This window comes from Heloderma suspectum, chromosome 16 (assembly GCF_057233095.1).
Source record: "Heloderma suspectum isolate Gila_16-S chromosome 16, 16-S_ref, whole genome shotgun sequence".
Taxonomy (NCBI): Eukaryota; Metazoa; Chordata; class Lepidosauria; order Squamata; family Helodermatidae; genus Heloderma; species Heloderma suspectum.
The window spans coordinates 23,008,553-23,145,438 of record NC_139473.1 but is presented as its reverse complement, the minus strand read 5'-3'; the positions used below and the strand labels follow the sequence as shown (position 1 = coordinate 23,145,438).

The 136,886-nt window shown below is 52.7% G+C and overlaps 5 protein-coding genes across 17 annotated transcripts in view; 4 read left to right on the top strand and 1 right to left on the bottom strand.

Annotated features, from left to right (window-relative positions):
- The window catches only part of HIP1 (huntingtin interacting protein 1), a 71,552-nt gene extending 29,179 nt beyond the window's left edge, over positions 1-42,373 (top strand). For 2 of the 3 annotated variants that reach the window (XM_084823101.1, XM_084823100.1), the window contains exons 6-31: positions 902-978; positions 1,295-1,356; positions 10,065-10,205; positions 17,422-17,479; positions 20,120-20,195; positions 20,654-20,788; positions 24,616-24,713; positions 26,820-26,892; positions 27,627-27,810; positions 28,756-28,844; positions 30,387-30,503; positions 30,653-30,754; positions 31,635-31,829; positions 32,630-32,777; positions 34,025-34,111; positions 35,040-35,147; positions 35,237-35,373; positions 35,612-35,722; positions 36,131-36,189; positions 36,871-36,964; positions 37,055-37,155; positions 37,293-37,398; positions 38,183-38,306; positions 38,578-38,639; positions 38,763-38,880; positions 39,755-42,373. In XM_084823101.1, the coding sequence (XP_084679227.1) occupies positions 902-978; positions 1,295-1,356; positions 10,065-10,205; positions 17,422-17,479; positions 20,120-20,195; positions 20,654-20,788; positions 24,616-24,713; positions 26,820-26,892; positions 27,627-27,810; positions 28,756-28,844; positions 30,387-30,503; positions 30,653-30,754; positions 31,635-31,829; positions 32,630-32,777; positions 34,025-34,111; positions 35,040-35,147; positions 35,237-35,373; positions 35,612-35,722; positions 36,131-36,189; positions 36,871-36,964; positions 37,055-37,155; positions 37,293-37,398; positions 38,183-38,306; positions 38,578-38,639; positions 38,763-38,880; positions 39,755-39,774 (2,682 nt within the window). In that variant the 3' untranslated portion in view covers positions 39,775-42,373. Of the gene's footprint in view, positions 1-901; positions 979-1,294; positions 1,357-10,064; positions 10,206-17,421; positions 17,480-20,119; positions 20,196-20,653; positions 20,789-24,615; positions 24,714-26,819; positions 26,893-27,626; positions 27,811-28,755; positions 28,845-30,386; positions 30,504-30,652; positions 30,755-31,634; positions 31,830-32,629; positions 32,778-34,024; positions 34,112-35,039; positions 35,148-35,236; positions 35,374-35,611; positions 35,723-36,130; positions 36,190-36,870; positions 36,965-37,054; positions 37,156-37,292; positions 37,399-38,182; positions 38,307-38,577; positions 38,640-38,762; positions 38,881-39,754 lie in introns of those variants that run through there. The other variant, XM_084823102.1, reaches the window with a different exon arrangement.
- A 13,047-nt stretch (positions 42,374-55,420) lies between these two features.
- POM121 (POM121 transmembrane nucleoporin) lies at positions 55,421-72,385 on the top strand. Its single transcript, XM_084823394.1, has 13 exons — positions 55,421-55,849; positions 59,079-59,294; positions 59,700-59,867; positions 60,026-60,106; positions 60,593-60,767; positions 63,440-63,531; positions 64,030-64,100; positions 64,857-64,981; positions 65,344-65,446; positions 65,960-66,130; positions 67,431-69,119; positions 69,825-69,947; positions 70,273-72,385. Exons 1-13 carry the CDS (start codon positions 55,494-55,496, stop codon positions 70,398-70,400), a joined length of 3,498 nt encoding a protein of 1,165 aa, XP_084679520.1. The 5' UTR covers positions 55,421-55,493; the 3' UTR covers positions 70,401-72,385.
- A 677-nt stretch (positions 72,386-73,062) lies between these two features.
- Positions 73,063-83,671, bottom strand: NSUN5 (NOP2/Sun RNA methyltransferase 5). 5 transcript variants are annotated; one of them, XM_084823401.1, is made up of 11 exons: positions 83,268-83,671; positions 81,303-81,425; positions 80,175-80,346; positions 79,731-79,839; positions 78,614-78,752; positions 77,841-77,956; positions 75,298-75,476; positions 74,631-74,835; positions 74,070-74,222; positions 73,759-73,871; positions 73,063-73,510 (listed from the first exon to the last, which is right to left on the bottom strand). In XM_084823401.1, the coding sequence occupies exons 1-11, from the start codon at positions 83,391-83,393 to the stop codon at positions 73,473-73,475; spliced, it is 1,473 nt and encodes a 490-aa protein (XP_084679527.1). In that variant the 5' UTR covers positions 83,394-83,671; the 3' UTR covers positions 73,063-73,472. The 5 variants fall into 5 exon arrangements, with proteins under 5 accessions (XP_084679527.1, XP_084679529.1, XP_084679526.1 ...); XM_084823403.1 differs by lacking the exons at positions 73,759-73,871; positions 83,268-83,671 and adding exons at positions 81,920-82,043; positions 82,174-82,540; XM_084823400.1 differs by lacking the exon at positions 83,268-83,671 and adding an exon at positions 81,920-82,142.
- Positions 82,615-94,443, top strand: TRIM50 (tripartite motif containing 50). Of its 3 annotated transcripts, none has more exons than XM_084823397.1 (7): positions 82,615-82,703; positions 84,998-85,527; positions 87,528-87,623; positions 88,941-89,171; positions 90,277-90,299; positions 91,264-91,388; positions 91,742-94,443. In XM_084823397.1, the coding sequence occupies exons 2-7, from the start codon at positions 85,117-85,119 to the stop codon at positions 92,341-92,343; spliced, it is 1,488 nt and encodes a 495-aa protein (XP_084679523.1). In that variant the 5' UTR covers positions 82,615-82,703; positions 84,998-85,116; the 3' UTR covers positions 92,344-94,443. The 3 variants fall into 3 exon arrangements, with proteins under 3 accessions (XP_084679523.1, XP_084679522.1, XP_084679521.1); XM_084823395.1 differs by lacking the exon at positions 82,615-82,703 and adding an exon at positions 84,058-84,184 and having other exon boundaries at positions 91,742-94,437; XM_084823396.1 differs by lacking the exon at positions 90,277-90,299 and having other exon boundaries at positions 91,235-91,388.
- A 4,876-nt stretch (positions 94,444-99,319) lies between these two features.
- FKBP6 (FKBP prolyl isomerase family member 6 (inactive)) lies at positions 99,320-121,154 on the top strand. Of its 5 annotated transcripts, XR_014786203.1 has the most exons (11): positions 99,320-99,390; positions 100,612-100,726; positions 102,197-102,286; positions 102,625-102,827; positions 109,306-109,425; positions 110,414-110,608; positions 111,909-112,018; positions 113,240-113,330; positions 115,544-115,734; positions 117,567-117,736; positions 120,679-121,142. XR_014786203.1 is itself a non-coding variant. In XM_084823392.1 (9 exons), exons 1-9 carry the CDS (start codon positions 99,349-99,351, stop codon positions 120,712-120,714), a joined length of 1,002 nt encoding a protein of 333 aa, XP_084679518.1. In that variant the 5' UTR covers positions 99,320-99,348; the 3' UTR covers positions 120,715-121,154. The 5 variants fall into 5 exon arrangements, 1 of the variants encoding a protein (XP_084679518.1); XR_014786201.1 differs by lacking the exon at positions 115,544-115,734 and having other exon boundaries at positions 117,567-117,701; XR_014786200.1 differs by lacking the exon at positions 115,544-115,734.
- The last annotated feature ends 15,732 nt before the right edge of the window (positions 121,155-136,886 follow it).

Below are 136,886 nucleotides of genomic sequence, written 5' to 3'. Positions count from 1 at the left end.
AGAGGCCTGTGTGCGTGTGCGCAAAGCCCCTGTGAACGCAGGGGCTGGGGGCGACTGGCTTTACCGGAGCATGGGTTTTCCCTGCTTGTCCATCTCTTTTCGTTGCCTGGCGGCTCTCTGACTGTTTCCCTACAAGCTCTCCTCTCTTCCCTGGGTTGCATGTCAGCCTGAGTTGTGATTGGCTCCTGGACGGCCCGTTTGTCTCAGCTGCATCCAGCTTGGGAGCGGAGCCGGTAGCCGGTATTCATAGAATGGAATCTGGCTGGTTGGACCGGGAAGCTCAGCTCCCATTAGAGCCTGGAGACAGGCAGGCCTCTGCTGCATCTGCAGCCGGAGCGCCCGCCTGATAAGCAGGCCGGGGCAGCCTCCGCGCGCGTGTTGGGATATCGTTCCCTCTTGTGGCTGGAGGAGGGGCAGAGCTGCGTGTGACGAGGCAGCTGCCACTCTGGAGCTCGGGCCAAGCACTCCTGTGCTCCTGCCAACTTCCAGGATTGGTTCGTTCTTCCGGGATCCTGTTTTTTCAAGGCGCGCATTTCAGGAATGACTTTGTACCCTCCTCCATTCACTTGTTCCTTTTGCATTGGGGTTTGTGGCATGACTCCCTGTGAATAAGAAGTACAAGTACGTTTCTCGCTTCCTGTGTTCTAAATGGGGCCAAAGAAGTGCACTGTCAATAATTTGGGGCTGTGGGGGGGAGAAGAGTGGCTTCGCTGTGTGCGAAGCCTCCTGCCCCCAAAGGAGAGGAAACGGCCAAGCACCATCCCTGGCTCAAGCCCTTGGTCCTGGCGACAGCCTGCTGTTCTAAGTGGGCATTGGAGTGCTGGTGAGTTTGAGAGACCAGGGTCCAGGAAAGTAGCTGTCAGGAGCCCCCCCCGACCCACCTCGGTCTCCCCTTGTACAGAACCCCCGGTTCCCTGGAAACCTCCAGATGTCGGACAGGCAGCTTGACGAGACGGGCGAGAATGACGTGAATAACTTGTAAGTGTGCTGCTCGATGGGAGCCGGGGGGTGGGGAGGTCCTGGTGGAGTGTTGATGCAACTGCCAGGAGGGCGTCTGCCTGGCCGTGCCTCACTCGCGGGGTGGAGACAGGTGGGGGGGCGGCGTGGCTGGTCCACCTTGGGACCGAAGCCGGGCGTTCTGCTGGGTCAGCGGTTGGCTCCCCCTGGGCCAGGGCTGTCGGGCTCTGGAGGGAGAGTGCCTTTTGCTCACCCATTGGGGATGGTCCCACCGGGCTGGCCGCAGCCTCTGTTCTGTCTTGGGGCCCCCTCCATTCAGTCTCTCTTTCTCTCTCAGCTTCCAGCTCACTGTGGAGATGTTTGATTATCTGGAGTGTGAACTGAACCTATTCCAGACAGGTAATGATTCCCAGAAGCCGAGAGCGTTAGATACCTCTGCAAGGCATCATTCAGGGAGTTGTGCCTCATTTGCTGGTTGTTTGTGCATCCTTTATGGTCACCTAAACACATTACCCCCCACCCCTTCCCTCCTTGGGGTGAATCAAGGCCAGTACAGTCATCATTTATTATTTCTTTATTACCGTTATTTATGTGCTGCCTTTCAGGATACATAGAATCATAGAATAGTAGGGCTGGAAGGGGCCTACAAGGCCATCGAGTCCAACCCCCTCCTCAATGCAGGATCCAAGTCAGAGCATCCCTGACAGGTGGCTGTCCAGCCTCGTCTTGAAGGCCTCCAGTATGGGAGAGCCCACCACCTCCCCAGGTAATCGGTTCCATTGTCGTATTGCTGTTACAGTCAGGAAGTTTTTCCTGATGTTCAGCCGGAATCTGGCTTCCTGTAACTTGAGCCCATTATTCTGTGTCCTGCACTCTGGGATGATCAAGAAGAGATCCTGGCCTTCTTCTCTGTGACAACCTTTCAAGTACTTGAAGAGTGCTATCATATCTCCCCTCAGTCTTCTCTTCTCAAAGCTAAACAGGCCCAGTTCTTTCAGTCTCTCTTCATAGGGCTTTGTTTCCAGTCCCCCGATCATCTTTGTTGCCCTCCTCTGAACCCTCTCCAATTTGTCTGCATCCTTCTTAAAGTGTGGTGCCCAGAACTGGGCACAGTACTCCAGATGAGGCCTAACCAGTACTGAGTAGAGGGGAACTAGTACTTCCCAGGATTTGGAAGCTATGCTTCTATTAATGCACCCCAAAATAGCATTGGCCTGTTTTGCAGCCACATCCCATTGTTGGCTCATATTCAGCTTGTGATCGACAACAATTCCAAGATTTTTCTTGCTTGTAGTGTTGTTGAGCCATGTATCCCCCATCTTGTAACTGTGCATTTGGTTTCTTTTTCCTAGGTGCAGAACTTGGCATTTATCTCTATTAAATGTCATTCTGTTGTTTTCTGCCCAGCACTCCAGTCTATCCAGATCACTTTGAATTTTGTTTCTGTCTTCCAAAGTATTAGCTATCCCGCCCAATTTTGTGTCATCTACAAATTTGATCAGCATTCCCTGCACCTCCTCCTCCAAGTCATTAATACAAATGTTGAAGAGCACTGGGCCCAGGACTGAGGCCTGCGGTACCCCACTCGTTACCTCTCTCCAGTTTGAGAAGGTCCCATTGAGAAGCACTCTTTGAGTCCGATTCTGTAGCCCACTGTGGATCCACTGGATTGTTGTTTCCTCTAGCCCCCTTTGAGCTAGTTTGCTCATCAGGATATCATGGGGCACTTTGTTGAAAGCTTTGCTGAAGTCGAAGTATATGATGTCTACAGCATTCCCACGGTCTACAAGGGAGGTGACTTGATCAAAAAATGAGATCCGATTTGTCTGGCAGGACTTGTTTTTGACAAATCCATGTTGGCTTCGAGTAATCACAGCATTGTTTTCAAGGTGCTTCCAGATGGATTGCTTTATCATCTGCTCCAGAATTTTCCCAGGGATTGATGTCAGGCTGACTTGTCTGTAGTTCCCAGGTTCTTCCTTTTTGCCCTTTTTGAAGATAGGGACAACGTTAGCCCTCCTCCAGTCATCTGGCACTTCCATCGTCCTCCATGATTTCTCAAAGAGAATAGACAGCGGTTCTGAAAGTTCTTCTGCCAGTTCCTTTATGACTCTAGGATGCAGTTCATCTGGCCCTGGAGATTTGAACTCATTCAAAGTCATTAGCTGTTCCTTGACCATATACCTATCGATCTCAAGCTGCAATCCTGCCCCTTCAGCCTGCACTTCGCCTTTGCCAGGGGGGTCATAGACCCTCTTTTGGGAGAAGACTGAGCCAAAGTAGGAATTGAGCACCTCTGCCTTTTCTTTGTCATCTGTTATCATTTTGCCATCCTTATTTAATAGCTGAACAACCATTTCTTTCCTCTGCCTTTTACGATGCACGTAGCTGAAGAAAGCCTTTTTGTTGTTTTTAGCATCCCTCGCTAACCTCAGCTCGTTCTCAGCTTTAGCCTTCCTGACGCCATCCCTGCAATTCTGTGCTACCTGCCTGTACTCTTCCTTTGTTACTTGGCCTTCTTTCCACTTCCTATGTGCGTCCTTTTTTGTTTTCAGGTCATCCCTAAGCTTTTTGTGAAGCCACATTGGCTTCTGTTGTCTTCCACCTTTTCTTCTTGTTGGAATTGTTTGTGATTGTGCCTTGAGAATTTCCTTTTTTAAAAGCTCCCACCATCTTGGACTCCTTTTCTCGTTAGTGTCGCCATGGGACCTTCCTGATCATTATTCTGAGTTGATTAAAATCAGCTTTCCTCAAATCCAGGGTACGCGTTTGACTACCCTCGGCTTTCGCTTCCCTTAGAACCAAGAACTCAAGTGCAACATGGTCACTTTCCCGCAGAGTTCCTGTAACTGCTACTTTATCCACTAAGTCATCTCTGTTGGTTAGGATCAAATCAAGGATAGCCAATCCTCTAGTTCCTTCCTCTACTTTCTGTAGGAGGAAGTTATCTGCCACACAAGTCAGGAATTTCCTGGAGGAGCCATGTTTTGCAGAATTTCTCTCCCAACAAATATCGGGGAAATTGAAGTCTCCCATTACTACTACATCATGCTTCCTTAAAACATTGGCTATTTGCTTTTCAAAAGTTTCATCCTCGACTTCTCCTTGATTGGGTGGCCGGGAGTAGACTCCGACCACCAGGTTCCTTTTATTCCATGCTCCATTTATTTTAACCCAGATGCTCTTGATGGGGCTACCAAGCTCATCCTCCTGTATTTCTTTGCAGAGATATGTATTTTGCACATACAGTTCAACCCCACCTCCCTTTCTGTTCCTCCTGTTCTTTTTGAACAAGTTATATCCTTCAATTGCTGTATTCCAGTCATGAGAGTCATCCCACCAAATCTCAGTTATACCTGTCAAGTCATAATTTCCCTCCTGTATTAAGAGTTCAAGTTCGTTCTGTTTCTTTCCCATACTGTGGGCATTAGTATATAGACATTGAAGACCATGTGCTTCACAGTCTGGCTTTCTTCCTACATGTGTCTGAAGACTATTATGGGGCGCTATCAGAGCTGTTCTCTCCGTTGCGGTGCATGAGCCTATGTCCATTGTTACCCCCAACATTACATCTCCCTTCCCCGTAGGATTCAGTTTAAAGCCCTCTTGATGAAGTTCTTCATGCTGTGGCCAAACACATTCTTCCCATCCTTTGTGAGGTGCAACCCGTCCCTAGCCAACAGCCCATCCTCCAGGAAGTATAGCCCGTGGTCCCAGAATCCAAATCTCTCTCGTTGGCACCACCTTCGTAGCTAGTCATTCACCTGGAGTATTTTTCGTTCCCTTTCTATCCCTCTTCTAGCTACTGGAAGGATGGATGAGAAAACTATCTGGGCCCCAAAGTTCTTGAGTTTCCTTCCCAAAGCTTCAAAGTCTGATGTGATTTCTTCGTAGCTCCGCTTGGCGGTATCATTTGTTCCCACGTGGATGAGAAGAAAGGGATACCTGTCAGTGGGTTTTATGAGTGCAGGCAACCTTTCAGTCATGTCTCTAATACAAACCATACCAAGGCGGCTTACAAGTAACATAAACAACATGAACATTTAAAAAAAAAAAAAATCCTCAGGCTTCTCCCCTCAAGGCAGCTTCCCCCAACCTGCTGTTTTGGACTTCAAGTCCCATCAGCCCCAGCCAGCATGGCTGATGGTCTGGAATAATGGGAGTTGTAGTCCAAAACATTGGCGTCCCATCAGGTTGGGGGCATCTGCCACAGGGCCTAAGAAGCTACTGCAAAGTTCTCCTCTGCTCTAATTCTTAAGAGGAAGAATCCACTTCCAGGAGGATGAACAGGGCGAGAGGACCCAGATGGGTGGGAGCTTTTAAAAAAGGAATTTCTCAAGGCACAATTACAAACAATTCCAACAAGAAGAAAAGGCAGAAGCCAATGTGGCTTCACGAAAAGCTCAGGGATGACCTGAAAACAAAAAAGGACACATATAGGAAGTGGAAAGAAGGCCAAGTAACAAAGGAAGAGTACAGGCAGGTAGCACAGAATTGCAGGGATGGCGTCAGGAAGGCTAAAGCTGAGAACAAGCTGAGGTTAGCGAGGGATGCTAATAGTAAAAAAAAAAAAAGCTTTCTTTAGCTACGTTCATAGTAAAAGACATAGTAAAAGAAGAAAGAAGTGGTGGTTCAGCTATTAAATAAGGATGGCAAAATGATAACAGATGACAAAGGAAAGGCAGAGGTGCTCAATTCCTACTTTGGCTCAGTCTTTCCCAGAAGAGGGTCTATGACCCCCCTGGCAAAGGTGAAGTGCAGGCTGAAGGGGCAGGATTGCGGCTTGACATTGATAGGCAAATGGTCAAAGAACACCTAATGACTTTGAATGAGTTCAAATCTGCAGGACCAGATGAACTGCACCCTAGAGTAATAAAGGAACTGGCAGAAGAACTTTCAGAACTGCTGTCTATTCTCTTTGAGCAATCATGGAGGACGGGGGAAGTGCCAGATGACTGGAGGAGGGCTAACGTTGTCCCTATCTTCAAAAAGGGCAAAAAGGAGGAACCTGGGAACTACAGATCAGTCAGTCTGACATCAATCCCTGGGAAAATTCTGGAGCAGATGATAAAACAATCCATCTGGAAGCACCTTGAAAACAATGCCGTGATTCCTCAAAGCCAACATGGATTTGTCAAGAACAAGTCCTGCCAGACAAATCTGATCTCATTTTTTGATCAAGTCACCTCCCTTGTGGACTGTGGGAATGCTTTAGACGTAATATACCTCGACTTCAGCAAAGCTTTTGACCAAGTGCCCCATGATATCCTGATGAGCAAACTAGCTCAAAGTGGGCTAGATGAAGCAACGATCCTGTGGATCCACAGTTGGTTACAGAATCGGACTCAAAGAAGGCTTATCAATGGGATCTTCTCCAACTGGGGAGAGGTAACAAGCGGGGTACTGCAGGGCTCAGTCCTGGGCCCAGTGCTCTTCAACATTTTTAAAAATGACTTGGAGGAGGAGGTGCAGGGAATGCTGATCAACTTTGCAGATGACACAACATTGGGCGGGATAGCTAATACTTTGGAAGACAGAAACAAAATTCAAAGTGATCTGGATAGACTGGAGTGCTGGGCAGAAAACAACAGAATGACATTTAATAGAGATAAATGCCAAGTTCTGCACCTAGAAAAAAGAAACCAAATGCACAGTTACAAGATGGGGAATACGTTGCTCAACAACACTACAAGTGAGAAGGATCTTGGAATTGTTGTCGATCACAAGCTGAATATGAGCCAACGATGGGATGTGGCTGCAAAACAGGCCAATGCTATTTGGGGCTGCATTAATAGAAGCATAGCTTCCAAATCCTGGGAAGTACTAGTTCCCCTCTAGTCAGCACTGGTTAGGCCTCATCTGGAGTACTGTGTCCAGTTCTGGGTACCACACTTTAAGAAGGATGCAGACAAACTGGAGAGGGTTCAGAGGAGAGCAACAAAGATGATCAGGGGACTGGAAACAAAGCCCTATGACGAGAGACTGAAAGAACTGGGCATGTTTAGCCTTGAGAAGAGATGACTGAGGGTAGATAGGATAGCGCTCTTCAAGGACTTGAATGGTTGTCCCAGAGCGGAAGGCAGGATCTCTTCTTGATCATCCCAGAGTGCTGGATATGGAATAATGGGCTGAAGTGACAGGAAGCCAGATTCTGGCTGAACATCAAGAAAAACGTCCTGACTGTAAGAGCAATACGACAATGGAACCCATTACCTAGGGAGGTAGTGGGCTCTCCCAAACTGGAGGTGTTCAGGATGAGGCTGGACAGCCATCTCTCAGGGATGCTCTGACCTGGATTCCTGCATTGAGCAGGGGGTTGGACTCGATGGCCTTGTAGGCACCTCCCAACTCTACTGTTATATGATTCTATGAAATAAAGTTGTTTATTTTTAAAAAGAACCCAAACTGTGTAACGATCTATTCCACACTAGGAATGCTGCGTACAGATCTGGTTGCAGCTTTTCAAAGAGAATATTGTAGAGTTAGAAAACGTGCAGAAAAAGGCAACCAAATAATGAAGGGGCTGGAGGATCCCCCCTACAAGGAAAGGTTGCAATGTCTGGGACTGATTGGCTTGGGAAAAAGGCACGTGAGGGGAGACGGGGCAGAGCGGTACAAAACTATGCCTGGTGTGGAGAAAGTGGACAGTGCGGCATTTTCCCCCCTCTCTTATCATACCAGAAACTCAGTGGGGTCATCCCATGAAGCTGAGTGGTGGGAAATTCAGGGCAGATAAAAGGAAGGACTTCCCGCAGGAGTGAAATTAAACTATGGAATTTGCTACCAGGAGGTGTAGTGATGGCCACCAACTTTGGATGGCTTTAAAGGGGGATTTAAAACATTTATGGAGGATATCAGCAGCTAGTCATGATGGCCATATATGACCTCCAGCGTGCCTCTCAGTGCCAGGGGGGTTTCAGACATGGCTTTTATCCTGCAGTTGTACTACTTCAAAATCACAGAGTTTTACACGGGTACAGAGATGGTTGTCTTCCACTCATAACCCTCCTGTGTCTTTTCACTGCTTCCATCATTCTTCTGGCTGCAGATAATCCCATAAGAAAGAAAAGACAGAACAGCTACACAAGGCCTTTTCATTAGTAGCAGAAAGAGCCCTCTGTCTTGAAGGACCCCGGTTGATGGGGAACACGAGCAGGAGGGTTTTATTGCACTCATGCCCTGCTTGTGGGTTTCCCATTGGCGCGTCTGGCTGGCCAATGCAGGAACAGGATGCTGGACTAGAGACTAGAGATTCCAGGGGTCTGATCCAACTGCAGGGCCCTTCACAGGGGAGTCGCTCCAGTCCCCGATCACTTTGGTTACCATATCACCCCTCTCAACATGCTTGCTGATGCTCTCAAAAAAATCTCACAAGTTAGCCAGACAGGACTTCACTTTGCAGAAGCCATGTTGATTCTGCTTCAGCCAGACTTGTTATTCCATATGTTTGATCATTCTGTCTTTCTATTCATGCTTTTCTGGGTAAATACCCAGAAGAGGACAGGCCTGCAATTTCCTGGATCCCCTCTGGATCTTTAAAAAAAAAACACAAAAACATTGGTATTACATTGGCTGCTTTCCAATCGGGGGGGGGGGGCCTTTTACAGACAGTTGCATACTTTTGATAGATTAGCAATTGCCCATTTGAACACTTGAGTGGATACCATCCACACCCAGTGGTTTCTTAATTTTTAATTTGTCGAAGGCTTCAAACTTCACCACTTGGCTCCACTTTTTGCCTCAAACTTCCTTCCTGAAAGGGCCCTGCTCAACATCTGCTGTGGTGAATAATTCATTCCGCTTTTCTGCAGTCTCCTTATCCTCCTTCCACACACCTTTTAATTCGTTCTTTAATTTATTTATTACAGTTTTAGTCCATGTAATAACAGAAAAGTTCTCTGGGCTGCTTACGGTAAAAACCATCATATTTGCAAATAAGATCACAAACCATAAAATCTAATGTGGCATAAAAACAGCAACAGAGGATTAAATCAGTATAACAAACTCACAAGAGTGTTCGAAATTTCATAGACTTTAAACCTTCAATAAATGTATGCTGTCCCTAAAAGGTATTTCTTTCGATTATTCAAAAGCCTGAGAAAATAAAAAGATTTTCTGGTGGCACTGAGAAGATGACAATTTCGGTGGCTGGTGAGCCTCTCTGGGGAGGGCATTACAAGACAGGGTAGCCACCACTGAAAAGGCCGTCTCCCTAATAGCCCCCCATTGCACTCTTCGTGTGATGGGAGCATCCAAACAATAACTTTGTCATGCAAGCACCTCCCTAGCTGGTTTCCTACTTACTTCCAATGTATTTAAAGATTTTTTAATTGTTGGTCTCAAATGTTTTTAGTGACATGCCCCCCTAAATTCTTTCTTCACATCTGTTACTGTCTGCTTGCGTTTCTCTTGCCAACATTTGTGTTCCTTTTTGTTTTCATTTGGACAAGGCTTCCATTTTTCTAAAGGACACTTTGTAATAGCTTTTTTGACTGCGTTCATTAACTGTGCTGCTGTCCCCTTGGGCTTGATAGCACCTTTCCTGATCTGCAGTGTATGTTCTATCTGAGTTTCTGTTGTTGTGGTGTTAAATAACCCCCAACCATGCTGGAGAGAGTTGACCTTTTGGCTTTCCCTTTCAATTTTCACTTTACCACTCCCCTCATTTCCTCTTTTGAAGTCAAATGTGACAGTGTTGGACATCCTTGGCGATCTTCTACTTTTGTATGGGGGTTGAATTTTATAGCACTGTGGTTACTGTTTACAGTTTGGTTCAACATCCCTGATGTCTTGTACCAGATCCTGGGCGCCCACTTAGGATTAAGTCTAGGGTTGCCTCCCCTCTGGTCAGTTCTGTGACCAACTGTTCTAGGGCAGACTCCCCCAACCGGGCACCCTCCAGATGTGTTGGACCATAGCTCCCATAATCCCCTGGCTGGGGGATTATGGGAGTTTTAATTCAACACGTCTGAAGGGCACCAGGTTGTGGGAGGGTGGTTTAGATATCTAGAAATATCACCTCTTTGCTGTGACCAGAACATGCATTTACCTGGCCTGTGTGAGGGGGATTGAAGCCACCTGCTGCTGTCTTTATGGTTCCCTTCCAGTGTTCAGTTCCTTGGACATGTCTCGTTCTGTGTCAGTCACGGCTGCAGGCCAGTGTCGCTTGGCTCCGCTGATCCAGGTCATTCTAGATTGCAGCCACCTCTACGACTACACCGTTAAACTCCTCTTCAAGCTCCATTCCTGTAAGTACCAACCTGTTGGTCCCTCAGGGTCCTGAATTCCGTTGCCACCCTCTGTGAGGGTGATCCATTTGCTGTCGCATTGAGCATCGGGGGAGGCAGGGATGCCCATTTCTGGCTGGAAGGCTTCATTGTTGCCAGAACGGCTACAGATGCCCAGGTCCCAGGACCTGTTTCAATATTACAATGGTGTATCCTGTTTAGCTTTTTCTAAGTCTTGAGGTGCTTCACAAACATTATCTTGGTAATCTTTTCAACTTCATTGTAAGAGAGGCCAGTGTAATTATTCCCATATTGTAGGCGTGGTGCAGAGTGGGATGAGGAAGGGAAGTTTGTGTAAGATGTACTATTTCAGGCGTAGGTTTTCTGATGCTCTGTGGTGTGGCTTGGGTTGCAGGGTCTGCTAGGGATCAGATCTTGAGCAGGGCTTAAGTTAGGTTAGGTTTCTCAGGAAGCAAGATGGAAAGAGATCAGCACCATGGAGAGCACTGAGTGGAGCAGTGGCTAGAAGCCAGACAGGGTGGCCTGTATGTTGCTCCAACATGGATCAGATTCAGAACGAAACTAAAGGAGTAAGTAGAAGTATTGCAGGATTTAGGCTGGTTGGCCTCAGTTCCATTTATGTATGTATGTATGTATTTCTATACTTCCCAAAAGCCAAAGCTCTCTGGGCGGTTCACAAAAATTAAAAGCACAGAGTGCAGAATAAAACAATATAAAATATGAAAGCTTAAAACCACAATATAACAGTACAACCAGAATAAAACCCAGCAGCAATGCAGAGATTTAAAATACCAGAGCTAAAAGATTAGGAGGCTAAAATGCTAAAATACTGGTGGAATAAAATGGTCTTCACCTGGTGCCAGAGGAGTATAACGTAGGCACCACGCGAGCCTCTCTAGGGAGTTCATTCCACAGCCAGGGTGCCACAGCAGAGAAGGCCCTCTTCCTGGTAGCCACCCACCTCATTTCCTCTGGCAGGGGCTCCCAGAGAAGGACCCCTGAAGATGATCTTAGGGTCTGTGCAGGCACATATGGGAGGAGGCGATCCTTCAGATAACTTGGTCCCAAGCCATTTAGGGCTTTGGATGTTAATACCAGCACTTTGAATCAGGCCTGGAAATGGACTGGCAGCCAGTGCAGCTGGAAAAGTACTGGTGTAATGTGATCTCTTTGGCCAGTCCCTGTTAATATTTTTTTATTATTATTACTATTACTATTACTATTATTATGGTGATTGAGGCTTTGTCTTTTAAAACAGCCTGGCCTGTTTTAGCAGTCTCGGGCTGTGATGATGTGGGAGTGGCTGTGGTATGCTAGATTCATCATGGCTTGAGTTCTCAGAGCCTAGGGATCGTACTGCCACTTCCTCTGGACACAGAGGAGCTGGTCTCTGGGGTCTTTCTGGAGACCTGGGTCCTGGGGAGGGGGAAGCCTCCCAGCTGAGCCGAGCAGAGCAGAGCAAGCTGCTCCAGCTGGTCCAGGGACTACAGAAGCAAGCAAGCTCCCAGAGAGCGGGCGACCAGAGCGAGCGAACAGGGGGAGCAAACAGGAGTTGGCCAGGGGAGTTGCAGTGGTTGAAGAGACAAAGGAGACAGAGGCTAAGAGGTAAGTGGGCTGCAGGAAGCCCAGGGCGCTGCCCTTCATCCTTCTGAGTGGCTGTGAGCTCACCAGGTGCTTCTGAGAGCTCCAACTGAATTGGGGGGGTGTGGCCTGAGTACTCCCAGCAGCTGACTGGGCGGGAAGCTTCAGTCTGTTTCTCGCCTCCCAGCTGAGCAGAGCAGAGCAGAGCAAGCTGCTCCAGCTGGTCCAGGGACTACAGAAGCAGGCAAGCTCCCAGAGAGCGAGTGAACAGGGGGAGCAAACAGGAGTCGGCCAGGGGATTTCGGCAGGGGAGGTCAAGGGGGAGGCCCCTAACATTTTTTTTTTCATTTTTAATTTCATTTTATTTTTTAACTAACTTTTTCCATGTATTTGTCTTGTAACACACACTTTCACACAAGTGGGACTCTGCTTTTAACCTCTACTGAGTAGAGGAGCAAGCACAGGCTAGTCTAGAACAATCACAAAGCTAGACACAAAAAGGGAAAAGAGGCTATGGAAGGACAGGACTCTCCAGTGGTGGTGACCTGCAAGGTATGTGCAATGTTTGTTTTCTTGCCTGAGAACAACATGGCCCACACCTGCAACAAGTGCAAGCTGATCACGCTGCTGGAAGAAAAAGTAAGTGGACTGGAGCGGCGACTGTCGACCTTCCGGGGAACAAGAGAACACGAAGAGTTCTTGGACAGAATGGGGGAACTACAGCAGCAAAGGGAAGACCAGAAGCTTGAAGAGCAACAGCAAGATGAGGCAGTGGGAAATGCTGAGGTGAAGAAAAATGGAGTAGAGGATACTCCTTGGAAAAGGGTGACAGTTAGGAGAAGAAGAACTAGATGCCACTCTGCACCAGTGGAAGCAGTGGAGCTGTGGAATCGATTCCAGGTACTTGCGGATGAGACTGGAGGGCAGCCTGCAGAGGAAGAATCACAGGGGAACCTGCATGAGAGTGAGCAAGAGGCTGAAGGTCAGTCAAACAGAGGCGATGAAACCCAGGCCTACAAGAAGAAGAAGAGAAGAGTGGTAGTAGTGGGAGACTCCTTGCTGCGTGGGATTGAGTCCCAAGTATGTCGCGAAGACTCGCCAGGTATGTTGTCTCCCGGGAGGACGAATTAGAGACGTGACTGAAAGGTTGCCTGCACTCATAAAGCCCACTGACAGGTATCCCTTTTTTCTCATCCATGTGGGAACAAATGATACCGCCAAGCGGAGCTACAAAGAGATCACGACAGACTTTGAAGCTTTGGGAAGGAAACTCAAGAACTTTGGGGCCCAGATAGTTTTCTCATCCATCCTTCCAGTAGTTAGAAAAGGGATAGAAAGGGAATGAAAAATACTCCAGGTGAATGACTGGCTACGAAGGTGGTGCCGACGAGAGAGATTTGGATTTTGGGACCACGGGCTATATTTCCTGGAAGATGGGCTGTTGGCTAGGGATGGGTTGCACTTCACAAAGGCTGGGAAGAATGTGTTTGGCCACAGCATGAAGAACTTCATCAGGAGGGCTTTAAACTGAATCCTACGGGGAAGGGAGACGTAAAATTGGGGGTAACAATGGACGTAGGCGCATGCACTGCAACAGAGAGAACAGCTCTGATAGCGCCCCATAATAGTCTTCAGACACATGTAGGAAGAAAGCCAGACTGTGAAGTACATGGTCTTCAATGTCTATATACTAATGCCCAGAGTATGGGAAACAAACAGAACAAACTTGAACTCTTAATACAGGAGGGAAATTATGACTTGACAGGTATAACTGAGACTTGGTGGGATGACTCTCATGACTGGAATACAGCAATTGAAGGATATAACTTGTTCAAAAAGAACAGGAGGAACAGAAAGGGAGGTGGGGTTGCACTGTATGTGCAAAGTACATATCACTGCACAGAAATACAGGAGGAGGAGCTTGGTAGCCCCATCGAGAGCATCTGGGTTAAAATAAATGGAGCAAGGAATAAAAGGAACCTGATGGTCGGAGTCTACTCCCGGCCACCCAACCAAGGAGAAGACGAGGATGAAACTTTTGAAAAGCAAATAGCCAATGTTTTAAGGAAGCATCATGTAGTAATGGGAGACTTCAATTTCCCCGATATTTGTTGGGAGACAAATTCTGCAAAACATGGCCCCTCCAGGAAATTCCTGACTTGTGTGGCAGATAACTTCCTCCTACAGAAACTAGAGGAAGGAACTAGAGGATCGGCTATCCTTGACTTGATCCTAACCAACAGAGATGACTTAGTGGATAAAGTAGCAGTTACAGGAACTCTGGGGGAAAGCGACCACGTTGCACTTGAGTTCTTGGTTCTAAGGGAAGCAAAAGCCGAGGGTAGTCAAATGCGTACCCTGGATTTTAGGAAAGCTGATTTTCATAAACTCAGAACAATGATCAGGAAGGTCCCATGGCATGTGATGCTAACGAGAAAAGGAGTCCAAGATGGGTGGGAGCTTTTAAAAAAGGAAATTCTCAAGGCACAATCACAAACAATTCCAACAAGAAGAAAAGGTGGAAGACAAGAGAAGAAGCCAATGTGACTTCACAAAAAGCTTAGGGATGACCTGAAAACAAAAAAGGACACATATAGGAAGTGGAAAGAAGGCCAAGTAACAAAGGAAGAGTACAGGCAGGTAGCACAGAATTGCAGGGATGGCGTCAGGAAAGCTAAAGCTGAGAACGAGCTGAGGTTAGCGAGGGATGCTAACAACAACAAAAAGGCTTTCTTCAGCTACGTGCATCGTAAAAGGCAGGGGAAAGAAATGGTTGTTTAACTATTAAATAAGGATGGCAAAATGATAACAGATGACAAAGAAAAGGCAGAGGTGCTCAATTCCTACTTTGGCTCAGTCTTCTCCCAAAAGAGGGTCTATGACCCCCCTGGCAAAGGCGAAGTGCAGGCTGAAGGGGCAGGATTGCAGCTTGAGATCGATAGGCAGATGGTCAAGGAACCCCTAATGACTTTGAGTTCAAATCTGCAGGGCCAGATGAACTGCATCCTAGAGTCATAAAGGAACTGGCAGAAGAACTCTCAGAACTGCTGTCTATTCTCTTTGAGAAATCATAGAGGACGGGGGAAGTGCCAGATGACTGGAGGAGGGCTAATGTTGTCCCTATCTTCAAAAAGGGCAAAAAGGAGGAACCTGGGAACTACAGACCAGTCAGTCTGACATCAGTCCCTGGGAAAATTCTGGAGCAGATGATAAAGCAATCCATCTGGAAGCACCTTAAAAACAATGCTGTGATTACTTGAAGCCAACATGGATTTGTCAAAAACAAGTCCTGCCAGACAAATCTGATCTCATTTTTTGATCAAGTCACCTCCCTTGTAGACCGTGGGAATGTTGTAGACATCATATACCTCGACTTCAGCAAAGCTTTCGACAAAGTGCCCCATGATATCCTGATGAGCAAACTAGCTCAAAGTGGGCTAGATGAAACCACGATCCGGTGGATCCACAGTTGGCTACAGAATCGGACTCAAAGAGTGCTTATCAATGGGACCTTCTCAAACTGGGGAGAGGTAACGAGTGGGGTACCGCAGGGCTCAGTCCTGGGCCCAGTGCTCTTCAACATTTGTATTAATGACTTGGAGGAGGAGGTGCAGGGAATACTGATCAACTTTGCAGATGACACCAAATTGGGCGGGATAGCTAATACTTTGGAAGACAGAAACAAAATTCAAAGTGATCTGGATAGACTGGAGCACTGGGCAGAAAACAACAGAATGACATTTAATAGGGATCAGTGCCAGGTTCTGCACCTCGGAAAAAGAAACCAAATGCACAGTTACAAGATGGGGGATACGTGGCTCAACCACACTACAAGCCAGAAGGATCTTGGAATTGTTGTCGATCACAAGCTGAATATGAGCCAACAATGTGATGTGGCTGCAAAACAGGCCAATGCTCTTTTGGGTGCATTAATAGAAGCATAGCTTCCAAATCCTGGGAAGTACTAGTTCCCCTCTACTCAGTACTGGTTAGGTCTCATCTGGAGTACTGTGTCCAGTTCTGGGCACCACACTTGAAGAAGGATGCAGACAAACTGGAGAGGGTTCAGAGGAGGGCAACAAAGATGTCAGAGGATTGGCAACAAAGCCCTATGAGGAGAGACTGAAAGAACTGGGCCTGTTTAGCCTTGAGAAGAGAAGACTGAGGGGAGATAGGATAGCGCTCTTCAAGTCCTTGAAAGGCTGTCACAGAGAAGAAGGCCAGGATCTCTTCTTGATCATCCCAGAGTGCAGGACACGGAATAATGGGCTGAAGTTACAGGAAGCCAGATTCCGGCTGAACATCAGGAAAAACTTTCTGACTGTTAGAGCAATACGACAATGGAACCCATTCCCTCGGGAGGTGGTGGGCTCTCCCACACTGGAGGCATTCAAGACGAGGCTGGACAGCCATCTGTCAGGGATGCTCTGACTTGGATTCCTGCATTGAGGAGAGGGTTGGACTCGATGGCCTTGTAGGCCCCTTCCAACCCTACTATTCTATGATTCTATAAGCCACATGAGGCCTCTCCATTGCCGAATTTTCTCCCTGAACCATTACCTTTGGAGTCCTTTCCTCTCAGAACAAAGGTGCCATGTTCCTTCGCCCTCCCCCTTCACAGTCAACACACTCCAGGATACCAGGCTTCAGGCTCACTACTTTATTAGTTAAAGACCAGATTCCTTACAAATGCAGTTTTGAGGAAACAGACTGCCATGAAAACAGCTAATCCACACATTTACAAATACCAATAGAGGAGTGGAAGTGGAAGTTAGAGAAGTTGCCAGCAATCTCAGCAAGAACTTCTCAGCCAGACTTGCTTTGCAGGGATGCCCCTCCCTTCAGGTGGCTCCCTCCTACATAGGCTTTCACGTGTAGCCAACCTGGTGGCGTGTCTGAGTTCCGCCTCTTAACTTTTCCTGCTTTGCTCTGTGACGGACCCTGGTGTCCCTCAAGTCACGCCCCTCATTCTCCTCCTCCCCTGAAACCTGGGTTCTCATGGAGGAGGAAAGGGGGAGCCCTTCAGGCTGAGCCATCTGCATGTCAGGGTCTTCGGAAGAAGGCCTTGCCATATCCGAACTCACTAGGGAGGGAGCCTCCCCCTGTTCCGGCTGTTCCCATTCTGACTCTGAGCTTCTCCACATGCTCAGATTCATTCCTGACAAAGGGGTTGGAATCCTCTGAGGACGAGGGCTCAGGGCCCTGGGCCATGACAGAAGGGTGCTCAGGTGAGACCTGAGCCAGGATCTTCACTTAACCACTGCCTGGAATATGCAGTGGTACTTCTGAGCATATGCAGAGTACCTTGCCTTCATTGCTGGGTCTGTTCAGCTAGTCCCCACACCTGGAGTTCAGAGGTCAGGGCTTTCAAGGTGAAGGATGTGACCAAGTAATTCTGATCCCTCCTGGCTTCTGAAGGGGCATCGAGGCTTTGTGCCACCTGACAGAAGCAGAGGTCCTGCAGAGGCAGGTATAGCACAGTGTCTTAGCAGAGGCCATGGCAGAGTTGCAGTCTTGGCTGGTTCCCGTGCTTGTGTGCCCCTCTCTCTCCATCACCACCAACCCCCAGATCTGGTTGGCTGAGGCAGGCGGGCATTCTTCTGTTCACCCCCTTCTCCTGGCCTCTCTTCTCCAGGTCTCCCAGCTGACACACTCCAAGGCCACAGGGACCGTTTCCTGGAGCAGTTCAAGAAGTAAGTGTGTGCTTGTGGAGGGTACCCCTGTGGGCGGGCGGGCAGGCAGGTGGGGGTCTGTGCTGCACTCTGATCAGCGCTCGGGATTTGGTCAATCGGCCTGCCGTAGCTTTCAGTGGGTTATTTACATCTGGCGAAAGCCACGGTTCTGCCAGGCAGACTGTCTGAGGGGGTACGGGATGTGGCTGAGCTCCCCCATGACATGGTATCTGTAGGAGAGAGGATGTGAGGTAACTGATCGCTGGGTGCCTTGAGACATTAGATCAGTGCCAAAATTGAGACTGTGCCAAAATTGAGACATCTTGAGCAACTTGAGACCCGAGTGGACGTGCCACCTTCCAGCCTTGGGAAGCACCTTCTGCCACTGGCCAGGAGACCAAGGGCCATTGGGAGGCTGCCCCCCCCACCTCCCTGGAAGTGCATCAGGGTGAGAGGAAGACCAGCCTGGCCCCACCATCAGCCAGAGAAGGAGCAGCTGCAGCAAACATGTTTTCCCCCACCCTGCCAAAAAGAGCTTGGCTCAACGTCTGTTAGATTGTGAGCCTGCAGGCAGATCTTGTCTTCTAATTTCTGTCCAGTACTTAAGAAAATGTTAGGTGCTTTATAAGGGAGGGGGGATGGTGATGATAATACCCCACTTTATGTTACTAACAACAAGACCATTCAAACAATAAACATCAAACTATAAGATAAATTAACCAAAAGAACACAGCAGCAGAACTGAAACTATCAAATAGAAGTGGAAACACCGGCACAGCTAAAAGCCAGCGATATTCAGCAAAAGGGAGACCAACCTTACGGGAATGCAGCAAAGACCAAAGTCTGCGGACCCCTAGGGGCCGTCTGAGCGAGCGTTACCTCCTGAAGGTGCCCGGTGACCTCCCGAGGAGGCCATCCCACACGGCTGCTGCCACTACCGAGAAGGACTTTTCCTAGTGGGTGGTGCCACGTACCAGGTCCACACAGGAGCCTCGGATGTTGAGCAGAGCCCACCAGGAGGCGCATATGGGGGAAGCCCGGAAACAGCCGGGCAACCAGTGCAGATTGAACCACGTTGGAGTAATAGGCTCCTGATGACCAGCCTGTGCTAGCAATCTGGTGGCAGCGTTCTGTTCCAGTTGACATTTCTGGGCACTTTTCAGGGGCAGTCCCCCCTGGAGTTGCCCAGTCTGGAGTTTACTGGAGCAGTGGGTACATCTGCCTTCCCTGGAGAGAGGTAGCAGCTGGCGAAAGCACTCCTCTCTACCCGCTGAGTCTCGAGCAGCAGTGTGGGCCCAGGAGCATCCATGGGCTTTGGTGCAGGGTCTTCAGGGGGAGTGTGACCCTTTTCAAAGCAAGCGGCACACCTATTTCCAGGTGAGCCCATCCACCGACCAGTGCAACTTTCACCTTACAAACTGGATTCAGTGCCAAACTGAATTCAAACTGGATTTTGGTTCCTCCCCATCCAGTCATACATAGGCCATCAGCTTCCACCCTCCCTGGTTTCTGATGAAGGTGAGAGAGCGAGAGAGAGAACACTGACAGCCCTCTGCATCCTGGTGGGCTTTTCTGTCCTCTCCAGATGGCTTCACCCAGTGGCTTCGTAGATGTGATGAAGCCTCGGTGACAGAGTGGGTGGAGCAGTCGGCCACCCTGGGTGGTGTCTCTTGGAGACTGCAAAGCTCTGCGTGCTGCGGTGCCACGCTTACAGCCAGAGCTGAGAACCACTGGTGAAGGCAGGGGTGGGCGGGAGAAGACTCGGGCGTCCGGCGGTGTGCCCGTGCTGCTTTGGTGGCGTGTTTCTCTGTTCCGTGGCAAGATTTAGCAGCTGGCAGGTGGGAAGCAGGGCAGCAGAGCCGTCGCTGCAGGGGCCCTGGCCAGGGAGCAGCAGCACCGCTGTGCGGTGGTGTTGCGGTCGGGTTTGAAGCGCAGGCGGTCATCATGACAGCCCCAGAACCACGCCTCCAAGGAGAGTCCAGAAATGCGGGCAGCGGTGTTGATCCACGATCCACATAGACACAGACATGCACCTACCTCTCCGAGAAAGGTGTCCAATAAATGTGGCAGGTGAATAAAATAGCAGCAGCAGCCTTCGATAGTCTAGTCCTCCTTCATGAATTTGTCCAATCACCTTTTAAAGCCATGTAAACCAGTGGAAGTCCTTCCTTTGGCCTGTCCTGAATCTCCCACCATTCCGCTTCATGGAATGACCCCACTGGGTTCTGCTATTATGAGAAAGGGAGAAAAATGTCCCCCTCTTCCCTTGCTCCACACCAGGCATAATTTTATACACCTCTCATATTCCACCACCACCCAATGTCTTTTTTCTAAACTATTACTCTTTGTCTTAATGCCAAAACCACATTGAGCTTCAGCTTGATGGACCCCAGATAATATTATAGGGCAGGACTGGGCACCAGTGCTTCTGACCATTGGGTGATCTGTGCTGTCTCACTCACCTGGAACGGATCAGTATTCTGGTGTCTTAAGTGCTCTGCATCCAAAGTTCTGTGTTGTTGAATTCAGGTCCTCTGGCCTGATTCTGGGTGGTCGCTTCAATTCCCTTCCCTGTAGGGCTGGCAGACCTTTCCCCAGACTGGTCAGAGGACAGCTCCAGGTATGCTTGGCCTTGACAGCTTTTGCTCTTGTACTTCGCAGGCTGAAGGATTTCTTCTACCGCTCCAGCAACTTGCAGTATTTCAAGCGGCTGATTCAGATCCCACAGCTGCCTGAGGTGAGGCCCTGGGGTTTTCAGGGAATGCCATCCACCCCTCTGGCCTTTCCAGCTTTCCCCACAGTGCTTAAAAGTGGAAGGCTGCTACAGTTGTGTCCTACACCAGAGGGGCACAACCCTTTGGATCCCAACAATTGCTCATGATGCTGGATTGGGAGCCGCGTATGGGCACACACAGCCTTCTCTCCCCCAGAGATGTTTATGCCGATCACTCTTTCTTTCCTGTGAGAGCAATCTGTATCACTAGTAGCAATGGTACAGTTGGGGTGGGGTGGTGGTGGTGTCGGGGGGGCTGCAATTAAAGCCTTCAGGGGCCATGGGTTGTGCACTCCTGGCCTAAGGGGACTGCATGTCGGCTCTCAGAAGGCAAATCTAGCAGAGTTGGGAAGTGTGTAGTGTTAGCCCCTGGCATGTGATGCTCTTAGTATCCCAGCTGCATCCCTCTTTCCATCTGCCAGAATCCCCCCAACTTCCTGCGGGCCTCGGCACTCTCTGAGCACATCAGCCCTGTTGTTGTCATCCCTGTGGAAGCCTCGTCCCCCGACAGCGAGCCCATCACTGATCTCGTCGAGCTGGAAGCATCTTCACAGCAGGTGAGTCAAGGCGGGCTAGAGTTCCTGGTCGGAACTGGGCATCTGGGCCTGGGGGTTGGTGCTTTTTGTTTGAGGACCCCCCCCCCACGCTTCAGGCCATGTTCTTTAGGTGAGACATTCTTTTGACTGAGGAAATGCTTTAGCTGTTTTCACGCTCATGCTGTTCTTGCTGATACCCTGTTCGTACCAGAAGCAGAACCCAATGCTAAAGCTTTTCTTGGATTCTCCTGCTTTGGATTGTGGGTGGCAGAGCAATTGGATGTTTATAGAACTCCCTGCTACCAATTAAAAGAAATAAATTCCCTGCATGTCAAGGTGAAGGGGTTACCCAAGTCTTCGCCATGTCATGCTGTACATAGGAAAAACATTTTTTTGTGGTAAGTAGCATTCAAATATGTATCCTGCCCCCTGCAGCCTGAAATAGAACAATCCAGGGAAAGTGTTGCCATGCTTCCCCTGGTTGTACCTTCTGTCCATGAGAGGGGACTTAAAACAAGGAAGGAGTTGGAGCTTTTTAGGGCACAAACCCATGCATGTTTAGGTAGAAGACAGTCCTACAACTCCCAGCATGCCCCAGCCAGCACGCTGGTTGGGGCATGCTGGGAGTTGTAGGACTGTCTTCTGTCTAAACATGCATAGCATTGCACCCTTAATTAATTAATTAATGTTATTTATTTATTACATTTCTATACTGCCCAATAGCTGAAGCTTTCTGGGTGGTTCACAACAATTAAAACCATAAAATACAGCATAAGATAAATTATATAAATTTAAAGTATAAAAACAGTCTGGAAACTTCAGCTGGTCCAAAACAGGGCAGCAAGATGGTTAACAGGGACTGGCCAACAAGCTCATATTACGCCAGTACTTTTCCAGCTGCACTGGCTGTCAGTCCATTTCCGGGCCCAATTCAAAGTGCTGGTATTAACCTTCAAGGCCCTTAACAGCTTGGGGCCAGGTTATCTGAAGGACCGCCTCCTCCCATATGTACCTGCCTGGACCCTAAGGTCATCCTCAGTGGCCCTTCTCCGTGAGCTCCTGCCAAAGGAAGTGAGGCAGGTGGCTACTAGGAGGAGGGCTTTCTTGGCTGTGGCACCCCAGCTGTGGAATGAGCTCCCTAGTGAGGTTCGCCTGGCACCTACACTGTATTCTTTCCGGCGCCAGGTGAAGGCCTTTTTATATTCCCAGGCATTAGCTTTCTAGACTTTAGCTTTGCTGTTTTAAATCTGTATTTTAAATCCCTGCACTGCTGCTAGGTTTTATTCTGGTTTTATTCTGGTTGTATTGTTATACTGTGGTTTTAATGTTTTATATATTTTATATTGTTTTATTGTGTGCTCTTTCGTTTTAATTTTTGTGAACCACCCAGAGAGCTTCAGCTATTGGGAGGTATAGAAATGAAATAAATAAATAAATATTACATATAAAATGAAGTACAAACCAGAATAAAATCTAGCAGCAGTGCAGAGATTTAAAATACAATAACAGATTTAAAGTAACAGAGCTAAAAGACTAAAATGCCTGGGAAAATAAAAAGGCCTCCACCTGGCGCCAGAAAGAGCACATTGCAGGCGCCAGTTGAGCCTCCCTAGGCACCTCCCTGCCACAACCAGAGTGCCACAGCAGAAAAGGCCCTCTTCCTGGTAGCCACCTGCCTCATTTCCTTTGGCAGGGGTTCCCCATGAAGGACCGCTGAGGATGATCCTAGGGTCTGGGCAGGCATGTATGGGTGGAGATGATCCTTGTGGTAACCTGGCCCCAAGCTGTTCAGGGCTTTGAATGTTAATACCAGCACTTTGAATTGGCCTGGACATGGACTGGCAGCCAGTGCAGTTGGGAAAGTACTGGCATAATATCATCACACTGGCCAGTCCCCATTAACAATGTCGCTGCCCTATTTTGGACCAGCTGAAGTTTCCGGACCGTTTTCAAAGGCAGCCCCATGTAACATATTACAATAGTCCCAACGAGAGGTTGTCAGAGCACGGATAACTGTAGCAAGGCTCTCTCTGTCCAGATAAGGACATAGTCAGTATATGGGCCTAAGCTGATGAAAGGTGCTCTGTGCCACCGAGTCCTTCTGTGCCTCAGGTGTCAGTTCTAGATCTCCGTCTTGTCTGGATTGAGTCCAGTTTGTTGTCTCTTATCCAGTGACCATGCCCAGGCATGATTCAGAACAGCCACGGCCTCACCTGGGTTTGACGAAAAGGAGAGGTAGAGCTGGGTGTCATCCGCATCTTGATGGCACCTCAACCCACACCTCCAGATAACCTCCCCCAGTGGTTTCATGTAGATGTTAAGCAGCATGGGGGATAAAATAGAGCCCTGTGGCACTCCATGGCATAGTTGCCATGGCACAGAGCAATAATCCCCCAGCACCACCTTCTGGAATCGCCCATCCAAGTAGGAGCGGAACCACTGCAACGCAGTGCCTCCAACTCCCAGCCCAGACAACCTATCCAGAAGGATACCATGGCTGATGGTACTGAAAGCCAATGAGAGGTCCAAGAGAATCAACAGGGTTGCACGCCCCTGTCCTTCTCTCATCAAAGGTCATCCCATGGGGTGACCAAAGCAGTTTCTGCTCCAAAACCAGGCCTGAAGCCCAATTGAAATGGACCTAGATAATCAGTTTCATTCAAGAGTGCCTGGAGTTGTCTGACAGCCACCCGCTCAAGCACCTTGCCTAGGAAGGGGATGTTGGCTACCAGCTTACAGTTATTAACTTCATCCGGGTCCAGGTTAGGCTTTGGTTCCGGTTCTGATTATTTATTTATGTATTGCATTTATATCCTGCCTTTTTTCCTCTTGCAAGGACCCCAAGGCAGCTTACATTCTCCTCCTCCTCTCCATTTTATCCTCACAACAACAGCCCTGTGAGGTAGGTTGGGCTGAGAGTCTGTGACCAGCCCAGAGTCACCCAGTGAGCTTCCATGACTGAGTGGGGACTAGAACCCGGATCTCCCGGCTTCCAGTCTAGCACTCTCACCACTACCCCACGCTGGCTCTCTGATGAAGCAGATGCCCCCTCCCTTCTGTCCCCTTCCCAGAATGACTCTGTCCATCATGAAGAGCTTCTTACTCGCTAAAAAGCAAAGCAGAGAGGTGGACTCTGCTGGCCCGAGTAGTCTTCCTGGTAACAAAGTCTTGGGGAAATGGCCTTCTGTGTGGAACGTTCGGAATAGCTATCTGTCTTCTCTTGAGTAACTGTAAGCCAGGCTCATCCGTGCTCTCTGGTCTCCACGTGAGGGCGGCTAATTCCCCCTCTCCCCTTCTTCTTGCTCCACTGAGAGCTGGGATGAGCCAGTTCCACCAACCCTCTCTCCTGCTCTCTCCGCACATGCACAGTAGCTCCCCATCACCCAAAGAGGTTTGCAGTAAGAGCTCTGTGTCAAAGGTATTCTGCATGCAGAATCATCGCATTGTTCAGCCCCTGCAGAAGGCTCTCCCATCCTGGATTAGCTCTCAGAGTTGTTTGCGTTCCTTGGCCCCCTGTGAGAAGGATCCACTTTCCCTGCATTCAGCCTGGTTTGGCCTCACTGTGGAATGACCTTAATGGCCAGAAACAGAACTTTAGGATTGCGCTTGTGTGCAGCTGGTGCCTACTGAGATGCCCAGCCCCTCTGCAGGGCCCCGAGGGAGCATTTTGCCTTTTCTTCTCTCTGAGAACAGGAACCACCCCCACCCCCCTCCAGCCAACACCTGCACTGGGACCCAAGTTGGGTCACCACCCCTGAGTTGGGATGTCATCTCTATATACATTGGGGAGGCTGCAGTAAGCACGCTTGGCCTTGTGTGACGCTGACGGCCTCCATCCTTCTTTCCAGGGCCTCGTTGAGAATAAGTTTGATGATATCTTTGGCAGTTCATTCAACAACGATCCATTCAACTTCAACAGCCAGAATGGGATGACCAAGGATGACAAGTGAGTGACGATCCCTGACTTACGACCTTCCTTTAGAGCAGGGGTGGGGAACTATTTTAAGATAGGGGCCAAATTGCCCCCTACCTGCCCCTGGCAGGCTAGATGATATAAGTGGGAATGGCCACACTCTCTGACATCATGACCCCTGCCCACCCCCTGCCCATGTTGCCTTTCTCTTTCTAGTCATGCCACTTGTTTCCTGATGGAGACAGTGCGTGAACCAGCGCTGTAGGGAGGCATTCCTCCTATCACAGGCTGAGTTGGGCACTTCCTTCACATGCTTCTTGCTGTCCCCATCAGGATAACGGTGCGTGAAGGAGGACATGGCCGGCACCGGGAGAAGCCACTCCTCCCAGTGCCTTCCAAGTAGCTGGCTTCATGTGCCCCCACATCCCACTTGTTATCTCCAGTCTGCAATCAGAGATAACGGGAGATTCCCCTGTGTACCACTCGCCCTCCCCGTTGGGAGGGAGAGCAGGGTGCAGGGGTATTTCCCCTGTTACCTCCAGTCACAGACTGGAAATAACAGTGGGGATTCCTACAGGGAGTGGGACTTGGAGGCCAAGAGTCCCCCCCTGCAGGAATCCAAAGAAGCTTTAGGGGCTGGATGGGGGAACTTCGGGAACTTTGTGAACCGCCCAGAGAGCTTCGGCTATTGGGCGGTATAGAAATGAAAAAAATAAATAAATAAAATTCGGCAGGCTGGATTAGGCTCTCCGGCCAGATGTTCCCCATCCCTGCTTAGGCAAATGTTGCTACCATCACTGCATGGCAGCTGCTTTAGAATCATAGAATAGTAGGGTTGGAAGGGGCCTACAAGGCCATCGAGTCCAACCCCCTGCTCAATGCAGGAATCCAAGACAGAGCATCCCTGACAGATGGCTGTCCAGCCTCGTCTTGAAGGCCTCCAGTGTGGGAGAGCCCACCGCCTCCCTAGGTCATGGGTTCCATTGTCGTATTGCTGTTACAGTCAGGACGTTTTTCCTGATGTTCAGCCGGAATCTGGCTTCCTGTCACTTGAGCCCATTATTCCGTGTCCTGCACTCTGGGATGATGGAGAAGAGATGCTGGCCTTCTTCTCTGTGACAACCTTTCAAGTACTTGAAGAGCGCTATCCTATCTCCCCTCAGTCTTCTCTTCTCAAGGCTAAACAGGCCCAGTTCTTTCAGTCTCTCCTCATAGGGCTTTGTTTCCAGTCCCCTGATCATCTTTGTTGCCCTCCTCTGAACCCTCTCCAGTTTGTCTGCATCCTTCTTCAAGTGTGGTGCCCAGAACTGGACACAGTACTCCAGATGAGGCCTAACCAGTGCTGAGTAGAGGGGAATTAGTACTTCCCGGGATTTGGAAGCTATGCTTCTATTAATGCAGTCCAAAGTAGCATTTGCCTTTCTTGCAGCCACATCACATTGTTGGCTCATATTCAGCTTGTGATCGACAAGTTGCACCAGGGCACTGCGCGCGCGCGTGTGTGCGCGCATGCAAGCACAGAATGTAGCTGTCACTGGGATCAGCAACAGAGGCCCTACTCACTTGCCCACCTTTGCTGGCAGTTAGGTGGGCAAGTACACTAGAGAGGCCTTTTCTGCAGTGGCCCAAGGCTTCTGGCATGAGTTGCCATCAGGGATACACCAGGCCCCATCACTGCAGGCTTTTAGGAGGGCCATGGAAACTGACTACTTTACTCTGGCCTTCCCCTAATTATGGTTTATCAGACTGGGTTGTTGCTGCAATTACGCATCGTAGGTTTTGTCTTACAGTAGTGTTCTTTCTCTTTTTAGCATGTTTGCTGCTTTTATTACCGCATTGGTTTTTGTTATGTTGGTGTTGCTGTTGTCTCTCTCCTGGATTCCCTGGGGCTGCCTGCAGTTTGAGTTCAGACTGCCTGTGGCAGTGAATTTAGAGTCATGAACACCTTAGTCGTCTTTTAGTCCAGGGGCTTGAGCGGGGAGGGGGGTGCATGGGATGACTTCTCCTCTTCTGGACTGGAGTCTGCCCACATGGCCCTGACTTGGGGAGCTTTTCCCCAGGCTAGCTGCCTTCCTGGCAGGCCAGAAAGGGAAGACCTCCATGGCACTGGATGACTCAGGCATCTGCCCCTCCTTCCAGGGACCGGCTCATTGAGCAGCTGCACATGGAGATCAGCCTCCTCAAGGATGAGCTGAAGAAGTTCAAGGCGGAGGTGAGTGCAAAGCCCTGTCCCGAATGGGCTGCCTTTTCTGAGCCAGAGTTCCATGCAGAATGCAGAGACCCGCACCTGCCTTTGGGACAGAGCTCTGGTTGCAGAGATGGAGGTTTGCAAGGGAAATTGGGAGAATACGGGCGGGGCGGGGTGGGGCGGCGGGGAGATGCACAACCAACTGCTTTAATGTCCAGATAGAAGCTGCAAAGCCAAATGCCGTTCCCTTGGCAGGCAGAAGCAGCCGGAGGCCAGGCCCGGATGACTCCCACGTTTCGTGTCTCCCCTCTCCCTCCCCTTTTCCTCTGTGTGTCACACTCCCTCTGTGTTGCATCTGCCCAGGATCACAGGGTCTGCAGGAAAACTGTATGGAGTCCGCAACCGCGTGCCATCAGCACGTGTGTCCCTAGGGCAGTGCTGGTCAGTGGCCATGATCCAGGCTGCTGGGGTGCCAAGACACTGTCCAAGGCCAATATGCAGAAGTACGGGTGGGGACTGTTGGCATGTAACATTTTCCTGCAGCTGCATACCCCATCTGCACCCCAGAGGGAGGGCAGGCATTTTCTGAACATGGTGGTCATAGAGCCCCAAAATCAGGGTTGCGCCCCCCCGCCCACTGTGCAGCTTGCCTGTATTGCTTGCGGTGCTTTGCGGCCTGCTGTGCTTGGCCTTCGCAGCCAGCCCAGCGGCCCCCTTGGGGCCCCGCTGAGTCCTCTCCGTGACTGGGGGGCCTGCAGAGCCACCGCCTGGCCGTGCAGCTGGAGGGGCGAGTCAGCGAGCGGGAGGCGGAGCTGGCGGAGCAGCAGCACCTGAAGCAGCAGGCGCTGGACGAGGGCGACTTTCTGCGCACGGAGCTGGGCGAGCTGAAGAAGCGGCATGAGGACACGGAGAAGGCCCAGCGCAGCCTCACGGAGTTTGAGAGTGAGCGACTGGAGGGGGGGGCTTCCCGGGCCTGGCGGGGCGGGGGAGGTAGTCAGCAGTTGGATCCCCGCTTCTTGCAAGTGCGTTGCCCTGCCCAGCCCCAAGTCTCAGGGGGCACAGCTGTTTGTCTGTACGAGCACACGGACAGTGAATCTGTGGCAGCAGTCCTGCCGTATGGCCACTGACGTTGCATTGCCGCGGGGGCTGTGAAGGACATGCCAGCAAGCCTAGCGAGGGGCCGTGGCTCGGTAGCAGAGCTCCGCTTGGCCTGTAGAAGGCCCCAGGCTGAATCCCCGAGAGCAGCTCCAGGCAGGGCTGGGAAAGAATCCAGCCCGAAGCCCCGGAGAACCGTTGCTACCAGTCAGCGTCAGCAGTGCTGAGCTAGGTGGACCCAGCCAGGGTCGGACTCGCTATAAGGCAGCTTCTGACGTTGCTGTTGATACCTGTCTCAGCTCCTGCTTCTTTTTGCAGCCATCTAAAACCTGTCTGTAAAAGAAGCAGACCCCAGGCCTGACCAGCCCTGCAAACACCAGGCTGGCTGACCCAGCTTAAACTCAAAAGAGCCAGGCTCGTGCCCTTTCAGGGAGATGCTGTAGTGAAGTCCCACAGAGCAGCGTTGCTAAACCATCGCAAGGCGGACCCCAAGGCCGCCTCCTGCTCTGCCGCCTTGCGGCCCAGCTGCAGCCCCACGGCAGTCTTCTGGGCTGGTCTTCAAGAACACAGTGGGATGCAGGGAGGAATGGCAGGGCGGGGGCGTCGGTCGCTCCGGGATGCTGGACGTGCTGCCATGCCATGGGAACAGGGCCCTGTTCCTGCCTTTCTCCCTTCTAGGGTGGGGCTGGGCCTGCACCGCGAGGGGGGCTGGGCCAACCCACTTCTGGGATGGTGCCCCTGTCCTGCGTGGACTCTCGAGCCATTGGCCGGCCTCTTCCGTTCCCGTTTCAGGGAAAGCACAGGCGACTGAGCAGCGCTACACGAAGCTCAAGGAAAAGCATGGCGAGCTCGTGCGGAACCACGCCGACCTCCTGCGCAAGGTAGTGCTGTGTGCCGCCTCCTCCTCCTCCACTGCTCAGTGCTGGGGCAACGCGGGGGTCATCTGGTCCGGCCCCGGGCAATGAGATAGGGTTGTGTCCACTGGCACACCCCAAGGCAACGGGCCTGTTGATCTGGGGGGCTTCTGGAGAGACGGCTCCTAGCCCTACCCCGGAGGAAGCCTTGTGCAGCAATGCCATCTTCTCTTTCTTAGCTCTGGAGGCATCCGACCATCTGGTGCAGGTCAGGAGGAGCAGCAGAGGCGATCTTCACTTCCCTGTCCTCCTGCCCTACAGATTTTGCTAGATGGCCTTTTCAGCAAGGGCCCTTCGGAGGGGGAGGAAGGGAGCTGGAAGAGGCTCAGGATAACTCGTATCCTGGCTTCTCTGGTCTCCTCCCCTCCCCACCCACCTTTCCTCCTCTTCCGATGTTGCTTTTCTGACCTCTCGGCTCTTCCTGCACCCGTCATGAGGGAGTGAGGGAGAAGGGTTGGATCTCCGACTCCCCCTTCAGAGGTTGGAGTGTTCGCCCAGGGACCATAGGATTGCTTGCTTAATGGATTACCTGCAGTAAGAGAAAAGATGGAAGAAGCCATGGGAAAACATGGGAGGGTTACAAGTGGAAGGCAAGAATGAGGCAGGATGATGGCTCAGTCAAAGCCTCATCTGGAAGAATCCCTAGTTTAGGTTTAGGAGTGGTTCACTGCTGCCTCGCCCCCATTCAGGAATTCAGGGCCCTTTCTGGGGCAGCTACAGACCAATCTGTGGCTTTCCAATTATAGGTTTTGTCGTTTCTCTTCATCGTGATATCGAAAGCCAGCAGCCAGAGGAAGCAGGGAGGGTGTTAGGAGCTGGGTCTGCCTCTGCACTGTGCTGAGCAAAAGCCTTGGCCGGGCTGGGGCATTCGAGGGGAACGTGCGCAGTCTCCCAGTGTCGTCAGAGGCGGAGGGGCCGGGGGACTCTGTGGCCTGGGCCGGGCTCCGCGAAACACCCCGTGCTCTCTAGGCGGCACAGGAAAGGCACAGCTGCTGTGTGGCCCTGCGGCAGAAGCCTCCGGGAGGAGGCGAGTTCACAGGGCCCCCGGAGGCGGGAGGAGGGGCTCCCTGTTGCCAGGATGCCCGTGCCCAGGGGGCAGTAAACCAGCTGGGAGAAGCAAACCGGTGAAGGTGAATAATATCCCCAAAGTCTGAGAAAGTGGCTTCATCTCTTCGGCCTGGGACTGTGGAGTCATTGAGTACAGAAGGGATTAAAATCAAGTTGGCAAATGTATAATTCAGTACCAGAAACGAACAAAATGCATTTCGACCTTAGGTCTTCCTCAGTTGTCTAATTTTTACAGACTAGACTATATATAACAATGTATATGAAAGGATATATAAAAAGACCTATACACACGCACATGCATACTTCATTCCAAACGACTTACGCATATTGACAATTATTGGTTCCTAGTTTGGGGTTGGGATATATTTCCTGTTCTGCTCGAGCCCATGAGCTGAGTGGCTACGCCCCCCCCACCCCTGCCTTCCTGTTCATGTTCCTTAGAATGCGGAAGTCACCAAACAGGTGACTGTGGCGAGGCAGGTCCAAGGCGATGCAGAGCGGGACAAGAGAGAGCTTGAGGACTCCATCCAGCGGTGGAGTGAGCAGGCCCAGCGGAAGGTGAGGGGGTGTGTGCCGGCGCCAGGAGTGTTGTCTGTAGGGGAGGGGGCGGGGGGGCAGGATGACGGTGTGACGACCGTGGCGAGGTGGCGGCGGGCGATGGCTGGGGAGAACGTGCAAACCCCCCTCGGTGCTTTGGGTTCCTGCAGGCCCAGGAGCAGGCAGAAGTCTTGGCGACGCTGAGGAGGGACCTCGCTGCCAGTAGACAGGAAGCTCAGGCCCTCCGAAGCACCGTTGAGTCCAGTGCCCGGGTGAGCCCCTCCTGCCCACCGTCCTCGGAATCCCTTGGCGGGCCTCCCAGCCTCCAGCAGCCCCGCAGGGAAGTTGTGTGTGCCACAAGGAGTCTGCTGCCTGCCTCCTCAGGGGACTGCAGCCGGGACTGCGGCCTTCGCAAGCGGCAGGGGAGGGGCAGGGCTGAGGAGGCTGAGTGCCGGGCTGCGGGTGAGCGGGCAAGACCAGCATGGCCTATGGACCTCTGAGGGAGGAGAGGAGTGGGGGCGGTCCCGTGGAACTGAACATAGTTGGGGAGAAGCCGGGAAGTTCTCTCTGTCAGGAGCGCCCTAGCTGCCTCTTACAGTCCCCTCCAGTAGCCAAGTCAAGACTCAGACGAAGAGGATTCTTTCCAAGGCTTTATTCCTTTACAGCTGAATGACTCCTTCATATGCTCATCACCAGTGACTAAGCAAGGAAGTGCACTGGGGTAGTTAGCAGAGTAGCCTAAGCTCCGAGTAAGGCAGTTGGTCCCCGTTTGAAGGGGAAGAGCGGGAAGACTCTGAACTTATGGGCTATGGAGAGGTCCTCCCTCTTACCCTTGGGTCCTCGGGACACGACCGTTGTTTTAGCACCAAGCGGGCAGAGCGCCTCCTCTCGGCGCCCTCCATCTGGCGCCGCTCCCTGCGTCTGCGCCGAGCGTCCAGCAAGGCCCCCTCCCCCACTCTCTCGCTGCCAGGGTGACTATCTCTCTCAGGAATGCGGGCGGGAGGAATCTCTCCTTGCCGCTGTGCCTGTGAGCGATGAGTGCGCTCTTCTCCCCTGGGTGGTTGGTCCTCCTCAGAATCAGAACTGCTCTGGGGCTCTATGGGCTCAGTTTCCACCCTGACACTCTCCTCTCGCCTCGCCTCGCCCTGCCAGTCTGAGGCCGAGCACAGCATTCACCTGGCCAGGCTGCAGCAGGAGAGGGCCGCCCTGGCCCAGACCGTGGCCCAGCGTGACCGGCAGGTGGAAGCCTTGCAGGCTGAAGGCCAGCAGCTGAAGGCCAGCCTGGAGGAAGAGGTGGAGCACAGCAGCACAAAGGTGCTGGAGCTGCAGAGCCGCCTGGGCGAGAGGGTAAGCTTGGCTGGGGCAGGCCGTGTCGGGGTTCGGGGGGGCCCAGAGAGTGGCTCCACTCGCAGCCAGGAGTCTTGCAGGGTCGGGGAGGGTCAGTGGAGATCCCGCTGGCCCTGAGCTCCCTGGCTAGGTGGGTTTCAGGGTCCTGCCAGGCCCAGAAAGACAGATGATGCCCAGTTCAGCTGGGCTGAAGCGGGGGGGCACGTCCTCTTCATCCCCTCCACTCTCTCAGCTGATGTTTCTGTCCAGTGGAGTCCTGGGCATATTGTGGGGCTCAGTATTCTACCGCAGCCTCCTGTTTTGCACAGGAAACACCATGCTGTAAATCAGTTTTAAATATAGTTGTAGATGTTCCGATTCTCTCCCTTCCTCTGTAATTGGTGGGTTAGGGTTAGGGTGGGGTCGGCTTCTGGAGACTGGCCACTGTCACCAAGACGGGTTGCCACCAGACACTTGTATTGTGTTACAGGGTGATCCATTGAAAAGAGATGGGAAGGAGGCTGGATCAGTGCTTGAATGACAGGGGCTCAGAGGGGATCTGACCCATTTACCTGCTGCAGCTGCCCCTTTAGAAGGCTATGGGGTGCCATGATTTGGGGAGTCGAGGGGCATTCCTGAGGTGCCCCCCACCTCTTCGCCTGTAATTTGAGCACTGCGCTGAATGGGCATCGACCAGTGAGACTCTGTTTCCAAGCATGCCCATCCTGTCCCCGCTTGTCTGGTCTTGAGAGCTGATACCCCCCGCCCTGGAATGGTAGCCAGCCTTGCCCCACTAGCAGGCTCTCCTCCTTTGCCCCCAGGAGAGCACCGCACAGGCCCTCCGGCAGCAGCTCCTAGACAAGCAGGTTGCCCTCCTGCGGTGTGCCGTGAGGGAGGCCGAGCACGTGGTGCAGGACGCTCTGGATCGACTGGAAGACCCTGCGCACGCCGGCTGCACGAGCTCTGCGGGTGAGCAGGCCGGAGCTGGCTCCTCCCACTGTCTCCCCACCAAGAGCTCTGGGTGGTCAGTACATATGCGATGCTGAGCGGCAGCCGTTCCGGCACCAGCCCGTAAGGGCAGAGCTCCGGCGGCGTGTCCCCCGGCATTCCTAGGCTGCCTTGGTCGGCCTGAGGAGGGCCGAGTGCGCTTCTCCGAACATGAGGCGCCCTTACTTGGGCACGAGGAGGATTGCCCCCCAAGCTCCCCTCTCCGGCTGGTTACTGCTCAGCCCACCCTCTCCCTTCTTACTTCCCTGACCCCTGAAGCTCAATAATGTGGCTTCAGGTGGTCTAGATGGCGGGGAGGAGAACTCTCCCTCTGGGCTTGTCAGAAAGTTACTCCGCAACCTCAGGTCCCAGCTGAAAGGAAGTACTGACTAAGGGAACTGGGGGAACAAGGGGAAGAAGGCAGGGACTTCGAGAATAGAACAAACAGTACAGCCCGTGCCAAGCACGTAGAGGATGACACTCACAGTGAGCTGGGACTCCTTCAGCGCAAAGTGCCCCTGGGTGTCCTGAGAGGCGGTAAGGCGACAGTGGACTAAAGGAAAGCCTGGCCCCTTTTTTGTTATGATTTGTCTTGCGGGGTGGTCAGAGCTGACTGCCTAACCTATTTCGCCAGTCACAATAGCTGCACGTGGACAGGAAGACCCGCTTCTCACCTTTCGGGCTAGATGGAAAGGGAGGGGCGCATTAACCCGAGGATGGCTCAGGCTTTCTGTTCTGTGGAGCAGGAAAGATACCGAGAGGCTATGTGGAGCCATAGCTGCTATCTTGTTGTTTTCTCGAAGAGACAGACCCTGATGCAGGTCTGCATTACAGCATGGCTCTAGTCTACAGGGATGCCTTGACCTGGATTCCTGCATTGAGCCAGGGGCTGGGCTCGATGGGCTTATAGACCCCTTCCAGCCCTGCTCTTCTACGATTCTAAGGTTCCAGAGGGAAATCTATGACTTGCACAACAACTTGACCCTGTGAGCAGGTGGGCCGTGGGAGATGTTGGGCCCAAGCCCTCTAAACCCACGAGTCCCCTTGACCTGCTGTCCTCTAGGGCTCCTTCCACCGTTCTCACGAAAACAAATGTCTAAATCCATCCCAGGTAATAAGCAAACACCTGTGAGGCTGGTGTGTGCGTGTCAGTGCCAATGGTGCATTTCCAGCTGCAGTTCTTGGGCGGGCTTGTTCAGTGCATGTCCTTCCTTTTGTGTGCTACATAGATTACCTTCTGTCCAGGACACTGGCAGCTTCCAAGTGCGTGGAGCGGCTGCAGCAGGCGCGCAGCAGTTACTTTTCTGACCAGTCAGGTGAGACATTCACAGCCACACCAGCTGCCCAGGCACCAGCTCCTGTGCAGCATCAGGCACGGAGTGGGCGGCCCAGAGACCGTCCCCCCACAGACACCTTCCCGAATTGCTGGAGCCCCTGCTGGCCGCGGCGTTTTGTTCTCCCGTCTGTATCAGGGAAGTGAAGGCTGACCGTGGCGGCACAACCCCGCAACAGCGTTTCTCTCTTGGGGTGTCAGGGTGCCTCCAGGTGGAGGGCTCCTTACGCTAGCAGTCAGGAGTGGGGATGTGCGAAACCCCAGAACTCGAGCTTGCCGATGTCCTCTGAGTTCCACCTTGAAGCTCTTTCCAACTTGCGTCCAAATCAGATGGCGAGCTTTGATCTTTTTTCACATGAAAATCCATGCTTATTTTTCCAAACGAATGCATCAGCTGTGCACATCTTTGATGTGTACTCATTCTTCTTCTGCTGATTAAATCATGTTTATGTGCATTTTCCTAGTATGCGCTTGCTGGCAAACACATTTTTTTGGTCTGCAAATCATATTGCAAGCTTTGAAATGTGCAGATGTTAACCGCAAATTGCATCCGAGTTGGTGTTTGGTCCGGAAGATGCAAACTGAGTAAATTCTGATCAAAAACAAACTGAAATGAACTGAAACAAATTTCTCATACAACCCTAATCAGGAGGCATTTTGCAGCTCTTCTGTCTTTTTCCCCTTAATGAATTTTCCGTGTTAAGGGAAAAGGCGGTAGGAAAACATGGGAGGACTGCCAGTGGAAGGCATTGCCTGGACCGCCCTCATGTGAATGAGGCAGGGCGACGGTGCCATAGGAGCCCCTCGGTGAGCCTGGGAGGACACGTGGGCTCCAAGCCAGCCTCCGCTGGTCCACAGGCGAGGCTTTGGCCAGCGCCCCCCGGGCTCCAGTGCTCTCTGTTTGCCCGTAGATGCAAGCAGCTTGTTGCCGTGCGTGGCTCTCTTTGCCCACCTGATGGGCGATGCCATCCTACAGGCAAGTGCCGCATCGCACACGGCCCCCACGGAGTCCGCTGATGGTGAGTATCCCATCGGGGAAGGGGCGGGAGAGCAGCAGGGTCCTTCTGGGTCACGTGTCTGAGCAGAGGCTCGCCTTGTCGTGTCACAGTGCTGTTGGAGGCCTGCCGGCAGTGTGGGAGCGAGACCCTGGGCTACCTGGGGGCCCTGAAGGACAAGGCCGCTTTAGAAAGTGCAGACTGTGCAGCTGTCAGGAACTGCCTCCGCCGGATCGCTGCAATTGGAGAGGTGAGGCCCACCGTGGTATAAGAAGGGTGAGAGGGAGGGCCCTGTCTGAGCTGGGAGGGTTTGCAAGGAAGGCAGCGCTGGACCTCCAAGGCGAGCCCCACCCAAGGCGTGATAGCACGGCAGCGGGAGGGGGCTCTGAGCGCCTCTTCCTTGTGTGAAGCTCAGCGGGAGGGAGGCAGAGAAGAGGGGGAGGAAGAGGCAGCGGCAGCTCTATGGGTCACCTCCCCCTCTGTTGCAGGACCTGCGCCCCAAAGGCCTGGACATCGAGCAAGAGGAGCTGGGGGACCTGGTGGACAAGGAGATGGCAGCCACGGCGGCAGCCATCGAGGCGGCAGCTGCCAGGATTGAGGTGAGAGGAGGCTGCGGGAGCCTTCCGAAGGAGCCGCCGTGGCTTCAGACGAGGAGCGGGAGTCAGGCACAGCTCCCTTCTGCGTGGGGCTGGTCCTCAGACCTGGGTGCGCCCGTGGGAGCTTCCAGACGGAGCGGGGGCTCTGAGTGCTGCCTGTCTCACCGCCTCATCTGGCTCTTCTGTCTTTCCACCCGTAACGGATTTTCTTCAGTTGGAAAAGAGATGAAAGTGGTGGGAAAACAGGGAAGGGGGTTGTAAATGGAAGACGGTGTTGTTGTCTAAAGCCCCATCAAATCTTGTGACGGCACAATGTAAGCCTTGTCTGGAAGCCCCCTGGCAGTGAGCTCCCCCCGCTTCCTGAGAGACCCGGCTCTGCTTTCCGCAGCACTGACCCCCCCCTCCCCACAGGAGATGCTGAGCAAGTCGCGGGCGGGGGACGCCGGAGTCAAGCTCGAGGCCAACGAGAGGTGGGTGTGGGAGGCAGCCCCTTTCCGCCACCGCTGACCTGCCAGGCTGCTGTGGCGGGAGAGGGAGGGGCCCATCGGCCATCCCTTTTGCCCCCCGTCTGCACTTGTCATGCCGGGGGGGGGGGGGGGCTGGACCCCACACTTCTGCTATTGCGTAACATGGACTGCCAAGCCCCTCCCTAGCAAAGCCACCTCTGCCAAGGGCGCTGGGGCACAAAGAGGCGAGACGGGCTGGGGGCTGCTGCCGCTGCGTCCCTCCCCTGCCCCCTTGTTGTTCTGGGTCTTCCTCAGCGGGGGTGGGAGAAAAGGGGCCGCCTGTCTTGGAAAAGAGGCGTCCAAGGGCAGAGGTGGCACGGACGCCTCCCAGGCTCAGATTCTAGCCAGAGGGCCTCCCTTGGTTGCGGTGGAGCCTTTTCTGGGCACTGCTAGCACGCTCCCGGCACCCCCCCCATGCGCTCCTCCCCCCTTTCTCCGGCGACCGTGCTCTGGAAGGAGCGGGCCAGGTGCTCCCTCTCCCCTGGCCCTGCGGCAGGAAGCGCGAGCTCCTTACACGACAGCACGGCAGTGCTTCCTGCGCAAAGAGCCTGGGCAGGGACCTGCGGGAACCTTCAAGTGGAACTCCTCCCCGGGCTGAGCTCCCCCCAGCCCCCTCCCCTCCCTCTGTGGCGTTGTGTCTTGCAGGATTCTGGGCTCCTGCACAGGCTTAATGCAGGCCATCCAGGTTCTGGTTGAGGCCTCCAAGGACCTCCAGCGAGAGATTGTGGAGAGCGGAAGGGTGAGTCGGCGCCGGCCTTGCCGTCCGGCCACGTGAACTTCTCGGTCCTCGCCTGCTGCTCAGTGTCTTCCATGCTTTCGTCTCATCTAGGGAGCCGCATCCCCCAAGGAGTTTTATGCCAGGAATTCGCGCTGGACCGAGGGGCTGATTTCTGCCTCCAAGGCTGTAGGCTGGGGAGCAACTGTGATGGTGTAAGTGTCCGGGGCAGCACTGCAGCCCTCCCTGGAGCACCGCCTGGCTCGGCAGGCAGCTGGACAACGCAGCGAGGGGCCCTGGCTTGCAGCATGGGAGGGAAGGGGCCCAACCTTCCGTCCTCCTCTTTCCCTAGAGATGCTGCTGACCTCGTAGTTCAAGGCAAAGGGAAGTTTGAGGAACTCATGGTCTGCTCACGCGAAATTGCAGCAAGTACAGCGCAGCTTGTTGCTGCTTCGAAGGTGAGGACCCTCATGGGGCCGACTTGACTTGTGGCGCTCGGTGGCAGGGGATGTGGGTCATGGCCAGCCCCATCAGTTGAAAGAGAATCAGAAACGGAAGGACGGGGGACTTTCCTGGAAGGTGAGGATAACTGGGTGGCAGCCTGGGCGTGGGCTGCTCACTGCTATGCAGCGCTTCCCTCTTTGGCCACCGTCAGAGGCCAGTTCCTGGGATGAGCAGGCCGGCGGCAGCCTTGCCAGATGGGACCAGTGTGTGTCCTGATGCCATTGAAGGGGTGCGCAGCTTGCGTCCTCCTGAGCACAGCTGCGTTTGTGGACACTCCACGTCACCTGCTAGGGCGGCTATCTGCAAGGAGTCTTCTCAGCCCAGGCTGTAGCAGACCTCTCTGCAATGGCAACTCGAATATCAAGAGTGCCCAGAAGAATTCCTCTTCCGCAGAGTTTCTAAAAACTGGGATCAGGGCAGGGTCCGCGGAATGAAAGGGAGACTCCTGGTAGAAAGGGGGGCTTTTTGGTGTTCTTGCTTTTGGAAACGGCCTTGGAGCAGCACAGCCCCACGTCGGGCAGTGGCGGCTTGTCGGGCAGCGGCGGCTTTGTTTGTTTCTGGCACCCGCTCAAACTCAGCTTTGTTTCTGGCAGGCCCTTCGGGTGGGTGGGGCTTTCCTTGCTGTTGTCTGCCACCACGCGACCCCCGAAGGCCCGTGTTATGGATCCTTTGGCACGCAGAACTCTTTCCTCCCACCTGGAGAGGGGCATCTGACTCTCTTCCTGTTCGGTATGGCAGGTAAAAGCAGATAAAGACAGTGCAAATCTCGGCAAGCTCCAGGCAGCCTCTCGGGGAGTCAACCAAGCGACGGCCAGGCTGGTGGCCTCCACCAAGTCAGGGAGGTTGCAAGTTCAGGAGGAAGGTACGTTTCTGAGCCCTCTGGGCTGATTTTGGGTGTCCCCTTTTCCTGCCTGAGCACCTGTTCTCTGAGGGTGGGTGGTGTGAAGGCCTCTGTCCCTCATTTGATCCACCGGCCTCCTTCCTCCTGTTCTGCGTCTTCCTCGTGCCCCAGGGCATAGCTCTGCTTGCCGGCCACCTGGCAGGAATTCCCAGCAGATTGTGGGCAGGGCAGGGCTGGAGAGTGCATTGCCAGTGGCCAGTGAGCATCATCTGTGTGATGTATTCCCCCGCAGACAGCATGGACTTCTCTGCCACAACACTGACGCAGATCAAGCGCCAAGAAATGGACTCCCAGGTACAGGCCTGAGGGTGGGAGGCAGAGAATAAGGAGCACTGGGCCGCGTGGAGAGGAGGCCGATGGCAGGTGGGGGGGGCCTGCTGGCAGCCTGGTGCGATGACACCGTTCTCCCCCTGCCAGGTGCGAGTGCTGGAGCTGGAGACCCGGCTGCAGAAGGAGCGCCAGCGCCTGGGCGAGCTTCGCAAGAAGCACTACGAGCTGGCGGGCATGGCTGAGGGCTGGGATGAGAACGAGAGCGGTACGTCGCCTCCGGCTTCGCGCCACAGAGACCGGGGTCGAGGGCCGGCTCAGCCACGGCCTCGCCGGCTTTGCTGCAGTTCTCCAGTGGCTTTTGCCACCTCTGCCTCCTGGGATACTGTGAGGAGCAGGAAGAGAAGGGCAACATTTGGGGAGGCCCTAAACCCCTGGGATGGGAGAGGCCGACATTATAGGGGCTGGCGGTTCTGAAGTAGCCCCTGCGCTCATTTCAACCCAACCAAAGGATGGCCTGAAGCAGAAGCAAGTTAGTGGGGCGGGGCGGGGCAGAAGCCCCTGAGCCATTAGCAGCTTTCCCCTACTCCTTCCTCCCTGTGACAGTGACCACGGTCCTGGGCGTGTGGGAGCGGGGCGAAGTAGGTGCCGCTTGCAGTGTGGTGGGATGGGCAGAGTGCTGCATTCTCTGCCGCGCACAGCGACCCACCAGACAGAGCAGCGGCCTGTGGCTGCTTGCTTTGAAGTGTTTTAGGCATATGGTCTCGTGGTGTGTGCTGTCTGTTTTGTGTCCTTGCGCGAATGTTTTTTACACTTTATATAATGTATTTCAATGTTTTTTAATTTCTGTGAACCACCCAGAGAGCTTTGGCTATGGGGCAGCATGGTAATGAATGAATGGGTGGCTGAATACAAGGCTCGCCTGCCCATGTAAGCCAGGGCTATTGCTTCAGGACCACAGCCCTAATTCAGGATGACCCAGGGAGGTGTGCAGAAGTCAGGCCCCTCTAGCCACTCACTTCAGTTGCCATTTTCTTCCCCTCCACAAATGCTTTTAAGTTGTCAAAACCTGTTAGAAGAGCGGGCAGAATCTAAGTGGAAATGCTGCGAACTGCTTCTTCACCCTGCCCCCCCCCCTCCAGGTGCAGATTTAGCTTCCTGAGGAGGCAGCCAGAGAAGAGGCTCCTTCTGGACATGAATGGTGATAACCTAGTTTGGAACATACTGCGACGCCGGTGCTCACCAAGAAGACACTTCTCTGTGGGGCTGGCCGGGCCAGGGCTTCCTGCTGGCCAAGAAGGTAGCAGCAATGGCTGGGGGAGAGGAAGGGATCTTCCCAGCAGCAACAGCAGCAGCATCTGTAGCGTTGCCCCACCATAGGCACCAACTCTGCACTTGTGTGTGGTGTTTGAGCTCTGCAGCATCTCTACAGAGTTGGATTCCCTCTCCTTCCCCCACCCCGTTCATTTCGTCACTTGCACAGCCTTTGAGCTGCTGGCATTTGCTCTTGACCAGCCCAGGGACAGTGGTGGTGATCTCTCCCTGCTCCTTCTGCGTCTCTTTGCCTGCCTCTTCTCGTCCTCGGAAGACACGATGGTGGCAGGAGATGCTGAGGCTGCGAGGGCTGGGGTGGATGGCAGGGCTGGGGGCCTTCTGTGCACGTGGACAGAGGCACCCGCCTCTCCACGGGCCTCCCAGTCCATGCAGGAGGTGGGCTGGTGTGGCCTGCTGTGTCTCGTCCCAGGAGTTGCAGCTATCTCCTTGAAGGCTGCTCCATGTCGGGCAGGAAGCATTGCTTGGGCCAGTGCCTCTGCTGCCTGCTCCCACGCCGCTCCGACGAAGCAGGCCCTTTCCCTCTGCTTCCGAGTCGTTCACTGTGTGTTGACCCAGCAATAAACAGCTGAGGATCTAGGGGTGGGGGAGGCGGCGGGGAGAGGAGAGGCTGACAGGGTCCAAGCAGCTGCCTTTGTGCTTGGGGACTGCTGGGGGCTCCCGCGGCTGGTGCAAGCACCATCCCTTTGCCTGTTCACCACACAGGCTCCGTGGGCAGAGCAGGATTTGTTGAGAGCCAGGCCATCTGAGTGCAGCCTGCCTGTTCTCCCTGGGCTGTCTTGGCCCATCAGGGTCAGAAATGGCCAGCAGCACTGATGGCCACTGAGCCATCGGGAAATCTCGGGTAGACTTGGCTTCCTTTCCTTGCTGCCACTGCCTTCCGTGGCAGCTGCCTCAGGCGCCTCCTGATCACTGTGAGCCTCCAAGTCCAAAGGAAGAGAATGCTCCCAAGGAAGGGGAATAATCGATGCTGGGCCCAAGGACAGGGTGCCTTTTTCCAGCCCTGCCCTTGCTCTGCAGACGGGGAGCCTAGTGCCAAGCTGGGCAGAATGCTTTGCCAAAGGAAGCCCCAAGCAACAAGCCCCGATTCTCCAGCACTCGATTATTCAAAGCCGGGCTAATGGCTGTCAGAGATGGAGCTTCTTTACTTCCTCCCACCATACCTTTGCTGGCCAGTGCTTCCACCAGCCAGGCAACAGTGGAAACCTCTGCGCGACCCAACTCGATGTGGGCGCACTCGCATATACATGCCCTGGGTGGAAACCTAGCAAGGGAACGCTGCAGCGTGTGTCTGCACCCTATTCCACCCGGGGCCATCAGCCTGAAGCTGTGTGCCTTTGCTGCCTTGGCTGGGGCAACCCTCTACCTGGTTCTGGCAGGCAGGCTGGCCTGTGTCAGCCCTGGGGCGGGGGTCTTCGAGAGTGCCATGGGGAACATGCCCTGTGTGGCCTGAAATGGTGTCAAGTGGTGCTCCTATTTAGCAGGTCCTACCAAAGGATTCCAAAGGGCCCAGGGTAGCTCTTGGAGGGAGGGGGGAGGGAGGGAGGAAGGCAGACATTTCGGCTCTGCCTTCGAAAGAGCGGCGAAGCTCATGGGTCTGGCCTGTTCTGTAAAGGAGGCGGCCTGGCCTCTGGTGTCCCTAAGCCCATGCCCCACGTCACTCGAGATGAGCCCGCCTGCTGCACAGTGCCATCCGGGGAAGGAGGGGGTGGGCAGAAGACCCATGGTTTCTTATGCTCCTCCTTGAAGGTCCTTCCTGCCTACCTGCCCTACCAGTTCTCCTTCAGAAAGCGTTGCTCGGTCCAACAGCTTATCAGACGGGTGCCTGCTATGCCCCAGGCCTTCTTGCCACCTGGCTGGCAGCCCAGGAGCCAAATAGCCCTTCTCTTCCCACCACCAGTTTGAGTGGGGCCCCTCAGATGCCTGCCTGCCTGCCTGCCTCTCTCCAAAGCGGTGGAACATCCTGTTGCCACAGCGCAGGAGGAGGAGGAGTGTCCTGTGGCGCTGAAACGCTCCTCAGCCTTCCAGGGACGCCCCTTCTGCACCCTGCGCCCCCAGACTACCTCAGGCTTGCAGGCTGGTGGGCCACGTGTGCTGGGGACAAAAAGGAAGAAGACCGGGACAGGAGACCTGCAGAAAGACCCTTTTGTTCTGCCAGAAAAGTGACTTCCGCAGTGCTTGCTCTTTTTCTTCTTTTTTTACTTTTCCCAAATGGGGGTGGGGGGGTGGGATACTGGTGAACAACTTCAATTAGAGCAGTTCCCTGTAAGTAGGAAAAAAGCTTTCCACAGGCCTGGGTCCCCACCAGTTGATCCAGGCAGCCAGCTTTTTTTTTCCCAGTGACACTTTTAATTATTGTATTCAACACAGTTTTTCCTTTGTATAAAGTTGAATGTGTGTTTTCAATTTTTAAATAAATATTTCAACCCAGTTCTGTGGGATTTGTGTTTTGGAAGGGGGAATACAGGGAAGACATCATGGTGCTGCTTTAGGTGTACCTTTTTTGTTTGTTTTGCCTATTTGGTGAAATCAGATGCATCCTTCAACCTGGCCAGACCAGCACCCAAAATCAGGTTGGTTGGTTGGAGTATGGTACGGAGGAGATTCCCACCAGAGAGAGAGCAGCTCTCATACCTGGAATCCCTGGTTCTCATTCTGACTTAGACACCAGAATGGTTTAAAACAGCCTTCCCCAACCTGCTGCCCTCCAGATTTATTGGACTACAACTCCCAGAATCACCCAAACAACATGTCCAATAGCAAACTTGCTAAAACTTGATGGTCATGGTGGCTGGGAGGTTATGGGGGGCACTAGCTTGGGGAAGGCTGATATAAAGCTGGTTATGGGAAGCCAGCTATATGCATAGCTGGTTATGGGAAGCCAGCTATATGCATAGGTGGCTTCCCATAACACTTGGGCAAAGTTTTGTATTTTGTTTTCCCCCCATCCCCTGTTTTTTGTAGCCTGATGAAGAGTTCTGGAGGACTTCAAAGCTCACACAGTTTTGAGGAATTTTGGTTGGTCCTAATAAAGGTATTGCCCAACTGTGGATTTTGGCTTTTTTCTCATGGACTAGCCCGGCTACCTTTTTTTACATATATAAAAAGTGCAGCCACACACAAAATGTGCAGTTCCAGGGGAAAAAATGCCATTCCAAAAGAAAATTCCTGCAGTTCAAAACTCAGTCCAAGCACAGATTATATTATGTTGACGGAAAAAGTGGATGATAATGTGAAAAGTAAAGTGAGTAGTCCAGTCTCTGGTAGAAACCTAAACCCTGATCAAACATACCCATTTCTCCTGTGAAAGACAGTCTCCACAGACTCTACTGCTGCTGTTCACTAATGGTTGCCAGCGTGGAAATCTGGTGCTCATGATGCTACCACTAGGCACGGAGCCGGTGAGAGGACTTTTACTGTTGACTGAGCGTAAAGGCAGGGTGGGGTGTTGCATGGTGCCAGAGCCTCACCACCTGAGTAGGAATATTAGAGCTGTCTGAGTCTGTTCTGAGCTCTAGCTGTGGTACCAGACAGATCCTGGCTGTCAGCTCCCTGCTATGCTTATATCACCCCATGAGTTCTTGCACTTTGTACCTTCTCTAAAGTGGTGGGGTCATAGTGGAAAGCACTCCTTAATTTCTTATGAAATGCCCAACTGTCAAATATGGCATATTTCTGTATGATCTTCTGCCAGATCTTCTGTTCAGATGTTCTGTTGTGGCCTTCAGCCTTTTTATGTAATATTCCTCATTCAGGTGTCTTTCACCTGAGCAAATAAAAAATGGCGTGTGTGTCTGTGTCTGTAGGGCCCTATTTAAGAGCACGGACCTTATTTTTCCTACCATGGGCATACACTTTTATGGACTTCCCCTGCTTCCCATCCACATCCTGAAAAGAATCGGGATTGTTTGAAGACCAATGGGAGGCATCCCAAACACAAAACAGGAGTTAACTCTAAAAGAATAAAAATGATTCCCTTCCCAAGCTGTGCGCTTCCTCGCTCAGGAGAGCCCCAACTCTCCTCACAGAACTACATTCCCCAGAGACTTCCGGTTGGAACCAATGTCACTCTGGTAGCATCCCACAGGCAGCTCTGTGGGAGCTTTCTCAAACAGCTTTTTAAAAGGATGAAAAACCTTTTCATTCCCCCCTGGAATTAAAAGGGGGGCAAGACAACATCTGGGTAGCATCTTGGAGAAAAGTACCCGCCACGAGATAGTGGGGGGGCTGGATTCCAGGATTATCTCTCCAGGGCTTTACCAACGCAAAAAGCTGTACTGAGACACCTATTCCATAGGAGAAAACAGGGCTGTCGTGTTCCGTAATAATATATGCTTTAAGAAATATCAACAATTCCTGAGGGATGATTTAAGAAATGTTAACAATATTTGAGAACATCTGAGGGCCTGCAAGATCTGTTTGAGAGAAACATGACTGCGCCGAGGAGAAGAAAGGAGCTGGCATCAACTCCCCCCACACCCCCTGTGTCAAAAGTTTCGAGAAAAGAAGACAGAGGGGAATTATTTACTTCGATAAAGACTTTATCTTTGCAATTTACGGAGCAAGCCAAAAGGTTGGATTTAATCCAAAATCCATCACCGCCTTGCAAGGAACTTAGATTTAATTAATGTGTCATAGCAAAAAATGGAGACGAAAACTAATGAGCTAGAAGACTGAGTGGCAGGAAATGAAACTACGACACAAATTTGTTTTAAAAATGCCTCTGATAGAATTTCTCAACTGGAGGCCTTCACAAGGAGATTCAATGTACGTATTATTGGGATTAAAAATCTGTCTAATGATGTAAAATTGCCTATTTTTGTGGACAAACTTTTGCATGAGATACTCCCAGCCCATCTGATTATTTACTTGATATTGAGCAGGCATTTTGTGTGCCAGATGCTAAAAGGACTGACTACACGATCATAGTCCAATTTGCAAAAGTCTTCACAAAGAATTATATCCTGCGTTTGGCAAGAGAGGGTGGAAGCCTTTCCTGGAAACAAGATAAAGTTATGTTATTTCCAGACTACATCAAAGAGGTGGCGAATAAAAGAAGGCAATTTATCAAAGCAAAAAATACGGCAAAACAAATGAACTTACAATATTACTTAAATATCCTGCTACACTTTGTATTGTGTCTGAAGGTCAGATGAAGAAGTTTCTAAATCATGAAATGGCGGGGGCATGGCTGAACGTAAAATGCGTGAGATTGCTGTTACAACCCCATGAAATGGAATCTTTAAACAAGCTTTGTTAACAGTTTGTGTTTAGTCTACATGATCCAGCTTAGTTCAGAAGATAAATGATTATACATATATTAGTTTATTCTCTTTTATCTTTCATTTTTTCTTTATATTTTCTATTTCAAAATAGATAATATATCTAGTATAAAATATATTACTGGCTGTTAAAGGTTTATATTAAGTTTTATTATATAACACTATATATATATATATATATATATATATATATATATATATATATATAAAATAATAATATAGGCTTCTGGGAAATTGTACACCTGTTTCTTTGATATAAGATTGATGATATGATATTGAAATGTAAGGTTGTTTATTAAACTGTAAGATTGTTAAGGTTACAGATATAGTTTTTAAAACAGAATGGCAACGGAGTCCGGGGGGGCGTACTGGAGTTTAAACTTAATTCTTTAAAGGGGAGGGGGAGGGAAGGGGAAAGAATCTTCTTTTTTCTTCACTTACATTTTTATTTATTAATTATTACATTTATTAATCGCCCATCTGGCTGGTCACCCAGCCACTTCCTTTCCTCCTCCCTTTTCCTTTTTTTTTCCCCTTATCTTTTTGTTATTGTGGTGTCCTCATAAAAATATTGTATTGTTGGGAAATTGTAGTATTGATCAGGTTGTTGGTAATTTTGGTATTTATTTCATTTATAAACGTAAAATAAATAAAAATATATTCCAAAAACAAAGAAAAAAAAACTACATTCCCTGAGGACAGGGGATGATCATTGAACTGGTTTAAGATTGCAATTACTTGGGAGCAAGTCCCCAGTAAACCTGCCCAATATTGTGCTCTGTGTCAGCTGTGTTGTTGTTGTTCGGTCATTCAGTCATGTCCGACTCTTCGTGACCCCATGGACCATAGCACGCCAGGCCTTCCTGTCCTCCACTCTCTCCCGGAGCGTGCTCAGGTTCATATTCATTGCATCGATGATGCTATCTAGCCATCTCATCCTCTGTCGTCCCCTTCTCCCTTTGCCTTCGATTTTTCACAGCATCAAGGTCTTTTCCAGGGAGTTTTCTCTCTGCATTAGGTGGCCAAAATATTTGAGCTTCAGCTTCAGTATCTGTCCATCCAATGAGCAGTCTGGGTTGATTTCCTTTAGGATGGACTGATTGGACCTCCTTGCAGTCCAGGGGACTCGTAAGAGTCTTCTCCAGCACCACAGTTCGAAAGCATCGATTCTTTGGTGCTCAACCTTCCTTAAGAGTCCAGCTCTCACAGCCATATGTTGCTACTGGGAAAACCATAGCTTTGATTAGACGGACCTTTGTCGGCAAGGTGATGTCTCTGCTTCTTACTATGCTGTCTAGGTTTGCCATAGCTTTCCTCCCAAGGAGCAAGCGTCTTTTTAATTTCATGGCTGCAGTCACTGTCTGCGGTGATCTTGGAGACCAGGAAAATAAAATCTGTCACTGCTTCCATTTCTTCCCCTTGTATATGCCAGGAAGTGATGGGGCCAGATGCCATGATCTTCGTTTTTTTAATGTTGAGTTTCAAACCAGCTTTTGCACTCTCCACTTTCACCCTCAACAAGAGGCTCTTTAGATCCTCTTCACTTTCTGCCATTAGGGTGGTATCATCTGCATATCTGAGGTTGTTGATAATTCCCCCAGCAATCTTAATTCCGACCTGTGATTCATCCAACCCGGCGTTTCTCATGATGTACTCTGCATATAAGTTAAATAAGCAGGGTGACAATATGCAGCCTTGTCGTACTCCTTTCCCAATTTTGAACCAATTGGTTCCATGTCTGGTTCTTACTGCTGCTTCTTGACCCTCGTACAGGTTTCTCAGGAGACAGGTAAGGTGGTCTGGTACTCCCATCTCTTTCAGAATTTGCCACAGTTTGTTGTGATCCACACAATCAAAGGCTTTAGCGTAGTCAATGAAGCAGAAATAGACGCTTTTCTGGAATTCTCTTGCTTTCTCCATGATCCAGCGAATGTTGGCGATTTGATCTCTAGTTCCTCTGCCTCTTCGAAACCCAGCTTGTACATCCGGTAGTTCTCGGTTCACATACTGCTGAAGCCTAGCTTGTAGGATTTTGAGCATCACCTTGCTGGCATGTGAAATGAGCACAATTGTACGGTAGTTTGAACACTCTTTGGCGTTGCCCTTCTTTGGAATTGGAATGTAAACTGACCTTTTCCAGTCTTGTGGCCACTGTTGAGTGTTCCAAATTTGTTGGCATATTGAGTGCAGCACTTTAACAGCATCATCTTTTAGGATTTTAAATAGCTCAGCTGGAATATTGTCATCTCCGCTAGCTTTGTTGTTGGTAATGCTTCCTAAGGCCCACTTGACTTCACTCTCGAGGCTGTCCGGCTCAAGTTCAGTGACCACACTATCATGGCTATCAGGGACATTAGGATCTTTCCTGTATAGTTCTGCGTATTCTTTCCACCTCTTCTTAATCTCATTTGCTTCTGTTAGGTCCCTGCCTTCTTTGTCCTTTATCATGCCCATCTTTGCACAAAATGTTCCCTTGAGATCTCCGATTTTCTTGAAAAGATCTCTAGTCTTTCCCATTCTGTTGTTTTCCTCAATTTCTTTGCATTGTTCATTTAAGGAGGCCTTCTTGTCTCTCCTTGCTATTCTCTGGAACTCTGCATTCAGTTGGATATATCTTCCCCTTTCTCCCTTGCTTTTCGCTTCCTTTCTTTCCTCAGCTACTTGTAAAGCCTCATCAGACAGCCACTTTGCTTTCTTGCATTTCTTTTTCTTTGGGATGGACTAAAGAACCCTAGCCCACCCCAAGTGCCCGCCTGAACAGCCAGATTTTCAAAGCCTGGCAGAAGCTCATCAAAGAGGGGCATGGCAGAGGTCACTAGGGATGGAATTCCACCAATTGAGGACCACCTCAGAAAAGGCCCCCTCTCTAGTCCTCACCAGCCTAGCTGTCCTGGCTGATGGGACAGACACAAGGCCTTCCGAGGCTGATCTCATTCAGCGGTGTCCCTGGTGTTGTTAGAGGCACTCCTTAAGATAGACTGGGCTGGAACCATATAGGGTTTTAAAGGTCAATGCCAACACCTTGAATTGGGCCCAGAAAACGACTGGTAACCAGTGCCAGTCCTTCAGCACTGGAGTGGTCTCGCTGATGGCTGCCTTTAATCAGGCAGGCTGCTGTGTTCTTCACCAGCTGCAATTTCCGAACCGTCTTCAAGGGTAACCTCACATAGAGCACATTACAGTAGTCTAGGCGAGAGGAGACCAGGGCATGAACTACTGATGGGAGCAGATGGTCAGGGAGGTGGGGGCGCAGCTGCTGTATCAGATGGAGTTGGTACAGCACTGCCTGGCTCACAGCTGACACCTGAGCCTCCATGGACAGCTGGGAGTCTAAAATGACCCCCAGACTGCAGACCTGGTCCTCCAGGGGCAGCCGCACCCCACTGAACACCAGGTCAACATCCCCCAACCTCCCCTTGTCTCCCACCAAAGTACTTCAGTTTGATTGGGTTCAGTTTCAGCTTAGTCCTTTCCATCCACCCACTCACCAACTCCAGACATTTGGATAGGGTTTCTATAGCCAACATTGGTGAGGATTTAAATGAGAGGTAGAGTTGTGTGTCATCCAGTGTGTTCCCCACACTGCACCCCAAACCTCCTGATGACAGCCCCCAGCGGCTTCACATAGACGTTAAATAACATTGGGGAGAGAATAGAACCCCATGGCACCCTGCAAGTGAGCAGCCAAGGGTCTGAAGTCTCCTCCCCCAGAGCTACCCGCTGGTACCTGCCAGAGAGGAAGGAACGGAACCACCATAATATGGTGTCCTCTATGCCCAACCCCCTCAGGCGGTCCAGGAGGATACTGTGGTTGACAGTATCAAAAGCCGCTGAGAGATCGAAGAGAACAAGGAAGGAGCATTTGCCCCTATCCAGAGCCCTCCCCATATCATCCACCAAGGCGACCAAAGCCATTTCTGTCCCATGCCCAGACCTGAAGCCCTACTGAAATGGATCCAGATAATCAGCTTCTTCCAAGTGTGCCTGCAACTGCAACGCCACCAGCCGCTCAATCATCATGCCCCCAAACGGCAGATTCGAGACCGGCCGAAAGTTGTTCAAGTCTTGGGGATTCAAGGAGGGATTCTTTAACAGTGTTCTTATCACTGCCTCCTTGAAGGCTGATGGCATCACTCCCTCCTCTAGGGAGGCATTCATCACCTCTTTGATCCCTTCCCTAAGTCTGTTCCTGCAGTTCATAATGAGCCAAGATGGGCAAGGACTGAGTAAGCAGGTGGTCAGCCTTAAAGATGAAAGCACCTTGTCCACTTCCTCAGAAGGAAGAAGCTAGAACTGATCCCACACAACCGGTCTGCAGCTCACCGCCCCTCATTCACTAACTGTATCCACGGCACACGGAATAGCACTCCTGATCCAGTCGATTTAATCCGCAAAGTGCTTTGCAAACTCATCACAGGAGGTCTTAGAATGCTGTATTGGTTCTGGAACAACTGGACCAACCAGGTTCTGGACCACTTGGACCAGCCTCCTGGGACAGCACTCTGCAGGCGCAATAGAGGCAGCATAAAAATTATTTTTGCTGCTCTTATCGCCACGTGGCAGGCTGAAGCTACAGCTCTAACCCATGTCTGATCATCTTCAGAGGAAGATTTCCACTACCAGCGCTCTAGCCGTCTCACCTCCCGCTTCAGAGCTTGCAACCATGGGGTGAACCATGTTGCAGTCTGAGCTCTGTTCAGGGGCAGAGGGCATTTCAGAGCCACCTGATCTAGTGCCCCAGCATTCCAGCCATCCCCCAGGGTCTCGACCAAGTGGCTGTTTGCGTACTCCAAAGAATCCCCAAGCACAGTCAGGAATCCATTTGGGTCCATAAGATGCCTGGGACGGACCATTTTAATGGGTCCTCCACCACTGCAGATGTCAGGAGCGCTCTGGCGGCCTCTCCCAGTAGATTCCAATAGCCAACTCAAGACACAGACGAAAGGATTTCTTTTCAAAGCTTTAATCCTTTTACAACTTAATGACTCTTTCAGATGCTAATCACCAGCGACTAAAGCAAGGAACAGCAGGGTAGCCTAAGTTTCAAGTAGTCAGTTGATCCCCGTTTGAAGGAGAGTCACTTGAAGACCCAGAACTTATGGGCTAGGGAGAGATCCTCCCTCTTTCCCTTGGGTCCACGGGAGGCGGCCGTTGCTTGCGCGCCAAACAGGCGCTATGCCTTCTTTCCGTGCCCTCCATCGCTCGTCACTCTTTGCGTCTGCGTCGAGCGTCTAAGAAGCCCCCCTCTCACATTCCCTCACTACCTGGGTCGCTATCTATCTCTGGAATGCTGGCAGGAGGAATTCTGCCAGGTGCTGAGCCTGTGAGGGATGAGCGGGCCCCTCTCCCACGGATAGCTGTTCCTCCTCAGAATCTGAACTGCTTTGAGGCTCTCTGGGCTCAGTTTCCACCCTGACAGCAGAGGGGTTGTGGAACCAAGAAGTCCAACCCCACCAGGTAGTGATCTGACCATGACAAGGGGGTGGTGGATATACCCTCGATTTCCAGATCACTCCCCACCTCTCCAGAAACAAACACAAGGTCTAATGCATGACCAGCTACATGGGTGGGCCCAGTTGGAATAGGGTGCAGCTCCCAGGAAGTCATGGTCTCCATGAAGTTCTGAGGCACCCCCACAAGGATGGCCTCCAAATGTACATTGAAGTCCCCCAACACCAACAAGTTAGGGGACTGCACACACACATCAGAGACCACCTCAAGTACCTCAGCCAGGGAGCCTGTCATGCAGTAGAGCGGACGGTACACGAGCAGAATCCCTAGACTGCCCTTCAGGCCCAACCTCCAGTACATGCAATCAGCAACCCTGGTCTCCTGGAGAGGGAGTCCGGTGAGGACCAAGGACTCCCGGTAGATAACAGCCACTCCCCCTCCCTGACCCCCAGCCCTCGGCTGCTGTGCATATGAAAATCCAGCCAGGCAAATGGCCGCAAGAGTGAGAGCAGTGGCCTTGTTTAGCCGGGTCTCCGTAATACATGCCAGGTCTATACCCTGTCCAGGATCATGTCATGTATGAGATATGTTTTTATGGGCAATGGACAGCATTACACAGCAGCAGATGAAGGCCAGACGATAGAGTCATGCATCTCCCAGCCATCCTTCGGCTCTGGACAGGCCTGGAACAGGGGACAGATATTACACATCTCTCCCCGTTCCTTACCCAGCATGGCCTGCCCCTTGTGCTCTGCCAGCATCTGCCGCCCAGCCTCAGTTGTTCTGGCCCCCAGAACTCCCCTCACTGCCTCCACCAGGTGGACACATGCCTCCCTCGCTTCTGCCTATCAGGTGGGCACCCCACCCCTAAAATCAAACAACCCCATAAGCCCACCACCCACCAACAATTTTTAAAGCTACAACCTAGGCCCTCTGCTCCCTTATGGCTCCCCTGAGCGGCTCACCCAAGTTATAAGCCTACACGGGTGGCAACTCCTCCCCTAGTTGGATGGAGCTTCTCTTTCTCCACGCCTGACTCTCACTCAGGGGGGCCTCCACACACCACCAACTTCCCCCACCCAGGCTCTCACCCTAGGTGAGGGTCACAGGCCTGTCTCTCACACAGGAGCTGGCAACCTTCCTACTCCCAGGCCAACAGAGGGACTCTTGCCCACGTGGCAGCCCAAAGGGGCAACCCCCTTTGGTGTCACCCCTTCAGGGTCAACCCTGCCACAGGTGGACCCGCGTGTTCTTTCTAGCCGGGAGGGGTGGCGCGAGCTCCCTGCAGCTCTTCCCACTCTGGCCGATATGTAGGACCAGGCTGGCTTCCCCCCTGTGGGGATGATCTTCCTGGGGGGCAGGAGGTGCAGCCCCCCAGTGGCCCTTGGTTCTCCAGCCGATGGATGAGGCAGAGTCTGCAGTCCCAGGGAACTGCATCCTGAACAACAGTGGTGGGAATGATGCCATTCATCATTTGGGCCACCGTTTTTCTCACACCATGCACTGGCCATCCAGGGAGTCTGTGTGCCACCGCTTTCTTGGCCCACATAGTTCAAATTGGTAATCCCACCTTCATTGCCAAATGTACTCATCTAGAGGCCTGATCTATTGAGGGCCCAAAGTAGATTCTTCGGGTTACCAAGGTAAAACTAGACCACTTGAGGACAGGATAGTTTATTGATAGAAAATCGAGGCAGAACAAAAATACAAAGATGGCTCACGCTTCTCTTCAGCCAACGAAACTGTCAACTTCCTCACAGCTGGTATATGCCGGAGGCCCCAATCAACAGCATATTAGAGATTGTTCCTAGGACCCAAAGTTCTCCAGGATGGATGTGCATGTTCCTCCATGGAGTGAGGCCAAACTGGTTAGGCCTCAGCCCAGTCTTGTATACCCTTTGCTGACATTCTAGCATGTGCCCAAAGCATGGCAGGCCGGCCATGGATGAGCTGCCCCTTCCTGAGACTAGGAAGCCCCAACATTCCAACACCGGAGGGGGGCACCGCGGAGGGAAAGAGCCCCCTTCACCTGCCTAGCAAGACAGAACCGAGGAAATGGGGCAGCTGTGTAACCGTTAGCATGAGGATTTCACCCGTATCAGTGTCAGACAGCTAGCAATTGTTCGCATGTGGACTGGTGCCTGCTTGGAACCGGTCTCTCTGTGAGAGAAGCCCACGGAAAAGCTGCCAAATATTCAATCCTAAACAGGCCTGTATGCATTTAATCAACAGCGTACAGGACACCTGTGTGAGTTCAACACCTGACCCGACTCCTCACCATTTTCCCCCGGTGTCAACCTTACTACACAAGCCAATGGATTTGGGGAAATTTGCCTCAAAATTTAATTTATTCCATCTAATTTATTTCTCCGAGGCAATCAGCCTGAAATCACAGCCAACCTAGCCTGTCTTGGCAGGGAGCAGGCAGAGAGGCCTGTGTCACACCCCAACATGGGGAATTCTCTCCCGCATCGTGCCAGCGGTGCGTCCCCTTTTTGCCCTCGGTGGTGGTGGGCAGGGAGCGGCCAGCCCATCACCATCTCAGGCAAAACGTGTGGTGGGCTCCTTTGCTGGCTCAAGAGCCGCGCTTGGCTCGTCCAAGAGCTGCATGTGGCTCCTGAGCCACAATTTGGTCACCTGTGGCTTAGGTTTTGGAGCAGCTTCCTCATACACTGGGCACACCATCTGAGCTGCCCCATGTACCTTCAGGTTGTTTTGAGGGCACGGCTCTGAAAAGCAGCTTATGCACCCATTTCCTTCTCTGCCCTGCTTCAGGCGCAAGGACACCCCTCAGCCTCAACCATCTGTTGGATTTGGCTTGTTATGATTGCCTCGTATGGGGTTTATGTTATGCTGTCAGCAAGCCAACCCTCCAGAGGTGCTAGGCTACAGCTCCCACCATCCTCAGCCAGCACAGCCAACAGGGATGATGGCAGTTGTAGCCCAACACATCTGGTTGTGGGGAGGCTGATTAAGCCACTCTGCATACAGGACTAGCAGCATTGTTGTTGTTGTTCAGTCGTGTCCGACTCTTCGTGACCCCATGGACCACAGCACGCCAGGCCTTCCTGTCCTGTGCTCTCTCCCGGAGCGTGCTCAAGTCCATATTCATTGCATCGGTGATGCTATCCAGCCATCTCATCCTCTGCCGTCCCCTTCTCCTTTTGCCTTCAGTCTTTCCCAGCATCAGGGTCTTTTCCAGAGGGTTTTCTCTTCGCATTAGGTGGCCAAAATATTTCAGCTTCAGTATCTGTCCTTCCAATGAGCACTCAGGGTTGATTTCCATACATGTTTTTTTTAAAAAACTTTATTAGCTCTGTGGAGCCTCAACGTGCAGTTGGAGCAACCTGCCCTGCTGGATGGTGGGCTTCCCATTTGGAGGGAGGGCTACTTGGCCACTGTGCGGCCGTGGTGCTGGAGGAACAGGATGCCGGACGGGGCGCAGAGAGGCCTTCGGTCTGGGCCTCACGGGCATTTCCCTCCTCCTCCCGCCCCATAAAGGGCGTCCATTTTGAAGGCATGCTTCATTCTCCTCAGACACGTCCCCACAAATTACGCTTGCTCCTTGGGAGAAAAGCTATGGCCAACCTAGACAGCATAGTAAGAAGCAGAGACATCACCTTGCCGACAAAGGTCCGTCTAATCAAAGCGATGGTTTTCCCAGTAGTAATGTATGGCTGTGAGAGCTGGACGATAAGGAAGGCTGAGCGCCGAAGAATCGATGCTTTCGAACTGTGGTGCTGGAGAAGACTCTTACGAGTGCCCTGGACTGCAAGGAGGTCCAATCAGTCCATCCTAAAGGAAATCAACCCTGAGTGCTCATTGGAAGGACAGATACTGAAGCTGAAGCTCAAATATTCTGGCCACCTCCTGCGAAGAGAAAACTCCCTGGAAAAGACCCTGATGCTGGGAAAGATGGAAGGCAAAAGGAGAAGGGGACGGCAGAGGATGAGATGGCTAGATAGCATCACGGATGCAATGAATATGGACTTGAGCACGCTCCGGGAGAGAGCGCAGGACAGGAAGGCCTGGCGTGCTACGGTCCATGGGGTCACGAAGAGTCGGACACGACTGATCCACTGAACAACAACAACAACCCCACAAATTGCCACGACGGCTTTTAAAGCTGTTTTTAAAAGCTTTGCTGTGTTTCTGTTTTGTTACTTCTTTCTCTCTTCTTACATTTTCTGGACCTTCTTTGCGAACCGCCTCGGCGGGCTTCATGAAGGCGGCGCAGAAACACGACGCACGGCGGCATTCCGCGCGAGCGGGCCTCGGGCTGGTGCTGCCGCCGCGGCTCCCCATCGCGCCTCGGGGCGCAGGCCCGCCGGGCGGGCGGCTGCCGCCGAGCGCCCCCCCAGCGCGGGCCGGGAGAGGCGCGGAGGGGCTGCCCCCGCCGCGCCCCAGCTGCCCCGCGTCGGGCGCGGCCGAGGCCGGCAGCGGCGCCCGGGGCCGGCCACAGGAGCGCCCTCCCGGGCGGCGCTGCGGCCGCCCCTGCGGGGTTCGCGCCTCGCCGCGCGGCTCCGGGTCCCGCGGCACCTCACGAGGTTTCCATCGGCATCGCCTGCGCTCCCGGGCTGCGGGCGAGGGCGCGCCCTCCGCCGGCGCCGCGGCTCCGCCAGGCTCGGGCTTCGGCGCCGCCCGGCCGACGCGCGGCATTACCGGGCGGGCTTCTGCGCGCGGGCCGCACCGCCCCGCCCCGCCCCGCCCCGCCCGGCGGCCCCTGCGGCGGCGGCGCTCTGCGCAGGCGCGCGCGGGGCAGGCTGGGCCGGAGCAGGGGCGGCGCGAGGGCCGCGGCGGCGGCTTCGAGGCCTCGATGTCCCGGGGCGGCTCGGCGCCCGGCTGGGGCTGGTGGCCTCCGTCGCGGCGGCGGGGCGCGCGGCGGCAGGCCGGCCCTCTCGGCGCCCCGGACGGCGGCCTGCCCTGGGCGCTCGCCGCGGCGGCCGCGGCCGCGCTCCTCGCGCTGCTGGCGCTGCTGCTGGGCCTGTCCGGAGCGGCGTTCTCGCTGCTGGCGGCGGGCGGCGGGGCCTGGGCGGCGGCCGCCTCCGCCTCCTGGGCGGGCGGGCCGGAGCGCCGCGGCGCCCCGCACAAGAGCGCCTTGGCCAACGGAGGGCCCGCCGCGGCCGCCCCCCGGCCTGGCCGCGGGACGTGGAGGCGGCGGCGGGCCTGCGGGTAAGAGCGCGAACCCCGCCCCGCGGGGCAGGGCAGGGCAGGGCGGGCGGGCGGCAGCGCCCGGGGTCAGTCAGCCTCCCCCCTTCCGATGTGTTGGGCCGCCAGCTGCCCGCGCTCCTCAGCCGCCCGCCATGATCCCGCGTGGCTTCTGCACATGCTCAGGTGCAACCCCCCTTTCGGATATAAGCCTTCCCGAGCTGGGCCCCCCAGATGCTGCGGGTCGCGGCCGAGCGCACCCGGCGAGGGCCTCAGCTCGGGGAAGGCTGGCGCGGCGTGGGTGAGGTGGGCGGGGCGGCAAGTGTCCGCCTTCCCCTTTTGGGGGCCAGGAAGGAGAAGTGCCTCTTGGTGTAGGAGCCCCACCGGGCCCTTGGGGAGGAGGCTGCTTTGTGGGTAACAGGCTGGAGGAGACACCCCCGCCCACCTCTGCAGAGGAGGAGGAAGGTCTCCTGCCCCCTCCCTGTACTCTGGACATGCTCAGGCACGCTCACGTAAAATACAGGCCTAGAAGGGGTGGGCAGCGTGTGGGACTCCAGAAGTTGTTGGGCTGCGACTCTCATCTGCCCTTGCTGTTGGCTTTGCTGGATGGAGCCGATGGGGATTGCAGTCCAACGACATCTGGAGGGCCAGACGTGCCCCCCAATACAGAATCGTTGGAATGGATGTCAAAGGCTCCCCCTATGGGGGGGTTACGAGGGGAGAAGCACTTCTTGCTCTTAACCACCCACAGGTGCATGGGGGGTGCAGAGGCACTCTGCACATGCTCCCATGATGGGGGTGGAGAGGAAAACAGAAGCTGCAGAGAGAGATGCTATAGATTGGCCTTCCCCAGTCTGGTGTCCTCCAGGTGTTTTGGACTCCTAGCGTTCCTGACCATTGGCCATGTTGGCTGGGGCTGATGGGAGTTGAAGTCTAAAGCATGTGGAGGGTGCTGGGTTGGGGAAGGTTCCTCTAGATTTCCTCCCCCCATCCCAAGTTTGTTGTTAGAAGGATGAGGGGTTTGAGCTTGCCAGGATTGTTGTTATGTCTTCCTCCTTGGCTGGACAGCAGCGCAGAAAGTCAATCTCTTCACAAGTTCCTCTAAACCTGGTTGGGTAATCAAGGAAGAAACCGAGGTCAAGCCTGCCGTAGTTCTGTTTCCCTGCTTATCTATGGGGGGAGACAATCCATATTCATTCAGATTTATTTGTGCATATGGGGAGGTGCGTTTGTCTATATGTTTGTGTGTGTATTTGTGTATTTCCCCCACACACGTGTGTTTGCATGCAGTGTTTATTCTCCACGCTTGATCCTTTCCTAGATAAAACAACTTGTTAGTTGTATACTGCTCCACATTTAAACAGATTTCGGAGTGGTGAACAACAAGAGATAAAATGAACAAAACATTAAAAGAATGAAACATACTAAATTATTCTTTAGACAACAGAGTGCCGGTCAACCAAGGAAGGCTTTCTGGAAAAGAGCTGTTTTCAGGAGGCACCCAAAACAATGGGCACCTGCCTGACCTCCAGAGGCAGGGAGTTCCATAGGAAGGGAGCCACCACACTGAAGGCTCTTCTCCGGGTCAACTCCATTTGGGCCATAGGACAGTGGCTTGCAGGAGGCTGATTCAGGCTGACTTTGGAGTAAGAAGAGTGTGATCTTGCGCTTACTTCCCCAGGAGGCATCCAGGGGCCCCTCTTAGATGTCTCATGTCATGGGAAGGCCCCTTCCACCGAGTCAGTCCATTGAGCTCAATATTGTCTGCACTGACTGGTAGCTGCTCCCCAGGATTTCAGACCGAAGCCTTTTTTCTTGCCCTCCCTGCATAGAGATGCTGTTGGAGATTGAGCATGGGACAGTCTGCATGCCAAGCAGGGGCTCCACCACTCAACTCTCCTGCAAGGAGTGGGGCCTCATCCTGCTGCCCCCCACCATCCTTCTCTCCAGTTGCTCCTTCCCTTCTGCATCCCCTTCTGTTATCTTGCCTTGTTTATATAGGTTTTTCCTGTGGGTCCAGCGTGTGTGAGAGTTTTGCCAGTCTCTTGCTTACAGAGCCGCAGGTTCCCTCCTGCCAAGCCAGACATTTCCTCCTTTATGGCTGCTGCTGAAGCTCAACGTTGCTGCCTCTCCCTTACCCCTCAGTGCAATTCCAGCTTGTCTCTGGCCACCACTTCTGTGTTTTTCCTCAGCTTTCAGGGACTGAAGAGGATTGGGGGGGGGGTGCATTCAGGTCCCCCCCCCCCCCCGGCAATCTTAAGTTATTAAGCACCTTGGTTTTGCTGCTTTTCCGTTTCTGTTCCTCCCACCTGACTTTATTAAAGCTTGTTTGGTACCAAACTTGCTGTCCTCCAGGGTGCGACTCCATTACCCGTCTGTTTTCCCCATCCATCACCATGGCCCTGTCAGAGCTCTTGTCACCCATTTCCTCTTCCGTCTGGACTCTGGGTTTCCCTGGTGGAGAAGGGGATCCAAGTTCTTGTCTTGCTGCATGACTCCCCGCACCTCTCCCCATCCTGCTAGTTCACTTTCTTTCACAGCCTGCATTCAGTCACCATGCAATGGGGGTGCTAATCCTGGAAGGGTGTGTGTGCTAGAAGTCCCGATGGAGCCCGTTGCTGACTAGAGAGCAGGCTTGTTTCTCAAGGTCATCAGCCAGGCTGGATGCACCAGCTGGGGTTCTGTTCTTAATTGTTTTATCATATTTTAAATTTGCTAGGTTAGCTGCCCTGGGTGATTTCATTTTCAGCCAGAATGCTTGGGTACAAATGGTCTAAATAAATAAAGGGCCTGGCACAAAACAGGAGGGCATGGATTCCATGGCTGCAGTTTGTATTTATTTTTTATTTATTGTAGCCAATGCTGTTGGTGGGTGGGCTCTCCCTTTCTGGATTCACTGGTATTCATGTTGACAGAAAGAACAATGTACAATGAAGGCTTCTGCCAGGACTTTGAGGTGACCTGTAGCGTGAACTGGTGTGTTGTGTGTCTTGCTGTTTCTGGTTGAGGGATCAATGGGACCCAGGGGGCCATCTGTCTTCCATTTGTGTGTGAGTTTTCCATGCTCTTTTTCAGGCACCACAAAGTGGTTAAAGGCTGTAAAAGAAGCTGTCTGTAATGGCTAGGCAGGAAACTCACCTATTTCATTTTAGATGCCCTTTCCACCTTGCCGTTCTGGGAGAAAAGCCCTGCTGCTTAGGCATTTTGTCTCCCTCTGCCTTGCCTGATTGCATGCTCTGTGTTCTCTGTCCAGGGACCACCAAACTCCATCTGCTCATTTTGTGCTGACCCCTCGCCGGCGCTATCCCATTCAGCAGGCCCAGTATACCTCATTAGGGACCCTGCCTTCGATTTGCTGGGATGGCTATCGGCGGAAAAACAGGCTGTCTGCTCACAACTCCAGTATGGTCCAGAGCCCTGTGACGGTGAAGATTGCACGGCCAGACAGCATCATCGGCCGTTCCCCACTGTGAGTCTGCTGAGGCAGTGTCAGGCAGTTCATAGCTTTGCAAGCATATAAGGTGGCCACTACAAGATTTTCCCTGCTGGATTGATGGTGATGCTGCAGGGAAGATCCCTCTGGCCCTGTTACCTCTTCAGACCAAGTCCTGATTAGCTGGTCGGTGTGTTACTGCCTGAGTCACTCCTCCCTCTCTCAGCCTACACAGCTCATAGCCCTAGAGTGCCTCAGTGTGTTGCTGTAGAAGTGCTTTGTGAAGTCATCAATGAGCCCTGAAGCTGATGTGCACAGGCTACTGGTCTGGTTGGGTGGAGGCGGGTGGGGATGTGGGGTAGGGAGTGAAGTGGCTCCTGGGATACCATATTGTGGGGGGAAATTTGCACTCCTTGTGACTGCTGCGTTTTCATCTGACAGGCTGGATCAGCTGGTTTCTCCTGTGGCCTTCTCTCCAACACCCAACAGTAACCTGGACCCATGCGCAAAAGAGGCCGTCTTGAGTGCTCTCAGGGAGAGCCGGAAGCGGGCCGTGGAGGAGGATGAGGAGGACCAGAACTTCCCAAGTGCCCAGGAAAACAAAAGGAGGTAATGGCGAGCAGTCTCTCTAGATGCCTGCAGCAACTGCAGAAGAACAAGCAGGTCAAGGCCCTGGGACTAGCAGAATGGTTGAGCCTAAAATTGCGCACTTTGGGGTGCAGCTATGAAACACCGCACTCTTATAATTGATCCCCCTTTTTCTGCAGGCGCCATGGGAGTAGTGGGAGTGGGCAGTCTGCGTTTGAGCCCCTGGTGGCCAATGGAGCACCAGCATCTCTCGTCCCTAAGTAAGTGCTGAGACCTTTGCCTGGCAAAATGTTTTCCCCTTGTGACACTAACAGATTGTTGGGGGGGGGGGGGTGTTAGCTCAGGGAAAGTCTTAAACACGCACACATGCACACTGTTGCTGCTGCTGCTCAAATCAGAGTGACCCCCACCCAGCCCCAGTTGAATAGCAGTAAAAGAATACAGCCTGGTTTTGGATCTCCTTCACAATGTGTCCTTTGGTCTGGGGATGTCACTCTGTGCAGTGCCGTGCTAGGTTGAGAGCCAGGTTGGGGCTCATGCTCAGATTGTTGGAGGGAAGATCCAGATTCAGCTAAACTACCTCAGGCTCTCCTGGATATAGACTGGGTGTGCTTTCTGCTGTCTAAATGAACAGAACCAAGATCGGCTCCTTCACAGCGCCTTGGGAAAATGGAGCCTGTCAGGAGAGGAGGGCGCCACAGAGCTTGACTCATAGCATGACCTGCCACCTCCGCCTCTTTCCCTAGGCCCGGCTGTCTGAAGCGTGGCCTCCTCCCTCCCCTCAGCCTTGAAGACAGCTCCTCTAAGAGGTCACGCACCTCCTCTCTCAGCTCTGTGAACAGCTTGTCCGTGGGCGGGATTCCCAGCACCATCCGCAACGCCATTGCCAGCTCCTACAGCTCCACGCGAGGCCTCTCGCAGGTATGTCGGCACAGGGCCTTCTCCCTCGGCGCTTCAGGCGGTATATTTCCTGCTGGGGCGGGGCTGGCAGTGACCTGCACAAGAATCCCAGGAAAGCCCTCCCTGGAGCTTTCTGCAGCCAGAGCCTGAGCTCCTTGGTGGGGCCACAAAGGAAATGCTGAACGCGGGGTGGTAACAACTGGCAAGACGCTGCTCTTTGCGTATAATTTTTTTAATCAAACAACATGCCAATGTCATACAAGATAGCTTGTGTGTGTTTAGAACTGTAAATATCACCACAGAGTTTAGTTCTTCCAGTGTTAAAATGTGCCATGACGACCAATGAATAAGGTTTACCTTGCCAATTTCCAAGAAGACTAACTTCCAATAAACATTATAAACCTGTCCACCGTATACTGTAATTTAACCAGTTAAATTCCCCACAATGGCATATTCTGATATTCTGAATTCCCATTTGGAAATGGGTGGTGTAAGCTAGATTTGTCAGTATTTAGCCCCTCAGATCATAAGGTACCAGCTCCTGATACTGAAACAGTAATCCCTTTGCATAAGCTAGTAAGGGAGCAATCCCCTTGATGCTAGATACCCTGCACTCTGAGGCCAGTTCTTGGAAAGCTGCCTCCCCACCCCTCCCCTCCCGCTTCAGGTGGCACGGATCATCCCTGGGCTCCACACTCGGATGAGGGGAGCGGAGCAAAAGGGGGCACTCCTGGGGGCCGGGGAGTGCGGAAGTGCTGGTACGATGCTTCCTATGTGTCGTCTAGTGTCCCCCCCCCCCCCCCCGAAGTCCTGCAACTAGATAGCAAACATCGGCCATCTAGCAGCAAATGCAGGGCGGCTGGAGTGTGGAGAAAATCCTTTCTATGCTTCGCCTGCCTTGCATTGGATGGGCGGTCACCTATCCCCATAGGATTGCTCCCTAAGAGCATTAATGGCTTTAGTTTCAATGTTTATTTTTCAGTGGTTATTTTTTAATGGTCTTTGTAATATAACAGTGCAGGGAGGTAGGTGTCTGGCTACTCATTAGTAAGTCCTATTAAGTTTAATGGAGCTTACACCAGGGTAAGCGGGTATAGGATTGCAACTTAAGACTTAACCCCATACTTATTTTAAATATATATATATGTTGTTGTATTATATAAAGAAATATAAACTAATATAACATTCATGCAAAAAAAAAACAAGCATCAGCATTATCCAACATTCCCAGAAAACAGTTCAGGACAGCTAGCTAGCATGGTATTTGACAAGTGAAAAAAACACACCGATTATTTATTTTAATTAATGTATTAAATTTATATACTGCATAACTGGCATATGCCCTCAGGGCAGTTCACAATCCTAGAAAACCAAAACAGTAAAGGTGCGGTACTGTGCATGTTTAGGTAGAAATAACTGTTTTTAGCTGTTTAAGGGCACAGTCCTTTCTGGAGAGCTGCCAGCCTCTGAAATTGGAGGCTGCCAGTTATCCTATGCAGGGCAGCTGGAGCGCAGAAGGGATCATCTCCTCCGTGCTTCAGCAGCCCTGCATTTTTGTCTGTCTGGCTGCAGCTCCAGGGTGCGGGAGCCAGCACAGCACATAGGAAGCTGCGTAAAGCAGCTCCCGTGGTCTCCTCCCTACCCTTAGGACCGCTCCCCTTTGCCATCTCTGTGCTCTGTCCCCAAGTGCGGAGATATAGCCAGTGCAGAGAGAGCCGCACTGGCTACGGGGGCGGGGAGCGCCGTTTCTGGGAACCACGTTCAGAGCTCCGATCTTGGGTCTATCCAACTGGAGGGGGGTATCATGTGGGGTGCCGTAGGGCTCGGTCTGGGGCCCTGTAGTCTTTGACATTTTCATTAATGACTTTGAGGAAGAGAGGTGTGTGTGTGTATGTGTGTGTGGGTGCTTATCAAATTTGCTGGTGACACAAAATTGGATGGGGTAGCTAATACCTTAGAAGACAAACAAAATTCAAAATGAAATTGATGGGTTAGAAAACTGGGCAGAAAAAAGCAATGAAATTTAACAGAGGCAAGTTCTTCAGTTAGGAAAAAGAAAACACATGCACAGGTATGAGATTGGAGATTGTTTGTATGAAGAGGAACTTGGAGTTATAATCAGTCAAAAGCTGACATTAAATACATGAAAACATTTGAAGTATTAAAGAGCCAGCAGTAAACTTAATGATCAAAGCAACAGATTAAAGATTAAACTCCTGCTGAAAAAGGAAGGCGTTAACCTGCCATCTAAATCGATACAGTGAAGGTGCCGGGCAGATTTTCCTGGGAATGGCATTCCACAGGCAGGGGCCACTACAGAGAAGGCTCTTTGTCTGGTAGCCTCCCCCTGCACCGTTGTGGGTGGTGGCTCCCAGAGAAGAGCCTCTGAAGACGATATTAGCAGTTGGGCAGGAACGTATGGGAGGAGGCACTCTTCCGGCCCATTGGTCCTGAGCCATTCCGGGCTGTAAAGGTCAGCCCTAACCCTTTGAATCAGGCCCAGAAACTGCCTGGCAACGAGTGCAGTTGAGGCTGCTCTGTTTCATCTGTTCCTCGTCTGCTAATGGTTCCTCTAACATTTCAGCAGCCCTCTCCTGATAAGAGGCTGATAGGCCATCCATGCGGGATGCCTCAGAAACAAGAGACTCTTCCTGCTTCCGACAGCACCTGTCAATTTCTCTTCCCTCCTGCAGCTGTGGAAGAGAAGTGGCCCGAACACCTCTCCCCTGTCCAGTCCAGCATCCTCCCGCTCCCAGACGCCTGAAAGGCCGAACAAGAAGGCAAGGTACCCCAGCTCCAGCCTTGCATGAGTGCAGCCGTCTCCCTGCCCTTCTGACCATGCGCTGGGATGTTGTTCTGTGGGCTGTTTGTGGTGGGCGGAGGCTGGAAGGGTGAGGTCTGCTCTGTAGGCTTTGAGGCCTCTTATCAGGCAGGCTCTGTGGTTTCCCTTGGTGGGACTCATTTGATGCCTTCCCCCCTCCTGTTACTGGCAGAGTTGAGCCAGACCAGTTTGCCTAGGTTGGCAAAAAGCATCGCTCTTCTGAGAGGGGGGGTAGTCTTTCGTTCCGGCTGAATTGTGCCTTTGAATGGCATCAGCCTGTCTAGTTCTTGAGCATCGGCATTCAGTGGAGAAAGAGAGGGCTGACTCGTCACATGGATGTTAGGGGATACTCCCAGGTGTATAGCAAGCGCACGAACAAGCAGCCCATCTTCCTCTCCCAGAGCGTTGAAAGGGGCAGGTCATCCCGAGCGGTCTCTCACGGGCTTTCTCCTGTTGCTGCAGGGAAGAGGAGTCTCGCAGGTGCAGCCCTTCGACACCTGTGAAGGCGGACAAGGAGGTGCAAGCAGAGAAGAGTGAGTGGGGCGGGGATTGTGCGAAGAAGGGGCAGGAGCCAGAATGGATGTGGGGTTGAGCCTGGAGGAGCGGTGCCAGGAACTGAAGCAAAAAGCAGACCGATCAGAAACTCCTCAGCGTGTGGGCAGAAATGTGCGTTTTACCACAGGCTGGGGGAGAAGCCTTCAAAAGAAACCCTTCCCAGGGTCCACCCAGACAGTTTCTCAGCTGCTTTTCACAAATAGGAATGTAATGTTGTGCCCGTGAGGAAATGGTAGGGTTGGCTTTAGCTACTTTAGGCCAACGTTTTGAGTCCCTGGTCATCTGTGAAGCGCCATTTTATGAATTTATCCCTCCTCTTGCACTCTTTCTGATCAGTTGGGAGGCTGTATTGAGAGAACCTTACAATCCGCCTTGAATTCCTCAGAGGAAGGGTGGGGCTACAAGTGTTCATAAATGGTCCAGCACGTATTGCAGCTCTTTCAGTCCACCTCACTTGTTTTTCGAAGCCATGCTCTCATTATAGTCAGTGGATTCTTTGCTTGTTTTTTGAACTCTAGAGCAGGGGTGAGCAGCTTGTAGCCCTCCAGAGGTTTTGACCCACAGCTCCCTTCAGCATAGTCAGTGGTGAGGGATGATGGGAGTTTTAGGCCAAAACATCTAGAGGGCCACGCCTGCTGTAAAGGAACGGTCCTTCGGAAGGGGCAGTGTTGCAGAGGCCCAGGCTTTGCTCACTCTAACCCAGGCTTGCCAACTTTGGCATCCTCCTCCTCCAGCTGAGGACCTCCCCCTGCAGAGCAGGCGCAGCTCTCCGGGCTCACGGTCTTCATCGGGCAGCAATGGCAAGCGCAGGCGGAGGATCCAGCTGCTCTCGGCTCGCTGTGGCGATCATTTCACCTTGGTATGCTGCTTCCGTGCAGTGGCTCTTCCCCCTTCCTTTACCTGGAGCAAGCTGGCTCTTGGGGCATGTGCCTGGCGATGAGGCATCTACCGAGAAAGCTCTCAGGGCAGATGCACCGAGCCCGGTGGTGGCCCTGCTCAGGATTGTGGCGAGACACACACAGACAGGAGCAGCCCACTCCCCTTAGGATCGGCGCAGGAGCAACGCAAGCGGCATAAACGCTGCGCATGTTTAAGCCCTGGTTTTGCTTGCATGCTCGCGGGGTGGGACAAGGCTTCCCTGTCTGCCCTTGGGTGCCTGCTCTGTGGCAAGGGTGTTGTGCTTAGTCGCGGCAAATGCTGAATGTGCTCCTCTCTTGGCAGCCTCCCCCTCCTCAGTTGGGCTATTCTGTCACCTCGGAGGACTTGGATGCAGAGAAGAAGGCAGCGCTGCAGTGGTTTAACAAAGTCTTGGAGGAGAAAACTGGTAGCCCCCCCCCCCCCCCATCTGCCTTTTGGATGAACTGCTGCAAATCTGACCACCAGTGGGACAGCCTCAGAGAATGACAAGGGGGCGGGGGGGTCATGCCTCTCCTCCTGCCCAGGGCTCGCAGTGTCCCTTGGGGCGTCCTGTTGGCTCTTGCCAAGTGTGGTGGCAAGAGTGTTGGACTGGGAGCTGGGAGATCCGGGTTCTAGTCCCCACTCGGCCATGGAAGCTCACTGGGTGACTTTGGGCCAGTCATACACTCTTAGCCCAACCCACCTCACAGGGTTGTTGTTGTGAGGATAAAATGGGGAGGAGGAGGATAATGTAAGCCGCCTTGGGTTCCTTGCAAGAGGAAAAAAGGCGGAGTATAAATGCAATAAATAAATAAATAAATAAATAAAAAGTGGCAGCTTCACTCTTTAGCTATGGATCCCAACGTGTGGCGTTGGGTTTTGGGCTTGGGGCCCCCAGGAAGCCCTGATGGTTTTCCAGCGTGTCGGTTCTACCTCACAGATTCTGCAAGCCCCCCTGTGGAGACCACCTCTGCACCCACCACCTCATCCTTCACACTGATGTCTGCTAAGCCCACCCCTGTCTCATTGGCTGTCACAGCTGCAGGGAGCAACCCCCTTCTGGAGAGCCTGAAGAAGATGCAAGAGGGACAGAGCTGCACAGGGCAGACAGGTGAGTGATGGGGCAGGGGGCACTGATGAGAATGGGAGCCTGCTGTTGTGGTGTGGTGGGGGCTGCTTTGAGGCTGCCAGAGGGAATCTGGTGACTCATGGAGTGCATCAGATGTCCCTGGTGGTGGCTGTTAGAGATTTTGTGTTCCTTTAAGGTACAATACCACTAAAATCCTGGTGGTCCCAGTTTTGCACAAAAGATGCTCCCCAACATCTTCCTTCCTTCAACAAGGAAGCAGACTTTACTTTGTCACCTGAGAGTCCTTGCCTAAATTTATTTATTACATTTCTGTACCACCCCATTGTCAAAGCTCTCTGGGTGGCTCACAACAATTAAAACCCTAAAATACTACATGATAAACCATACTATAAAGGGGTTGTGCCCGCCCCAGGGAAGCCCCTGTGCATGCGTGCGCGCCTGGCTGCTGTGGAAGCTCTGCTGCTTTGGGAGCTCTGAGGAGCAGAGCATTGGAGGAGCTCCCTCCTGCCGCAGGCCTGCTTGGTTCGGGCTTTGGCCTCCTTCCAAGCGACGGTGAAAGCCGTGCTTCTTTCCAGAGGCGGTAGAAAGACGGGCAATGCCTTTAAAAGGCGGGGTTTGGTACCATTAGGGCACTTCGACACTGGTTGGTGTTTCCCACATAACTGTAATCTCCCTTTGGTCTCTCCTTGGAGGGGAGCAGGAAGACCCGTATGGGCCAAACATGCACGCTTGCTATTTTTTGGCCAAAGGGCTGGGATTAACGTGGATGCCTTTTGCTCGCTGCCTAAATGAGCCTTCACTCACCTGGTGCCCTCCAGATGTGTTGGACTTCAACGTCCATCAGCATGGCCAGTGGTCAGGAATGCTGGGCATTGTAGTCCACAACTTCTGGAGGACACCAGGTTGGGGCCCTTGTTATGGACTAGGCCATCCTGCTGCTACAGGCCATTTCCCAGGGATTAACAGGCCAGTGATCTACATCTGGACTGGCAAGGGCAATGCAGCGTTCTTGGGCCATCTCTCAGGCATCTTCCCTGAGTGCTTGACAGGAAGCCCTGGAACTGCTGCTTGGATCGGTCTGCTTTGAGCTTCCCCCAGGGCAGATCAGCGGAGCCTTGGGCCCTTTGAATCTCCCTGTCGTCATAATGAGGAAGGGGGAAGGGCCAGGATTTTCTCTTCTCTCGTCTCCACACACACAGGGGCACAGTGGAGGTTCTGTCCTACAGTAACTATTGGGGGGGAAGGATTTTGACTGGCGGGATGCAGAAGGGACATGTGCCTTCTTGGGGAAGCTGATGCTGTCCCTGTTCTTCCTCTTCAGGCCCCAGCACTGTTGCAGCGTCTCCTTGGCCGCTGGCCCCCCCTGCTTTGGATGTGGGTTCCTCCGTGCCTCTGAGCTCCCCCGAGGCAGCCATCCCCCTCACGGCCCCCCTGGCTCCGGCTCCTTCCTCAAGCGCTGCCCAGCCCGTCAGTGGCGCAAGCGGTGTGACGGTGCTCTCCTCCTCTGAGTTGGGCCAGACCCCAGCGAGGCCGTCCTCCGCCCCCAAGCCCAGCATCCTCTTTGGGATCCTCACCAGTCCGCCTTCCAGCCAGCCCATGACGGCAACGGCCGCTTCTGCGCCCAGCCCCACGCCCACCTTCAAACCCATCTTCGGCAGCCTGGCCAAAGGCGAGGGCCTGGCTTTCTCCGCAAGCGGTGGTGCCTCGGCTGCAGCCCCCTCCTCCGAGACAGACTCCTCCTTGGGGCTTCCTTGTGTGGCCCCCAGCAGCACCTTCACGCACGTCTTTGGGAACCTGCCCCCCCCAGCTGCCACCACAGCGCCGTCGTCTGCAGCCTTTGCCCTCCGGCCGGCCCTCCAGCCACCCTCGGCCCCCAGCCTCCCCACCACCGCAAGCATCCCTGGGTTCCCTGCCACCACCTCAGGGTTGCTCTCTGCCGCAGCCAGTGTGACGACTGTCTCTGCCAGCAAGCCGGTCTGCAGCTTTGGGCCTGGCCTGCCCACCCCCACCGCTGCACCCAGCAGCAGCACCCCCACCCCCGCAGCAGCTGCTGCCCCTCCTGCAGCTGTGGATGCCCCGGGGGCCCCCCAGCAGCCCTTGCTGTTCGGGGCCCCACCCAGCACCAGTACAGCCCCTCCCTTCCAGTTTGGCAAGCTGGGTGCGGCCGCAGGCCCCGCTCTGCATCCCTTGGCAAGTTCCGCCTTCAGCCCGGCGACCTCCACTGCAGCCGAGCCGGCTCCTGGGGCCGCCGCCACCACAGGCTTCAGCCTCTTTGGCGGGGGCAGCGGCAGCCATTCCTCCACCCAGGCCTCCGCTGCCCCCACAGCCACGACGCAGCCCCCGCTGACGTTTGGGTCGGGCAGCTCTGCTTTCAGCGGGGGCTTTGGTGCTGGTCCGAAGCCGCCGCCTCCCTACACGGCGGCCGGCAGCCAGCCGGTGTTTGAGAGCAGTGTCCCCGAGGGCCAGAAGCCGGCCCCCCAGCCGGCAGCAGCAGGGCCGGGCCCCTTTGGGGCGCTGTTCAGCTTTGGCGGTGGCGCGGCAGCCCAGCCTGCCTTTGGCGGTGCTACACAGACCGCCTTTGGGGAGCCTGGCCCCCTGGCCTCCTTTGGCGCCAAAAGCACCTCAGCCCAGCCAGCATTTGGCGCTGCGACATCTGCCTTCTCCTTTGGGACGGCTGCCACAGCCACCACGGCGGGCTTCAGCTCCAGCACTCAGACCAGCGGCAGCGGCGGCGCTCGGGGGAGCTCGGTGTTTGGCAGCCCGGCCCCCTTCACCTTTGGGGCAGCCAGCCAGCCGGCTGCAGCAGGCAGCGCCTTTGGCATCGGAGCGGCTGTCGGCCCTGCCGGCACGGGAGCGCCCCCGGTCGGCTTCAGCTTTGGTGGCGGGGCTGCGGGGACTGCTGCACCCTTTGGGGCGTCCTTGGCCCAGAGCTCTCTGGGGGCCCAGAGCCAGAGCACGGCCTTTGCGTTCAGTGTCCCAGGCGCGCCGGAGAGCCAGCCAGCCTTCGGAGGTGAGTGGCTTCCACACAGCCCCTGGGGGCGGGCAGGCCTGCTCGTGCCCCTCTCTGAGGTGGGCCATTTTGATCCTCAGCCCGTGACCGCATACAGAAACCCCCGTCTTCCAGTGGCAGTCCTTGTGGCAACGCTGGAGGACCAGCTGTAGATGTGTGTCACTGCGCAGGGGACAATGCGAGGGGGGGGTCTGCCATGTACGGGTTCTGCCCACAGCCCCCCACCCACAGCCACCCTGCGCCCATTACACCCGTTCCTCCAGCCCTTGCCCAGAAGTTCCAAAGCCTTTGAAATTCTGGACGCAGAGCAAACCAGGAAAAGCTTGCATGGATGTGTGCGCACGCAGAGGCTGGTGTGGGACTTCCTGCTCGCTGGATGCGGGCGCGCCTCTTGTTAGCACCAGCCCTGCCTTGGAGGCTTCTTCCATCACCGGACACTCGGCCTTGAGCCCCACTTTGCTGCAGCAGGCAGGGCTCCCCCCTTGGATGGGAGACAGCTGTGTCCAGACGGTCCTGCCCGCTGGCCTGGCCTTGGCAGGAGAGAAGGGCTGGCCAGCCGAGGAGGGGCCGGGGCAGGGGCGTGTTTGGCCCAGAGCGCAGCGTTCTCCCCTGCTGCACCGAGAGAGGCTCTGGGGGCAAGGCTCCGGTGCTTGGCATCGTTCTCCTCCAGGGGCCCTGTAACCTCGCTCTCCTTCTGTGTTCCAGGGGCTCCAACGCCAACGTTTGGGCAGAGTACGCCTGCCACCGGAGGGGGCACGGTGGGGGCCTGCACCCTTTCCTTCGGAGCCCCCGTCACCCCTGCGTTTGGAGGAGCAGGGCCTTCCTTTGGTAAGAGCAGGGAGCTGCTTGGGGGCAGGAGAGGCTCCGAGCACCGTTTGGTCCCAGAGGGGAGGCCTTGCCTGGGCAACCTCTCAGCCTGCTCCCTTGCCCCCTCGACACGGGGCGGTGCATGGCGGGCCAGGGCTGACGCTTCCCTGACGCGGGAGCCTCTCCAGTGGGGTTCTCTTTCTGCCTGGCTTCCTGAATGAGGGGTGGCGGAGCCCAGAGGGGTGGGGAGGAGGGCAGCTGCTGCAGCCCAGCCAACCAAGGCCCTCTGGCCCAGCAGCCCCAGTGGCAGCACACTGAGGGGCTGACAGCTCCTCCACTCCTCCAGGGCCACCGGCACCCACGTTCTCCGCTCCTCCGGGGCCCCCAGCCCCCGCCTTCTCCATTGGGGCAGGAACCAAGATGGGGGCCCGCCAACGGCTGCAGGCCCGGAGGCAGCACACCCGCAAGAAGTAGCCAGGAGCAGCTCTCTGGCTGGACTTCAGCTCCTGGCTGACCAACTGATGGCTGGATGGACAGACCTGGGTATGTCCGACCCAGGGAGGGAGGGCGGCGGCAGCAGCTTAATTCCAGTGCACAGTCTCAGCCGGACGCTCCTGGGAGTTTGTTCTCTGTCAAATCCGCAGGAAGCTACTTCAGATCACCGAGTGATTTTTATCCCTCACGTGGGACCGCAGGAGCAACTAAGCCCTTTTTACTTGAACAGTCCATGGCTGAGTCTGGATAAGATTTTGTACATACCTGCTACCTTCCCCTTTCCCCGTGGCCTCTCCCACGGATCTCCCCCCCTTACTGTCGGGGGAGGTTCTGGGTGCGCAGCCACCTGCCCATCCCCCTTTGGAGCCAGTGCCGTTCCATCGTTCCTCCATCCCCACACTTCCTGTCCCCCGGCTCTGAGGGCGCAGGGTGCTAGGGTGGCCGTTCCCCATGGGCTGGAGGCCCCGACCACACAAGGCTGTGTGGAAGCCGCAGGGGCAGAGCAGCCCCCACGAGCCTTGGCCGAGGGGGCTTTTGCCGCTCGCTGCTGTTGCTGCTACTTCGTGGGGGGGCCTGCCCCTTCCCGTCCCGTCCCAGTTGTCTGTGTTTTGCTCACAGTACGTTTGTGTTCTTTTTTTCTGTTTCGTTTTATGAATTGCTCTGTGAATCGAGTTTGGAGGAAGAATTGACTGGTATGTGTGGCGGCATGTTGGTAATGCCGGACTTGATGTAAACATTTTTGGGGGTGCCTGTCTCCAAGGGAGACGAACCCTGCTGAATTGGGTGTGGACGTCACTGCATCACTGTGTGTATGGTATGAACTGGAGAGGGCGGCATGCACGGGGCCCTCGCCCTGCGCTGGGATCCGGGGCAAGGGCTAAGCAGCAGCCCACAGAGGCTCGCCCAGCTGTCCAACCGCCGCAGGATGCGAGCGGCCCCAGCTGGGGCCTGGCCGAAGCAGGGAGGCCCTGGGCGAGTGCAAGCGCCTTCCTGGCCTCCCCCCGCTCTTGGAGCACTGGGCTGCTGCTGGCCCCTTTGCATACATCGGAGACAACGGTGTGCGTGTGTGCGTGAGCCTGCCGAACTCTAAATTTAAAAAAATATTTAAGCATTTTTTAACAAAGTGAAACTTTATTTTTGTATTTAAGCTAAATTGCCTTTGAATTCCTTCAAGCTTGGTTCATAGAGATGTGAGTGCAAAGCCATTCGTTAGGAATTGGCCTGTGTGGGGAGCAAGCACTGGCAGGGATCTTGGGGAGCCCCCCTGCCTGCCACCGGCCCCCCTTCCCTCAAGCCAATGTTTTTGTTTTCCATTGTGTACGTGGCTCAGTCTGTTCTGTGATGCTCGAGCACGTTTGAAGGGGGTGCTGTGAAGGGACTTCTGTCTGTCAGTGCAAGTCACTTGTGGGGCCGTGTCTAAAAGAACCAGCTTTGAAGCCTTGACAACGTGCAGGCTGTGGGCCAAAGGGGCCAGGCCTCCCTTCTGCAACCAGAGCTGCAGGGCCTTGCTCTGGGAACAGTGCATCTTCAAAGGCCCCATTTCTATGACCAAGGCTGGTCTCTGTGAAGCTGGCCCGTCACTCCCTCCTCCACCCCTGCTGTGGATAAGCAGGGGGGGGGATCCCCATTGCCCCAGGAGCCTACATCTTCACCCCCCTGCAGTGAGCTGCCCAGTTCCCCTGCAGGTGGCCAGCAGTGCCCAAGGCTGCTGAGGGAAGCAGCAAGACCTCCACGAGGCTGCGTTGTGTCCTGCTGCTGGCTGCGTGCAGGAGGGCCCTTACAGAGCACCTGTTGTTCGGGGGTGGCGCTGTCTTGTGTGTGTGTGTGTGTGGGATGAAGGATGGGTTGACTTTTTTAAAACGTTGCAATGAAGACTTGGATCATTCCCCCTGAGAGTTTTAGTGTGGATGTGCCATTTCTTTTCCCTGCTTATGTTGATTTAAAATAAAAACAAAAGTGCTTGAGGCCCGCGTGTGTCTCGTTTTAATGGGGAACAGCCTCCTTTCCCAGCTCTGTTGCCTGGGAACTTGGAATGGAGAAAAGCTGTTTTCAGGACTGCCCTGAAGTCTCCCACTCCCTCATCCCAGGAACTGACCATCCTGCTGGATCGACCCTGGGTTGTATTGTCCTGTATGGTAGGGGAGACCACAGCAGTTCTAGAACTTTGCACCAAGGTGCTGCTGCTGCTTTGAGGGTTGTCTTCAAATAAGGCAGCATTCAGTGTTAGCAAAAATAGAGAGACTTGCATGCGCTTGACTGACTGGCACAGGCCAGTCGCATTCACCTTGCCAAGACCCCAGGGACATTCCCTTTCCCCATAATCTCTCAGGAAAGGGGCTAGTAACTGTAGCGCCTGCAAGATGCAGCCAGGAAGCCTTTTCATAGGCCAGCCTAGAAGGACCAGCAGCTACGTACTGTAGTGGTACGTGCTGGGAGCAGTGAGGAGGGAACAGTAGAAGACACGAAGGCCCTGACATCCCTCCCCTAGGCAGACAAACCTATTCATCATCTGTGGCAAATGAGGCTTAGAATGATCTCTTGCCTGTCTGAGAAAGTGCACAGGATTTGGCCAAAGCCCAGCCCAGAGAGAGCAGAGCCAACTGTGTCATTGCTCAAGCTGAGGAAATGTCCCCCACTTCCATGCAGTTCTGAAAATGGCGAGATTTATTTACAAAAGAGCAGCGCTTCCCAAAAAGCCCTTAAGCATATATAGATCCCTGCCTCACTCACTCACGCCCGGCCCCAATTCAGCTTGCCCTTTGGGAACGGGGGAACGCCAGTCAGCAGCTATCACCTTTTTCGGGCAGGCCCACCACAGCAGTCAGTTTGGTTTTCATTTGGCCATGCTGGGAAAGGAACGGGGGGGACATCTTAGATCTGTGCCCGCTTTCATCCCCATCCGTTCTCAAGAGCTCTTCTTGCAGCCTCCAGGGCTGAGGTCCACCGTGTTGTCTTGTGGTGCTCTCCCCCTGCCGAGATTTCGCTCCTTCAACGAAGGCCCTCTCGTGTGCCGCTTCTTCCTCTTCTTGGGCGCAGGAGGGACATCTGCTCCTACCTCATTACTGACCCTGGTGAGCAGCAGCGGGGGGCTAGAAGCAAGGCAGGGGGAAACATATGTCCCATCACTTCAAGCATTCCCCACCCCGATGCAACGAAGCAAAATGCATAGCGTTAAGCAGCAGTGGGCAACTCATGGCCCTCCAGATGCTTTGGCCTACTTGGCTCTGATGGCTAGGGCTGATAGTTGTAGGCCAAGATATCTGGAGGGCCACAAGTTGCACAGCCCTGGCCTGCTGCTGTTTGCGCGTGCGCGCACCCCCCCCCCCCCAAGTACCACCTGCTGGAGGCTTTTCCATTTCCGACACACCTAGCACCTCTTGCCACTTGCTGCGCTCCTGGTGATGGCACTGCAGGAGCAAGCGCCAGGCGACATGGGGCCCTTCAGCACTCCTACAGACAGGCACAGAAGTCTAGCGGCAGGGGCACATCAAAGGCGCTGCAGGGTACCCAAGAATCCCCCTCCTGAAAGACTGGCCCATGGGGGGGGGGACACTCCCCGGCAGCCTTATGGGTCTGAAACCTGAAGCGCCATCAGTGACTGAATTGGGCGGCTTCCGGGGCAGTACGAAGAGCATCCCTCTTGCTCACCTTGCCTCGCAGGCTCCCGTGCGCCACCGTTCCAGTACTGCCACAAAGAACCCATTTGTCAGTGTTTCTTTTGGAGATGCTCGGAGGCAGCACTTGGCCTCCGCAAAAACGGTGAAGCCACGATGGGGCCAGGAGGGGAGGGCTTCCGCCAGCCTGTGAGGGAAGACAAGCAGAGCAGCGGGACTTGGCACAGCCACCGCCATAGGGCACCTTTCCTGCTAAACCCTACATCAAATGGGGCTTCTGAAGCAGTTTGTGGCATTCGCCCCACCCACGTGTGGTCTTGGGCATCCATGAATGAGGTTATGGCACTTAAAAGAACGCAGTTCCCCCCAAAGATCTGCAGCAGCCCTGGTGCTGCTAAAGCGCCCCTAAGTCGGCTGGAGTCAGGAGTAGTTATGTTATCCAGGAGCGGAAACACAAAGCCCCTGAGGAAGGAGACCTTCAGGACATTAGGTGGAAGCCCCCTCCTCTAGCAGCCCTGGGATGGTGGCGGAAGAGCGAGCTTTCTTGCGCCCAGAACTCCCCAGCACTGCTTTAGCCCAGTCACCTGTCCCTTACCTGAAATCCTTTCCCCGCTGCTCCAGCACAGCCCGCACCACGTCCTCATTCTCCTCCTGATGCACCGAGCAGGTAGAATAAACCAGCCGCTGGACGGCAGGGAAGCTCAGTGCATGAGCCAGCATCTTCTGCTGGAACGCGGCCAGCGCCTGCAGCCGCTCCGGGAGGGCCGCACCCTCCTCAGCCGGCAGCCGGCTGGCCATCCCTGCAGCGGCAGTGGAGGAAGACTGGTTGGCCCTGGCTGAAGCTCCCTTCCGGCCCAGGTCCCGCTCATAGCTTTGCTCACCGCCAGCCACGACCCACCCTCCCTTTGCTTGAGATCTGGCTGGGTGAACGGTGGAGAGACCACGCCACCGTGGCTGGGAACCATCAGGCAAAAAGCGTTCTCAGCGCCACCATTATCTAGCCCTCTGTAAAAGCCATCCTCAGTTCCCCTGGCCAGCGGCCAGCTACTCTTCCTGGGTGCAGAAGATGGTTGCCTTGAGCTTTCAGGGGCCCTCCAGCTGGGATGAATACCAGCCTGCCTATGGTACGAAGCTGGTGATCGGCGCCCTCATCAGATGAAGACCATCATGGAGAAGATACGGCCTTGCTGGGGGTCTCCACCTTTTCTGCCTAATTTGCCTGTGCTTAGCAAAGTGTCACGCTGGACACTGCTGCTTCTCACCTGAGCCGCTGCACGAGGGGTCCAGAAGAATGTACTGCACCTTGCTGTACTTGGGGTCAGTGGGGTCTGTGGCCAAGAAGTCTTGGTGGGCCACCTGATAGCAGGTGGCCCCTGCCCGGACCATCATGGTGCTCATGGTGGCCAGGCGCTGGGCGTCCAGGTCAAAGGCAAAGATCCGGCTGCATTTAAAAATGAGGGAAGACGTTACTGGGCACGGGGAGCCCCGGATGCCATGGGGCAGCGAGACAGAGAAGCAGCCCAGCGGAGCCACCATGGAGGAGCTGGGCAAGCACCAACAACTTCTCCACAGGAGCCAGGAAGCATCGGCCCCTTTCCTGGCCCTTCTGGGCATGGCTCCTACTAGCCCGTCAGGGCGGAGCTGGGCTGGGCCTCTCTGCAGGACATTCACGAAGGGCAGACCTGACGAAGCAGCGTTGGCTCTCTGCCCCAGGCCTTCGAAGCAGCAGAATGTCTGCTCTGCAGCTCAACCAACCCAACCCTGGAGAGCAGAACATCCTTCAGTACACAGGGAGAACTCTCTCCTCTCTGAACTGGCAGGGAGCCTTGAGGAGAGGCCACAGCTAAACAGAAGAGACCCTGCTGGGCATGCAGAAGGCCCAGGCTCGACCCCCGGCAGCATTTCCAGGGAGGGCTGGAGAATTCCAGCCTGAACCCCTGGAGAGCCGCTGCTGCCAATCCATGTTGACAACACTGGGCTAGATGGACCCAGGATCTGACTCAGTGCAAGGCAGCTACCAGTGTCCCTATGGGATCCAGACAGATCAAGACAAACCCCTTGAGTGAGGTGGGACAGTAAACTTAGCGCTCCAGAGGGTATCACACTTCCTCAGAAGGCAAAGCAGCCGTGGCTAGGTCCCAGGGTCCACAAATTATGTCCATGCCCTGCAGCCAAAAATAATTTCTAATAGTCAGCAAGAACATAGCAAAAGAGCCTCTGAACTAGAGATGTACAATTTCCAGAAATTTTGAAACCATGGGAAAAAACCTGGGGAAAGGTGAAATGTACGCGGTACTTACTTATCAAACCTAAACTTAATTTACATTTACAGAGCAATCTAATGCAGGGCTGCTCCAGTCTGTTTAGTGAAGCTTACTCCCAGGTAGGGAGACATCATATAAATGTGTTTGTTTGTACAAGCCAAATTGTGAATACAGCCAATACGAGAGAGAGACCTCTGCAAGCTGTTGCACCCACCCTGTGCCAAACCTATCTCGGTTTTTGCCATCTGAGAAGAGGAAAAAATAAATGTTGAATGTAGAAACCACAAGCTCGGTAGTAAACAAAATAATGCATTATTTGGACAGAGACAGTTTCATACTGTTGCAAATGTTAATAAAGACTAGCAGCATATTTGGACATAGGTTAAAGGCTGAGACTGAAAGCGCTCTCGACCGTTGCATGCGCACGCCTCACACACAGGAAATGCCGCCCCCTTGCCTTACACGGGGCAGGCAACTGGTGCTCTTCTGACGTGTTAGAGTACAGCTCCCCTACACCCTGGCTGTTGGCCAGGGCTGATGGGTGTTGGAGTCCAAGACATCTGGAGGGCATCAGGTTGCCTGCCTTGTGAAATGCCCACTATGTCTTTCTTTCTAGTGTGGAAAGAAGGGGTGAGGGAGAAAGAAGTCAGTTGCAAGTGGGCTGGGAATAAAGAAAGGCTGCAGAGCTGGAGTCGCAGAGGGAACGAAGGGAGGTCTGAAGTTTTGCCTCCTCTGCCTTCTCCCAGCTAGGCAGCCAGGTCCATTTACAAAGCAATCCTTGTTGCTCATTTAAAAAATGTACCTGCGGTTGAAAGGAAGTGGCAGGAGTTTCTTGACTGGGGCGTACTTGGAAGGAATCATCCCTTAGGGTGCGGGAGGGCAGGTGGGGCTGAAGGGCTAGGGCTGCTGCTGCTGCGTTCCAGGAGGAGGATGGTGCGGAGGGAGGGGAAGGGGGGCACGTGCAACCAGCCCCCCTCCCTCCAAGCGGAGAAAGGGAACGGAAGAACCCCTTGTAGGTGCCGTTAAGAACGAGAGAACAGACACTCTCCCGAACATCCACTCCAGGTTTCTTCTGGCAGCCTAATTCAGCTGCTGCAATGCAAACTTGAAAGAAGGTTCCTCCTGTGCAAGCACCGGGTCACTGCTGATCCCTGGAGGGACACCGCTTGCGCTGGCGTTTTCCTGAGAGACTGTAGCGGGATGGTTTGCCATTGCCTTCCCCAGTTGTGACCACCTTTCCCCTAGCAAGCTGGGTGCTCATTTTACCGACCTCAGAAGGATGGAAGGCTGAGTCAACCTGAGCCAGCTACCTGAGACCCGGCTTCCGCTGGGATCGAACTCAGGTCATGGGGAGAGTTTCGGTTGCAATACTGTCGCCTACCACTCTGCGCCACACGAGGCTCTTACACTTACCCCCTGGGTATTCCTGATCAAAGACTTTCTCGGCAAGTGGGTTTGTCAAAGGCTGCCTGTTCCCCCCAGCTGGGCCAACACCCCAGAGACGCCTCCCACCACTGCTGGCCCCTGGCTGGCCCTCTTACCCCTTGTTCTTCAGCACAGCAGCCAGTTGGCTGGTTTTGTTGCCAGGGGCAGCGCAGGCATCAATCACATGGGACCCCGGCCTGGGGTTCAGGAGGAAAGCAGGGAGGCAGCTGGCCTGGAAGAGACACCCCCAAGTCTCTCAGAAGGCCCCAGTACACTAGCCTGAGACGCACCTGGCCCCTGTCAGCAGCAGATCCAAGGCACGCTGGACATGGCTAGGCTATTCCCCACCACGCCCCTCCCCTGGAGTGGAAAATGGAGCTGGTGCCCCCATGTTTTTCTCTCCTCCGTGCACGCGCACGCACACATAGATAAACAGCCCGCTAAGGATAAGTTTACATTTATCTCAAGAGGAGAAGTTTCTTTTCTGCAGTTACTTGATGTTATGAGTATTTCCATATGGTAAAAAGTGGGTAGTGAAAGGAGTTGTTCTGGAAAATTTAACAGTACCCAGTATCAGCAAGATTTTTTTTAAAAAAATAAGGAAAACTGAGCGTTCCAGAGATTCTCAGCTCACGGTGAGCTCTCTGCCGAGCCATCACATAATGCTGGCCTCCCCGGTCCCTTGCCCACACCAAGCCCCAAGAGACCAGCACAAGAAATGTCCACAGCTAAGTGCTCTGAAGAGGTTTTCTCCCAGCTGGCTTGAAACCACCCAGAAGCCACCGCTGGAAGGAAGGAGGAGGAGCCAGCGAGTCCAGGCCGGCTGTCAGAGGGTGCTCCTCACTCCGTTCCTCTCCCACAGACAGAGAAGCGCTCCAGCCCAGCCCACCTTATCCTGAAGAATGATGTGTCCGGCCATGTAGAGCTGGTCCTGGTGAAGATCCGTCTGTGGAGGGAAGATCAGCAGCTCCGAAAGGTCCGAGTCCAGCAGGAATTCCTTCCCCGACAAGGAGCTGACCCCCTCCATACTGAAAAGACAGGGATGGGGGTTGATCGCCCAGAAACCAGCAGGGCCACCCCCCAGTGCAGGGAAACTGAGGCAGAAGGAGCCCACCCACCGAGGGCAAAGTCTTATTTCCCTGAGGCAGGGGAGGACTTCCAGCTCTCTGCCTACTGCTCCTCCACAGAGGACGAAGCATCAGAGAGACCAGGCTGGTTTGGGCCCAGCGCCAGACAATCCATGAGCATTGCAAGAATGAGCTGCGCCTTTCCTGGGCTTGTGTGCCTCCCTGCCCACACTCCAAGCACAGCCACACGGAGGCACCTGGAAGTCCTCTCCAGCTGGCTCCCACTCACCATGATGAAGGTCAGCCAGAGGCTTTGTGTTTAGACCAGGGCTGGGCCACTGGGGGCCTCCCAGATCTTTTGGTCTGGGAGGCCCCCAGCATCCAACTCCCAGCATCCCTCACCACTGGCTGATGGGAACTCTGGACCAAAACAGGAGGGCCACAAGTTGCCTAACCCTGTTTCCAGTGACACGTCAACTTGTAATCAATCTAAAACAGAAGCAGGACTTTCCGTTCTCTTCCTCGTGGGCACGCCGGAGCAGGCAGGGAGCCTTCTTATTCCAACACTAAGCCATGGTCAAGCACAGGGGGTGGGCCTGCATGTGGCCATCCTGGCCTTTCTGGAAGCCTGCACTGCCCCACCGGCACCAAAATTTGGCGGCAGCAAGAAAAGAAATGGTGGTCTGTCACCAAACTTCAGCACTGCAGTGGCAAAAAGTGGCTATTTTGCTTTAAAACAAGGTGCACAGACAACACTTGCCTTGTTTTCAGGCAAAGTCATGCTCCTGGAAAGTTGGCAACACAGCAGTGGGGCGGGGGGATTGGCCCCAAAACCTGCCAAAGTTGCCCACCCCCGGTTTAGTGTTATGGCCAAATCCAACCAGAGAGAGAGAGCGATGACCTGTTCCCCCATCAGGAGGTGGTGCAGGGCACACTCACCTGGCCGCTTTGCCCTGGTAGGAGTACCCCTGACGCTTGAAGTAGTCCACCACATCTTTCACGCACGTCTTCAACAAGTTCACTCGGACATAGCGTGGCACCCGAGGGACTGGAAAGAAAAGGACCGGAACATCTGGTTCTCAAATTAAGACCCTGTTCCACCCATGTGGCCTGGCTTAGGGACACCCTCCTCTCCTCTCCCAACATCTTCACAGGCCGAGAGTGTGGTCCTGTATAACCAGGAAAGGCCCCACTTCCGGACCGCAAGGAGGCTGTGCAAAACACCTTCCCTGGAAGCCGGCCACAACCCGTGCACGTTCTCCAAAGGGCTGGGAGAGGCTGCAGATGATGCCATCAAAAGCGGAAAGGGCCTGAGTTTTGACACCTGTCTTTTTCCAGCTGCAGCCCACCTGCCGCTGTCTAAGCCCCGCCCCCGGTACACACCTTGGTCGGCCCCTCCTGCTGGCGGCAGCAGATCTTCGTTGCGGCTCACCTGCTTCCGCACCTTCAAGCGGGCCAGCTCTGCCTGCAGCCGGGCACGGTGCTTCAGCACCAGGGCCTTGCCACGCCCCCCGCCACGCAGCCCCTTGCCGAAGAGCAAGTCGTACACCAGCACCTGGGGAGGAAAGGGGGCGGCATCAGCAGGCCAGGGGCAGCGTGGCCTTGAGGCGCTCGCTGGGGGCCAGAGGCACTGCTGGCCCAGCCGGACTGAGCCCAGGAGGCCTCTGCTGGGCCATATCTGCAGGAATTGCAACTCCCACTACCCCTGACCACTGGCCATGTGGGCTGGGAATGATGGGAGTTGCAGTCCAACACATCTGGAAGGCTGGTGGGGACCGGGGTGCCCAACCTTTGGAGGCCTATTTTGAATGTAGAGGATGTGTTGTGGATGCCGTTACAAAATAGCTCCTCTGGGATGGGCATAGAAATTCACAAAGTGCTAGCAGGCCCTAGAGAGCAGGAAGCAAGATGGGACCTCCGAATGAGCCAGATATAAGCCGTCAGATTCTCTCTGGGAAAGGAGGCTGCTGGTGGATTTTCAGAGAGGAAGGGAAAAGGGTTCCCTGCAGATCAATTGCTCCTGCCACGGATAAAGTGAGCGAACACCTCTCTTGACAGCAGCAGGAGATAAAAACAAACAGGCCCCACACAGGAACGACAATGTGCATCGGAGTGCAGGGATTTCCTGCCTGACAGAGAAGTGAGAAAAGCTAAAACGAGGGCAACCCAACCAAAGGGGCGGCTGAACTCCCACAGGCCCTCCTCTCCTCTCCCTGCTGGGTTTTATTAAAGGCACTCTGAGTCCCCCTGGGGCAAATTTGCACCCCAGGCTCTTGCTAAGGGGGCAAGACATCTCCACTGCCCTCTCCAAAGCACACGGGGGGGGGGGGAGCGACACCAGAAGCGATGGACAGGAGGGAAGCAGGTCAGGACGGGGGCACAGAGCCAGGCCAGCACGTCTCTTTGCCGGCACCCCACTGCCAACCCCAGGAGCGGGCGCTGTCGGCACTCGAGACCCTGAACCTCACGGCGGACTGCGGGCCGTCGTGGGGGCCGGGGCCGCCCGCTCACCTTGGCCAGCTGCGGCTGCAGCTTCTTCTCAGCGCGGAGCAGCCCCGCCGCGTCCAAGACGGAGTCCAGCACGGGGGAATAGCGGCGTGTCCCCGAGACAAGGGCGTAGAGCAGCCGGGCGTCCTGGAAGAGGCGGGGAGCCCGTCAGCGGGCTGGGCGGCAAGGCGCGCCCTGCCACGAGGCCCCGGCGCGAGCGCCTCGGAGGACCAGCGCGGGCCGCAAGCGCGGGGGGGCCCGGAGCCCCTCGCTGGCGCTCCCCGCCCGCAGGCAACCGGCGGCCTCGCGGAGCGGCGGGCCGCTGTGGGGGCCGGCCGCGCCTCGGCAGCCGAGCCGGGCTTCGCCGGCAGGGGCCGCAGTCCTCGGCGCCTTCCCCTGCGGCCCCCCGGCGCCTCGGCCTACAGCGCCCAGCCGCCCTGCCAGGAGCGGTAAGCCAAGGGGCCCGGAGGGCTGCAGGGGCCCGGCCCGGCCCGGCCCGCGCGCCTCACGGGCGGGTCGACGCGCCCCCCGCCCGGCGGAGGCGAGGGAGCGGCTGCGCGCGGAGGCGCCCGGGGCAACGGGCCGCGCCCGCCCCCCGCCGCCCGCCGCCCGCCGCCCGCGGAGCCCGCGCCACGGCTTGCCTGGAAGCGGCTGCCGTAGACGAGGGCCGGGAGGGCGCCGCGCCGGCGCTCCAGCCGCTCCAGGACCGAGGCCGCCGCGCCGTAGAGGCCGCCCGGGGCCGCCGCGCCCCGCCGCCGCATCGCGCTGCCCGCACCGGGCCCTGCGCGCATGCGCCGCCCGCGCGGAAGCGGGGAGCGCGCGCGCGGCGAGCTTCCGGCCGGCCGGCCGGCCGGCGGGCGGGCGCGCTCCCTCTCGGGGGGCCCCGGCGGGCGGCGCCCCCCTCGCCGGCCACGTCCCAGCCGCTGCGGCCTCGGGCGCGTGCGGGGCCCGAGGCCAGCTTCGTCTCCAGCCGCGCCGCGCCGCGCAGCGCCGCGGGCGCGGCCGGGATACACAGGCGCGGCACGGAGCGCCGCGCAGACGGGCCGCTGGCCGGGGCCGGGCGCCGTCCGAGGGGCCGGGGGCCGCGGGCCGGGCGCGGAGGCGGGGCGCGCCGCCGGCGGGAGCCGCTCGGGGTCCTGCGGGGCGCCGCTGGCAGCTCCCTTCGCCTCGCCTGCGCGTCCCCGCGTGGCCGAGGCGGGTTCGCCCGCGTGAGCGCGCTGCGCGTGCCCCAGCAGGCGCGCCGGCCAGGCTGAGGCGGGGGCAGCGCGGCTCGTCGGAGCGGCGTGGGCGGGGCGGGGCGGGGCGGCGCTCGAGAAAGCGGCGCTGCGGGGCGCGCGGGCGGAGGCGGCGGAGGCGGCCCGAGGGACGGCGCGGGCGCTCCTGCGGGCAGGCGGCGCGCGGGGTCTCCCCGGAGGAGGGCCGCGGGTGAGAGCCCGGCGCCAGCCGGCGCAGCCCCTTCCTCCAGCGCGGCGGTGGGCCGGGGCAGCGGGCGCCGAGCTGCGGCCGCGGCCGACGAGCCTCTCGCGAAGGCGGCCGCGCTGCCGCCGGAGATTCCGGGACAGCCGTTGCAGCAGCCTCCCCTGGGCCGGTGCCCTGGAGAGGGGCCGGACTGCAAGCCCCATCGTCCCCGCCAGCACGGCCACGGACGGGGGTCGCAGCCCAGCACCGCGGCGGGCCGGCTCGGGGCGCCTCCGCGCGCCAGGAGGCCCCGGCTGGGGCCCGAGACCCCCGAAGGCGCGCGGGGCCGTCGGCCTGCCCTCGCGCGCCCCAGCCGCCACGGGCGCGATGCGGGGCTGCGAGCGCCAGCCTGCGCCGCGTGGCTGCGGAGGAGGCCGAGGGCGCCCCGGCGCGCGGCGTTGCCATAGGGCCGCGGCCCCCTTCTGCCAGCCCGGGCAGGGCGCCGCGGAGGGAGCGGCTTCCAAGGGGCCCCGCCGGGCGGGGGGGGCTTTCCTTCTCGGCAGCGGGGCGCGCCCGTCCCCTGCAACGTACCGCTGCATCCCGCCCCGTTTCTTCAGGGTTAGTCTGCTCCAGAACTTGTGGCTTGGCGCCATGGGCCGCGTGAGCAAATTCGGCCCCAGAGGGGAGCCCCTGCGGAAAAATGTGCCCGGAGCACATCTCCACCCCATCCAGCTCCCCAGCGCGCCTGTGGAGTGGGCCGGGGGCCCCTGGCTCCGCCCAGGGCCTCTCGTTATTCTGTCTCGAGCAGCGGCTTGTGTCTGGGCGCCTCTGGCCCCCTGACTTTCGTTCCTCCCGCTCCGTGTCTCTCTAGCCCTGTCGCGCCCTTTTGTTTAAGGAGCCGACTAGATTTGTATCCTGTTCTTCTGCCTCCAGTTCCTCAAGGGGGCTGGCAGATGTGAAAGTCCTTCTCACATTCTCGTCCTACGCAGTACTTCAGCTCTTGCTGTAGCTTCCCCAGGTTCCAGTTCTGCAGTAGCCCCACCCCACCCCTCTCCAGGGTCTTACTGCCATTTCCCCTCCACCACACCATTGATAGCCTCCGAGAGAACTTCATGTTATGGGGCAGCGTGCAAACGTTGTCAGTAAAATAAATAGATTTTGGAATCATTTCCACCAGGTGTGGCCAACTCCAGATGTTACTGGATTGCAACTTCCATCAGCCTTCACCATTGGCTATGCTGGCTGGGGCTGATAGGAATTGCAGCCCAGCAACATCTGGAGGGCCACATGTTCCCTATCCCTGATTTAAACGGGAGACCCATGCTGTTATCCTCTCAGCTCCATAGCACAATTCCCAAACACACGTGTGTCCTCAAAAGTGTCAGACCCTTCAGCATGGACCTTTGGCTGCTGTTGGCCCCGGGGACTGCAGAGTTCTTTTAATATCCCCCAAAGCAAATAGGGGAGGATCTGGATGCTTCTGTGCTCCAGGCGTTTTCTCTTGGAAGGTATGGAATGGCAGTTGCCTGGCTGCTTTGTGTTTTCTGCTACCTTCTTGAGATTGTTTAGGGTGCAATCCTATGCATATTTAGACAGAAAAAAGTCCTATATGGTGGCCGAGGAATGCTGGGAGTTGTAGGACCTTTTTCTGTCTAAATGTGCATAGGATTATACCCTTAATGCCCTAGGAACAATCAAGTGCCCCCTGATTCTAGCTTTGTTATCTTGCTCTGCATCTGCTCAGGGGCACTCTCGCCTTACTTTGCCCTGAGGTAGCATTACCTCTTACGGAGGGTGGGGAGAAATTTGCCTAGTTTGCATTTATTCCTTAATTTCCCAGTTTCAAACCAATACATGAACTGAAACTCATTTATCCTTCAAAATTCACACTTCTCCAGAGTTTGTATTACAGTTCTCTAGTCAAAAAGTTAATACAAAAATGTGTACATTAGGGGAAAGTGCACACAAAAATGCACGTTTGAGAAAATAACATTAAAATTTGCTTTGTACTTTATAATGTATTTTAAAGGTTTTACTCTTTTGTAAACCACCCAGAGCTTGGCTATTGGGTGGTATCGAAATGTAATAATAATAATTATTATTTAGGAAAATGTCTTGTAAAATGTGTATATTGGGGGAAATTGCATATAAAATGTGTATTCAGTGTGCTCAAAAATGTGCACAAATGTTCAAAAAAACCAAAACTCAATATCGGGATGAACCAAACTTACAATTGTAAAAATGAGAAACTGAGGGAAACCGAAATGGGTGGATTTGTCCATCTGTCCTCTTATCTTTCATTTTCTTCACTGTTGCTGCAGGCAATCTGCTCATCCCGAGGGACCAGGCAGGGCTTGCCTCATCTCTGCCTCTCCCGCTGCAATCTGTGTTTCTCCCCCGGGCAGTGGACCTCCAGGACTGGGCCAGGGAAGGGAGAGAAATGGCCCGGAAAATGAGCGTCGATCAGCTGGAGGACCAGCTGCAGTGCCCCATCTGCTTGGAGCTCTTCAAGGAGCCCTTGATGCTGCAGTGTGGCCATTCCTTGTGCAAGTCCTGCATGATGCTGGCAACCTCGGGTGACCTGGTGAGGCCCTTCCTCTGCCCCGTGTGCCGGACGCCCGTGGACTGCAGCAGCTCCCCGCCCAACGTTGACTTGCATCGCATCATCCAGCTGCTGCAGCACAATGCGGACAACTCTGACCCTCATGAGGAGTCCTGCTCCCTCCACCGCGACGCCCTCAAGCATTTCTGCGAGCAAGACCAGGAGGTGATCTGTGGGTCCTGCTGCATTTTTGGCAGCCACCAGCATCACAAAGTCATCCCCATTCCCACAGTCTACAGTCGGATGAAGGCAGGTTGTGCATGCGTGTGTGTGTGTGTGTGTATGTGGTGGGGAGGGGGCGTTAGGCCAGACATGGGCAGGAGGGGGGCCACTGGCAAATTTCCAGAAGACCCCCCCTTCTCACTGCTGGTTAAGATGGATCTGGTGGACCTTGGTCCAGTCCAGCAACACCGGGCACGTTTGATGCTCTGAGGCAAAAGGAGCCTGGATTGCTCAGCACAAACCAGTGATGCTCTAACTGTTCAAAGTTCCTGAGTATGGATGTGCTCTGGTGTTGTAAACACATCAGCGGAGAGCAGGAATTCTAGTAAGAAATAGATCAGGCTACAGAAGACTGAAGTCAGTCCGGTTGTTCCCAACCTGGTGCCCTGCAGAGGAGTTGGCTGCAGTGCTCAGCAGCCATGCTGACTGTGTATGATGGGAGTTGCCCTCCCACACACCTGGAGGGCACCGGGTTGGGGAAGCTGCCCCAAGAGAACAGGTGTAGCCCTCTCCCCACACCCCTCGTCCCAGGGCCTGTGCAGGCTGCATCCACCCAGCTCCTCCGGTTGCCTGGGGTGTGCAGATTCGGGGGCTCAGAGGTGCGTTTCTGTGGTGATGTGTCACTGTCAGCTTTGGCAGGGTGAAGCCAGTAGCAAATGTATTCCAGATCCAGTTGAGAATCCAGAGTATTTCTGCTGTGCTTGGTGTGTTTGAGGGGGAAGGGAATCACGTGGAGATAAGGAGCATGGCTGAAAGTGCTGTGGGATCAAGGGCAGCAGCGCCTGGAAACAATGAGAACAGCCCCCGCTCCGGGGGCAAACAATGAGGGCTCTCTTTAGAGGGTCATGGAAATGGAAAAGCAAAGGCTGGAGCTCCCAGTTCCTCGGAGTGCCTGATACTGGGGAGGACAGGAGATAAAGCCAGAAGTACACAAACCTCTGCTGCCCAGACATGGGGAGTGTTTGAATGGCAGTGTGTAGCTGAAGTCTGGACTCTGGGGGAGGCCCTGTGGTAATAGACAGTATGCTTGAAAATCACCAGCACAGATCTTGAATGCAGCCGGTCTCTCCCCCCCTCCCCTCCCCTGCCCATCCCAGATAGCTGAGGGGGCTGTGGTTTCCCACACTATGGACACGCTCAGTGGCCTTCTGAATATGTTGAACGTGCCTGCTGAATAGTCACTTTGGTTCTGCTAGGCCTGGGCCCTGCCATTCAATACAGGCCCAGAGTTGGGCTCCCAGCTCAAATTAAACTCAGGGCAAAACTCTGCAGGCTCCCTGAGAGGTCCGAGTCTCTGGCACATGCGAGTTTCTTGCAGGATGAGCCCGAGTGCCATTTCAGATGCCCCAAAGCTGGTGCTGAGGTCTCTTTTTAACCCAAAGCCCTTCTTGCCACTTTACAATGCATGTCAGGAAAAGCTGCATTCAAAGCAGCCTGGTGGTGGGTGGGGTGCGCTCCCCCCCCCCCGCTTCCCCTTCCTGGGCAGGGGCCATAGCGGAAGGACACAGGCCACTTTTACATGGGAAGTGTCTCAGGTTCCATCTCCAATCCAATGGATCTTGGGTTCCAGGCGAGTCTCTCTCTGAGTCTCTGGAGAACTGCTGTCATTCAGAGTAGATCAGCCTCCCGCAAGCCAGTGCCCTCCAGAGGTGTTGGGCTACATTTTCCAGAATGCTGGCTGGGGGATTCTGGGAGGTGTAGTCCAACACCTCTGGAGGGCGACGGCTTGCAGGAGGCTAGAATACATGGACCAAATGTCTGACTAGGCAGAATATTCATATCTTCCCCGCTCTGGAATGTCTCCCCTTCACGCTTGGGGACCTCCTGGTAGTAGCTGCAAGTAAGTGGTGCTTGGCCTAGGGGCGCATCTGTTCTGAAATCCACATGTTTTGGGGCTGGGTGGCGCCTTCCTTCCTGCCCTGCTTTGAGAGGCACCTGGCCAGCTGCCGTTAGAAATGGCATTCTGGACAGGAGGAACCTGTCCCCTTCCCTTGGTCCTGCCAAATAAAGCAGTTCTGCTTCCTCAGGAGGAGCTCTCCGTGCTGATGACCAAGATGCAGCAGCAGGAGGCAGGTCTGGAAGAGCACGTCGGCAAGCTGATGAACAACAAAACACGCATCACGGTGAGCGCGGGCAGGTGGACAACACCCCGTGCCCAGGAACATCCTGCCCGCATCACCCTGCCCCTTGATGCAGCGCTGTGGGAGTGATGCTCTTTGCCACTGTAAACGGGTCACGCGAGGAGGGCAGAGAAGTGCTTCACACCGTGGCCCCATCCAGGAGCCACGCCCAGCCACAGTTGAGCCTCTGTGCATCCCTGGGTGTTTGGGAATGGCTGTTGCCTCTTCACTCTTGACGTGTTTACTGCAGCAAATGGTGACAGAACCATGCCAAACGCAGAGGGGAACTGCACAGCCCCAAACACGTGGGACAGGCAGCAGCTGTGCTGCGTGGAGCTGCCACTGGCTGCAGACAACTCATGGCGCATGTCCACGGCGTGTTTGGTGATGTGCAGACAGGTTCCTGCAGCACAGAACAGCCGCACTCAATGTGGGAGGTGGCTTGACGCCTTTTCCTTCTGCCACCCAGCTACTTAATTGCTCCCCTTCCAAGACTGAGGTCGAGCACTCAAGACAACCACCTCCAGCGAACCAAGCTGAAATGGTTCTGCATGCATTCAGCACCTAGCTGGGCTCTGGGAACGTGCGCCACCTTTCCGAAATGTTTAGATTTTGCTTCAGAATTAGATTTCTGAATATAGGGTATTCATATGATAAATATGATACAACTCTCTACACCCCTTTTTCTACAGGTCCTACATCCAACAGCATCCTCAGTGGCGAATGGCAAAATAAAAATTTAAAAGTGGTGTGTGGGGGAGACAAATAGAAATGTGAATCTTTGCAAGGCAATGCACGCTAAGAGAATTTGCTTAAAGATACTTGGTTTCAAATTCATTTCCAGTTTTGGCAGGAAAGTCCAAAGCTCTGGAGTGCAGAAGAGATGGTCTGGGTCGTGGGGAGGCCTTCTTGCTGGATCAGCATCCCTGCTAATAGGTTTCTGGGGAGTCCCTGGGCCGGCTCGCAGGAACACCTCCAAGGGGATTAGCCCACAACGAGCCCACAACATCCCCGGCCGCCCTTTCTGGCGCACCTGGTGCCCCGCCAGTATTGACCTTGCTGGGAGCAGGCTCCAGCCTGGGTGTTTCTTTAACTGCCTAATCTCGCTGTCAAGGGCACGGAGTCAAAGCAGCCGGCACGGCTGGCTTTCTGCCACCCGCCTCTGCAGCGGCTGCCCAGGAGGGCTCAAGCAGGGGGTCCCTTTGCTGGTCAGGAAAACAGCCCCGGGGGGAGGCGTGAGAGACCCCCTCACCGCTGCCACCCCACGCCCCGCAGGAGCTCCAGCTCCTTGTGGTAACTGTGATACCGGGTCCCCCTCAGAACGAGTCGGATGTCTTCAAATGGGTGATCCGGAAGCAGTTCCAGGACCTGCACAGGTACATCGACGAAGAGAAGGCCAGGTTCATGGAGTGGATCGAAAGGGACACCGCTCGCCTTGTTGCCTCCCTCGAGGTCCAGGCGAAGCAGACGGCAGACACCCTGCAGAAGCTGAAGGAGCTGGAGAGCTACCTGCACAAGCTCAACGACGAAGGCCAGCTGGGTTTCATACGGGTACGCACCCTGCAGGGACATCGGAGGAGCCGTGTGGGATCAGAGCCCAGGCCTCCCTAGTGCATCCTCAGGTTTCCCATGGTGGCCAGCTGGATGCCCCCTGGGAAGCCCACAGGGAGGACAGGAGGGCAGCAGCATCCTCCCGCTCATGTTCCCCAGCAGCGAGTGGACGGAAGCAGGGTGCCTCCTGGACCAGAGGTGGCATATACCCCTTGGGACCAGGAGCCATCGATAGCCCGCCTGCCTGCCGTAGCTAGCCCGGGCCAGCCCAAGTCATGGTCCTGCCTGAGGCAGAAAATCCCACTGGCTTAGACAGACACCTGCAAAGCAAACCTGCGGAGTTTTCCCATGCAAGCCTCGTCAAATGAGCTGCGCAAGGGCACGCGAGGGGCCCCCTGGCACATGGAGGACTGGCCGGGGGGGGGGGGCCTTGGGGGCCTCTAGCCATCGAGAGTCCTTCTGCCTCCAGTTTGCCATGGTTGTCGAGGAGGGCACAGGGGCACAGGCATCCAGGGCACGCAGACGTCCACGTTCCGTGAGGGCGGGGGTGGCCCGTCTGTGGCCCTCCAGATGTTTTGGCCTACAGCTCCTGTTCTCCCTCACCACTGGCTCTGCTAGCTGGGGCTGGTGCAGGCCAAAACATCTGGTGGGCAGCAGGTTGGCAAAGGCCGCTCGAGAGTTCTGTTGCAAATGAGGGTCCATGAGGTATGCCGGAGGCCCAGGGATGGATCCAGGTTCAGGCGTGTGCAACTGGGCTAAGGGAAGCGGGCTCCCCCGCCTCCTCCCCACACGAGCCCCCCGGCCCCCTCAAACTGCTACACGGAGGGTCAAGGGACTCCGCTGACTGGGCTGAGCTGTGGCGGGGGGGGGTGGCGGTGTCCCGCAAGATTGGACGGAGGCTCCTTCTGTGAGCAGAGCCCTTCCATCAGTGCAAGGCAGATGCCGGATCCAGCCCCCGGGATTTATAGGGGCCGGGGGTTCCATGTGGGTGGAGGCGTGCCTCAGCCCAGTTGGGTGTGCTCCTGCCTGGCTCCCTACCCTGTAGCCCCAGGCTGTCCTCTATCAGCACCAGGTCACAAAGTCCTTCTGCATCTCTTGTTTACAGAAATACGGGTCGCTCCCCTCCAGGTACGGGGAATGGGAAGGAGCTCACGCATGGATCCTCTGGGGGTGATAACGTGCGCCTGTGCGCAAGGAGTGACAAGGGGGAGTGGACCAGATGCATTTCTGTCTTGTTCTTGCTGATGGTCTTCTTTTCTGAAGTATGCGACTGAATCCATGATGATCCTTTCAAAGCAAACTGGGCCCTGGACGGCTCAGCATTTAGGAACATGCAGAGACGACTGAGACTGAAGTGTGTCTTGGTCAGTCTTGCAGCTCATGCATGTTTACTCGGAAGGAAGCCCCACCAGGCTCAACGGAGCTTGCTCCCACGTCCGGGGTGCACCGGACTGCAGGCTCCTTCGTAAAGGGCTGGCTGCAGCGAGAGCACCACTGACAGCCTCTGCTCAGAATCCTCCAGCAAAGGTGATCCCACTGCCTCCCAGGTGGACGGCTTGCAGGCAGAGGGGTCTTCGTTCAGCCCGACCTCTCCAGGCCTTCCCTTGAGGTGCCGAAGAGGCACCTGTGACCTCCCGTGTATGAAGCGTGTGGCCTGCTGAGCCGGGAGCCTCCCAGTCTGCCTGCAGGGAGGAGGGAGCCAACGCAGCCCTTCAGAGCTCGAGTCCTTGCTCCAGGTCTGCAGGCCCAACGTGGATCAGGCTTGGGTTGGGATTTAACTGACTGAGGAAGCCAGTTGGTGCAGTGGTTAGAGTGTTGAGCTGGAACTCGGGAGACCTGGGTTCTAGTCCCGCTTGGTCCGGAAGCTCCCTGGGTGACTTTGGGCCAGTCACTGACTCATAGCCAAACCTACCTTGCAGAGTTGTGAGGATGAAGTGGAGAGGAGAAGAACCATAAATGCTGCTTGGGCTCCTTGCAAGAGGGGGGGGAAGGCGGGATAGGAATGTAATCATAAGTTAAGTTCAGTTAAAGCTGTAGGTGATTAAACTTTTCCCCTTGGGGAGAATAACTACGGCAATCGGTTCACGTCCAGGTCTGAGCTCCTCCGCCAGCACCCAGCCGAAGGCATGTTCAGCGCGGTCTCCTTCAAGCCGGGCTTCCACCAAGATGACATCAAGATGATGGTGTGGAAGCGCCTGCTGCGCAAGGTCCTACCAGGTTCGGCTGCTGTCAGGGCGGAAGGGCGGCCCGCTTCTCCCAGGGTGCTTCCGCGCACAGTTCTTGAGCGTGTACTTGCGTGGCAGGCGGGGGGCTGTATCGTGTGCGAGTGGGGCTAAGGCCTCACAGCGGGCGGGGCGGCGATCACGGAGCCACCCAGCGGTGATTGTCTGGGGCGCGCTCTGGCGCGTTGCAGCCTCTCGGGCCATTTCGGCAGTATTCCCGGAGGTAGCCCCGAGAGCTGAGCGATCGCCTCTTGGCTGCTGGCTGGCAGGCGCCGGGGCCCCTTCCCACGAGGAAGGTGGCTGCCCAGGGCCCCTCGGGAACCGTCTTCGTTTGCACCCTTCCTGCAGCTCCGGAGACGCTGAAGCTGGACCCCTCCAGCGCCCACCCCATGCTGCAGCTGTCCAAGGGGAACACGGTGGTGCAGTGCGGGCTGCTCTTCCAGCGGCGAGGCAGCAGCCCCGACTGCTTTGACTGCAGCAACTGCGTCCTGGCCGACCGGGGCTTCTCCTGGGGGAAGCACTACTGGGAGGTGATCGTGGGCCCCAGGAGCCACTGGCGCCTGGGCATCGCCAAGGGCACGCTGGGCCGCAAGGGCAAGCTGAGCAAGAGCCCCGAGCACGGCGTGTGGCTCATCGGCCTGAAGGAGGGCAAGGTCTACGAGGCCTTCGGCAGCCCCCGCGTGGCGCTGCCCCTCTCGGCCCGGCCCCGGCGCATCGGGGTTTTCCTGCACTACGAGAAGGGCGAGCTGACCTTCTACAACGCCGACAGCCCTGACGAGCTGGTGCCCATCTACACCTTCCGGGCCGAGTTCCAGGGCAAGCTGTACCCCATCCTGGACATGTGCTGGCACGAGCGAGGCACCGGCTCCCTGCCCCTCATCCTGCCCACGCCCACGATGCTGCAGGCCCACGAGGACAGCGCCAGCACCCAGGAGCCCACCAAATTATAGCAGGAAGGTCCCCGGCTGACTGCCATGTGGTGCTGCTCCTGGCCCTGTTCCAGGGGGCAACAAGTACAGGCCCAGAGCGAGCGCGCGCTTCCTGAGCACAGCCCACGTGGCTGAGGGAATGGGCTTCGCGGGGGCTCTGCTCTCAGGCAGGGCCGGGTCACACATGGCCAGGTTGGACCACAGAGGCCTGCTGGAGGGTCCTCCGCCCCCTTCCCTTTGGCTTAGCCCAAGGCGCTGGGGCCCTCTAGCTCGAGGGGGCCAATTAAGCGTTGCTAGAGCGAGCAAGCAGTCGGGCCGGCCCAAGGCATACGGTGCCCGGGGTGGAGAATCTAGATGCCCCCCTGCAGTGCTTCCCACGAATGAATGTGGGGGACAATCTGGTGGAAAGATCTCCTGCATGCGCCCCAGTGGCATGGAGGCCACCACGGTGCTCCTGATCTTTTTGGCGGGGCTCCTGCAGGAGATCTCCCTTTCTGCTGGATTGTGCCCCCCAAAGCAGATTGCTCTGCCTCCCAGCCAGGTGCCCTTCATGGTGCTTCGGATCTGCGGCCTGGAACCACTGCCCCCTCCCCTTGCCTCGGAGCAGCCTCTGGGAAGCCCTCCGTCACTGATGCTTGCACTGCAAGGAGTCCCCTTGCTCTCCTCTCTACCTTCTGGTCTTTTTCCCAGGAAGCTGAAAGATGGACTCTCACACAGAGCGTGGCTGCAGTCTTGCTTCTTTTGTTTTGCTAGTGCCACAGGCCACGTTAAAAAAGGCCCTGCCTGCATCTTTGAGAATGTGAGCATGTCAGCACAGGAGGTTTCTTCTGCTGCTAGAAGTGCACTTTGGAGGCTGCACCGGTGCGTCACGTTCATGCTGGCTCTCAAGCGTTCTCAGTAGCAGCAGCCCAGGGAAGATTTCTTAATCTGAACCTTTTCTGTCATTTATTAAGCACCTCAAAGAGGATGAGGCATCTTAGAAAGATTACAAATGGACAGTTCTTACCTGCAGGTTTACAATCTGAAAGGAGGCATGGCAGATGGGGAAAGCAGGCAGGAAATGGAAAGGGTTGGAAGAGGACGTTCGTTGCTCTGTCTGTCTGTTCATCAGTCCATTCTCCAAGAAGCTCAGGACAGAAAATGGGGAGCAATCCCATACGTTCCTACATTGGCCATTTTAGTAACAGACTTTAAAAAAAATCTGTTTGAGATGGCTAATTGCCCCGATATTTTCATGGATCTTGTAAAAGGGTTGAGTTTTTGTGTGCCTCTTCTGCAGACTCAAGACTGATTACAGTGAATGCAATGAGTCAGTAAATATTTCCATTGAGACTGGATGTGATCCTGACTTGGATTCCTGCATTGAGCAGGGGGTTGGACTTGATGGTCTCGTAGGCCCCTCCCAACCCTGCTATTCGGTGATTATGAGCTGCCACACATGCCCCAGTGGTGCTGCAACACGTTTAGCACAACTGACTGGTGCGTTCACTGCCGTCTGCCCATATAGATGCTGACTCAGCGCACAGACATGCCCACCCATCCGTGAAACAAAATGTTTGCTGTGCGTACTCTAAACTGCAGATGTTTCTGGCAGATTTCACAATCTGCTCCTTGTGAAAATTGCCTCCCCAGGAAGGACCACCCAGGTAGTTATCTTTAGTGGATCAGAAGGAAATTAAGGGCGCAATCCTGTGCATGTTTAGACAGAAAAAAGGCCTACAATTCCCAGCATTCCCCAGCCAGCATGTGAGCAATCCTGTACCCACTTTACTAGGAGTAAACCCCATTGAGCTTAATGGGGCTTACTTCAGAGTAGACATGTACAGGATTGTAGTGCAAGAACGTCTTGTTTCACAGGGCTGAATAAAGTAATTTTAAAGTTACTTTAAATTACTTTATGTCTTTGTACCATAGCAATTGTACTCAGGTATTTTGTTTGTTATTTTGGTGGTTAATTTTATGAGTATAAACTTCGTATTTTGATATGTCAGCTGATAAGGCCCTGACTGTCATTTTGGTGTTAACTTTATGAAGATGTTGTATTTTGGTATGTTAGCTGATTAAGGCCCTGACTGGGACTAAAGGCATGAAATAAAATTAGGCATTTTCCTTTGTATCGTGACAGTTTTCTAAATGGTATCACATTTCTCAGGCAATTCCACAACAGTTCATTAAAATAGTGGAATTATAAAGGGACACGCAAAGGCTATCTAAGCTCAGTGCGCACGCATGCACACGCGCACACACACACTCACTATGGGAATCCTACATGGAATGCACCCCTGACAATTTCCTGACCATTTTTTCACTATGAATAATAGTGATAAACATAATTCACATTTTACAATTATAATGTAGAGGAATAATGGAAGTGATTGTAATGTGAATGCATTTTCCTCCAGATGTTTTGGCCTACAACTCCCAGCATCCTTCACCATTAGCTATGCTAGCTAGGGCTGGTGGGAGTTGTAGGCCAAAACATCTGGAGGGCCGCAAGTTGCCCTGCTCTGTTTTAGGGTGTCATCAGTCCTATCCTGAGTTTTCAGGTTTGTGGTGAGAGGGTGGGGATTATATGAATGCAGGGGCATCGATAGGGGGAGGGGCCCCACCTGGGCATGGGCCCTGGATCTTTTTGAGCTGTAATTGCCATTTTTTAATATTTTTCCATTGACTTGCATTGGAAAATAGAAACAGCCATACCATTTTTAGTTTGTATGATAGGTACATGAAATTTGGAGACCTGGTAGCCCCTATGGAGGTGACTGAGCCTGCCAAAGTTCAAACAGTTAGGTCCAGTGGCTTTTGTGCTAGCCACAGGTAAAAATTGCTTTTTTTCCAAGAAAATCTGTCAAAGAACTACAATTTGTTTGTGCTTCCACATAAGTGCATGGAATTTGGGGACCAGCAGCCCCTATGGAGGTGACTGAACCTGCCGAATTTCAGACAGTTACGTCCAGTGGCTTTTGTGCTAGCCATGCGTAAAGTTTCCTTTTCTCAAAGACTAAAAAAGTAAAAACTGTCAGGCAGTGCAAAAACCTCTCTCCCTCTACTTTTTTTGCTGTCACATGCCCACTGTTGGGAGCATGCTTGCAATTAAATTTTGAAGAGGGAGAAAGAAGGGAAGAAAGATCTCCATGTGAAATAAGGGTGTTTGACACAGCATCTGATGAGAGCTTTGTGCATAACGAGGAGGTAGAGGAGAGTTGCACAAAACATCTGTTTTTATGACGAGTTGCTGAAGGATGGTAGGATGAGGAGGGATGGTTGCATGGAGGGGAATAGAATTGGTGGGGGAGAATGTAAGTGCTCAGTGAAAAAAAAAGGAAAGAAAAGCATTCTGCATATGTTCAGAGGCACTCTATATTTAAGAACTTAAGAGCCGTGTTGCATCAGATCAAGGTCCATCTAGTTCAGCATCCTGTTCACACAGTGGCCAACCAGATGCCCATGGGAAACCCACAAGCAGGACATGAGTGCAATAGCACTTCCCACTCATGTTCCCCTGCTGCCAGCATTGGTGAAATGTAAATAAATTCTAGTAATTCTAAATTTGCATGCATGTATATCCCTCAGAAACTGCAGGTTTCTTGCCTGGGGAACACCTCTAATGACCTGTGCATTTTCATACAAATTTTCGCAAAAACGATTGGGGAAGGGGCAAAGGGAAGGGAAAGCAAATTCCTTCCCCCAAATTGAAGAACTCCCCCATGAACTGCTGCACCTAGCCTTCTGAAACTTTACTGGTTTCTTACTTAGGGACACCTCTAGGCTGTCTGTAGTTTTCAGAACAATAGTCCACAGGGAACATAGGGAGATAAGTATGTCTTTCGGAGACTTCAAAATGTCAAGGCCACCCTTCCACAAAAACCCTTGTGGCTATCATTCTGAAATTTGGCAGACATGATCTCCTCTGATGGGGCAATGAATCCTGAAATTTCCATCCACTTCTTCCAAGTAATAAAAATGTTATTGGCAGTTCCCTTTAAAAGAAAATCAAAATACGAACACTGCACCTATTTTTCTGACATTAGGCAGATGTAATCCCCTTCTAGGGGGCTTGTTGTTCAGTCGTTCAGTCGTGTCCGACTCTTCGTGACCCCATGGACCATAGCACGCCAGGCCTTCCTGTCCTCCGCTCTCTCCCGGAGCGTGCTCAAGTCCATATTCATTGCATCAGTGATGCTATCTAGCCATCTCATCCTCTGCCGTCCCCTTCTCCTTTTGCCTTCAGTCTTTCCCAGCATCAGGGTCTTTTCCAGGGAGTTTTCTCTTCGCAATAGGTGGCCAAAATATTTGAGCAGCTTCAGTATCTGTCCTTCCAATGAACACTCAGGATTGATTTCCTTTAGGATGGACTGATTTGACTAAAAAGACTGGAGCACTGGGCAGAAAACAACAGAATGACATTTAATAGGGATAAATGCCAAGTTCTACACCTAGGAAAAAGAAACCAAACGCACAGTGACAAGATGGGGGATACGTGGCTCAACCACACTACAAGCGAGAAGGATCTTGGAATTGTTGTCGATCACAAGCTGAATATGAGCCAACAACGTGATGCGGCTGCAAAAAAGGCAAATGCTATTTTGGGCTGCATTCATAGAAGCATAGCTTCCAAATCCCGGGAAGTACTAGTTCCCCTCTACTCAGCACTGGTTAGGCCTCATCTGGAGTACTGTGTCCAGTTCTGGGCACCACACTTGAAGAAGAATGCAGACAAACTGGAGAGGGTTCAGAGGAGGGCAACAAAGATGATCAGGGGACTGGAAACAAAGCCCTATGAACAGAGACGGAAAGAACTGGGCATGTTTAGCCTTGAGAAGAGAAGACTGAGGGGAGACAGGATAGCACTCTTCAAGTACTTGAAAGGTTGTCACAGAGAAGAAGGCCAGGATCTCTTCTTGATCATCCCGGAGTGCAGGACACGGAATAATGGGCTCAAGTTACAGGAAGCCAGATTCCGGCTGAACATCAGGAAAAACGTCCTGACTGTAAGAGCAATACGACAATGGAACCAATGACCTGGGGAGGTGGTGGGCTCTCCCACACTGGAGGCCTTCAAGATGAGGCTGGACAGCCATTTGTCAGGGATGCTCTGACTTGGATTCCTGCACTGAGCAGGGGGTTGGACTCAGTGGCCTTGTAGGCCCCTTCCAGCCCTCCTATTCTATGATTCTATGACCTCCTTGCAGTCTAGGGGACTCGTAAGAGTCTTCTCCAGCACCACAGTTCGAAAGCATCAATTCTTCAGCGCTCAGCCTTCCTTATAGTCCAGCTCTCACAGCCATACGTTGCTACTGGGAAAACCATAGCTTTGATTGGACGGACCTTTGTTGGCAAGGTGATGTCTCTGCTTCTTACTATGCTGTCTAGGTTTGCCATAGCTTTCCTCCCAAGGAGCGTCTTTTAATTTCGTGGCTGCAGTCACCATCTGCGGTGATCTTGGAGCCCAGGAAAATAAAATCTGTCACTGCTTCCATTTCTTCCCCTTGTATATGCCAGGAAGTGATGGGGCCAGATGCCATGATATTCGTTTTTTTAATGTTGAGTTTCAAACCAGCTTTTGCACTCTCCTCTTGCACCCTCAACAAGAATCTCTTTAGATCCTCTTCGCTTTTGGCCATTAGGGTGGTATCGTCTGCATATCGGAGGTTGTTGATCATTCTCCCAGCAATCTTAATTCCGACCTGTGATTCATCCAACCCGGCATTTCTCATGATGTACTCTGCATATAAGTTAAATAAGCAGGGCGACAATATGCAGCCTTGTCGTACTCCTTTCCCAACTTGGAACCACTCGGTTGTTCCATGTCTGGTTCTTACTGTTGCTTCTTGACCCTTGTACAGGTTTCTCAGGAGACAGGTGAGGTGGTCTGGTACTCCCATCTCTTTAAGAATTTGCCACAGTTTGTTGTGATCCACACAATCAAAGGCTTTAGCGTAGTCAATGAATCAGAAATAGATGTTTTTCTGGAATTCTCTTGCTTTCTCCATGATGCAGCGAATGTTGGCGATTTGATCTCTAGTTCCTCTGCCTCTTCTAAACCCAGCTTGTACTTCCGGTAGTTCTCGGTTCACATGCTGCTGATGCCTAGCTTGTAGGATTTTGAGCATCACCTTGCTGGCATGTGAAATGAGCGCAATTGTACGATAGTCTGAACGCTCTTTGGCGTTGCCCTTCTTTGGAATTGGAATGTAAACTGACCTTTTCCAGTCTTGCGGCCACTGTTGAGTGTTCCAAATTTGTTGGCATATTGAGTGCAGCACTTTAACAGCATCATCTTTTAGGATTTTAAATAGCTCGGCTGGAATACTGTCATCTCCGCTAGCTTTGTTCTTAGTAATGCTTCCTAAGGCCCACTTGACTTCACTCTCTAGGATGACCGGCTCAAGTTCAGTGAGTGCACTATCATGGCTATCAGGGACATTCAGATCTTCTGTGTATTCTTTGCACCTCTTCTTAATCTCATCTGCTTCTGTTAGGTCCCTGCCTTCTTTGTCCTTTATCATGCCCGTCTTTGCACAAAACGTTCCCTTGAGATCTCCAATTTTCTTGAAGAGATCTCTAGTCTTTCCCATTCTGTTGTTTTCCTCGGTTTCTTTGCATTGTTCATTTAAGAAGGCCTTCTTGTCTCTCCTTGCTATTCTCCGGAACTCTGCATTCAGTTGGGCATATCTTCCCCTTTCTCCCTTGCTTTTCGCTTCCCTTCTTTCCTCAGCGACTTGCAAAGCCTCATCAGACGGCCACTTGGCTTTCTTGCATTTCTTTTTCCTTGGATGGATGGAGTTGCTGCCTCCTGAACAAGGTTACGGACCTCCGTCCACAGTTCCTCAGGCGCGCTGTCTGTCAGGGCTAATCCCTCAACTCTGCTCCTCGCCTCCACTGCGTGGAGGGGCGGGCGGGCGCGCGGGCGTCGGGGCGGCGGCCGCCGAGGGCGCGGGATTGGCTGGGGCGGGCGGCGGCGCGCGCCCTTCGGCCGCGAGGGCCCGGGGGCCGCGCTGCGGCGGGAGGAGCGGAGGCCGCGGCATGGACGCGGGGCGCCGCCCGCCCGAGCGGCCGCCCGGCGCGGTGAGCGGGGCGGGGCGGCGCTGCTGCCAGGCCGCCCGGGGCGTCGGCCGCGGCTCCCCCTGCCCAGCCAGCCCGGGGGCCGCGGGCGCCGGGCGGAGCGGCTGGCGCCTCGCCCCGTCCCGCCCGCCCGGCCGCCGCTGCTCCAGTCGGGGCTGCCTCTGCGTGGCGGCGGAGGAGCGGCGGCCCCGCACCTCAGGGCGCCGGGCGCGGGAGCCGGCCGCTCGAGCCGGGCCTCCCGCGGCAAAGCGGAGCGCGGAGCAGGCCTGCAGCCCCGCCGGTCCGAGCAGAGGGCGGATCCGAACGGGGCGCCGGCACCTCGTGCCGCGTCGGGCCCCGCGGCCCTCTGGCGCGGCGGGCGGCGCGGCCTGGCGGCGCCGGCTCGCCAGGGCTTCAGGCGGGCGCGTCTGCTTCCCGACCGCGGAGACGCCGCCGGGGCGAGCCTGGGCCGTCTGCGCGCGGAGCAGGGGCTCTGCCGCGGGGCTGCCCCTTCCGCAGCCCCGGAGTCGGAGCGAAGCCGCCTCGGCCGGGCCGCCCTTTGTCCGTGGCGCTGGCGCCGCTGGCTGGCCATTTGCGGCCCTCCGGGGGGGAGGGGGGCCTTTTCTTTCGCAGTCCCGCACCCCGAGCCCCGCAGGCGGTGATGCGAACAGGGCCTGGCGTCTTCTGCACGTGAAGCAGCTGGGCTGCCGCCGAGCAGTGGCCTCCTCGGCCTCCTTTTCCCTCCGCGTTCTCTCTCGCGCACGCACAGGCACACACGCACCCTTGCAAGGGGAATAATATATTTTCTTTTTCTGGATCCAAGTATTTTTGAGACGACATGACAGTTCAAGAGCATGGTGTCTCTGAGGATGTACGGAGTGCTTCTCCCTCCCACATCTGGGCTCCTCAAGGGGAGCAGGGTATTTTATAAAACAGAACCATGGGGGCAATGTGCAGAGTGCATCCATTCCCCGCTCCCCTCCACAAGGGAAATTTTCCTCCCATTTCTTGAATCAAGCTTGAGTAGCTAAGGAGAGAGTCTTACAGTGTCTTAATATATACATTTTTTCTGGCTTTGGCTGTGGCAGTTTTGATTTTTGCTGTTTGTATTGATGTAGAGTTCATAACTGATAAGCAGCAAAAAACTGATTAATGCCTATAAATCAGTGCAAGGTGTATTTGAAGGAATCTATACTAAAAATGCAACATTCTGCTTAGCTACCTTCTTGTTTCCACTGTCCCAAGTCTCACCACCGGTTGGGTCAACGGATGCAGGATATTACTGGTGACAGAGGCGTGCTGAAGGAGATTATCCGTGCTGGCTCTGGTGAAACGGTTCCTCCTGATGCATCGGTGCTAGGTAAAGCAGACATCAAAAAGTCTATGGCTGCTATCTTACGCGTGCTCACCAGGGAATGGGCTCCATTTGACACACATTGTGTTGTTTCAGCTGAGGGCCAAATAAGATGAGACATTAAGGGTGCTATCCTATGCATGTTGAGACAGAACAAAAGTCTACAACTCCCAGCATTCCCCAGACAGCCATGCTGGCTGGGGAATGCTTGGAGTTGTAGGACGTGTTCTGTCTCAACATGCATAAGATTGCATCCTGAATGTGTGTATGCATGTAGTATGTATAGATTTTTTAAAAATTAAATAACAGGTTATGTAAAGGGCAGTCAGGATATTTAACCTTTGCCCTTCTGCTACAGACTCCCCTCGCCAAACGCTGCCTTTAAGGGCCAATAGCAGCTGGAGGGTTTTTAAAAAAAATCAGGACTGTGGTGAAGGACGGAGAAGGATTAAGGTCCTGCAGTCCACTGCAGTCCCCATCCTGGTCGCCCTTTCCCACAGGTGTTGTTTAAATGTCAAAAGGAGGCACGCTAGGTGCATTCATGCCATTATTATCATGTCTAGTTTGCCCCGACTGAACTTGCGTGGATTTTGTTCCAGGAGCAAGTTGGCTAGTCTTTCTTATTGGCCATCTACCCCACCTGTTTTGAAATCTGAATAGTGGCTATGCTACGCAGGTTTTTTAAAAACGTTGTCTCTGTGGCCTCAAGGAAGTGCCTTACTGTGAATTGTCTCAGTGAAGGACTCTTCTTCTCTTCCATAATAGTAACTTCTAGTAGTGCTGAGCACTCTTTCCTTGGAAGAAGAATGTTATTGCAAACAAACAAATAAATAAACGGTATTGGTAAGTTAACGTTTAGTGTGTGTGCGGGGGGTGTTCTGAAGCATAGATTCCTTACTTTGGTTTGGAGACCAATATCTGACAAAAGATCAGAATGGTTCTGTAAATCAATGTATTATCACTGATTTACAATATTTATATACCACCCAATGGCGAAGGATCTCTGATTGGTTTAAAGTAAAAATTGTAAACTAATAAAAAAGTAAGACACAAACATGAAATCTAAGACTAGTCACAGCATAAAACAGCAACTTCTGGACCTGCGTAAGCACCCACTGGTCAGGCACTGGTCTGACCCACTGGTCAGGCAGGCCCCTCGGGCTTAATGTGAACAGCTTCTAAAGTCTTCTGGAGGCTATTAAGCTTTTGCTTTCATGTTTGGAAATGGAGTACATTTAAGTGTAGATTAATGGCTGCTATAGGACCTGAAGTAACGCAAGAAAATGTTATACCATAATTCTGAGTTTAGAAATTGTGCCATAATAAATGAAGCTGAAATGCTCTCTCAACAAGCTTCTAGGGAAACGCAGCAAGGCTTATGCTATGAAACAAGAGTTGCTTGTAACTGATGAAATAATAAGTTCAGGGTCCCTAACTGAAATTGATTTACTCTCTTCTGACTTTGAACTCCCGCAGTGAAATTTTCAGGGTACTTGGACTACATGGACAGACCCTTTGACACAAACTGCTTCAGGAGGAATCCCAAACTCATGAAACTTGGCGAAGGCGAGTCCAGCTGCGGGGCTGCAGGGCTGGGTGGGCTTTAAATGTCACGTATGTTCTAAGCAGACACTGCTCCTTGGCATCAGGTGGGCTTCTGGTCGTGTGCATTTTAAAGCTGTCTGTCCTTAACAGTGTTCCCTATTACCTCTTCACAGCCCCCCTCCCCCACCACTGCCTTCCTCCTGTACTAACTCATTTGCTTTGGGCTCCTTTGTCTCCTGCTCTCTCTCAGACCTTCTGCTGCGATGTTCCTAATGCTTGCAGCCGCTTCAAGAGTTTGCAGGGCTAGCGATGCAGTACATAGACGTCAGAAAAAACCTTTTCCTTTTTTGCCTTCCCAGACATTACTCTTCGGGGCATGGAGGTTGGACTCCTCACGATGAAGAAAGGAGAGCTGGCACGATTTCTCTTCAAGCCCAGTTATGCTTTTGGAGTGATGGGCTGCCCCCCCTTAATCCCTCCAGATGCCACAGTCTTGTTCGAGGTTGAGCTTTTGGACTTTCTGGATTCGGCAGAGTCTGACCAATTCCTTGTCCTGACTCCTGTGAGTTCCCCAGTATTCTGTGTGTAGTAGTCTGAACAAGTACAGATCTCTTTTGTTCTCTAAAGTCTGCTGTCTGAAGTCACAAAGCGTGGGGTATCACAGGAAGGCAAGACAGGGTTGCTGATAAAGCATCAATTCCTGCCCCAGCGCCTTCCTGCTGGCAAACAGGAGCTGTTAAGGTTGGAGTCTGCGTCCTGCGCTGAAGCTGGGCCCTGCTCCCTGCCAAGAAGGTGGAAGCGTAAGAGTGGAACGAGGTCAGTTCCAGAGGACACGGGAGGAAAAGAAGGGCAAGGGAGCTTCTTAGTCTGACCGAGCAATGAAAACAAAACACTCACTTCACCACTTCTGTTGCTGGCCAAGTCTCAGAAATGTCAAACTGCCTTTCATTTGCTGCATCCCACCTTGTGCTCCTCTTTTATTTTATTTATTTATTTATTTATTTTTATTTCATTTCTATACCTCCGAATAGCTGAAGCTGTCTGGGCGGCTCACAAAAATTAAAACCAAACAGCACACAATAAAACAATTTTAAATATATAGAACATTAAAACCACAATAGGACGATACAACCACAATAAAACCTAGCAGCAGTGCAGGAGTTTAAAATACAGATTTAAAACAGCAAAGCTAAGCTCCTCTTTCCCATTGGCTGTATGGCGGAGGCTAGCAGCTGAATGGGGGACGAGAGGAATCTTGGATCAGCCATTGGGTTTGTGACTCTGCTGCAGGCCAGCTCTCATCTTTGGAATCCGCCCGGGGACAGTGGTGCAGGTGGGGCAGGGCAGGGTAGTCTCTAGAAAGAAAGTGTGGCGTTTCACAGAGCTGGGGCTGGGGTTAAAGGAGCAAGGGACAAGTGGTGCAGGTCGGCTGTGGGGACAGGTCCACACTTGCAGCCGCCAGAGGAGCCATGGAAGCGCACGGACATGCTCCAGGTCTCCTTTTACTCCCCACCCACCCTGGTTGTGCATGTGGCACCAAAATAGTTCTGATCTCTCATCACTAGAATCCCCACTGCTGTGCTCCCTTTGGAATGCAGTAGTGGGGCTGTTAACAACGTCCATGTTTTAGACAACATAAGACAAATCAGCTTTTGATCTTCTTTCCAGTTCCCTCAATCTGAATCAAAGCCAAAAGCAAACCAGAAAAGGAGAGAGAATGCAGCTTCTAGGACGCTTTACAACCCTGTCCTATCTTTGTTTGTTCTGTACTTAGGCCTGATGAATTCAGTGGGACTTGCTCTGCAATAAATGTGCAGAGGATCGCAAATGCTTTGCTCCAATATGCAGTTCTTACACACAGCATTGGGCTGTGCATATGGTCACATCACCAAACAGTGGTTGGCACTAAGTTTGAGAGTTTCCCCAGAATTGAAGTAAGTGGATGGGGAAGCTGATTTCCTAAGGTCTGAGGAACACACGCCTATCATAGAATCATACAATAGTAGGGTTGGAAGGGGCCTATAAGACCGTCGAGTCCAGCCCACTGCACAATGCAGGAATCCAAGTCAGAGCATCCCTGACAGATGGCTGTCCAGCTTCATCTTGAATGCCTCCAGCATGGGAGAGCCCACCACCGCCCTAGGGAATGGGTTCCATTGTCGTATTGCTCTGACAAGACGTTTTCCGATGTTCAGCCAGAATCTGGCTTCCTGTAACCTGAGCCCATTCTTCCGTGTCCTGCACTCTGGGATGATCGAGAAGAGTTCCTGGCCTTCCTCTCTGTGATAGCCTTTCAAGTACTTGAAGAGCGCTATCCTATCTCCCCTCAGTCTTCTCAAGGCTAAACATGCCCAGTTCTTTCAGTCTCTCCTCATAGGGCTTTGTTTCCAGTTCCCTGATCCTCTTCGTTGCCCTCCTCTGAACCCTCTCCAGCTTGTCTGCATCCTTCTTAAAGTGTGGTGCCCAGAACTGGACACAGTACTCCAGATGAGGCCTAACCAGTGCTGAGTAGAGGGGAACTACTACTTCTTGGGATTTGGAAGCTATGCTTCAATTCATGCAGCCCAAAATAGCATTTGCCTTTTTTGCAGCCACATCCCATTGTTGGCTCATATTCCGCTTGTGATCGACAACAATTTCAAGATCCTTCTTGCTTGTAGTGTTGTTGAGCCACGTATCCCCCATCTTGTAACTGCATTTGGTTTCTTTTTCCGAGGTTCAGAACTTGGCATTGATCCCTATTAAATGTCATTCTGTTGTTTTCTGCCCAGCGCTCCAGTCTATCAAGATCACTTTGAATGTTGTTTCTGTCTTCCAAAGTATTAGCTATCCTGCCCAATTTTGTGTCATCTGCAAATGTAATCGGCATTCCCTGCACCTCCTCCTCCAAGTCATTCATAAAAATGTTGAAGAGCACTGGGCCCAGGACTGAGCCCTGCGGTACCCCACTCGTTACCTCTCCCCAGTTTGAGAAGGTCCCATTGATAAGCACTCTTAGCATCTGATCCTGTAGCCAACTGTGGATCCACTGGATCGTTGTTTCATCTAGCCCACTTTGAGCTAGTTTGCTCATCAGGATATCATGGGGCACTTTGTCGAAAGCTTTGCTGAAGTCGAGGTATATTATGTCTACAGAATTCCCACAGTCCACAAGGGAGGCTTGTTACTTGATCAAAAAATGAGATCAGATTCATCTGGCAGGATTTGTTCTTGACAAATCCATGTTGGCTTCGAGTAATCATGGCATTGTTTTCAAGGTGCTTACAGATGGATTGCTTTATAATCTGCTCCAGAATTTTCCCTGGGATTGATGTCAGACTGACTGGTCTATAGTTCCCTGGTTCCTCCTTTTTACCCTCTTTGAAGATAGGGATAACATTAGCCCTCCTCCAGTCATCTGGCACTTCCCCCGTCCTCCATGATTTCTCCAAGATAATGGACAGTGGTTCTGAGAGTTCTTCTGCCAGTTCCTTTGTTACTCTAGGGTGCAGTTCATCTGGCCCTGGAGATTTGAACTCATTCAAAGTAAGTAGGATTTGAACTCATTCAAAGTAAGTAGGATTTGAACTCATTCAAAGTAAGTAGGATTTGAACTCATTCAAAGTAAGTAGGATTGGAACTCATTCAAAGTAAGTAGGATTGGAACTCATTCAAAGTAAGTTGACCATATGCCTATTGATCTCAAGCTGCAATCCTGCCCCTTCAGCCTGTACTTCACCTTTGCCAGGGGGGTCATAGACCCTCTTTTGGGAGAAGACTGAGCCAAAGTAGGAATTGAGCACTTCTGCCTTTCCTTGGTCATCTGTTATCATTTTGCCATCCTTATTTAATAGTTGAACCACCATTTCTTTCCTGTGCCTTTTACTATGCACATATCTGAAGAAAGCCTTTTTGTTGCTTTTAGCCTCCCTCGCTAACCTCAGCTCGTTCTCAGCTTTAGCCTTCCTGACGCCATCCCTGCAATTCTGCGCTACCTGCCTGTACTCTTCCTTTGTTGCTTGGCCTTCCTTCCACTTCCTATATGTGTCCTTTTTTGTTTTCAGGTCATCTCTGAGCTTTTTGTGAAGCCACAGTGGCTTCTTCTGTTGTCTTCCACCTTTTCTTCTTGTTGGAATTGTTTCTAATTGTGCCTTGAGTGTTTCCTATTTTAAAAACTCCCACCCATCTCGGACTCCTTTTCTTGTTAGCGTCGCTTGCCATGGGACCTTCCTGATCATTGTTCTGAGTTTATTAAAATCGGCTTTCCTAAAATCCAGGGTATGCATTTAGTTACAGTCAGCTTTTGCTTCCTTTAGAACCAAGAACTCCAGTATAACATCGTTGCTTTCACCCAGAGTTCCCATAACTGCTACTTTATCCACTAAGTCATCTCTGTTGGTTAGGATCAAGTCAGGGGTAGCCAATCCTCTAGTTCCTTCCTCTACTTTCTGTAGGAGGAAGTTATCTGCCACACAAGTCAGGAATTTCCTGGAGGGGCCATGTTTTGCAGAATTTGTCTCCCAACAAATATCGGGAAAATTGAAGTCCCCCGTTACTATTACATCATGCTTCCTTGAAACACTGGCAGTTTGCTTTTCAAAAGTTTCATCCTCATCTTCTCCTTGATTGGGTGGCCGGTAGTAGACTCCGACCACCAGGTTCCTTTTATTCCTTGCTCCATTTATTTTAAACCAGATGCTCTCGATGGGGCTACCAAGCTCTTCCATCTGTATTTCTGTGCAGAGATATGTATTTTTCACATATAGTGAGTGCAACCCCAGCACCCTTTCTGTTCCTCCGTTTTGAACAAGTTATATCCATCAATTGCTGTATTCCAGTCATGAGAGTCATCCCACCAAGTCTCAGTTACACCGATCAAGTCATAATTTCTCTCCTGAAGTTTGTTCCGTTTGTTTCCCATACTCTGGGCATTAGTATATAGACATCGAAGACCATGTGCTTCATAGTCTGGCTTTCTTCCTACATGTGTCTGAAGACTATTATTGGGTGCTATCAGAGCTGTTCTCCCCATTGTGGTGCATGCGCCTTCATCCATTGTTACCCCAACTTTACATCTCCCTTCCCCGTAGGATTCAGTTTAAAGCCCTCCTGATGAAGTTCTTCATGCTGTGGCCAAACATATTCTTCCCATCCTTTGTGAGGTGCAACCTGTCCCTTGCCAACAGCCCATCTTCCAGGAAGTATAGCCCATGGTCCCAGAATCCAAATCTCTTGTGCTGGCACCACCTTCGTAGCCAGTCATTCACCCGGAGTATTTTTCTTCCCCTTTCTATCGCTCTTCTAAGTACTGGAAGTATGGATGAGAAAACTATCTGGGCCCCAAAGTTCTTGAGTTTCCTTCAAAGCTTCAAGGTGTGACGTGATTTCTCCGTAGCTCCGCTTGGCGGGATCATTTATTCCAGCATGGATGAGAAGAAAGGGATACCTGTCAGCAGGCTTTATGAGTGGAGGCAACCCTTCAGTCACGTCTAATCCGTCCTCCCAGGAGACACCATACCTGGCGAGTCCACGGGTCTTCGCGACATACTTGGGTCTCGATCCCACGCAGCAAAGAGTCTCCCACTACTACTACTCTTCTTGTTGTTGTAGGTTGACTGACCTTCAGCCTCTTGCTCGCTGTCCTGCGGGGTCCCCTGTACTTCTTCCTCTGCAGGCTGTCCAATAGTCTCATCCACAAGTCCCTGGAATCGGTTCCACAGCTCCACTGCTTCCACTGGTGCTGAGTAGCTTCTAGTTCTTCTGCTCCTAACTGTCACCCTTTTCCAAGGAGTATCCTCTACCTCATTTTTCCTCGCCTCAGCAGTTTCCTCTTCTGCCTCAGCTTGCTGTTGCTCTTCTAACTCCTGTACTTCACTTTACTGCTGTAGTTCCACCGTTCTGTCCAAGAACTCTTCGTGTTCTCTTATTCCCTGGAGGGTTGACAGTTGCCGCTCCAGACCTATCTGATTAGGTTTCGTGCTTCTTTAATATGCCACTGCATGATAACAGGAGTTTCCCTTATAGAAAGCAGGTGGTTGGATTCTACTCCTGATCCATGTTGCTGATACAACTGCTTCTTTCATGGTGGGCTTGGTTAGGAGAACGGTGCTACTCTGCGTATAGACTACACGTACAATTGTAGGATCGGAAAGGCGAGTTCCGTTGGGTCCCTCTCTTTGTGTCATCAGGCAGGGCCAGCCTTCCTAATCCAGACTAGGTTGTGCTCTATGCAGAGACCAGGCGTACTGCAGAGCAAGCTGCTCCATGGAATGTGAGCATCTGCTCCTGGCCATCTGGCTGGGGATGCGCCACAGCTCCACATGCAGAAGATCCCAGGACAATTGCCAGTATCTCCAGTTAAAAGATACTGGCTGGGCTGGGAAGGGGTCTCCACCTGAAATCTTAGATAGCTGCTGCTAGCCAGGGTAGACATTCCTGGACTAGATGGACCAGTGACCTGACTTGGATAAGGTGGCTTTATAGGCGCCGGGCAGGGGACCCAGCCAGTCCAGCCTTTGGAAAAAATGGCTTCCTGATTGCTCAGGCGAGACGGATCCCTATATTGGCCAGCTCCACCTGCTGTGAAGCATCATAAGTTCTGTTTTGTTGGGTTCAAGACCATGCCAGCCAACGTCCCGTGTCTTGTAATGCAGTCCCCGACATCCCAGGGGAAAGGAGAACATAACCTTCCCTGACCCTTATGAGCCGCAAATTGGGCACTAGAATAATAAAACCAAAAATCACAGAAGATTTCCTGTTTCCTCATCACCTCTGTTCTAGGGAAACGGTTAAAAGTTCTCACTGAGCTGCTGTCTGATTTCCATTCTGTGTTTGTACCCACAGTCATACTTAAGTGAAATTGTTCTTCCCTCTTGTTGCATTACCCTCTATCTTCTCTCTGCCTTTCCCCTATCAGTTGAAACAAGCCACGCTTTCTCCAGCTCCACTCATGGCAGGGTCTCCATTTGTGTAAGCTCTGTAGTTTTCCAGTGTATCTGTTCCAGTTTGAATTTATCATTTGACACTATTCTCTCTGAGCGGATTGTGGCTTCTCTACACAGGAGCAACAGGATAGATTTCCATTGCAGAAAGTGCTGAAGGTAGCAGAAACGGAGCGGGAATTTGGAAATTACCTTTTCCGCCAGAAGCACTACATGGATGCCAGAGAAAGATACAAGCGGGTAAGCAAAGCAGCTGTAAAGGGGTAGGTGGGAATGAAGCACAAGCAGTGCATGGAAATGTAGGCTGGACCTGGCACAATCGCACTTTTCCCTTCCTACCCACACCCATATTTATACCCTGAGCTCAAGAAAAAGAAATAACTAGAAAGGGTTGATCTCCAGACATTGGAGAGGCGCTCTGGGAATGACTTCTCGGGCTTTCTGTGTGTATTAACTTGCCTTGTGATACACATGGAGCTGCCTTATACAGAATCAGGCTGCAGGTGCAGCTAGCCCTGTGTCGCCAACTGACCAGCACCGTCTCTTTGCTAGTCCTGCTGCCTGAAATCCTTTTAACTGGAGGTTAACTGGAGCTTGAAATCTTGTCACTGAGCCAAGGCCCCTAAATAGTTGCTGTCTTTTAGTTGAGCTTAAGGCAATGTGAGACGCCCATGGACTCATTGGTCAGAGTTGCCTGAAGTGGTGACACTATGGCTGAAGCTGCCACCCCCACCCAGTGGTGTGGGTGGGGTGCCCTCCAAAACATCTGGAGGGCATCAGGCCACCTGCCCTTGGTCTGATGTGATGGAACATTGAACAGGCAGCTCTAAAAAAAGGACCATATTTTAAAATTATTATTATTTGATTTTTTAAGGACCATATTGTCACTTCACTACCTTAGTTAGTCATCGTAATCTATGCCCTAGATTTCCGTTGAATGTGATTTTGCTCTGTTTCTTTCTAAACTCAAATCTGCAAGTCTGTGAATCTGTAATCGAGGGAAAATCTCTCCCCCAAATACCATTTTTTCCGCTAACATTTTTCTTCTGTGAAATATTCACATGTCCATCAGTCTCCCAGGACAATATTCACACTAACCAAGTGTGTACAACAATCAGTACAAGTTGCTCAAATAAGAAATTTTCCTACTTATTCTGTATTTCTAATCTTTTGTTGAGATACTGCTTTTTTGTGTAAATAACAGTGCTTCGTTTCCGTCCCCGCTTAGGCCTCCTCGATCTTGCAACGTGCGAGTGCCAAGGAGGCTGAACAAGTCAAAGTCGGTGCTGCCAAGCTCCTGGTCTTCCTGAACTTGTCATTTGTTTACTTGAAGCTGGAACGCCCAGCCCGAGCCCTTGCCTATGGAGAGAAGGCCCTAGAGCTAGATGAGAAGAATGCCAAAGCTCTCTTTAGGTGTGGCCAGGTGAGGAATTGTTTGGGTTTATTCTTTCTAGAGTCAAACATTTGCTAGAGGGCTGAATGGGAGTAAAAATAATGGCTGAGAGGACCGGGGTCTGTCTCCTTGCTGGTGTGGATGTTGTTAGCCGTGTACTGGGCCTCCATGTAGAACAGCTAGCATGTTTGAGCCATTTTTCAGATGCTCCCATCTCCAGTTTGCAGTGATCCCCTGGCCTTTTATGCAGCACACCGATGGTGATCATAGGGCTGCTGAGATGGGCACAACCAGAATGTGGAAAGCTTCCCCTGTAGATGCAGCCCTAGGAAGTTTCCTTGGGCCCCCTAGTAAATGCCATTATGGGAGAAATTATGAGAGTTGCACAGTTCGTTCGGGCTTATCCTTCATGTGCAGCATGGTGGTGCACATTCCCCAGTTGCTCCCACCTGGCTCCTCCTGCCAGCCAGAGTGGCTAAACTAACCAGAAAGTAACAAGGAACATTAACATTCAAAGCCCTAAATGGCTTGGGGCCAGGTTATCTGAAGGGTCGCCTCCTCCCATATGTGCCTGCCCAGATCCTAAGATCATCTTCAGAGGTCCTTCTCTGGGAGCCCCTGCCAAAGGAAATGAGGCGGGTGGCTACCAGGAAGAGGGCCTTTTCTGCTGTGGCACCCTGACTGTGGAATGAGCTCCCTAGAGAGGTTCACATTCCTTTTGTCACCAGGTGAAGACCTTTTTTCCCAGTATTTTAGCATTTTAGCTTCCTAGTCTTTTAGCTCTGTTGTTTTAAATCTGCATTTTAAATCTCTTCATTGCTGCTAGGTTTTATTCTGGTTGTACTGTTATATTGTGGTTTTATGCTTTGATACTTGTTTTATGCTGCACTTTGTGGTTTTAATTTTTGTGAACTGCCCAGAGAGCTTCAGCTATTGGATGGTATAGGAATGAAATAAATAAGGAAGCAAAAGCTTAGCATTATGTCTGAACCAGGGCTGCTGGTTTGTTGCTCCCCTCACAAGCCAGAGGGCTGAAGCCAGTCAGGGTGAAGCCACCAGGGAAGCAACAAGCCAGGGTTCGGATATAATGCTAAGCTTTTGCTTTCCTGTTAGTTTCTGGTTTAGCCGCTCCCACTGGCAGGAGCGATCATGCACGTGCAAGCGTGTTGCTCAGGAACAGTAATCCAGACATCTCTGCAATCCTGGCTGATTGTTGCATGTGAATGTGGCCAAAGACTCTCTTTTTCCTCTTCTTTACTCTTCAAGAGGAATGAGCAAACTGCATGCATAACTTTACTTGTATTTTGAATGCTGTACTCTTAACTTCCAGGCTTGCCTGTCTCTGACAGAGTATGAGAGAGCACGGGATTTTCTGGTCAAAGCTCAGAAAGAGCAGCCCTTCAACCATGATATTAACAATGCTCTGAAAAAGCTGGCCAGGTGAGGGAGCTCTCCCTTTACTGCCGGTAGGATCATTGCTTGGCTCAACATTCCCCCTCACAGTATAAGGGTCCAAATGTATTCCTCGCAGCTGTTAAGCCCATGTATTCTTCTGGTGATTAAACTGTCTCGCAAGGCAAGTGAGTGGAAAAGCAGGGAGCCTTCGCGGCGCTGAATCCCCAGCTATGTCAGATGGCGCTTGAGGTCCTTGCCAGGGGAGGCCCCCTGTAGCATGGATGCCCCCCTCCCCGCGCCAGTACGTGGGCGGTGAAACCATCAGGAGTTGTATTTAATTGGCGGGGGGTGCGGGGAGAGTGACCCAGTTTCAAGAGCTTGGTAGCACTGCATTTAGGATTTGGGGAAATGGAATCATTCTCCTGCTGTAGTACTAGGAAGGAATAACGGGACAACTCCCTAGCTTTCCTTGGTTGCCTCCTTTAAAGCATTCGGTAGACTTTCATGATTGCCCTCTGTGTTCTCTGCCAAAGCCTAGAAGTCTTTCCTTGTTCCATTAGGACAGGGGCGTGGAACCTCTTTCAGCCTGAAGGCCAGATGCCATTTCAGAGAAGCGAGGGGGGGGGCTGCATTCCAGTGGTGGGCGGGGTGAAGGTGAGAGGGGTGGGGCCAAGGCACTGGCCTCTGGCAGCTCCAAGCTCTTCCTGCCAGTCACTCAGCCTTAGGGGCGGCATTTCAACCTTTCAGAAGGGGGAGGGGGGACGCTGCAAAAGCTGGAAAGCCACCAAATGATCAGGGGACATGGGGTGGGGGTAAGGGGATGGGGCATGGCCGCCTGGGAGGCTCTGGAGGATTGGGGCCCCATGCAGGCCAGATTTGGCCCCTGAACTGGAGGTTTCCCACACCTGCATGAGGGGAGGCTTGGGACATGTTTTCCCTTGATGTTTTCTTGAGAGCACAAAATTGGCAAAAGTTCGGTTTACCCAGGCTGTCTCACTTGGTTGGCTGCTCTTCATTTATCAGTTACAAAACTTAAAGGACACTTACCATGTCCTGCTGTTTAGATTAAGTCCTGCTGTTTGACTTTTTTGTTGCTGCTGATGGCAAGATGCAGACAGCCCTTGGTGTTGTCACCCATGTCAGAACAGTTGTCCTTCCATTCCTGAGGGAACAGTTGTACGTTCAGCCTTTGTTTCAAAATTTTGTGCATTTTAAAAACAGAGCTGGCGGCAACCCCACGATGAAACAATTTGCTTTGTATTGCAGCTGTTACAGGGATTACGTGGTGAAGGAGAAGGAAATGTGCTCCAGGATGTTTAGCCCCCTCAATTCTCCTTCAGCAGGAGCAGACATGAAGGTAATGGCATTGCCCTGAGGAGCTGCAGGGGCTGAGCCTTGCGTGATTTTGGGCCGCATCTCGAAGATGGACTCTCCCTCTCTCCCTGTGTGCGCGAAGGTTACAGTAGGAACATGTATGGATGATAAGGCACCCTTGGCTCGGCGTGCCACTCTCCTGACAGGGGCACGCCTAGTCTTGCCCCAGGTTTCCGTAGGTATCCCGAGGTGGACCGCCTGCCTGGCCCCTTGGCCAGAGAGCATCTCGCTTCTGCTGTGAGGCACAGATGTGACTATACTGCCAGGGTGCTACAAACCCCCAATCTGCTTGCTGCTTACATAGTCCATAACCCCCTGGCCAATTGTCATAAGAGTCAGAGGGAGAGGGGGTTAGGGGATGGTCTTGGTAGATCCTTCAGCCATCCTTGAGTCCTGGGCAGCTACCTGTTCTTGCTGATGGGGGCGCCAGTGATGCCTGTTTCCATGGCTCATTATTAGAGCCTAATCCCACCATAGACTCGTCTAGACGTACTAGTCCGTTGAAAGTGGGATCTCGAGGCATCGCCCTGCCTCACTAACTTCTCCGCTTGCTACTTGAGACGATTCAGGAGAACGAGGGAGCGAGGCGGATTGCGTGTTGTGCTGGAGCCACGGAGCCTCCCTAGCCTCTCTCACACAGGATTTTGATGTCGAGACTGAGCTGCAAGTAAAGAAGTCCCTGGCTTGAATCTCGCCTCTGCCATGAATGCACAAAGCTGGCTTAGGCAGTCCGTTCTCTCTCAGCCTCAGTCCCCTCCTTCGGGATACAGGGTGGTTGTAAGGGTTATGTCTAGGTAATGCATGCAAAGCACTTTGAACACTTGAAAGCACTATACAAATGTTAGGTAGTTTACTGTTGTTGTTGTTTGTTTATTTCTTGCTTGCTCCTTGCAATCTAGCAGAAGGGAAGCTTCTTATGCTGTACTTCAGGGCAGGATCCTGTCACAATTGAAGACAGGGCTGATAAGATGCGTTTGGATCAGACCGATAAGATGTGTTTGGAGCTTTGTTGAACAGTCCTTTTAAAGGGCTTGACACAGAGCCAGCAATGTTCAAGAAACACCTCCCTTGCTAATGGAGTTAAATTCAGATAAAGTAATGAGATATTGCTTGAATTATAGGACCATCACTGACCAGGAGTGACTGACATAAAAATGCTGTCATTGTAGTAGACAACAAACAGTCCATATAACAAAGGTTGGGAATCTTTCAGTGGCCTAGAAAAATCGCTGAGCCATCCATCTCCCTTTGCTGTTACAGTAATATCTAGCTCTGGCCTAAACATCACCAAGGCTCACCTGGGAGCTGTACCTGCTTCCTTCTGCCCACACCTAGAATACAGACATGTTTGGCCAGGCATTCCGAAGCTGCTGTTTCCTGAAAGGACTGTCTCGGGTTCTCTTGGGGTTTTTCCAACACTGGAGAGCTGCTGCTATCTCTCCTAAGTTTCACTTTATTTTATAATAACCTCATATGGGCTTGGTTATTTTTAGGTGGTTCCTAACTATAACCACCCACAAGGAATGTTGAAGCTGAATATTACAGGAATGGTTGGAAGAGAAGAAAAGGAGCATAACAGACCCACAGACTTGAACTAATTTTTAAACATTCCTTCTCCCATTGAAATTCTGGGAACTGCAGTTCAGTGAGGAGGGGGTAGGAATTTCTAATGGAATTCTCAGCGTCATAACTAATCCCCAGAATTCCTGGAGAAACTATGACAATTAAACTAGTATAGAATTGTTACAATTTGCATCTGCAGATGTGGCCTTTGGAGCTATAGTAGTTCCAAAGAATAAAGGATGCAGGTGAAGAGATGCAGCTCCTTTCTCTGACCTGCTAACATTCAGAATACTAGAAGTGAGCTTTTTACATTACACAGGGCTCTGCTTCATAAGTATTCAGGTCTTCAGAACAAATGGGTGCTGCTGAGAATTCTTTAAAACACTGGAGCAGGAAAGTTTAAACTATTCATGCAAACTCAGTTACAAAATAGTTTGGCTTTTCTGGAGGGGTCGGTTGCACCAGTCTTCCCCAACCCAGTGCCCTCCAGAAGTGTTCCAACTGCAACTCCCATAATCCCCCAGTCAACTAAGTAATCCAGCACTTCTGGAGGGCACCAGGCTGGAGAAGGCTGGGTTGCGCTGTCCTCTGCAAACAAAGTAAAATGCCAGGCTCCTCCTCTCTTTACTTTAGAACTTCACTGGACTTCTGTGAGACAGAGAATTGCTGAAGGAAGAAGAGGGAGGCTCCTCCGGAGAGGAGAGCAGTGGCCATAGCCAGCACATGAACAGAAGCGAACTGGGGCAGTGGCCACTTGCTGTTGGAAGCCTGCCTGTTGCGCGTGTGCTCTGTGCCATCCCAGGCGTGCTTCCCCCAGTGTGCTGGTGAGCTTGGGCTATGGCAGCAGGACAGTGGGATGACTTCCAAGGTTGGTCTGCAGGACTCTGGGAGTGGGCTGCACTGCAAGGCCTGTCAGCTGGCAAGACTTGTCAGCAGGGTGGAATGACTGTATCTGGGCTTGGGACCAGCGGCAGCTGCTGTGACCCCGTGAGCTAAAAAAGACGCTCAGATAAACCCCAGAGCACGTCTGCAAGACAGCATAGCTCCAGGGCCAGCATTTTGGAGTGGCGTTTCTCTCCCGTGATTCAGCTGTAGAGTTTGAAACAGTCTTGCAAGCATACCAGGGCTTTTTGTTTGTGGGTTAAACACAAGGCCAGTCTGAAAAGTAAACTCATTTGTGCCTGTTCTTTGACAAGTGGAAACAATCGTTAAAAGGAAGGAACCTTGTAAGACCATCTTGTGCATTGCTATAATGTTTTCAAGCATTCTTGCCCTAACGTGATAAGGCTCCTTCCTCCCTTTGTGGGTCCGTTCGGGGACATTGTCTTACTGCTGTCAGAATGTAGTCACACACCTGCATATGTGAAGTCAGCCTTCATTTTGCACCCTGCTGCTCAAAATCAGTCAGCAGCTCTTTCACGCACCTATGACCACAGACTGTGATGTCCTAGGTGATTTTTACTTATTCAGGAAACAGAATTTTTGGTCTCATCTGAGATGTTTTTGTCTCAGCAAGGCAGTGCAGTGCGAAGGGCCATGGAGGTTATCCAGTGTGGGGGGGGGGGGTGATGGGAACACTTGAGTGCTGCAAGGTCATGTTCTGTTCTGAGTAGTCCTGGGTACAATACTGTAGCCTGCTTTGCTGGAAGGTTATTGTGATATGGAGGGACGTGCTCAAGAGCTTGTGACTCGCTCTTTGCTGAAGTTCTCGGGAAAAGAAGAAAGGTAATGTGGGGCGGGTTGCAAAAGGTTGTCAGGCCTTTGCTAGCCAGAAGGTAATAAAAGGAAGATGAAAGACTGTCTCCCTAAGTGGAACAATTACCTTCCCTCCAGCCCAAGAATTATCAGAGGGCTGCCTCTCAATTCTGTTCAGGTGTCTCATCTTTCCTGCTGGCAATAAACTCATTAGCACCTGAAGCTGGAGGCTTCTACCTATGTGTATCTGCAGCTGTGGAGAGGAGACCAACAAGGCTACCTGGGGAAAGGCCTCCCTGGGGTGCTTCCAGATGAGGATTCTATTATGCGATCACTCCACCTCATTCATGGTTCTGGACTTTGTTGTCTCCTGCTTGTAATCCTCCTGTGTTTTGCCATTGCTTGAGGGGTGGTAGAAAAAGACCTGTAATAAATTTTAAGCTGCCTCTTGGTGCTGTGGCCTAGTCTGTCCTCCTTGACCTGCCTGTCTGCGATGGGAATCACGTGGCTCCAGGAATCACATGGCTCCAGGAATCACGTGGTTCCAGCACTTGCCATAGGTGTGTGAAAATGCTGCTGACTGATTTTGAGCAGCAGGGTGCAAAATGAAGGCTGACTTCACATATGCAGTTGTGTGACTACATTTCTCATCACTTAGTGATGCTCAGTGAAATGTTGCTGTCTGGCCAGGCTCCACAGAGCTGCATGGGAAGGCATCACGCAAAGGGCTTCTGTCTGCTCAGAGGAATGTTGTAGCTCAACTGGCAGAGCCCCCTGCTTAATTGCAAACTGCTTCTGAAGACTACTCTTCACTTTCAAAATCAGTTTGCTATGTGGCACGGGGACTGTGCAGGATGGAGACCGTTGTTTGGAAAACACAAGCCCAGCGGCCTCTCTGCACATGCACCTAGACCTGCTGTTCTTTGAAACCTGACCACTCAGCATGTGAATTCTCCTTAAGGCCATAGGTAAAGGTGTCCCCAACCAGTCGTGTCCGACTCTAGGGTGTGGTGCTCATCCCCGTTTCTAAGCTGAAGAGCCAGCGCTGTCCGAAGACGCTTCTGTGGTCATGTGGCCGGCATGACTGAACACCGAGGTGCACGGAACGCTGTTACCTTTCCCGCCGAGGCGGTACCTATTTATCTACTTGCAATTTCTTGCTTTCGAACTGCTAGGTTGGCAGAAGCTGGGACTGAAGACGGGAGCTCACTCAGTCACGCAGCCTCGGGTCTCGAACCACTGACCTGCCGACCTTCCAGTCTGCAGTTCAGCGTCTTAACCACAGGCCATAGGAGCGTCTAAATTCACTAAGCAGCAGCAACTGCTTCTTGTTTCACACTCAGCAATACAGCACTAGAAGTCACCTGGCGTTATGCGCAGCCAGTTCTGATAATACAATGAATTAGATGCTTCGGTATATTTTTTGAATTCTGCATGTCTTCCGGGTGGTGTGTGCTTCCCACATAAGCCCCATGGATAGAGCAGAGGCTGTGTTGACCATGAACGCCACATGCACAGCGCTTGCTGTCGTGGGGCAGCTGGCCGCCCGGGACAGGCACTGCCAGTCAGCAGATGGATGGAGGGATAAATGCTCAAAGTATCTGAAAGTGTTAAACCAACCAGGGTGAAGGCTGAACTTCTTTATTGTGAACAGAGGGGTATGATTATGAAATGGTGGGATTTGCCTTGATTCTTCATGTTTTGCCAGTGCAAGTGTCCACGCTCAAAAGTTTGGGGTGGGAGGAATGAACTTAAAAGTTCAGGGTAAAACCCTCTGCACTTGTCCCTTGAAGGCGCTGGTGTGATTGGGTCAGCTGCTCCCGGATTTGTGTTTGAAAGCAGAAATCCCGCTTTGGCACAGCGCCCCAGCAGCAGCAATGCTGTTCTTGCACCTGAAGGAGCAGCCCCTCCTGGAAGCTGATCAAGCCCCTCATCTGCGCAGTCCTCCGAGCCTCCTTTTTTGACTGTGCAGCCACTGGGTGGGAACGAAAGAGGCGGACTGATCAGATGCTCCTCAGAATGACTACAGGGTTTCAGCTGGCATACGCCTTCTTAGTTAGCTCTGTATAAAGACTTTAAACTCAATGCATTCAAGGGGGGACAGTAGATGTCTTGGGTCGAACCCTTGTTTGCTGCGGAGAAAGGGTTCTTTGTAGCTGTGGTGGATGTTTCTCATCCATGGCTCAGCATGTGACTGTCGAGAGGAGCTGTGCAACTGGCAGGGCATCATGCAGTGGACCGTAGGTCACTTTCTTCAGTGGGGGACCACATGTGACATGAGCCGGCTTGCTGTTCTCAAGCAGTTTCGGAGTTGGCATCTGTGGAGCATCAAGCCAACCGGGAGCTGAACAGGCAGAGGCAGATGGAAGAACTGGGCCTCATGGAGGGAGGAGGCGGGCAAGCTGCGTGCTGCACCCCGCATCGGTAGTTGTAGCCCAGGGGCCCTTTCTTTAAAGTTGAAAAGCCGTTTGGAGAGAGGCGAATGGAGAGGCGGGCGAGGGGACTAAGCCCTTCCCCTCCCCCCATGGAATTAGGGGTGCGCGTTTTCCCGTGCGGACGCATCAGGCAGCCTCCGCCAGCCTCCAGGCGTGTTGCACTGCAGCTCCCATCTTTCCAAGCCGGAAGACTGGTAGCTGAAAATGGTGGGGAGCTTTGGGGGAAGGTTGGTGGCCCTTTCTGGTAATTATTGGATGTAGATTTGAGTTATGTTACTTGTCTGTACCTCTTTGGGTATGAAAGGAGTATTCCCTGTCTGAATGTTAGTGTCTGTCCTACCTATTACAGATTTACGCCCATGAAATCCAGCCATTTATGCCACGTGATGTTAAGCACGTATTTGAAAAAGGGAGCTTGATGATGCCACTTCTGCTTTGAAGGAAAAGTGGCCACCTGATGAGGAGAGGCCGTCAAGCAGCAAACGTCAGCCTCCCCTCTCCCCCATTGCCCTGCAGCAGAGACTGGCAAAGATCCGCCTGCCAGGAGGCTCCTGGGACACTCTGCTCCTCTGAGTTTTGCCACTTCCGGGGGAGAGCAGGGAATTGCGCAGGTGTGAGAAGGCAGCCGCTGCTCTTCTTCTCTTTCTGGCTCACCCTCTGGGCACCGCAGCAGGGAGGATTGGGCCCACAGAGCTGCCCAGAGGCAGATCGTGAGCAATTGCTTGTGCCTGTCCCTTCTGGGTGGGGAAGCACAGGGAGTCACCGTGGAAGGAGCTGCTGCGCCGTGCTGTCCCTCACCGGCGCGCTCCCTCTGGCGTGGGGACTGAGCCCAGCCAGTCCAACCTCCCCATCACCCATGAGAGCAGGCAAGTGAGCAGGCAAAGGCTGGGGTGTCCAAGGAGGGAGAGGTGGCTGATCCTCAGAGGGGGACCTGCCGCCTTGGTCTGCTCACTTGCACCTCTCACTGGGTGGTGAAGACTGGGCTAGCTGGGCCCAGTCCCCACCACCGCCACATCCCACAGGGGAGTACAGGGGAGTGAGGTGGCTGATCATTTGGTGACCAACCCTCTTTGCTGCACTGCAGAGAGCGAGGAGAGGGCAAGTGGGCAGAAGCAGCTACTTGGCTGTCTCTGGGCAGCGTTGTGGCCCCAGTCCTCCCTGCTTGGTGCCCAGAAAGGGTGAGCAAGAGAGAGGAGGGAGGAGCAGCGGCTGCTTGCTCTTGAGTGTGCATTTTCCTGCTTGCCCCCAGAAGTGGCAACGCTCCTCGGAGGAGATGCAGCTGCTCCTGCGGGATGTGGGGAGGCCTTGGGGGCTTCTTGGCTGGGGAGGCCTTCCTCCTTGTTCTGAAGGGACAGCAGAAAGGAGGAGAGACGTCTGTTTGCTGTTGGATTGCCTCTCCTCATCCAGTCAGTTGCTTTTCCTTCCAAGTAAAAGTGGCTGTGTTAAGCACTCTTTTTTGCATTTCATGTTAAGCCCTTTATTGTAGCATTATAACGGCCCGGGCCCGTGGTAACTCACTGATTTGCAGAGCTCATTGTGTTTTGACACTGATTACAATCTCCTAAAAGTGTTGCCACTCTTATGTCCTGACAAAGAAATACATGGGGGTTCTGTGTCATGGTGTGTTGGTCGTTTCAGGATCCAGCTATGCAGAAGGAAGGAACTGATCTATAATGGATGAAAGCCCACTTCAGAACACCCAACACCAGTGTCCTTGTTTTGGGGAGCCCTGCTTTGTTTGGAGTGCTTTGAACTGAGAAGATTGAACAGTTTTTATGCACGCACAAGCACCATGTTTGCTGAGGTGTTGCTCTTTTGGGGTTGCGTTTGGAAACTTTGTTGAAAAGAAGATGGTTCCCCATCACTCTCTCCTTGTTGTGAAGGGAGCTCTGTCTATCTTTAACCAGACACTGATAACTGGTAACTGATTATTTGCAGACAAACTTATTTTCCTTAACTACCTGCCTTGCCCAGGACTTGAGCCGCTTCTCAGGAGGGTGTAAGTAGGAGACTCATGATGTGTTGTGTTGTGTTGACCCAAGAATGGTCTTCGAAAAGTTGTGCTCCTGATTCTAAAAAACTAATAAATAATGTCAGCATGCTTGGTGTCTGTTCATTCTGCCACGGCTATGTGTCGCTTGATGCAGGGCGTAGAAGCTGGAAGGCACCATCCCATCTTGCCTTGGTAGGACGGCCAACTTGGGAGTTGCTGCCTACGATGTGATGTGATGTTTCAGCATGTTGACACCCAAGTAATGTAGATTATTCCACATGTTCTTCAAGATGATGTACTGCGGTGGATGGGGCTAGTAATAGGACCATCGGAGGTGCCTAGGTCAGACCCTCAGTCCTTCTGGCCGAGTATTGTCTGTGCTGACTGCCAGCCATGACTCTGAGGTTTCAGGCAGGATGTTTTCCTAGCCCTGCCTGGCGATGCTGTGGGGGATTGAGGCAGGGCCTTGGGCGTGCCCAGCAGGGGCTCTGCCGCCAAGCGACAGCCCCTTGCCCGGCTGTTGTTGCTCTGCCAGCAATAGCTGGGTCACACTGGTGCCGCTACGACTGGGTTGCGTTGGCAGCATTCTTGTTCCCTTTTTAAGGTGTGTGGTTAAAAAAAGAAAACTGCGGGGAAGAAACATATATGGGGCAGGGGGGTGAAGAGAAACAAGCATGATAGAAAGCTAGTTCCACGATACAGATTTGGGCAGAAGATGGATCCTGGTCTGAAAAGGTGGAAGCAGGTGTACAGGTGTAGTAGCTAATCCTGAGCTGCGTAGTCCAAGTGTTGTGCGGGCTTGAGGCCGTCATCTTTCAGCTTCTCCCCTGGGTTTGCTATATGGGAATACTACTGAGCTTTCAGGCTTGCCGTAAGGATTACGAGGAGAGTGTGTGTGGCTCATTTGAACACTTGAACAGAGAGCGTGTCAAGCTGCGCTTCTGAGTACACTGCAACAATGAAGTCTAGGAACTTCTCATTCTCATCTTTGATAACAATTAGGTTTCTCAGAATCCCAATTTCTGTGAGGCATTGTAGAAGACATCTTTTCATCTCTGTTTCTTTCAAAACAGCTTTAATCTTGATTTAGGGAAGTGGGAGGCTCCCGTAGCATTGTGCTCTTCTCTCCACCCTACAAAAGATTTGGCAGCCAGTTTGGGGATGCATATGGTCCCTAGGCTAAAAAGTGCCATGTCCTGCACATGGCAAGAGGCGTGCATGAGCAGCTTGTCATGGGCCAGGAGCTGCTCATGCGCGCCTCTCATGAGGCCACAAGTGGTCACATAAACATGACACCAGCATGGTTTGCTGGGTCTCACTGTCAGTTGCCTCCACTTTCTACCAAGACCACCCCCATATCTAGAGCCATGTGTGTATCACTGTTGTACCAAAACTCTTGTATGCTGCTACTGAATGCATAATACAGTTTCCTGAGAATCTCGATTTTGTTTTTCAAAAAGCAAGTGTTCCAGCTCTTAAGTGACTGCAAAGCTGTACTTGAAGCCTGGTGAGCATCTCAGAAGCCAGGGTGGGCAGTTGAGTAAGAATGTGGCTTCAGTACTCTCTCCATGAGAAACTGAAGCAGAATAAATGAAGCAAGGTAGTAAAAAGTGCATTTGTCATGCAAATAAATGTCAATTCGCATACTGTGCAAGCTGCAAAATTCAGCTGCTCCTGGTGCAGAATTTGGCTGTTAGAATGTTTAGGCAGAGCATCCGCAGCCTTGCCAATGGCTCACTGGGCCTGCTGGTGTCTGCACATTGCGGGAAATGACCCGTCGCATGTTTTGGAATAGAAACTGAGCTCGGCCATGCTGGCTGGGGCTTGCAGGAGGGGCAGCCCAACCCAGGAGGGTGCCTCATTGGGGCAGGCTGGGGCAGATGATCGCTCCCGAGAGACACGGCATCCGCAGGCCAGAGGTGGCTGCGTGATGCCGTGGGAGGCAGCAGGGGGCAGCAGGCCCTTGGCTCCCTGACCTGCACAGCCTCTCCACTTCTCCTCGTGGATCCCCTGCTTTAATCTCAGCCAGCATCCAGGCTCTGTTTTCCCCAGGACATACTGGTCGAAGTCTCCCATAATTTGGATGAATTGTGTGGTTTTAGTATATGCTAATATATCTGCCATAATGCACCTAGTTTAGCTTGATTATTTAATGTATAATTAGTTTTAAGGAACTGCTTTTGCATTTATAGCATTCTGAACACTTCCAGAGATTGGGGAAAGAAATGTTGGAAGATTATTTGGGGGCGGGGGGGCGGGGAGGTTGATAAAAAAAGTGATGGAAAGGGGCACAACCATGGCAGACTGAGGAATCCTGGGCTACTGGAATTATTTTGTGCTGAGCAGAATATGTAGCATGTGACTTTGAGGTTTTCTCCATAATGTGTGAGAACTAGAAGCTTGTTCTTTGAAATGAAAACTCTTTCCAAAAGTCTACAGCATGACACAGCATTTTCCATGGCACCATCCTGACCGTGCATGTTTCTCGATGCCCTGCCTGTTAGCCACATCTGATGGCTTCAGGAGGTGTAGTGAGTGGCGGCTGTCCATCCCCTTGGCAGCACAGAAAGCTTAAGTGAGCGACCAGAGGCGACAGGCCAACAGAAGGCGGCGTAGAGCTGTCCTTCCCTTGAAATGGAGGCACAGAAGGGGTTACTCCTTTTCTGCTGTGGGGACTTTCAGTTGGGGAACCTTGAGAGGCTGTCCTGCTGGCTGCATTCCACCTGGGCTTCATGTCCTCATTAAGGCTTGGAGAGACCCAAAGATCCCTGCTTTCCTTTCTGAGTCATCCTCTCCCCCACCCTCAAACACATGTCCTCTTAACTCCAGCACTGTCAGCTCGCCAAAGACCTGAGGTTGTCTTCAGTGACAGTCCTTCCTCCTTTGTTGCCCTCTTGTGCTTGGAATTCCCTCCCAGAACACTCGTGTGGCGCTACCTTCTCTCCCCACTCCTCCTCTGGTGTCTCCAGCTCAAAATCGACCTCTTGTTCGAAGCCTTGCTTGGATTAACTCCTCAGTTCTCCGTGCAGCTGAAACTGCATGTCATTCATGTGCAAACTGTGCTTGCCTTACAGTTGTAAGTTCTTTGGGGCTGGGATGTCTCCTTTTTTATTTTGCTTATATGACCCTGTGGATGCTATATAAAGATAATATTTTTGCAGTTCAGCTCTCCCATCAGCCACGCTGTGCCATAAGCTGGCAACAACTTCAGTGTTGCGAGAGGCCTGCAGAGGAAATGTGGCCAGGTGGGTTAAAGTAAAAGAGAATCCAAGAGGAGCCCTGAAGTTGGACTGGACCAGACACCCCTGCAGTCCCGCATCCCTGTTTCTCACGGTCCTCAGCCAGATAGGTGCCCTCAAGAAGCTCACGGTCAAGTTGCGAGGGCAGCGGTCCTCTTCCATCGCTTCCCCCCAGCAGCTGATAGATGGAGGAAGGCTGCCTATGAACAGGTCTATTTAGCCATCATGGCAAGTAGCCCTCGACAGACCTGCACAGTATCCTCAGGCAAGCTGTTCTGCTTCAATTCCTCCATCTGTAATATGGGGGATAAGAATAGTGGCTGACTTTACTGGGTTGTCCTCCGGATTACAACTAGGCAGTGCAAGTGAAGCAGTTTCCACACTGGAAAGCCCCGTTCCTCACCCCAAATCGTTGCTGGGCTGATCACGGTGAGCTGGTACTTTGCCCCCAGGAGAGGCGTGCCCCTCCCAAATGTCACACTCTCTCATCCACGGCTGCTATTTTGTGAGCAAAATGGCTCGGGGACCCGTCTCGCAGCAAGGGTTTCTTATTCTGCCTGGACAACGGCCCTTAGCAAAAGCGAGCTGAGAAGTGCGGTGGGGGCAACTTTCTCTTCATCGTTCCACTGCCCCGTCTGGAGCTCGGAACGGGGACCACTTGCTCTCTGGCGCCGGCTGAAGGGCTGCTGCAAAGCTTCTGGCACCTCCAGCCGTCCTGGATATTTTTTTAGGTTTCATTTCTGGGGCGGGGGGAAGGGGGGAGGTGGATTCAAATGTCCTCCTAGGCCTGCCCCTGAGTTTGTGTTGGCAATAACTGGGGAATGGAGCTGACTTAACTGGCAGTTGTTGTTTTGTGGCCAGGGCATTATGAAAAGGTTTTCTGTCTTTCCCTCCCAAGGTTAATGCTGAATGTTTTCCTTCTTAATATACTGTTCAGTTCATTATTAGCTGAAAGAGACGCTTTAACTTTTTTTTAGAAACCATTTTTTTCTTCTCCCACTTTTCCAAAAAACATATAAAAGTCCCTTCATGCTGCTGTGTTCTGGGAGCCGGGAAGTCCCGTGGACAGGAAGCGAGAAACCTGATGGTTGGTGTGATTTATACAGAGATGCCTTTCTTCCCCACTGAGCTGGAACAGTGGGCCGATGTGTCAGTTTGCGGCTGGCTGCCTGGCTGCAAACCCCAGCCATTGTTACTCCTTTTGTCCCACATGGCAAGCGAGCCGCTCCTGTTGAGAAGTGATGAATGAGGTGTTCTTTGAGCAGGGGGTTCAGAGGAGGCTCTGAAGGCAGTTCCACAGTACAGCCACTTCGTCCCTTTTATGAATTGTGGCCCATTCCATTGTCCCCTCCGTGGAGGGGTTCCTTCTCCTGAGAAGCAGCCAGACAATGCTGCGTGGCTGTGGCCGCTGTTGCTGTCTTACCATCCCCCCTCCCCCCCTTGGCGCAGCTTGTCTCCCTCTCCACTGCTGCTGATCGTGCACATCCTCAGGAAATCCCGTGTCCATCACCAAAATTACTCACCTCGTTGGTGTTGGAGGCTTTTCCCTGCATCAGCAGGGCTTAACGGGAATGTCCTGAAACTCTCGCTCTTTCTTAGAAAAGGCTTTAATGAGAGAGGGAGAAGGGGAGACGCTCACTGGCTCTGTGGGCGCGTAGAGCGACCCTTGCTCTGCTGCAGAGTGCATGCTTTGCATTTGAAGGTCCAAGTTCAGTTCCCCACTTAAAATAACCACGTGTAGCGTTTCTGGAAAGAGCTCTGCCAACTGTCAGAGTATGCAGTACTGAGCTAGACAGATTATTGCTTTGACTCTGGATAAGATGGCCTCTGTGTTCATGCAGCCCAGGTTGTTGCATCAAGCTCACAAGCAAGGGCAGTCTTTACTTTCTGATCCACCCATTTAAATGCTTGGGAAATCATAAACACCACAGGAATGGAATAGAAGATGCTCTCTCTAGCATGTCTTCCTACCACTCTATCAAAGCCCTATGAGGAGAGACAGAAAGAACTGGGCATGTTTAGCCTTGAGAAGAGAAGACCGAGGGGAGACAGGATAGCGCTCTTCAAGTCCTTGAAAGGTTGTCGCAGAGAGGAAGGCCAGGATCTCTTCTCGATCATCCCAGAGTGCAGGACACGGAATAATGGGCTCAAGTTACAGGAAGCCAGATTCCGGCTGGACATCAGGAGAAACGTCCTGACTGTTAGAGCAATACGACAATGGAACCAATGACCTGGGGAGGTGGGGGGCTCTCCCACACTGGAGTCGTTCAAGACGAGGCTGGACAGCCATCTGTCAGGGATGCTTGGACTTGGACACCTGCATTGAGCAGGGGTTGGACTCGATGGTCCTATAGGCCACTTCCAACCCTACTATTCTGTGATTCTATGATTCTGTGAACCCACAAAAAGTGTGAGAGTAGGTGCAGCACCTTTCCATGCAAAGAGAAGTCAGAGAAGGCTCTGGCACACAGCCAAGTTACAAAACAACCAGGGTCCCCAATCACTCTGACCTGCGGGATTCCCCTTTCCCAGCCTAAATAGAGGAATCTATTCAGACTGTTGTGCAACAGCAAAATGTATCCAGTGTATCATCACCCCAAGGAAACGTATTGGCTGTTTCTCTGCACCATGAAGGCTCCTGTCCCTGGCTGCGGCAGGGCCTAGTGTTCCAGCTGCAGGGGGTGGTAACTGAGCCATCAGGAAAACTGCAAAGTCTCAACCCAAAACGCCCCTGTCTTGAAGCCTGGGTAGTCTTTGTTCCCAGCATTGACCAGAAAAGAGCTCAGGCAGAACTGCAGGCGTACCACGGGAAGAGAGTCCCCTGGCCTAGTTGCCATCACAAAATCAAGACCAATGGCACAGAATTGTTCCCAGGAGACTACATTGTAAAGTACAAACCCATTCCGACTTTTAAATGGAGTAGGATGCTCCTTGCCATATAGAAATGCTGACGCTGATACTGCTCTCATAAAAAAAATTACCTGAGGTATGCCACAGACTGTTGTCATAGAGCATAAACATTCATCAAAGTAGTCTGAAGAAATCCAGGAAATAAGGGCAGAAACAGTGGTTTGGGGAATATGTCGTATGCTGTGTGACTGAGCCAGGCATTACAGTGGTGGGATAAAACCTCATGCAGATCAGCCCCTGGACTAAAGTCTGTCAGCCTGGGGTTCATGTCTGGGCATTCTCCATGCCAGAGGAGGAAGGACACCCCCCTGCTTAAAGGTACTAGCTGTGGTGGTCTCAACAAAAGCAATGAGATAGCACCTTAAATACCTACAGTTTTATTATGACATAAGCTTTCGTAAATTAGGGTCCACTTCCATCAGATGCATGAAGTAATGTTAACACTTAATGTAACTGATGCAAGCGCACTCTGGTCCAGACACTTCGCCATTTGATAATTGCTCTCTTATGGGCAGGGACTTTTTACAGGTGCTAGCAAACTGGAAATACTGGTACTTCGGCTAGGATGACAAGAATTCTCCCTATGTTGCAGAAAATTAAGTCAGAGTGACTCTGTGTGAGTATATGCCTTTGCATTTGTCTTTGAGAATGCCGGTAGATTGGGCGACATCCTTCATGTGACTGGCATGGGCAGCTGGTGGCCATTCAGATGTTGAGCTCCAGTTGCCATCCCCTCCAGCAGCACGGCCAGTCGTCAGGGACGACGTCTCAAGGGCTACAGGTGGCTTATCCATGCGGTTAGGGGATCTCTGCCACTAGAAGACCTGCTCAGCTCCTGCTGTGACTTCTGAAATATCACACTGTGCTGCCCACATGTTCTCAAGTAAACTTTGTCTTTATACCCATAAGGACTAGAACCTTGTTTTCCGTAAAAGGGAAGAAAGAGCTGAGAGTCTTAGGATTCTTTGATTATGTGTTGCTAAACCAGTCTTGTGAACATGTGCGATATGTATAACCCTCTCTTATTTTCTAAAAGATTACTCAGAAGAAGGCCCCGCAACCCAGGCAGCCTTGTGACTGTATTTTCTTTCTCATTTGAAAGGAATGTAAATATGGGGGCCCTCCCACTGAGCCTGGCTGAAAAATTCAGGGACTGAACATAAGCTCCCTTCCCCCTGTGGCCAGTACCATCATACTTCGCAGTCCTGTGAAAGGCATTAGGGCCTGGGCCAGAGAGATATGAGGATTCAAGGCTGGTCGTTTACTGGGGCCCATTAGCAGTTGCTGTGGTGGCCGCCAGTTTTGCTTTTGCTACTGTTGGTGGAGGCACCCACCACCTGCAGGGAAGTTAATGCTCTTTTGAGACTGCACGCACCCACTTTGTGGCTCACCAATGCTAGCTTAGAATTAGGAGTAGTTTGGTAAGAGAGCTTAAGGCACCTCCAGCCTGTTTCTGTTCAGTTACAGAACCCTGGAGTTGTAAGGGGCCATCGAGTTCAACCCCCTGCTCCATGCAGGGATCGAGTTTAAAGCATCCCTGGCAGGTAGCTGTCCAGTCTTTGCTTGAAGACCTCCAGGGACAGAGAGCCGCCACTTCCTTAGGCAGTTGATTGCTTGGCAGCTGATTTTTAGGTATCTGCGAAAAGAGCCGTTATTCAGGAAATGCTGAGTGACAGAGTCACCCTGAGCTGCACTTTGTGATTCACAACTCCGGCGATAGGTCAGCTCCACAGCCTGGTTTTCCTGGAGTTCTTCGTTTTGCCCTGGACATGTTACCTAGAGCCCCCAACTGGCTCCTTTTAGCAGCATTGTGTCTGAGGTGCTATGAAAATTCTGTCCATGGTGATATATCCATGAAGACCTATCAGCCGTCAGCATCATTGCAAGTCCTCACTTCATGCTGCATTATCCTCAGCTGAATGCAGCCAGTCCTAAATTAAGGAGAGCTGTGGTGGTGGTGTTTTTTAAATATGCAAGATAAATAGAGTTTATCTCCAAACTCTCCATGCCACGAGAACAAAGAGTGTCCCCTGAGGCTCTTGCAGAAATGGATGTTTCCTACATAAGGTATCTTTTCTGAGGATAAAAGGCAAATGTGTTGAAGGCAAATTCCATGTTGGGGATCATTAAAGGAATCAAAAATAAAACTGCCAATATCATACTGCTCTTATACAAATCTACAGTGTATCCACACTTGGCATACTGTGTACAGTTCTGGTCACCACACCTAGAAATATATTGTAGAGGTGGAAAAGGTGTGGAAAAGGTGCAGAAAAGAAGCTGATGGGTGGGAGATTCAAGACAGAGAAAAGGAAGGGCTTCTTCACACAGCACATAGTCAAGCTATCGAATTCGCTACCACAAGATGTAGCGATGGCTGCCAGTTTGGATGGCCCAAAGGGGATCAGACCAGTTCACTGAGGACGAGGCCATCAGGGGCGGGGCCTCCTGGTGGCTGTGTCGTGCTGTCAGCATCCAGCAGCGTGCCTCTGCACCCCAGCTGCTTAAGCGCCGGAGCGGGTGGGTGCTGTCGCATGCGCGTCTCGCGGTGGGCTTCTCAGAGGCATCTGGTGGGCCCCTGTGTGAATGGGATGCTGGACTAGATAAGCCGCTGGCCTGCTCTGTCACGGCTCTTCTCACATGCTTGCAATGTGGGAGGAATTTGCTCTCTCCTGTGCCTTGTGGTTTAGGTCACTTGCGGGGCAGCTGAGACTATTTGCTCCGCCCTGTTCCTGCTTATGGCCTGCTGCAATCTGTCATAGAGGGTGATTTGAGGTGGGCTGAGTGGTCCTGCCCTCATAGCTTTGCATTTCAGTCCTGTGACTCAAGGATGCCTGTCTTGCAACATTCTGTGAGCCACCCTTGACCTAGCTAATGCTCAGATCCAGCCCGCCTACATCCCCCCCGCAACACTTCTGCACATAACGCAGCCCTTGCTGTCATGGCCTGGTTGCTTGTGGCTTGTCCTGACATCATACCTGAGTTTGGAACTTTGTACCCGAGGAGGATTGCTCTAGAGTAAACAGCCCACAATGGAGAAGGTCAAGCTGCTCTTCATCTCCTGGACATTTTCCAGCGGAGTAATAGCTGTGTTTGTCTATTGCAGCAAAATGAAAAGAGTCTTGTGTCACCTTAAAGACTAACACATTTATTTTGGCACAACTCTAGTCTACGAAAGCTTGTGCTATAATAAATCTCATGTGGCAGTTGCTAGCTCTTACCCTTTCCATAATCCAACTCTTTCTCCATGATTGTGATGTTTTCAAATACTTGTTCTGCCACTTTGCTCAAACTTGGGATGGGGGCGAGCCAAGAATGGTGGAAGGCCAGGTTCTTGGCAAACCTAGGTCATGCAGTCTGCAAGCAATTACACTCAACTGCACTAGAGTTTCAGGCTGAGGGGAGACAGCAAAGTCCTGTCATTAGACAAAGGATCAGGTGCATCCCAATAGCGGCACTTCTGTTGTCTGGGGAAAGAAAACCCTCTCACACCTGGTTTGATCTTTTGCATAGAATATAGTTGGAGGTATGGAGTTCGTCTGTGTGTTTTTCTACCTCCTCCCCACTCCCCTGTTCCTGACAAGATCCGTTTCTTTTTCATGAACTATATTTAGGTGGGACTGGCAGAACCGCAAAACTGCTGAGTTCTGTTAAATCAATATTTTTTCCTTAGAAGGTGGAGAGCAGGATTACCAAGTAAATGGTAAATAATATTTTGGTTTAGCATACCTGAAGGTTTTCCACTCTGAATTCCCTCATGCCCAGCCACGACAAATTATTCAAGGGGTGGTGGTGAAGTTGGTTAATGTAAAAGAAAAAAATCCTCTGCATTTTAGGCAAGTTAAATAAAAAAACAAAGGGGGCTTTGAGATTGGCTCTTCCCCGAGTGTTTAAAAAGAGGCGCCACTTCGAGGTGTTTCTGCTGAGGCGGCAGCAGGAGCGCCTGCCTGCCACGCAGAGCATCTGCATTCCAGTGGTAGCAGGAGCACCTCCTATTACAGTGGCTTCAACGTGTGCGCTTGCAGGGAAGATCCTGAGGCAGGAAGAGCCTCCCTCGCCCCACTGGCCAGGACATGCATAGGCTGAACAGTGTCCCCCTATTCCAAGCAGAGGATTCTCGTGGACTGTCTATTTGCTACTGAATGGACCCGGCTTTGCATGGGCTGGAATAGCCCTCGGTCCGATACAGCAAAGCCTTCAGGCACACACGTGCAGCTGCCAGAGTTGGACGCATTGTGCCCATGGTCGCTGGCAGCCCTAGGCACAACCCCTGCCGCGGTGCTTCCCTGTAGTCCCCGAGGGCAGGGCTTGTCCACTCCATTCCCATGAGAGCGGGCTTCCCCACAGCGGCAGAAAGGGGCAGCTGAATGACCATGCCCCTCGGCCCACCCATCTCCCTGGCTTCGAACGGCGTGGACTGCAGAGCTAAGTGCTGTTTAGAGAAGTCCGCCAACCTAGTGGCTGAGGTTGGTAGTGCAGGTTTCAATCACACTGACAAATTTAAATTAATTAGAATTAATGTGCTTTACAAACAAAATAACTCCTAGTGTGCTCGGAGCGTGCGTGCCAAGTTTCAGGTGTCTAGGTTTGACGGTCTCAGAAGCTACCGTGCTGATGGATGGAAGGACAGATAGACACACATCCTCTTTTAATATAGATTTGTTATATTTAGTAGCCATGTTATAAAATACAGTTCTTTAAGCGACATACAAGATAACACAAAATGTTAAAGATACAATGAATAGTAATAACCAAATTCAGCATGTTGAGTTTGTGATCTTTTGCACTGGTCTTGCTTTAGCCTCTGACATTTTAATCAGTGAGTTTATTGACACACGATGCCTAAAAATATTATCATCATATAGAAAATAGTATTAACTTGAAGACAGGCATGGTAACTGTATTTAGAAAACGTAAATGGTCAGAGGTCATAAGAAACCAAGCAACAAACCAACATAAATGGTCTAAGAATGGCATAAGAATGGTATTGAAATGCCATTAGCGAAGCAATCAAAGCAGGTTACAATCAAAGCAGTCTACAAGTAGTAACCCTAAGCCTACATGTCCCCCCGACCCATAAATGGACTATCATTAGGCTATTCCACTCTGATAGTAAAATTAATATCTACAAATCCAGTGTGGTGAGTCACAGATTCTTTCATCTTCATTGGAGAAAGAAAGCAAGGAAAAGCGAGGGAGGTGGATGGGAGGATAAAACAATAGTGTGGACTCCTCTTCTAGAAGTGATCCTGAAGCCCGTTTTATATGGATCGGAGATGGGATCATATCGATTCTCAAGATTTATGTCAATTTGATAATGAAGCATGAGGGAAGACATGTTATTCCACCCCGCATAGCCCATAATCTTTATAGGGAAGAACCAGTTACCAGTGCTCATTCCATTCATTGTCTTTCCATCGCATTGTAAGCACATTCCATATCAACATCTTCCTCCAAAGCAGCCAAAGTATTTCAACAACTGCAGTGATGCCTCTTGCTTCCCCCTAGGCATCTTAGCACATGCGAAGAGTCCTGTGTCCTTATCAGGCCAGATGCCAAGGTCACACTTTGGCTATCGCCAAGATTTAGCAAAATTCCAAGCAGCTTACACGGAGCTAGGTTGTTCCACAGTAGCCATCCATCTCATTCCATCATGGCTGCTCTAGAACCTGCAGAATCCAGTGGTCCCTTGGGTCTAGCAGGGCAAAACCAACATTTCCCCACATTAACACACAGTGATGGAAATGCCAATTAAAATACTTTGGCATCCATCTGAAAGCAGGAAGTGATGGAGGCAGGTGTTCCCCTTGGGCAGGGGTGGGGAACCTGTAGCCTCCTGTTTTTGGACTCCAACTCCCATTAGCCCCAGCCAGCATAGCTGTTGGAATCCAACAACATCTGGAGGGATGCAGGTTCCCCACCTCTGCTCTTAGGAAACCACTCCAAACTGTGCACTGCAGCTGAATACACTGGGAGTCAGGGGTGTTGCTAAGCATTTAAAAGAGTTGGGGCCCAGGTCCATAGGACACAAATCTGCATTTGCTAATTTATATCTATACTAGCACATGGACCCAGCTTTGCATGGGCTGGATCAGTCCTTAGTTGGATACAGCAAAGCCTTCAAGCAAGGTTACACAGCTGCCAGAGTTGGACACATTATGCCTGCCCTGCCCCTAGGCACGGCCCCTGCCATGGTGGCCCCCACAGCCCCGCAAGGGAGGGGTCTGTCCACGTCATTCCCCTGCGGGGGGCTGCCCAGTGGTAGGGGGGCGGCCGAATACCTGCTTCCCTTGGGCTCCTTCCTCCCAGGTCCAGAGTGTCTGGACTGCAACACCCGCTCCTGGCTAAGGAAGTCTGCCACGGAGTGACAATGTGGCATGGCAGGCTTCAGGCTCACAGACAGATCCAAACTGATTATCATTCAGGTGCTTTCTTCTTCGTCTCCTGAAGACGGTGCGGAGCCTCCCTCTTGGTCAGCCATGGCTCCCTCCTCCCCACCCACCCCCTGCACACCCACCCACCCCCTTCTTCCGTTACCTGGGCCACTTGCTCCCTTGCCCCATTCCCAGCTGTATTGATGATTTTGCCCTTGCACATTTGCACGTTGAGTATCTGATGGTGGACAAAATTGTCACTATACCCAAAACCATCCCAGACCGAGGTACAACAAATCCTGACAGTTTCATAACAGTCGGATGTATGGTTTTCGAGTCCATCGGTGACACACGGACAAACACTTCCATTTATATATACAGAGAAGAGATGCAAATTTAGAAATAATTACCAGGATGTATTTAAGTTTCATAGGAGCCAAAGCCCCAATTAGGAAGGAACATTGAAAGCTGCCTTATTCTGAGCCAGATCCTTGGTCCATTTAGCTCAGTTGGCAGCAGTGCCTCTCCGGGGTTTCAGGCGGGATTTTTTCCAGATGCTGCCAGGGATGGAACCTCAGACTTTCTGCATACAAAACAGGGGCTCTGTTTATTTGTCATCCAAATAATTTCAAATAAATTCAATTAATTTGCACCTTACCCAGATCACCCCAAACCAATGGAAAATGCTATTTGGGGCTGCATTAATAGAAGTATAGCATCCAAGTCCTGTGAAGTACTAGTTCCCCTCTACTCAGTACTGGTTAGGCCTCATCCTGAGTACCATGTCCAGTTCTGGGCACCATACTTTAAGAAGGATGCAGACAAACTGGAGAGGGTTCAGAACAGGGCAACGAAAATGATCAGGGGACTGGAAACAAAGCCCTTGGAAGAGATTGAAAGAACTGGGCATCTTCCATTCCACAGGAATGGAATGGAAGATGCTCTCTCTAGCATGTCCTCCTACCACTCTTATCAAAGCCCTATGAAGAGAGACTGAAAGAACTGGGCATGTTTAGGCTTGAGAAGAGAAGACTGAGGGGAGATAGGGTAGCACTCCTCAAGTCCTTGAAAGGCTGTCCCAGAGAGGAAGGCCAGGATCTCTTCTCCATCCCAGAATGCAGGACACGGATTAATGGGCTCAAGTTACAGGAAGCCAGATTCCGGCTGAACATCAGGAGAAACGTCCTGATGTTAGAGCAATACAACAATGGAACCAATTCCCTAGGGAGGCGGTGGGCTCTCCCACACTGGAGGCATTCAAGATGAGGCTGGACAGACATCTGTCAGCGATGCTTTGACTTAGCTTCCTGCATTGAGCAGGGGGTTGGACCCAATGGCCTTCTAGGCCCCTTCCAACCCTACTATTCTCTGAAAACTTTTTTTCTAAGTTTAATTGCCATTCAGGGGAGGAGGGGGATTTGCAGCATGTGAGAAGGGGGGGGGTTAACTTTTCCTTCCCCAGCAGCAATTCCCCTTGAAAATTGCCCCTTGCATGGCAATTAAATGGAGGAAAAAAAACTTCCTGTGGCATCAACAGACACTGAGGGCTCTGGGGAAGAGATCCAGGTTTTTAGGAAATAGATTTGGGTCCAACACCCAGTGAGTCCAGGCCCAGCAACACCCCTGACTGCGTTGTGGAGCTTGCATGCCAGCTCCCTCTTCACCATCTCATCCTGGTTTGGGAAGAGAGAAGCTCAGGAAAAACAGCTCTGTGTTCCAATGATAGTTTCCTGTGTGTGGTTCTAAGAGGAGGTCAGAGTTGTCCTAGATGTACCGAGCTCGGTTGCTGGTCTGTCTATTCCAAAGAGCAGGGTGTCAGGTGGAGTTGTCTCTCCCAGCTCTACTGCTTGATCCCCTTTTATATGGTGATCCCAAGGACTGGGCCTGCTTTGGACCATCTTCTGGCCAAGCAGCCGTCTGTTGTGGAGCTATAGCCCAATTATTCCTCTTTAAAAGCTGGTGTTAGAGAAGTCCCGCTCCCAAGGCCTTTAGAGTCTCAGCATGCTCAGCTTGTGAAACAGGTTACTGGTGGTGGGTTTGGGGGTATGTTTAGACAGTGGGGTGAGTTTGAAAAGAGAGCAAAACTGTCTTAATAAAACTCTCCCAGAAATGGAATTGCAGGGAGCACACATGGACTGGAGATGGTGGTTCCCTCCCCGCTCCTCCTTTTCAGGTTTGAAAGTGGCATGACCGAGCCATCTTTACTCATGGGGTGTGAACACTCGGTCTCTCCCCACTTTCATCTCTGGTCCAACTGGTTTTGCCGGCTTTTGCTGAGCTTTAGAAGAAACCACCGGCAACTGTGCGCTTCTATCATCCAGCCTTCAACTCTCTTAAGAAGTGGTGCCCTCCAGATGTTTGGATCACAACTCCCAGCTTTCCTGACCAGCTGGCTGAGTAGAAGTCCAAAACATCTGGAGAGCACCATTTGAAGGAAGCCTGGATAGCCTACCTCCAGCTTGAGGGAGTGTAGCAACCAGGGGTTATTCAGGTGACATATGGGGAGCTGAGCCCAGGTGGGTTGCTGAACATTGGAGAAGCTGCAAGGTCCTGAAAACCTTATTTCATAAAATATCTCATTACAAAGTACTTATGCATTGTGGGCTGGGTGCCTCCGGCATAGTCTGCTTTCGGGACTATTATGGACAGGCTAGTAGCTCAAATTTAGCAACCTTTGTCAAAATTCATTGGGAAAGTAGCTGTTGGTTTACAAAGAGTTTTACCTTGATTTGGCAGTGAGGTTTTGCAAGGTTCGCAAAGGTACAAGAGCTGAGTTTACTAGGCAAAGGAAAGCACTTTGTAAATGCAGCTTAGCTCCTTTGCAGGTGGATTGTCAGGCAAGCTGTATTGCAAAATGCTTCATTTCTATCTTGCAAGCTCATCTATTTCAGAGCATTTAATTGCTGCTGAAATTGCTCAGGAAATCTGCCTAAAACTGGCACTGGTAAAAGCACAGAGATGCAGTAAGGATATGCAGATTTTACAGTGGGGGAGCAGGTAATTGGTTTTAAAATCCCAAGGGGAGAACCAGCAGATGAACTGGTGAAGAAGTGAAAGAACAGAAAGGATTCTGTTGCTGGTGAAAGAAGAGATGTAATGAGGGAAAGAGGAGCTCTAACAATGAGAACTAGAAGCCTGTAGAAGATGCAGAAGATGCCAGGCCTTAAGGCACGGTCCTCTTGTCCCTACTCCACTGATGGCACTCCATAATTACATGATGGCGAAAAGGCCCAAGTGGTGGCAAGTCATAGCAGGAGGACACCTGTGGCAGCCAGTGGGAACCAACTGGAGGCTAGCCTGGCCAGGAGAAGATGCCTGCCTGTACTGGAG

What these genes read in the sequence shown, in the direction of transcription:
- POM121 (XM_084823394.1), top strand. Translation starts at nt 55,494, where the DNA reads ATGTCCCGGGGCGGCTCGGCGCCCGGCTGGGGCTGGTGGCCTCCGTCG. An exon ending in GCCCAGGAAAACAAAAGGAG is followed by an intron (nt 59,868 to 60,025) that starts GTAATGGCGAGC and finishes CTTTTTCTGCAG; the next exon opens with GCGCCATGGGAGTAGTGGGA. An exon ending in CCAGCATCTCTCGTCCCTAA is followed by an intron (nt 60,107 to 60,592) that starts GTAAGTGCTGAG and finishes CTCTTTCCCTAG; the next exon opens with GCCCGGCTGTCTGAAGCGTG.
- NSUN5 (XM_084823402.1), bottom strand. Translation starts at nt 82,069, where the DNA reads ATGCGCGCAGGGCCCGGTGCGGGCAGCGCGATGCGGCGGCGGGGCGCG. An exon ending in TCTACGGCAGCCGCTTCCAG is followed by an intron (nt 81,426 to 81,919) that starts GCAAGCCGTGGC and finishes CGCCTCTTCCAG; the next exon opens with GACGCCCGGCTGCTCTACGC. An exon ending in ACATCATTCTTCAGGATAAG is followed by an intron (nt 77,957 to 78,613) that starts GTGGGCTGGGCT and finishes TGTCTCTTCCAG; the next exon opens with GCCAGCTGCCTCCCTGCTTT.
- TRIM50 (XM_084823395.1), top strand. Translation starts at nt 84,151, where the DNA reads ATGCTTCTGTGCTCCAGGCGTTTTCTCTTGGAAG. An exon ending in CAGTCTACAGTCGGATGAAG is followed by an intron (nt 85,528 to 87,527) that starts GCAGGTTGTGCA and finishes CTGCTTCCTCAG; the next exon opens with GAGGAGCTCTCCGTGCTGAT. An exon ending in ACAACAAAACACGCATCACG is followed by an intron (nt 87,624 to 88,940) that starts GTGAGCGCGGGC and finishes GGTCCCCCTCAG; the next exon opens with AACGAGTCGGATGTCTTCAA.
- FKBP6 (XM_084823392.1), top strand. Translation starts at nt 99,349, where the DNA reads ATGGACGCGGGGCGCCGCCCGCCCGAGCGGCCGCCCGGCGCG. An exon ending in TCCTGATGCATCGGTGCTAG is followed by an intron (nt 100,727 to 102,196) that starts GTAAAGCAGACA and finishes GAACTCCCGCAG; the next exon opens with TGAAATTTTCAGGGTACTTG. An exon ending in ACTCATGAAACTTGGCGAAG is followed by an intron (nt 102,287 to 102,624) that starts GCGAGTCCAGCT and finishes TTGCCTTCCCAG; the next exon opens with ACATTACTCTTCGGGGCATG.